Source organism: Mastigoproctus giganteus, chromosome 8 (assembly GCF_048544385.1).
Source record: "Mastigoproctus giganteus isolate SK-2022 chromosome 8, ASM4854438v1, whole genome shotgun sequence".
NCBI classification, from domain to species: Eukaryota; Metazoa; Arthropoda; class Arachnida; order Uropygi; family Thelyphonidae; genus Mastigoproctus; species Mastigoproctus giganteus.
In genome coordinates, this window is record NC_143582.1 from 144,625,738 (window position 1) to 144,749,665 (window position 123,928).

At 37.7% G+C, this 123,928-nt stretch overlaps 5 protein-coding genes across 6 annotated transcripts; all 5 read right to left on the bottom strand.

Annotated features, from left to right (window-relative positions):
• Positions 1-8,784: 8,784 nt before the first annotated feature.
• LOC150081885 (adipocyte plasma membrane-associated protein-like) lies at positions 8,785-29,035 on the bottom strand. Its single transcript, XM_090379797.1, has 9 exons — positions 28,802-29,035; positions 23,596-23,813; positions 21,169-21,284; positions 20,902-20,994; positions 20,548-20,661; positions 14,461-14,629; positions 14,096-14,227; positions 13,462-13,735; positions 8,785-9,012 (listed from the first exon to the last, which is right to left on the bottom strand). Exons 2-9 carry the CDS (start codon positions 23,700-23,702, stop codon positions 8,800-8,802), a joined length of 1,218 nt encoding a protein of 405 aa, XP_090235923.1. The 5' UTR covers positions 23,703-23,813; positions 28,802-29,035; the 3' UTR covers positions 8,785-8,799.
• Positions 29,036-38,182: 9,147 nt separating this feature from the next.
• LOC150081886 (adipocyte plasma membrane-associated protein-like) lies at positions 38,183-46,764 on the bottom strand. Its single transcript, XM_090380356.1, has 3 exons — positions 46,754-46,764; positions 38,997-39,180; positions 38,183-38,371 (listed from the first exon to the last, which is right to left on the bottom strand). Exons 1-3 carry the CDS (start codon positions 46,762-46,764, stop codon positions 38,183-38,185), a joined length of 384 nt encoding a protein of 127 aa, XP_090236482.1.
• A 172-nt stretch (positions 46,765-46,936) lies between these two features.
• On the bottom strand, positions 46,937-64,009 carry LOC150081887 (adipocyte plasma membrane-associated protein-like). The gene is made up of 10 exons (XM_090380357.1): positions 63,941-64,009; positions 53,615-53,752; positions 52,846-52,961; positions 52,126-52,218; positions 50,608-50,727; positions 49,588-49,753; positions 48,968-49,102; positions 48,453-48,723; positions 47,967-48,080; positions 46,937-47,128 (listed from the first exon to the last, which is right to left on the bottom strand). The coding sequence occupies exons 2-10, from the start codon at positions 53,719-53,721 to the stop codon at positions 46,937-46,939; spliced, it is 1,314 nt and encodes a 437-aa protein (XP_090236483.1). The 5' UTR covers positions 53,722-53,752; positions 63,941-64,009.
• On the bottom strand, positions 63,945-76,520 carry LOC150081888 (adipocyte plasma membrane-associated protein-like). 2 transcript variants are annotated; one of them, XM_090378958.1, is made up of 9 exons: positions 76,347-76,520; positions 73,942-74,073; positions 72,915-73,030; positions 72,019-72,111; positions 70,784-70,903; positions 70,193-70,361; positions 65,457-65,591; positions 64,955-65,225; positions 63,945-64,194 (listed from the first exon to the last, which is right to left on the bottom strand). In XM_090378958.1, the coding sequence occupies exons 2-9, from the start codon at positions 74,046-74,048 to the stop codon at positions 64,003-64,005; spliced, it is 1,203 nt and encodes a 400-aa protein (XP_090235084.1). In that variant the 5' UTR covers positions 74,049-74,073; positions 76,347-76,520; the 3' UTR covers positions 63,945-64,002. The 2 variants fall into 2 exon arrangements, with proteins under 2 accessions (XP_090235084.1, XP_090235083.1); XM_090378957.1 differs by lacking the exon at positions 76,347-76,520 and adding an exon at positions 75,439-75,974.
• Positions 76,521-92,718: 16,198 nt separating this feature from the next.
• LOC150081889 (aldose reductase-related protein 2-like) lies at positions 92,719-114,718 on the bottom strand. Its single transcript, XM_090380358.1, has 10 exons — positions 114,627-114,718; positions 107,950-108,117; positions 105,805-105,921; positions 104,938-105,024; positions 103,942-104,058; positions 103,392-103,507; positions 98,874-98,946; positions 98,555-98,638; positions 94,310-94,401; positions 92,719-92,939 (listed from the first exon to the last, which is right to left on the bottom strand). Exons 1-10 carry the CDS (start codon positions 114,690-114,692, stop codon positions 92,897-92,899), a joined length of 963 nt encoding a protein of 320 aa, XP_090236484.1. The 5' UTR covers positions 114,693-114,718; the 3' UTR covers positions 92,719-92,896.
• Between the last annotated feature and the right edge of the window lie 9,210 nt (positions 114,719-123,928).

Consider the following 123,928-nt stretch of genomic DNA (forward strand, 5'->3'; position numbering starts at 1 on the left):
TCAAGACATGAGGCAATATTCAAACTCCTCAAGTTTCAAGGTTCCACGCAGAAGAAACAAATATAGTAGCATAATAGGAACAAAAAATACGCAGTCTTGTATTAAAATTAGAAATAGAAATCGTCCGATGTTTAAAAGTAATAATATTTTTGTCAGCAGACTAGATCCCAATACTACCTCCCAGCAGATGGATCAGCTACTATTGGAGCTGGAAATTCCGGGTAGTGCTTTCAAGCTAAAAACCAAACATCCAACTTACGCATCTTTCAGAATTGAACTAAAGGATTGTGACCTTCAAAAGTATCTAAATCCTGATATCTGGCCGAATGGTCTACTAGTCATGCCATTTTATGGAACTGTTCTAGGTTCTGTCAACAACTTCAATGAGGAGTTAACGTCTAACTCTCAATCTGTTGAGCTGTCTGCATAACTAGAGAATACCAGTCCGGGTTCGCATCATAGTCCATCATTTATCCTTCCTCCTAATGCTTGCGAACATCCTTCTAACACCTATGTTAATCTCAACATTTTTCTACAGAATGTAAGAAGCGTAAAAAATAAACTGTCTACGCTTATAGCACTTTTGGTTGGAGAAACTCATGACATAATTTGTTTAGTTGAAACATGGATGCAGGAACCTCTTCAGGATGTTTTTCTACTGCCGAAAAATCTAAACTACACTCCATACATGACATCTAGGATTAATCGAAGAGGTGGAGGATCAGCAATTATTTTAAAATCCAACATTAAAGTTATTAACACCTACAACACCTGTTCTTACAACTTTGAAGGAATTTCTCTTCTGATCCAAGTTAAAAATTCACTACTTCAAATATATAATATTTATATTCCGCCTGGACCTACTGATGATATTATTAACGAAGTAATAACCTGGATAATCACTGTTCATAAGTCTCAAGCTAACATAATTATAATGGGCGACTTTAATCTCCCCTTGCCCAAATATAATTTACAAATGAAGTTGCTGTCCGACTCCTTATTAGTTCTAGGAGCTAAAAATATCAACGTCCCTGCTACAAGAGGTAATCAAGCGCTCGATCTAGTTTACTCCAATCTTCAACTTCAAGAAAAGTGTAGTAGCAACATTACATTTAGATCTGACCACAAAAGTATAGAATTTCAAGCAACAATTTGCTGTGGGAATCCTCGCCCCCCTCTAGAAAGCACTAAAAGAATATCATCGATTAAATTCCTTCAGAAAGAAAAGTTTTTGCAGCTCTTAAAATACTATCCATGGGATTCTCTTAAAAATATACCTATTCAGGACGCCACGTTTCTATTAATAAAATGGTTAAATCAATTAAAAACAGAGTCAGCATCCAAACTTGTAAGAGTTTCTTCTCAATCCAAACCGTGGTTCAGATCTCATCTAAAACCATACTTTAAAAGGAAACAAAAATGCCACAGGCAGTGGAAGAAGTACGGAACTTCATCAACATACATAAAGTATAAAAAGAGCAGAGCACTGTTTCAGCTCAAAAAAATTCAGGCGTACAAAAATTACTTAATGTCCAGGCTCAAGCATAATAAAAGAGCACTCTCTTCAAAAACAAGAGCTACCTTGCAGCATGACCAGACTTTGGAATGGATAAAATTCAATATGGAAACATGCAATTTTGACATCTGCAATGAAGATAATCAAAACAAATTTAAAGAATTCGATTCTTATAAACACGCAAATAGCGTTCAACATGAAATGCTTCCTAATCAAGCTCTGCTAATCAACCAACTTGTAAACAAGGATACAGTTCAGAAAATTATTAACAAACTACGAATTGATAGTAGTGAAGGCCCTGACGGCATCCCTAGTTTTATTATTAAATTGTCCAGTGCATTCATCATTGATTCTCTAGTTCATATTATTTCCAGTTGCATCTCCCAGCCATTCCTTCCAAGATTATGGAAGACTTTTAGAATTACCCTGATTCCAAAACAGGCTAGCAATAATAACCATATAAACTATCGTCCAATTGCTGTATCGTCAGTAATCGCTAAGATTATAGATAAGATCATGCTGCCATATCTTCGGGATGCGATCTTTGCTAATGCACCCGACAACATGCATTTTGGTCCTACAGGGCGCTCTACAATAACAAGCCTAGCTGACACCATTGTGCGCATCCAAACTGCGTTTCAGGATAAAGCACAATGCGATGTCTTTTACTTAGACATCAAAGGTGCTTTCGACAACATTGATCACAAGAAAGCCATTGAAATACTAAAAAATCATTTCCCCATTGATACAATGGTTATATCCTATCTTCAGTACAGCCTCAATCACAGAAATCTCATCTTCCCCACTAATACTGATAATATTCTCGTCACAACCGCAACAGGCATCCCTCAAGGAGGTGTTCTCTCCAGTGTCATATTTTCAGCATCTCTACAACCACTCCTACAAGAAAATCCAAATCTGCTGTCTTATGCCGATGATTTAAAGTTGTTTATTATTTCCAAATCTTGTGATGACATTTCCAAGGTTAGCCATGATGCGAATTTACAGATGTGCGGAATTATCAAATATCTGAAGAATCTCAATCTCACTATAAATACAAACAAATCTGCTCAAGTAACTTATTCCTTACAGAAACAACCAAACCACATAGAAATTAAAATTTCAAATGTTTCAATTCCCAACGTATTTGCTCACAAAGACCTAGGAGTTGTTTTTGACAAAAATCTTTCATTTAATTCTCATTATGTATATGTTGCTAAAAAAATTCAAAAATCAAGATGGCTGATCAAGCAAGAAACAGCGGCGATTCAAGATAGAAAAACAGTCATTAACCATGTTCAGAGATGCATTTTTCCCATTCTGTCTTATGCCTCCGAAATCTGGTCTGGCGCTCCTCAAGTTACCGTAAAAAAATTCCTTTCCCTAGAGTATTGGGTTCTTAGATGGCTGAACAATAAACTTCGTTTTCCCCGTACAATATCCAGGCAACAGCTTTACAAAAACTTAAAAACAAAGCCTCTGCAACAGATGATCAACGAGTCTGGAGTCATGCTTCTTGCTAAGTTAATTACTTCTGCATCCAGTTCACCAAACCTGGCCAACATAATAGCTCCCACCAACAGAGAAAACTCAAGAAACCAACAACAATTCAAATCCAAACTCTCCAGACTAAAACAAATGGACAGGATGTTCCCCAATGCATCCCTTCACCTCATAAATTATCACAACATTGATTGTAAGAGGTTGCTCAACTCTGAAGCCTACAGGAGTCTCATTTCCAAACAAATTATGAGAAATACAAACAGCTGCCTACCTACAACCCAGTAACTACATCCAGAGCCAAATGTGATGTTCTGCAATATATATTTTTGATCATTATAATTCATATCGTTGTTAATGTATATATAGAATATGCTATGTAATTTTATATATATATATTTGTCTCCTTTGTACTGAATTAATGCCCCTAGCCTAGTGCTGTGATGGGCTTGCTGTAGTTGCAATAAATGAAATTTATTTATTTAAATAAAGGACTGCGTAATGGGAGATGCCTGCAGCGTAAGATAGCGCTTTATTTATTTGTTCATTATTCCCTAAATGGTATAACAGAAGTTGATCTCTCTCAAATCCTCAAGAAACACACGCCATTTTCGAATGGGAGGAGGGATAATCAACAGAAAAAAACTGAACAAGGAATAGTTTGACTTAAATGACTAGTTGGGGAGAGAGAGAGAGGGCAATTCTCCCCTACTTCCTCCTGGATCTACATATCTTCACGCCAATATTTTCTTGTGAGAATCAATTTCGAGAGCATAGATGAGGTTATCTTATAACTTCGTAAAGGAATTTCTTTCTTAAGTCTTCGGAACTTCCATCAACGCAGGTGGCGCTGATCAAAGCAGTCCTCGGGCTGTCCATAACAAGGTCCAATCTTGATTCTTTCTGTGGGCTTTTCGCATAAACGACGGAGAACAAAACATTGGGTATACACCTTCTAACAGCACGTGCTCGCCCACTTGGGGGAGGGGGGAGAGAGAGAGAGAGACGGGAAATGGCGTGTTTACTACGACCTCGCGACTCGGTTTCCGTGCCACCGACTGTCGATTCGGTTATTTAATTTTTGCAGCTGAGCAGGTCGCGTAGGAAGTGTTATAACCAATCGCCGTGCCAGATCTGATTACCTTGCCCCGTTTCATTCAGTGGCGCGCCATTCCCTGTGGATATCTGATCTATTTGTGTGCCATACGTGGCTGTCACTGATTGCATTGTGGCATTATATCCTTCGCTATTATTAAAGCAGGAATAATCAAAACCAATTGGTGGCAAGGACAGCAGACAATCAACGCGTAGCGCTAAATGATACGCAGGTGTGATGCCTATAACTACATTAGAATAATCCTTTAATACATTTCGTTCGACAACCAGCAACAATTTCAAGGACTCTTAAATTTGATGACAAATGAAATTCACGACAGATGATGACCGACACTTCTTGAACCAACGAGATTGATAATTATGCTTATCATAGAATCAATTCAAACAAACTCATGTTTGAAAAAACCTCAAACCTTTAAAATGAACAAATCCTAATCCCACATTGAAATACTGCCAATTTACAAAAATGCACAAGATTTTAAGTTAAAATAAAACCACGAATATTGGATTTTTGACAGCAACATCTTCGACCTTAGTGGGATTACAATAGTATCGTGACTAAACTATCAAAATATTCCATCATGGAGCATTAAGTTTTCCGCAAATACCTTCAGTGTTACGTTTTCCCCGTAATGCCCTCTACGGTAAACAAAGTTGACAATACACCCTAATGCTGGTCCACTATTTGACTGGTCAGTAGGTCGCATTCGATCAATGCGCGGGATTAGTAACATTCTGAGCAGTTCAACCCCTAGATAGCCATTAGTCATATTTTCTGCATTCCACGTCTTGCTGTTCCAATCAATATGGATCAAGCGACATCCAATAAGACATATTGGTGACATAGTGTTATTAGTACTGACTTTATGGATGCAGAATTCCTCGTCTGAAAGATCTCCATGTCTCGCTCTAATTTTAAGAGCACTACAGATGGCGGAAGTCTTGGGAAGGAAATATAAAGTGGTACGTATTCGAATTAAAGCGTTTATTCTGGAGAGAAGGAAAACAACAGAGAAATTTAAGTGGACAACTCTGGTATTTACGTTGGATTTGACAAGCGTGATCTCAAGAATCGTATATTGTTAGCGAAGTTTAATCGTAAATATTCTGAGCATTTCGAATTCAGTTTTGTTATTTTTGACTTTTTTAGATGTAATGTAATAGTAATAAAGTAAAAATAAATTATAATCGAATTGGTGCGGTTAATAACACAGTGCATTATGTTTCTAACAGCATGGCACATGTTAAGTGGGGGAGAACGGAGATTTGAAAGGAACTTAGATGTATATTAAGATCTACTTACCTTATTGGTTTCATCTTTGTCATTCATTGGTCTAAAATGTATGAATCATTCTTTGGTCGACGACCTCCATCATAATTTTAAAATCTCTATTATCAGAGTCGTTGTCCAGTCTTGATGAAAGAAAATAAGTGGTCATTTACAACAAGAAGTCACTTGAGATTAATCATCATAAAAGTTCGCTGGTAGAAGACACACTGGGGTTATTTTAAAACACAAATAACACTTTTTAGAACACTGCACCTTCACAGAGGGGGTTTAGGCTTTTCACAGAACGCTTACAAAGAGGCAGAAAATATTACCGACGTATTGAATAACACTAGAACTCGATAAACTGGCTGCACAACCTGGTGCTTAGTTTATGAACTAGGATTTTTGTCTGAATCTTATTGCTACTTCTTGAGATTAGAATGATTGGCTTCGTTGACCAAAGTCCGGACAAAATTCTTGAGATAGAATAATACTCTAAGCTCAGAGGTTCCCAAACTTTTATATCTCGCGCCCCTTCATAAAATATTTCACAAATTTCACTCCCCATTAAAATATTTAATAAATCTCACCTCCCATCTTTCAGAACAAGTGCAAATAATCAGATTTTATAAAATTTAGGTACGTCTATGTATACTTTTATAAATTAATATATGCATTACGATGCTTTTATCTGAAAGATTGAAAAAAATACACTTCTTCTCTAGATTAGAGGGATGGTTTGTCTACATTTAGTTAAAAAAGTGCTTCATAAAAACAACACGGGCCCCCATAAAAAAGCCAAGTGCACCCACAACTTGGGAAACTCTGATCTAACATAAGACACGGCATTCCAATTCAAGTATTTATTTGTAAGATTAATTTGGATGACGGCCTCCCTTGGAAAAGTTTCTGACATCCATATGAACTTCAAGAGACCGCAGCCCCCACACCACTGGTGACACAAAATACAGTAAAATCCTTGTAAATCGCTATACTCCTCAGACTTTATGTGGTCTTGGTGTATAACTGCAGACTTTATTTATTTACATCCCGTGAAGCTCCCCATAGCAGCTTAAATTAATGGCTGAAAAACAATCCGCGTGATACATGCGTATATCTTTTTTTTTTTTTAAATAGCAGGGAAGTTTGCTCCAAAATCAATTATTGCCAAATGTTACCAAAGGTTTTTCTTTAAAAGTAATGTGGATTGCCATTTAGAACTGCGTAGAAGGCTACAAAATTTTTATAGCTTCCTACTAAATGTACACATCGGTAGAAATTTTAAGCTTAATCTGTATCACCTTTATTTGGTCCTCTGTTCGGTATTTTTAACAATTTTTTCCATTAATATTTCCATTTTTCTTAGATAAAACTTCCAAGATGTCCCCATTCAAAACTCGGCTTCATATTCCTTTATTTTTAAACCCAATAACTCATTAATGTATTCTTTTATCCTATCAATGAACCTTCCAGTTGACTGCGAAAATTCAACTTCCAGTGTCTCAGGTGTTTGCACTTTCATTATCATCATCCCCATGACTGTAGTTTTCGAGAGAACAAAAAGCTTAGAGACAGAAATGAAGGGTAAACGTTTTTTTCCCCCTAACTTATAATTAGGTAATTTAGAGGCGGTAGTTTAATTTTAAAATGATCTTTTACGTAATATAGTCATTCACTGGCTTATTAACGCAAATTCAGGTAAGCTGGGTTATATTTAAAAATTTTCTACAACATTTAAAAGAAGGATATTTAAAAAAAAAAAAAAAAAAAAGAAAGAATCTGGATTCCACAGAAAGCCCAAGGCGATTATTTTACCACGGTTTCTTTTAAAGAGGAGCACTAACTCGAGACATTAATGCGTTTTAAAGTTTGTATATCTCTTCGTTTAATTTATTTTTGTATCCCTAAGCGCGTTGAACACAATGAATTTAAAACAATCGAAGATAAAGACTGGAGAGAAGTGTAAAAGAACTTTTTCGGATAAAGATATTCGTAAAAAAATCGAGCTTAAATTAGTTGAAATGGATAATAGACAAAAGAAATTTTGGAACGATGTGTTGCGAGGATTACATTTGGGAACAGTTTGGGTGAGATAAAAATGTGGACATTTGAAAAATTCATTTATTCAACTGTTGTTGAAAAAAAAAGGGGGAAAAACATTAAAATTAAATCGTAAATGAAAAGAAGCAACAAACTTTTTTTTTGGCTTTTGGAAATTAAAAGAATAACAATGCTGAACGTTTACCGAGTAAAGCAAATGAAAGAAGTGTGTAAACTTCATGGAATTAGATTATAATGTTGGATATAATGCAGCTCGAGGCGCAAGATGTTTAAAAGGGTTTTGGGGACATCAAATGTGAGAGAGAGAGAGAAAAAAAAAAAAGAGTGTTTCTAAACACGGAAGAAGAGAAAGAAGAACTTAACAAGAAAAAATACCATAATTTTTTTTTTTTTTTATAAACAGTTGTTGGCAAAAGTAGCAAAAAAAAAAAAGTTATGGAATATTTACGTTTTAATTGATAATAATCTGTTATCGGACGAATCCCTCTTCGCATGCGCATCTTATTCATTTACGACTTACTTTAAAATATTTAATCATAAAGAATGTTTTGAATCGGGCAGAAATCTTGAGAATTGTCTAGTTTCGGAGAAAAGAAAATCACTTGACTATTCCTTCAAAAATGATATACGCTTAATGTACAGTATCGCATGCAGGGTCCTGGGGCCCTGGCGAACATTTTTTTTGCTAGGATCTTCACTCTGTGAGCAAAAAAAATTATAAAAAATAAATTAAAAAATGGAAAAAATATAAAAAATATATTTGCTTGAACAGTTTTTATTTTGCTAGGGTCCTCGGTACTTCAGGGCCCTGTCACAACTTCTCCCCGTTAAATCCAACATTTCCACGTTATCAGATTCTCAATAAAATCATTTTATACAGTTTCCTATAACTTTTATAATAAAGCGTACATTTAGATTAACGTATTGTTTTAATTATAAGGTTTTTTTATAATTAGCGCCTGTTATAATAAACACATTTATATCATTGAGTTTTCCTTCAAGATATAAAGGAGATACTTTATTATATAAACAGTTCCAAACTGGATCCCAACAACACCTTACGATATGTTAACTAATGAAACAAGACGAGAACACTGTATATATACAAAGACGTGCTTTTAAAATATAGGAGAGAATTTTCTTTTTATTAACCAGCAAGTTGCCTTTGGCACGCTCTTTTCCATCAGATAATGTACAAATTATTTAATGGGCAACTCTGCATCTCTGGTCGAGAAACTCAACCCGAACTAACTTCGCCCGTTCGGTTTTAATCATTTATTTCTCTAAGAATAAATTTTACATCAACGTAGTTGTAAATATTCATGCCATCTACTAATTAGTACAGGTTAGACGCATACTGTTTAATCTTTCCAACGTAAGAGCTGACGTAGAATCCAAGGTACAGATCTCCATCCTCTTCTAACACCTGCGATATCAAAGTTACCTTTCTGTCTATGGACTGAAGGGTTTGTAGAAGCGTACCATCGTAATCCAGCTCAATAATAATGCTGTTTTCGGAAGAAAGACTTCTAAAAGCAGCCCGTTTGACCTGCAACAAAAAGAAATGACAATAAGACTTCGAAGCATCAAGAAAGCTTTCTACTGATGATGCACTTTATTCGAGATTACTGCATTTTAGTAGTAACTTCAATAACATTGATTCCCTTTCTGTAATTTATTTCTCTCTCTCTCTCGCTCTGCAATTTCGTAAATATACCATCAACTTTTTCCTGTATAGTAAGATTTTCCAGAGAACAGGCAAAAGAAATTTCTTCAAGAAAAACCTACTCAGGTTGATGAAGATGGCAGTTTCTAAAGGAGATTACTGTTTGCACTGCAACCTTTCTCTCTTGGGAAAAGCTGATGTTCTTTTTCTCTTATTCTCAAAGTAATATTTTATCTCTTCACCTGTTTCCAGTACAATATTAAAGGGGTGCAGTTGTATACTTCAAACAGACAAAATAAATTAATATTTATAAATAACGTCAAATATTTGCCTAAGGCCTCGCGGTGTTCTAGAAATAATTCTTTATTTTGAAAATATATAAATTTAATATTATATATAAATATATTATATTTAATACAGCATATTATATATAAAATAAACGTGTAAATATTCATTACAAATAAAGCGTAGATAAGTTATGAAGCGTCCAGCAGGACTCTAATAACAACAGAAGCTGTCTCGTTCTGCACTGGTCAAAACAATTATGTCACAGCACGCGCAAACGATGTTTGTGTAAATATGATGACGTATGTACCTCATGACGTAGTTGAAGCTAAGTGATGATCAGTGCATGGTGAAAACTTTCAAAGACATTACATATCAGTAGTGAGCGAATGCGCGCGGATAATAACTTTAGTATGGTGCACGTTCCCCATCAACCGCCAGACAATTTCGCACCTGCGATGCATCGATAAAATTAAGCTACAGAATCAGTCGCCACTCTTGTGTAAGTGCTGTTTCCAGCTGATTTGGTGTCACTGGACCTGGACGATCAATATGTCTAGGGGGTCTCAGTCATGTTCGATGGATTTAAGTCGGAAAGCTGGCAGGCCAATCCATACAGACGAAGCCCTCATCTTCTATCATATCGTTGACTTGCTGGGCCTTAATGAAGTTAAAAGTTTTCGTCCCACAGTACAAACTTCACATACAGCACCAGCAGAGGTTAGAACCGTGTGTCCCGGAGTCTCTCTAGCATTCCAGCTTGCAGTCAGGATCGCGTTCCTGATGATGTGGAGGTACGTACGACTACAACGACTAATTACACCTCATACGAGCAATCCACAGAAGTGACTATGTTCCTGTACGTGCACAGAACTGTTTTAGGGTCCACTTTCAGGCCACACCAGAACCCGATTCTGAGAATTCTAGACTCATCTCTGAAGAGCAGACAGCACCATTCTTGCTCACTCCAATTACGATGTACGAGTGCCCCACATTTTTCTTGCCGTACAGTGTCGGGCACTCAACGAAACACACACAAACTATAGGTCTTTTCGCATGAGGTCCATGTCTGTAAAGTAAAGTGTAAAAGTATGTTGATGTCAAACGGCACCAGGGGTTTCCCCCATCTCCGCGTTGCTTTCATTGTAGTATATGTGTAATGTCATATACCCTTGTTCCTCTGGCCATTTAGCCGCTGGACCCCCTACTGAGGCCCAACGTTGCCCACACTTCCCCCCCGTGGAGGCCGACCAGGCACATCACTATTTTAAGTAGTTACTCTGGCAGGTCCTGCCGCTTACTTTCCTGAGATTTCAGCGGATAGGATCTACAATATATATAATAATAAATAAATAAATATATAAAAATAAATATAAAAATAAATAATAATAATAAATATCGATTGCATTGGGATGTCGCTTGAAATGGGAGGCGGAAGACTGGGGGGTAAAGGCAGAAGAATGGAGACGATAGAGAAGATGTCCCCAGATGATCAGTGGGGTATGCCCATGCCCCACCAGGAGAAGATAGGATCGGCGGGGGAAGGGGGAGCCAGGAGGCTGTCTTCCCCCTCGCCGCCGGGGGTATGATTTAAAGTGAAACGGGCTAGAGTGCTCGATTCAGATCGCCAATAAGGCTATTGGCAGCAAGCTGCGTAGTCCGGGCTTAATGTGTAGCAGTCCGGTCCTAGGATTATGGTCATTCATGTGGCATGGTTCCACGTCCATGTTGTCTTCAGTTAAGTATGGAGTTGTGCGTCGTTTTATTGTGTCCAATTAGTCAGTCTCTTGTTGTGGCTGGGATTTTGTTCTCCGGAAGAGTGAGTCTTAGTCCACCTGCCATATTTTGTAGTTAGATCAGTTGAGCCTTTTGTTTGTGGTTGTTCCTTGCCTCAGATTTGTTGTTGTCCAGATCCCCGTGTCGGGTTTCTCCTATTTCTCTTGGTTAGGTTGTTTGGTTCGCTTGTTGGGGTTGCAGGGTTCGGCGTCTCACGAATAGTTCCTGTGAATATTCAGAAAAGGCGATGTACGTCTCCTTGCCTTCTAAGAGACGTTGTTCTTGGTCTTTGGGACAGTATTGTATTCTTGTGACCATTTGGCAGCGGAGGTCATGATATTGGTATCAGTCATACATAAGGTGCTGCCAGGTTTCTTGCTCGCCGCAGGTACAGTTGGGATCGTCTGTAATTCCGAGTGAGGTCAACTTGGCCTTGATCTATATCTGTACGGGCAATTTCAGTTCTGGTTGACGCCTGTGTCCCTGTCACTGATGTAAAGCATATGGGTAGCTTGGCCGTCGCCGATTTGGAGATAAAAGAGGCCTATAAGCGATCTTGCTTCGGAGTTGTTGGTGGTCTATTTCTTGATGTGGTCATCTGCGAACAGTTTCAGTTACTTGCAACCGATTGCGCAACCTGCCAATTACATTTTGCAGCACAGCAAGCCATGAAACTTGCCGTTGTGACTGCCCCACCATTAGTCTCGACGACTCTCTAAGTGGTGTACTCCGGCAAATCCGTCTGGGATGACATTTTCAAATGCCTCGCTACAATAATCAACAGGTGTGCTGTCTCTTTAGAACCGAATAATGGACTGAATTTGCGCTTTCTCAGCCTGCATTTGTTGGAGAACTTAACGTTACATGTGCACGTCGGTCTGTGAGTGTATGCTGCCATTGACTCCACAAATGATATCGCTAAATTGTCCAATGATTTCCACATTGTTTTGACCAACATACACTCAATGATCAGTGAATAGCGACCACCACTTCCGTAATGGACTATGGACATTGCTCGCAGTATAAAAAGCTTTGTACGCTAAAGCAGTGGTAATTTGCATTCTGATCGTGCAAGTCAAAATGATAAAATAGCAGTTATGGGACGTAGGTAAAGACATCACGGAATTTCAAAAGGGTATGATTGTGAGAGCTCCTGCGTTGGGCACTTTCATATCGGAAACGATATGAAAAGCCTTGTCCGTTGCTCACGCCCACTATGATTAAGGTGTAAAAAGAATGGTGGCGAACGGGTCAAACCACCTCCCGCAGACAGAACTGTAAAGTATTACGCAATGCGCAAATGTTCGTGATGAGCGAATGGTGCAGCGCGTTGTACTGGCTCAACCACAGGTCACTGTGCGACTGTTGACATCGCAATACAGTATGGAGATTGCAAGAACAATATCCTAAATGACGCGCCGCACACTCAGACTTATGGGGTTTCCATAGCAGACAACCCAAGAGACACTCTCTCCTCGCCACTGACCATCGTCCACGACGAATGCTGTACTGCCAACAACACATGCTAGTTGGATACTGGAGGACTGGAAACCAGTGGGGCGACGGACATCTTCATGTGTGGCCCAAGCAACGCAAGCCCATGGCCCCATCGAGCATGGTGTCTACTATCCAGGCAGATGGCTGTGGTTGCTTAATATGGGTCACATTTGCTGGAAAGAACTAGGATACATACGTATGGATCAATGTGTCACTGGTGAGGTCTACGGGCAGCTCTTAGGAGACCATGTGCACCCTGCCATGCTGCATTTTTTCTCGGACAGAAACGGGATCTTCCAATATGATAATGCTCATCTGGTCCACACTGTCCACAAATGGTTCGAGGAACACAGTGAAGATATCATCCATCTTGATTGGCCTCCAAATCGACCTGAACTCAATCCAATCGAGCACCTGTGGGGTGTTTTCGAACGGGATTTGAGGCGTACAGACACGCAACCGTCACCTATTCCTCTTTGTGGAAAGACTTACAGGCAGCATGGCTGCAGATTCCTACGGACGTCATCAATCATCTAGTGGAGTCAATGGCTAGGCGAATAGCAGCTGTTATCCGTACAAACGATGCCCAACGCTGTATTAGGTAGGTGGTCACGATTCAATGATCACTGAGTGTAGTTGCAAACAGGTCTAATGAAGTTCACCTACATCTTGTACGGTAGCAGTAAGTAGTGAATCAAAATCGGTTGCCGACAAAAAAACAAACTGAAAATATAAACTTTGGCTATCGCTAGTAATAATGAAAATGAAACACACCTTCTTTGGCAACTCAATGAGCACGGGATGGTGCCATAATCGAGATAAATAGCGAGTAGCTGACTCGACCATGTGAATGGACCTCGCGAGGATCTTTCTCATCAAGGGATAATGAGACATGTGGTCCAGCAATGTTGGAAATGACCTGTCGCGCACCCCTATTAATGCCACCCAGTAGCCACCTCTTTTACTAGGTCGGATATGAGCAGGGTGTCCGGGTAGGCTGCCGATGAACACTTCTTGCTTGCCTTTCTTAGAGCCGTGTAGATAATATCTAAAGAAGTAAAATGGACACGGAATTTAGAAAGATGAATCAGCACCATTTTGCGTTACAGAGAACCTTTAATACAATATGCCTTTTTGAATGTTGAATGAGTTCATTAGCCCTTTTAAATTTAGTAAGAAATATCGTTAACAAAATAAATTGCGCGCGCATGTGCCGTTTAAGTCACACTACGAGTTCACTAATTTCAAAATTTATAAAATGTTGATTAAACGTTATTAAAAATAAAAATGAATTAAAATTAAATTTAAAAAATATTTAAAAACAAAGCACTTAAAGGCGTTCCAATAATTTAAATTTCTGATTTTTAGTCTTCAGTTAATCGTGAGACGTTAGCAGAGAATTAAATACCTTAAAATTCTGTTTTCTCCAAAGTCAGCTATCAATAACGAATCTCCGTCGTGTGTCAGTTGAATCCCATATGGGAATATTTGCTCCACGAGGACGCGGCCCTCATCCATATCTGAATTCATCTGAATTACCCTGCGATGAAAAAATATGGATGAAAAGCTCTTCTGAAACGTATGAGTACATCCAAAATACTACATGTACACTTCTGGTATTTCAAATAATACATCTGAACATATTCTAGAATCATACGTTTAACAGCTATTTCGAATTTGGATTGAATAAGACACTGTTATATGAAAATTTAACTTTTCGGGATGAATTTATTGATTATGGAGGATGTAGATCTGATCACTTTAAACGCTTACCTTCCACTTCGATCATGCTCTAAGAAACTATAAAGAGTGTCCTCTTCACGCCATCTACTGGTGAATTCTGTGAAATAGATATTTCCTCTGATATCAATGTCCAGATCACAAATGGGACCAATTCGTCGTCCTGCTACGTGGGACTTTGGAATAAACTGCACTATTTCACCTACAAGAAATGTATATTAGTCACAATATCCTTAGTCTTCAGAATGGAGAGATCTCATCCATTGTACAAGTCAACAGTTAAAAAAAAAAAAAAAAAAAAAGAAATATATATGATCTACGCAAAATGCTTCAGCAGTTACTGACGAACTGATCCAATGCAATCAATGCTATAAGCATTTCTTTCTCGCAACTGAAAAAACCAATGATTCAATCGCTCATGTTCTTGATCTCACCAGGAGAGATCGACGTTTAATTATCTGCGAAACTGCTACTGAAATTGATTTTTCTTAAGGAACACTGTTGATGAATCTTGTGACGAATTACTGGTGACGAATCTTGAGTTTATGGCACGATCCAGTGCTCCCAGTGGAAGACACCGCCTTCTCCAAGACCCAAAACAGCAAGACAATCTCGACGAAATGTGAAGATCATCTTTTTTGACTCGCAGGGTTCCATTCATTATGAATCTGTGCAGTATGATCAAACAGTAAACCAGGAATACAACAAAACATTTCTACAGCGATTGCGCGCTCTGCTTTATGAAGAAAACGGTCGGATAAATTGGCTTTAGACATCCGAGAACACCCCTGCACACTAGGAGCTTTTTTCCAGTCAAGAATTTCTTTGCGAAGCATCCACCACTCCCGATCTACCTTATCGCCTTGTGATCTCGTTTTTTCTCCCAAACTCAAAGCCCCTTGAAAAATCATCACAGACAGATTCGCAGAAACAAACTGAGGAAATTAATTAGAACGCAACGCAGGAACTATTAACAAATCCAAAAATAAAACACTATAAGGAATGCTTCTAGAAGTTGCAGAAGCTTTAAATGTCAAGAAGGCTAATTCGAAGGAGACCTATCCGTTAAGCTTCGTTTCTCAATTTTTAGTCCCAGAAACAGACGAAAAGAAATTAATAAAATGCAATTTGGCAGATTCGATTGAAAAACATGAAAAAAAGTAGTATGGCATTTTGCGAAAAATCTCTGGGTGATAGAGAAAAATGGACATATATTCTGAACGTGGAGTACAACGGGAGCGTGCATAAGTACGCGTACTATGGGTGACAGGGGATTCAATCCCGTGACTGCTATATACGGTTCTGTTATTTGTATTTATATTGTGAACTCCCTTGCCTGTCTGGCCATCTCGGAATATAAACAGAAAATGTATTTTGTTTTAAAGGGTCATGTAATTAATCAGGCATGAAGGTCGTTCTAGGCCTATGTTTCTGGTGTGTTCTGTTCTCTCATTGATTCACATTTAGTTTAGATTTAATAAAAAACGAATACAAGGTAAATTATGCTTTCTACACTGCTCGACAAAATTAACAGAACACCTAGAAAATGTGGTGTAACTCGTGCGGCTTGCGATGAAGTGAGAGAAAAATTGGTATGGTTGTGTACCATAGAATAACGATGAAAGGATGAGACAGCGAAAAACTTCGGACAGGTTACATTTGTTGAGGTTGTATAAGAATTACCAAAAAGATCACATTACAGAATACAAGATGCTAAAAATATGGTCACATGGCTCAGTACGGAGTATGATCCTCTCCAACGGCTAAACAGGCATCACAGCAGTGAACCATGTTCAATATAAGGGTGTCTATGAGATTCTGTGGCAACAAATCCCATTCTTCCACCAGCGCAGACCTTAACTCACCAAGTGACCGAGAATTTGGCTGTAGGCTTGCAGTGCGAAACCCAAGAGTGTTCCACACGTGTTAGATCGGATTTAAATCTTCTGATTGTGCTGGCCATGGCATTCGTTGGACATCTTCGGTTTCAAGATATTCCTCTACCACCCGAGCACTATGTGCAGTTGTGGTGCACGAAAAGAAAATCTGGGCCAACTGTATCTCTAAAAAGTCGCACACAGGATTCGAGAATCCATTCTTGGTACCTCTGCGCAGCTACGGTACCCCTATAAAAAACATGAAGTGGGGTGCGGCCGTTGATCATTATTCCATCCCATCACCGCCTCCGCCTTAAGTGTCCTTATCTCTGACATTGGAGGGATGGTACCTCATTCCTCGTTGTCTCCAGATGAAATAACGTCTAGAATCAGTTTGTAGGCTAAAACGGGACTCATCAGAGAACAGAGGTGTACCCTATTTGTCAGGGGTCAAAGTCACATGTTCATGGCAACAGTTTCGACGAGTTCTGCGGTGGTTTGGAATTAATGGATTACAAACCAGTGGCTTCCTTGCGAAGAGAGTCCACTTGAATTGATCCTTCTTAATGCAGTCCGGTTGGAAATGTTTTTACCTGTGGCCGCAGCAATCTCAAGAGACATTGGTGAGAGTAATCGTAGGATTGTCTTACTGTTACAGCCAGAAAGCTGTTTGTTCTGTTGACGTAGCCCTCGGCCAGCTCTTCTTGTCCTGGTTCCTGTCTCCTGAAACTGCTTTCATGTAGACATGTATAGTATCTTATGTAGGACGGCACCTGAACGAAAGTTCAACTCCGCCTTTGTACACTGTGATGATTACCTGGAAAGCCTGCCCAGTGTCCGTCTACACCACGCGGAGGTGGGCCACAGCTACGCAAGAACCATGGCCAACCTGAACAGTCATGCACGGAATGTCCAAAGCGAGTTTGGAGCCATTCAAAAGTACCCCGTGCCAGCGCGCGCACACACACACACACACACACACACACACATTCTCAGGAGACAGGACAGCAGAAGACGAAGAAATAAGGAAGAGAATAAAGAAAAAAAGGAAGAGCATAAAGTAAAAAAAAAATAAAAAATAAAAGAATAAATAAAATAAAACAAAAACAAAAAAATCAAATAAAACAAAAAATAAAAAAAATTTAAAAATAAGATCTTTATCCATGTCTTTGCCCACGTCTTTATGCAGTGCTGCCCAAAGGAGCCCACAAAGAAAAAAGGTGTGCTATCAAACAAAAGTAGTAATGTCATCCAAAAACAAGATCAGCAGGAACAAGTTCTAGATATAATTCTGTTAATCTGGAGTGGAATCAGAAGTCACTGGTTGATGACGGTATCAATGAGCAGACGAAGGATTTAGTTGTGGAGCAAAATTTTGGACATTACGTCATCAGGACAACAAACGAGGCAACAGGCTGTATTATGATTTATCATGTGTTTTCAGTTTGATTGCTTGCATTAACATTGAAAGACATCCTGCGATTAAAAGCAGCATTGCAGGTTTGAAGAGCCTGTAAATTATTGACAGAAATGAGTATCTTCTCAAATCCGGGACACAATTTGGTGCTGTTGCCTTAAGAGCCAATCTTAGGTCCTCGTAAATGCAGCATTCAAAAAGTATGTGAGGAAAGTCTTCCGGTAGCCCACATCGACAGGAGACTGTATTGGAAAGTCTGAATTGGTAAATTTTTGCGTTAAGCGAACTATTACCAGTTAGTATGTAGGAGGTAAACAGTGAGGGTGGAAACCATTTTCTGGTGGATGATGAAAGTAGTGCAGTTATGTCGGGAACGAATTTTTTGGTAACAGCTCCTTTTGTCGGTAGAATTCCATCTATTCTGCCAGGTGTTCACTAACAAATTCCAGCATCAGGTTCGTTCAGTTCTGGGATCAGCCTGAGGGTTAACAACGATTCCCTGAAATTCCGTAGAAATGCCTCTGCGGATGTAAAAGCAAAGCCCTCTAAACACAACGTGCAGGTCAAGGGGTAAAGTGCCTGCAAGAGTTTGCAGAGCTGGAGTTGATACTGTTCGGCAAACGTGGAGTAGGCTAAGGAGAAAACAACGTTGAATAGTGGATAACTTAGTTTGTACAGTTTTGAATGCAGTACGTCTAAACCAAAGGCTGGCAGCATAGGTTGTAATTGGATTATGGCAGCATTATAAAATAGATGTAGGGTTTTAGTGTTCAATCCCCAGTCTTGTCTGGTAATTTGGAGCAGCATTGCGGTAAAACTTAACTTTGACGGACAGATGTTGAATATGTGCAGTAAAGGAAAAGCGGTCGTCGATGATGACTCCTAAAAATTTGATACTTCGGACAAGTGGAAGTGATTTCTTGTCAAGTTTTACAACTGGTGGTCTGCCATAGTCTAATTTGTGTTTAAAAATCATGATCTTCGATTTGGTTGGGGATAATGTTAATTTGTTCTTAGAGGACCAAGACGATAGTTCAAAGAATACTTTATTGGCATAGAGTTCTAAATCAGAATTCACCAAAATAAGGTCATCTGCATACTCAAGTTGTTGCACATTTTGAAATTCAGTCGTCCTAAGCAGCCAATCATCAAGAACTAGGTTCCAAATCAAGGGACCCAAAATTGATCCTTGGGGGCAACCACGGGAGACAGATCTGTGATTTTTCTTGCTTTTAGTGATGACGGTGACGGTGCGATCAGTAAAGTAGTTTCTAACAAGTTTATAAAGCTGAAGAGAGCAATGATTGGAACCGAGTCTACTGAGGGCGCTCTCCCACCATAAAGTATCAAAAGCGCCCTCAAAATCGATAAAGATCGCCATAACGTACTTGGAAGTGGAGCTGTCAATAAGGTGGCGAAGTTCTAATAAGGCGTCTTCGCATCCAAGCCCTTGCCTAAAACCGTATTGACGAGAGAATATGGAGCTTGTAGCTCCCTGCAGTGTGGTAATTTTATTAGCGATTAGTCTCTCTAACACTTTTCCCAGGTGAGAGAGAGCAAGGCTATGGGGCGGTAGGATCTGGCGTTGTCTAGTGGCTTACCAAGTTCATGTAAAATCTTAAGAATGGCGTGTTTCCATGGTTTGGGAAACGTTCTAGTATTTAAGCAGTTGAATAATTTAAGTAGAACTTTGGGCCTTAGGTCATAAAAATGTTTGATAAATATATTATCAATCAGGTCATTGCCAGGACATTTGTTTGGCTGAATTTTTTCAGGATTGAAGTAAGTTCCTCTGCAATGATTGGATTTGTTTCTTCTAAAGGAAGGTATTTTTGGTTTAAATCTCGAATAGATAGATAGTATGAAGTGTCAATAGTGAGATCAGCATTAGGCAGCAGTTGGTCCAAGATGGCATTTATGGAGTCTGTTAGTGTAATAGTTTCCATACTGTTGGAGGTAATTGAGTTAAAAATGTCACCCAAGATCATTTTATTTTTAGCAATTTTATAAATGACGCCCCAAGGATTATTAATCCCAGACCTACGGACAAAATTGTGCCAGGATTGCGATTTGCTTTCATAGTACCGAGACGACACTGCGTGACACATTAAGCCACGTGCCACCTTCGCCTGCGAGGCTTCAAGTTGTCCAACGGCCCCGCCATCTCAAAGAAACACCTAAACGACGACTTGAAAACGTGAGTATTGGAGATGTGGCTATCCCACTGAGAAGTCAAAAAAATGGGAATGAAGTGGTGTGTTAGCAACCCTCGTTTTTATGGCACGAATAACATTTGCATAATATGCGGCTCTGTAAGGTGGTAGATCGATTTCTATTGGATACTCAAGAATTTGCATGCCAGGATGCCTATTATATCAAATATTCACCTTCAGCGACACTGTTCACAATAAAATATTCACGAAAAACATTTTGTTCTGTTAATTTTGTCGAGCAGTGTATTTAACTCGAACATTTCTATTGAATCGCTTGATATTACGACAAGCCACCATTAAAACAAAAAAGAAAGAAAGAAAGAAAGAAAGAAAAAAAATACAAAGGCAGCAAACAAAAAACAAAAAAACCCTACATTAGTGGCTTCATCTATCTGTTTATTTACAGCTGCATACTGAGTCGAGAGCGAAGTCAGACTTTCCGACAAATATTTCAACGCGTGAAACTGTAAAATATAAAAAACAAGTATGCAAATAGAAGCTTTCTGTCTTGAGTGGAAAAATTCAACAGTGCCCTCAACATAATACAAAACCAACGTATATTTTCTGTTAAGTACCTAATTTCAATAACCAAAATCCTCTTTCGATCCCTCACCTGTCTCCAAATCGACGCTGTATATTCCGTAGTAGATGTCGGCAACGTATAATTTCCCGCCGTCTCCATATCTAAGACCCGAGGGTCTTCCACAAAGAACTTCCCCGGGTTTACCTGCAGTGGAAGAAAAAAAAAATGCAAAATCGATTAGTATTAAACTGAAAAAATTAACTACACAAGGTACAGAAAATGTGAAATGAGGGGTCTGGTTTTGTACTTTAATTAGTTTGAATTTTAAACCATCCCTAGAATAACCCACGTACTCAATAATTTGCCTCAATAAAATATCAAACTTCAGCCGGAAGTCTAAATAATATAATTCTTTTAAAATTAATAAAAATTAAAATCACTCACCACAATCTTTTGATCCAATCCGAGCAATAGTCCTCGTTTTATCTCCAATTATCTGCACAATAGAACCATCTTCAACACCAGCGTAAATATTCCCTGAAAAGAATGCTGCAAATTATCGTCTTGTTAGCAACAGTTTGCTCGATATCAGAAAAGTTTGTTTGTAGCATTCATTTTACGATTTTCGCTTGGATGACTTCTGGATTTAATTTAATTCCAGAAGTCATTCCTCTCATTTAATCATTAACTATTAACACGTAAACTATTTACCTTCATAGAATGCTAAAGATCTTGGTCCTACGATATGTCCTTCCGCCAATCGTTCTATTGAATTCAGTCGATTATTTGCAGAATACAGCCCTTCTAGGACAGGTGGTAAACTTATGCTGGTAAAAAAAAAAGGACAGAGAGAGAGATTTAGAATGCAGTTCAGTGAAAGTATATTGATTTATAACATCTATTTGGCATCTATTATCTCTTAGTGATATACAAAGTGGTGTTTGTAAAGTAAGGAAACGCGGACGCAGCAGAGAAGTGAAGCGTACAATAAACAGCGTCATTTCCTCACATGGTAGGGAAGTAACCGTATCTGCAGAGTCCACTAAATGTATTCATGTGATCGTGACACCATTTCTCATATGGTGTGACAATCACATGAGCCCATACGATCAAAGGTGTGTTCAATTTACAGAACTCAGCATCCGAGAACTGAGCTAGTTGGCGCGGTATTTGAGCCTCGGCCACTGTGCTACCCGCGAGGGTTTATCTTTTCAGCAAGCAGAATCCAAATTCTCTCAGAGGAGTACGTAGCATTGTTTTAATTTACTACGAAGACAGGAGTCCCACAAGGCGCATCATTTGGCCCTCTCTCATGTTCCTGTATATAAAAACAACCTTGCGTTTAACAATTGCATGATTAATGTTAACGAGAGTAATTCTCATTTTATCTTTCACTTTAAAACTGATTTTAACACCCCTTTGAGTTCCTCAGCTTCATCAATATAAAATTAGATCTTCATGGAACGCCTTAATTAATACCGGAACTTGGTTTTTTTCGCTTTCATCCGGGCATCCGTTGTTGCCAAACTGATTCATTACAACGTTCCAACTTGATTAGCTTATTTTACTGTTAATTAATATCAAATTTCTTTTTAATTAAAGTTAATTGGTAAAATGCCTCACAATTAATTTGGTCTCTTGCATCACCCTTTTTTGTAATAATTTACTGCTCGTAATTTTTTCTTTTCTTTTTTTTTTAATCGATGTCTCTGGTACTTTGGTTCTTAATTAAGCTTTGCGTATCACCATTCATTCAATTATCGGGTTCCATTCTTGTCTGGTGGAGAAAAATATTCTCCATCCATCATGGAGTCCATTCCACGATTGACTTGAGGCTGTTCTAAGAGGCTAAACGGAGTTTACTTGTTATAAAGTCGGTGAACCTATTAAACTGGCCACTTGGTGTACTAAGGTTGGACTAAGACAAAATAAATCATATAATTATACTGTCACTTGTTGATGCTTGTAACGCGCCCAACGTGGAATGTAGGAGAAACCTCCCCCAAATGAAATTTCCGGGTGAATTACTGGAACAGTCTATCTTAGATTAACACTGTACGTAAATATTGGATAATGGACGTCGTGCACTGAATCTTAACGTCGCGTGCGAACGTAGATTTGATTCTTGAACGGTGAGGATGAGATGCAAAAATGCTAATTTCTAAGATATTTGAAGAAAATCAATCCTTGATGTCAAGCAAACGAGAAGGAACTCGTTAGCGTCTGTTGACATATCCGCCTTTTTCTGTATCCATGACAATTCCGTCGAACATCGCCTGTTCTGAATGCAAGCGTACATCGTGTAAATACTGGAAAAGATAACGAGAAGGCCGATGAAAGTATCGTTTATATTCAAGAGAACAGAAAAGTGTACAATAGACATTTCCTCCTATATGTGTTTTTCAGCATAAAAATTTAGTACCAAAGAACATTTGATGTTTAACTAAAAGAAAAATGCTGAACATCGTATACAGCGCGTTATATAAAGAAACAAAACTGCCAAAATACCCTTCTTGACTTTTATCAGTTGCTGTTCAGTTCGAGTGCGTTAAAATAGGAGAGCCATCTGCGAAATGTATGGTTAAAATGGCAGAGAGAGAGATAAGTGGTTTGAACTAGAACTGAGCGAAGAGGAAGTTGCAATTAATCAAGATTCTGCGTAATGGACTCAAAATGTTTCGGAATGTTCGGCCATCGAAGGACGCACTGCCTGTACGCATCTTCGTGTCTGCGCATTGGTCGATATGCACGGTTATACGTAATCTGTGATTGATTCTTACATACGCGCTCAGTCAGTTTGTGGAGCGGGAGAAATTTCGATTGATGCACTCTTCGGATTGAGTTATTTTGTACTACAGGATTCAATTTGGAGAAAGAGCAAATGGTAAGTTTGCTTATATATGATGGGTGAAGCCCACAGAGGGCTTCTACAGCTAGTCTACGAATGGTTTTGGTGCTTCCAGAAGGGCTCACAATCATTGGCGATGTCTGAGTGCGGGAAAATTCTGAGACAACTTGTAATAAAGATTCTACTGATGTTTGACTGTTGTTTAAAATTCAAACTTGACGTCTACAATACTAAAACAACTCACTACGAGGAACTGCTCATCTATAATATATATATATGTGATAACTTACTTGTATGCAACTGGTCGGATGTCAAGCAAAGTTGGTGAGAAGGCGAGGAAGATCAATATCGAAATAACAACAAAGATCAATGTGAAAAACTGTTTGCATAATCCCATGATTCCAAGCGGGAAGACTGAAATTCAAGGCACTGAAAGGAGCTTTTAATCCCTATAGTTCATCTTGCAGAAAAATTGCTTTTTGTGCACGGATGTGGTGTTGATATACCCCTACGAAATAAACAACCAAGTTATTTCATTCAAGTTTTAATACCATATAGTTCATTTGTAAATTAAATTTTTATGTAGAAAACAGAGTATTTCGTCTAAAATTTCCATCCTCCACAAATGATATACAGCGTCGCGGTATAATTGAGGAAAAATATGTGTATAAATACCTTCTAATTATTTATTTGTTTTTTGTGCACTCCTACCTGACTCTACTCCAGTTCAGTGCATGAAAATTTCGCATATTTCCTTTCTTCTCGTTTCTGTGCATTCCTTTGTTCTCAAAAACCTCAACAGATTAGCACAGGTTTCAACAACTTTCACAACGACGGTCAATTACTTTCCTTTATTCTAATTTCTAAGCGAATAAGTTTCTTTTTAGTCTCCAACCCAAAACCACTCCATGCTACTAGAACAGAATAAGATTAGACAGTCTTCCAGAATAAAAAAAATAATAATAAAAATGATAGTCTTTATTTTCCCCCCTTTCTTCTAGTTTGTGTCAATAAGTTTCCTCTGACTTCTCAACCCTCAACCAGTCCGTGCTGCTTTCTAGGCTTCAACTGCGTTAGAAAATAAAAAAAATAAAGAAAATACATTCTCACCTCCCCACCCTCAACCAATCCATGTTACCAGAACAGTACTGACTCGATTTTAAAAACCAAAGTTTCCTTTCAAATGTGATAAAAGTTTGAAACTATCTGTGTAGAATGTAAATAAATCCCCCCCCCCCCACTCCCGGTAATATCGACAAGACTCAAGCGAATGCATTCCTGAATCCAAAATCACAAATACTGTAATTTATACGATTTTTTAGAGTTCGTAAAATAAAAATAAAAATAATAAAAAATCGAATGATGTGTTTTCTTTTTCTTTCACGTGATGTGCAGCTAAAGCTAAAAAACCATCAGAAAAAAAAAAGTGGTATTTTAATAAGACCACGTTACTTGGCAACCCAGACACCTATAAAATTAAGAAGTCTGATTCTTAATTAAAGTGAAGATGTAGTCATCTCCCAAGGGTAAAATAAACTTCATCTCTGTAATTAGTTGTGAGAATAGCCTGTGATCATCGGACTGACTCTTCGAATAAATTATTAAAACATTTTCATTTCAAACGGAATGTTTTTGCATCGCTCTGTGCTACTTAATTTTATTTCTGCTTGTACACAAATTTTATTAATTAAAAAAAATAGGTGAAACGTCTATGATCTTGATTATTACTTGTTTCGTACGCAGGCTAAAATATTATCGGTATTATCCGGGTGTTTACAACCAACGCAGAACACCACTAATAAGTATTTATGAAAAAGTATTTTTCTTTGGTAACTAACTTTGATTAATGCTGACATCTACCGGCGAAATTTGAAACAGCAGCAAGCTTTGTGAATATATTCACTAGAGGGATTAAGAGGATTATAAACTTCTTACTGAGACTATACGTATGAATATTCTAGGTAAATAATTTGAAAGACAAAAAGAAATTCGTTAAAGAAAATTCCCATAAATAAATATTATTTTTTATATATATTAAAGTACAGAAAATAAAACTACAGATATCTAATATAATATGGCAGATTGATGTATCAAAGGGAGATTCGAAACTAAAACCTACGCAATTCGAAACAAGTTTTAATTAATAGTAGGTTGGCTTATTTATTGAAGTATTTTTTTTTATTATTAATGTGATTATAAAATTCCAATTTCAATTCATATTAATATGAATTTTATTGTAATATTGGATTAAATGACTTGTCTCGTAATGCAGCCAAAGCCATAAAATAAACAATACAAATTAGCGCTGCTGAAGGAACTTTATATCAGATTATATTTATTAATTAATAATAAAACGTAAGTCTAAGTATTAATTAATAATAAGTATTAATTAATAATAAAACACATACCAGGCCACAATCACCGAAAAATGTTTGTACAGTATTTTCATGAGGTGGCAGAGTACCTACATAAAAAATGCTCAATATGTGCACAGTACATTACATGGTCTAACCTTTGATTTAATAAAACAAGAATAGTGATTTGAAAAGCATAATAGGGATATTTTGCAGTTCGATTCTGAACTGAAACTTGAATGCCTATAAATGTTTCAAAAGCAATCGATACCAGATTTTATGGTTTTTTATTATTTATTTATTTAAATCTGTATAATTGTCTTAAGACAAATTTCGGTGGAAGTAGTAATAAAACATTCAAAACAGAAAATAAAATCGAAATAAAATGTACAGGGCACATTTTGAAAGCCTATTTTTTATATATTGCGTTGGCATTGATGAACTTGGTGTCATTAAACATGTCAGATACGTTAGTTTATTATTCAAGCAAAAACGCATTTAATGCGTGATCCCTATGCATCCAAAGCGATTCACAAAAGTCGATGGAAGTTGACCACAAGTTGTAGTAAACTTCCGGCAGTATTACTTCAGTGATGCCCTCCATAACAGCTGTAATTTCATCTTCCAGTATCTAAACGGTACGTCGATTACTCCTGTAGACATTGACCTTCAGGAATCTCCACAGGAAATAATCTAGGGATTCGGATCCAACGAGTATGGTGACCAAGACCATCTAATTACATATATCGTCCAAGACATCTGTTAGAGGTGATCATAACCATTAAAATGTTTCTTCGGAAAACGAAGAACAGCGTTCGCCGTATGCGATCTTGTCCAGTCTAATAAATGTTCCTTCCATGTTCGGTCCAATGCCTTGAAGAATGTGAACAAACAAGTAACTTCAATGTCTTATAAAAGTAATTATACCAATTCACCAAAGCCAACTTAATCGCTTAAAATATAGGCATTCAAAACTGCTGCGTCTTTTTCGATTAGCGCATTTAAATGTAATAAAACTTTTAAGTGATTAAATAAAAATTCACAACTTTAAAAGAACTGCGTTACATCTAAACTATAAAATAAAGATTTTAAAAAAATAAAAGAAAAACGAATTATTTTAATAAGAATATATAAATGCATTAATAGTGATAAAATGCTTCAGATCCGTTTGGTTAATAAGATAAAACAGTTTGATCTTAGTTAATATCGTTTAAGAAATGACGTTTCGATCGTTTCTTCTTTTCTAAGACGATTGAAAATTTAAGGTCTTGTTTAGGGAGCGCAGTTAATGCAAATTCATCAAACATGTTGGTTACATCAAGTGATTCTGAGAAGAGAATAAGAATAATTTTAGAAGGAAAAGGTAAAATCCAGGCAATACACAATCATGAAATTGTCAGAGAATTTAAGGGATAAACACAGTGATACAGAGTTGATAACCACTCACCGAGAATCCTCTGTTCTCATCTATCCTGCAATATAGAGTTAATAAGCAACAACATCACAGTATGCGTATTTATTTTCTCTCTTGAATTCAGAATATTAAGGCACCAAATTGTATAAGATACGTATACTGTAGGAGAGAACCCACTAAAGCCCTCATGATTTCACATTTATGCGCATTCTCATGTGCTGGATACCTGAGTGTAGGTGTGTCAAGGTTATATGAGCACAATCATCAGTTTCCATAGCATCGAGCAGTGGATCCAGAATTGGGCGTGCGTATCTATCATCAGTCATCAGAGAATGGTAGGATAAGAACGAACACCACAGAGATGATCGATTGAAAATTGATTGACTCTCTCTCTCTCTCGTCCCCCCCTCCAATGAATTCATGCACTAACAGATCTGATTCTCGATTTTACCGTTTCCGTTATGTGGTGAATATCTAAAGGCATATAAGATATCTTCAGATGTTCAGTTGCGGTGGATTCGGTTGTTTTAGAATAGATGAATTAGCTAAGTCTACGAGGCAACAATATAGCCTATTTTGTTTGGCAATTGCTTGTATTCAACTGATGGTAGCCTGTTTGCAAAATGAAAAGCACGATTTCCATGAGAAAAAAATCAGGCAATCCTGGTTTGAGACCGAATAACATGGACATTGTGCAAAAAGAAACCATAAAAGTCTCTTCCGTTCTCATCTTGCATTTCTAAGCCTGGTTCTTCTATTTTCCTAATGAAAAACTCGGAATAAATATTAGGAAGAATGCTTCATCTCTGATTGATACTATCTGATTTTAGCTCTCTATGAAAGGGCTTCAATAAGTTCCTACAGGGTTAGCATAGTTGTTAGATTCAATTTAGGTTTTTTTCTAGATGCAGACACCGAAGGCAAAAAAAGCCTTTAGTTCGGATTCTCTCTCAACACGGAAGGAATTTTAAGGGCTTTTTTTGTTGCGCACGTCGCCAAAGAACAGCAGTCATTGCTACTGTGCTAGCTTCGTGGGTTCCTTTAAATGTAAGTTACCTTCTAGAAAAGTTCCATGAAAGTCTGAACTCGAAACAAAAATCTTTATTGAAGCAAACGATTTACCATTAAGTACAAAGCTTTTGCATATCATAGTAAGGCATTTGCGGAAATCGTAGAAACTTATTGAAGCCATCTCAAATGGAGCTAAAATCAGCTAGTTTCAATCGGAGATGAAGCCTTCTTCCAAGTATTTCTTCCAAGTTTTTCAAGAAAACAGAAGAACTGAACTTAGAACATACACCATCTGCAGACGATCGTACACAATTATCTGCAGATAATTTAACACAATTATATGTACAAAGTGCCAAATTGGCTTACAAATAAAACGATTATCTTGGGCCCGTGATTCCTTTTTTGAAGTTGGGCACGTGTAAATGTTGCTTTAGACCACTAAACGATACAGTCATTATACTGTACAATTAAAATAAAGCCTCAGCTCAGTGTTTCGAGCATAATTTGTAAATTCGCACCTGCAAAGGTCGGATATCCTATCAAAATGCTCTTCTGTAGAAGGCCTAGTATCTCTGAGATCTATAGCAAACAAACAGCATCGATATTTTTTCCATAATTCAGTAGAATGTTTATCAGAAATTTAAAATAAACAGAAACAGAGTCAGCTGCATAGAATACAGTGGAAGTAGTACTTTAAATTACAAAAATATGGCATACCTTTAAGTCCAAATAAAGATGAATGCGTCTTTACATTTCCTGAAATAAAGGGGGAACAAATGCTACTCATTACCCCTTTTCTTCTATTTTTTCAGTCAGGGATCTCACCTATTCCTTCGAAGTGGTAAGTACCACATTAAAGACGTTTCTCGCTAGATGGCATCGCAGAACAAAGGTTAATCAGTTTAAGCATGGATTTAGAAGAGGTACAGAGCATTTCAGCTACAGAAAATCCCACAAAAGCAACGGATGTGTTGTGTGATAACTATGTTTTCTTCGGTGCCGAGAACATTTGAATAAATCGACTGCAATTACATGAGTTGTAGTGTTTCGTGATCCGCTCGCAAGGCCAATAGAAACACGATTAATGACGTCACTGTTCGTGAAGTGACTTAAGGGCAGGTGTTTTATGAATATAAGTTGAAGAAGAGTTTCCTTTTCCTACCTTAGCAGACGTTTACTTCGTTAATGCCTTAACCTGGTATTGGTTTAAATTTTAATTTGCTAGAGATGCATCTGGTAAAGAAAACTATTATGGAAATATTGATCTACTAAAAGGTACATGAATAAACAACTTGGAACTATTTCCCTTCGAATAAGAGAAGAATTTTTTAGAAATGTATGCTCAACTGATTCTATTCCATCAAGCGGAAATTGAGTCTTCACAATCGATTTTTCTTTCTATTGAACTTTGCAAGACTGAATAAGATACGGTAAGCACGCTGTGGTTTAAAGTGAAGCTCAAACTATCTGAACACGAAACTGGAAAGTTTAAAAAAAAAGTTTATCTAAGGCTAATTAATAAGGTAATATCCAGTGGGTTCATTTCGTATAACTGTTGAGGCTATAGAAAATAAATTTATCATTTATAATTCAAAATCATATTGAACATAATCGAAGTATTCGCTGTTGTGTTATAGGGTCGGTGGGAAAAACAAACAAATACCAATTTAGATTTCAATAAACGGATTTAAGTAAATGTTTGTTAAACAATAATAACTCTGAGCATTTTAAGTACTTTTATTTTTGGTAAACTTATGTATTCTTTGAAAGTGATAACGTCGACCAAAATTGGTAGATTTTGGTGGAAGATAAACATGCCATTCTGAAGGACACTCAACATGGCTTTTTTAAGAGTAAACCATGCTTAACTAACTTAGTAGGCTATTTTGACAGTTTACCCACAAACTGGATTTAGGGAATAATTTCGACCTAGTTTATTTGGATTTCAGCAAAACATTCGACTCTGTCCCTTATGAGAGAGTTACAGCATAAGTTTGAACAGATTGGGATTACTGGCAAGATTCTAAGGTGAATTTCTTGGTGGCTGGAGGGCAGAAGGCACAGAGTTGTGATTAATGGACAATCTTCAGATTTGGTGTAACGTCAGGAGTTAGACCTTGAACCACTGTTGTTTCTCATTTTCATGAATGAGATCGACGAAGGGATTGAAGGCGTGATGTCAAAATTTGCAGATGACGTAAAGATTGGCAGAGTCGTTAATGATCAGTGCCAAGCAGCGCTCCTTCAGGATGACTTGAACGGACTTCAGAGATGGTCAGAAAAGTGGCAGCTATGTTTTAATGTTGCTAAATACAAGGTTGCAAACACTTGGGGAAGAGCAACCCACAAATAAATTATACACTTGGTGGGACTGAATTAAATACAGTGGAGGAGGAAAGGGATCTGAGAATTACAATATGGGAAGATAAGAAGTTTGCTGAACGATGCGAACAGGCAGCCAGGAAAGCCCATGGTATCCTCTCGATGATTTATTGAACGTCCTGGAGAGATAGGGAGGTCATAATCCCACTGTATAAGGCAATTGTAATATCACATTTGGAATACTATGTTCAAGTATGGAGACTTCATTTGAAGAAAAGACGTTGAGCTTCTTGAAGGGTCCAAGGACGGGCAGCTCTTATGGTGAGATTGGCAGAAAGACAACCGTATGAGGAAAGACTCCGATTATGTGGGCAACAGAGCTTGGCAACTAGGATTGCGACATTCTGTGATTGCACAGAATGTCACAAGCTTTTTGACGCCTATTCCTTTAACTTATTTACGTAATTTCCAAATTGGTAATGAATTTCCTTTGTTTTTAATGTTCGGGAGTTCAACGAAAGGTGACTTGAATCAGACAACTCTGGTGATGTGTTCAATTAGGAGCTTCTTGAACCAGTTTAGTGAAGTGGCATTTTTGATGTTTTCAGGAAGATTGTTCCAACATTCATTCATCTTACTAAACTTCCAGATTAGTAAGATGAATGAAAGTGAAATTCTCACTGTTCTAAACAATTCCAGAGCTAGGGGGTCATAAATTCAAATTACAGGGTTGAGGTTTAGATTGTAGGAAGTTTTCTATAAGCGAGAGGGAAGAACGAATTTTTGTTTTTCTCCCAGAAACCTGGGCTTTTCATCCCGCAACAGAAACAAAGCGACTATGGAATTTATGCCTCGGTAAATTATAAACAATCCAACTCGTGGATATATTTAAATTTTCTATCCCTTTCTTTCCTTTCTTTGAGGGTGGGAAAGTGGGAAAGTGGTAATCACTTGACGTGTGTTATTCCCCCCTTCCCCATCTTTGGTGATTCTTTTCCTGCCATGTACAAACTTGCTACGTGACATGTTTAATTAACTCCCGTTTAACTTTTTCTCTCCTCCTGTCGCGAATGCTTAATAAGAAGAAAATTAATGAGAGCTGTAACATCCGGTTCCAACATTGTAAAATTAATATTAAAACAGCCAAGTCATAAATCAAATATGAATTCTTTGGTTGCTGAATTTCCAAGCTACACGTCAGATACGACAGCAAAAAAAAAATTAAAAGAGCAAATTTAAAAAGAAGAAAAAATTAAATAAGTACTGTAAGCTTAATCTGATGAAAGTATTGTAATAAAAATACTGAAGACAGTTGTTACTTTTACATATTTAACAAACAGGTTTTTAATCAATAATTCACAATAAGTATTTAATGCATATTTTGCCTCGTTGCAATTTTTTCACCGTGACGATGGTTATTTAATGACAAGAATTAATTTTTATTCCATTCTAGAAAAGAAACTTAAGAGTGATACACAGAACTATCTTTTTAAATTTCTACAGTCTTTCTTTCCGCTGGATACGTGTTGAAGCTAAAGAGACTGCACTCCAAAACGAAGAGCATTTAATATCTTAAGAACGGTTTAACTGTGAGGATTATTATTGTTTAAACAACTGCTTAGGACGTACATCATAAAGGACCTTCCCACTTTTAAAAATTTATAACTCGAAAACTATAGGTCTTATCAAATGTTTTTGTTTTACCAAAACATTGCCCATTCATTCCACCAATCAGCTCACTGCAATAAGCAATATCCAGCGTTTAAACTACAATATACGATATATGGATAGCCTATGTGATATGTATGAAAATAATAATAATAATTGCCAGATTTCTAGTGGTCTGATTTTAAGATGCTTAAGAACGGACAAAGGTTTTTATTGGTTAGACTTTAATAAAACTTCTGATGACTGGACAAATCCGTCTAAAACCCCAAATAAAAATTAATGAAAATCCATTCATTAGGAGTCGAGTTATCACGAGGACGAAAAAAAGAAATAATACTTTTAGGATTTCTATTAATCGATTTTAATTAAAATTTGGAATGGGCCAACAAACCTTTTTAAAAGAGAACCAAAATATAAAATTTATGAAAATCCGTCCTTTGGAAGCCGTGTTTCTGCATCGCGAAAGGACGGACGAATGTAGTGAATACATCTGCTATCGAGCCTGAAAATTGTTCAGAATTTGACCACTAGAGAACTCGCAGAGTGATTAATTTAGAAAACTAACACTAAAGGTAAAATCTTCACCAATGTTTATTGACCAAAAATCTCCATGTGTCCACCATTATTTTTTAATAACCAAACAAGCAAGACGAGGAATTGTGGTCTACAGCTGCCTTCAAAATTTCCGATGGAATGTTCAGTACCTCCAGAAGAATTGCGTCAATTAAACCTGAAGTTCTCATTGCACCTCATCTTTCAATAACTTCTTGTGATGCTGATCCACCCCAACTTATAGACTTAGCATTTATGTAGCCTTCTTCAGACGCCTTACAATACATAAAAATACTTTACGAACAAGGAGGCCTTGAAATAATTTTCTTTATTTGAACGCGCTAAGTGCAGCAATAACACTATCACCATTCTTATGATAAACTGTGATTAAAAGTGCTTTATCTTTAGGCAACATTTTAAAAAAGAACTTCACTGGGCAACCACTCGATTTCCTATCCCAGAATCATTATTTTTTATAACAAACGCAAAAGTTGCTCAGTTTATAGCAGTGAATAAATCGCTTAGCCCCTAGTGGTCAAATTTCCAATTAATTTTTATTTAAAAAATAAAAAAAAAAAACCTCCCACAACTAATTACAATGCAAAAATCCGCTCTTTGATACGAACGTAGTTTAAGTTATTAATTTTTAAAACTTACAAAGGACATTATAAGCATCGTGTATGATTTGAGCCATTAGTAAGCAATTTCTTGTATCTTATCATCAGTTTACCAGTGTTTTATCGTATTTATTGACCTCGAAGGAGTAATGTTAGCTTTGTTCAGAACTGTAGATAATACAACACTCCAGATTTTTCGAAAATACTGAATGAAGCTTGACGGTAAAATCTTTTACGTAAGGCTACATTTTAGTACAAGACCGCTCATGATTAAACAAGGACGAGTAAAAAATAAATAGGCTAATATGATGCAACACTGAATGTGTTAATGCCTAAAGAAGAAAAACGTTATTTGTTTTAGTAGCTTCGAGTGTTTTGCTAACGAAACATTGAACAAATATTTACTTTATTTTGCTGAAGTCGTATTATAAAAAATTCAGAAGGTTGCTTTCATTCTGATTTCCTTTCACTGAATGTGCTGATGCAAATGAAATGCGTTTGTTTACATAGAATTAAAATACTGATTAACCCATTAAAAATTTACCACTTTTGCAAAACTCTGCATGAGCTGTTGAATTAATTTTTGCACGTACACAGTGTGGCGGATTAAAGAAAAGGTTGAAGTGCTGGGCTCTTACTTGACATAGCCGCTGGGCTTTCTGATTATAGAAACCTGTTTGTTTATAAAATGAAGAAAATCGTTGATATTTTCTTATTTGTATCACGTATTAATAAGGAAGTCATGAAACCGTTAAGGAAATTAGCTTCAGCCTTAGGAATGCATGTAGTGCCATCTGTTAAGAGAATAATGAACTACATTTTACATCGGGTTGATTCAGGATAGCGTAAAGCACTTTGCTAGTTGTTCGGTGAATGCCGATATTTTGTGATTATTAAATATTGATTATTATACAATTTAAAAGAATATTCCCCACATTCGCGTAATATGTCTGTTCAGATTTATTTATTTATATGATAATTAATTACAGTAATAGAAGAATTTCGCTTGACGCTAAAACGTTCAATTATTATTATTATTATGAAGAACATAGTATCTTACAACACATCAACTGCAATTTTTATTTTCTTCAGTCTTTTTTCTTGTTGCGAATGTGGTTAGCGGTCAAATTTCAAACATAACAAAAAGGACATCTTAAAATTGTAAATCATATTATCTGAAGGTGAATAAAGTTTTTCATAATGAAAGGACATTTAAATAGGACGATCTACCTGATATCGAGTGGGGTCTCCATGGGCTGTTACAACAGCTTGCACACATTGTGGTATGGAAGGAATATTGTGCTTGAGTGCAGATGGGGGATCCCCATGCTGTCTGTGTAGTGTCCCACATTGGAGGGTAGCGAGTCTACACGTCTAACTGTTTGTTCGGTCTCATCTCACAGATGTTATGGAGATTCAAGTCAGAGGGACTGGTGGGGAAGGATACTGGAGGAGGGTGAAAAATCTTAGGAGTATCAGTAAATCATTCCTGTACCGTGTGGCCTGGTGGCACTTTTCCCCCAGGGAACAGCAGACAGTGGGTGGGCAATGATAATGCGATAGGCAACCGCCATAAAATGCGAGTAGGGTAGGTGGTCTTATTTGAATGTCATTGCATGCATACTCTACCATCTTACACCACAAATAATAAAATAATTAATAGAGTAACCAACATAAAAGACCCAGAAATTATATTTACATTTAATTTCTCATTTCAAAATCAGATAATTTAAACCATATAATATCATACATACATAGAAAGCTAGATTTATCAGAAGACTAGTATAGGATTAAATAATTCTGATACCTATTCCTCCCTACACTAGAATTTTCTTGCCCGGTGTGGAACTTCACTGTTCTATGCATCATTATGTATTATGAGATCTCGCGGGATAACCCTGGGACTTAGATTGATATATACCAATATCACACTTGTTAATATTTGTTTGTTATATATTATAATATTTAATATCACCAAATATCAAACACGTACGCATAATTTGTTTAAAATAAACTTCAGAACTGAATATGGAAGACAATCCCCGTTGAACCACCTTCTGACAATAATTATCTACTATAATCTTGATCCCCTCCCCCTTTTTTTTTCTTTTTGTTAACTCGAAAGAATGCGTAACTTTTATTTAAACATATTCATTTTCTGTTTTAATACATATGTTGATGCTCCACCTTATCTTCAACTACCAGAGAGACCAAATTTGAATATACACGACTACTACGCTTTATGTATCATTAAATGTTTTAGTATACTGTATTTTTTTAACTTTTTCTGTATAAGGATTTCTAAACGATCCAAGATAAAGATGTCCGTCATAATCCTCAACTTGAGATAAAAAAAAAAAAAATTATTTTCTTGGTAAAAAGACTGCAATGTTTGAAAAACTTTTCCGTCCTTATTCAGCTCGATCTGTTTGGAAAACAAATTCGCAAAAGTTAAATTCACTTGGAAAAGTATTAAATGAAATTACATTTAAGGATTGATTGATCGAATGAACTTACAAATGACAAGCCACTTAAGTCTCGTGCAACTGCATGATTGACATTCTCTTCATTATTATATTCCACCGTGCCCATTTCATTTCTTCCCTCCTCTTCAGGTTTCTACAAGGTCTTATCGCAACGAGGGTGAATATGTGTACCAAATCTGCGTTACGAATCACAACTAGTTTCCAAATCGGTCTTTGAAACGCATTTCGCTTCGCCGATGTAACTCACATTACATTCCAAGCAATTAATCTCGTAAACAGCTCCATTTCATCAGTGAGAATTTTAATTGGGGCAAATACAGCCTGAAATCTGCTACCGGATAACTGGGATGAGAGTTTCAAATGGAGGAAAGACGGCCTGTAATTTTCTATCTGTCTGCTTTGAATATTGTATTGCTTAAAAGTATTTCGGCTATTTCTAGAGATATCCCTGGTTAGAATGGAATGCAAGCCAACAAAGGTTGGTAACGGGTTCCCTTTGTGGGTTGCCCACTTCAATATCCAGTATTCACTGGCGAGGATGGGCTTCATGAGAGAAGGTACTGCGAATGCCCATATTTCAGAGGCATACAGAAAGGTAGGATACACAACGGTTTCCAGATATCTGATTGTGGTTCTTGCGTCTGTGTTATGAAGAAGATGTTGACGGGCAATCCAGCGCATTCGGCTGATCTTGCGTAGAACACATTCGATGTGACAGTTGAACCTAAGGTTACACCGAGATCTTTGTGTTTAGTTACACTTGGAATAACTGCACCCTCCAGTGAGGGTTGTATGGATGTGGGACACTTCTTCAGAGAAAAAACCATAATAACGGATTTTTGGGGGTTCAGTTTAAGACCGAAATGGTTGAGATGGCTACAGAAAGCTGTGATCTTATTACAGATTTCCGATGTGATCACTCCCCTGTCGGCTGATGGTGGTATTTCCGTTAGGAACTTTATATCGTCGGCGTAGGTAATGACATCATCTCTGTTACACACAAACGGAATAAGGAGGGCGGTAAAAAGTAACCCCGATAAAACGCCACCTTGCGGCACACCAGCATTGATGGATCGGGTATAGCACAGGTTGCGATGAGTGAGGTACACTGTTCTATTCCAGAGGAGCGAGTGCAGAAAAGCGAAAACGTCACCTTTGATCCGAAAGAAATTGGTTAGGAGATTCAGAAGAGCTGAGATGTTGAGGCTATCAAAAGCAGCTTCGATATCGGCATAAACAACCGCCATTTCTGATCTGGCCTCAAATGCATTTAGAATTTCCGTTTGGACTGCCAGAAGGTTGGAAACAGTTGATCTATTAGGGAGAACATAATGGAGTTGTTTTGATGGTTGTGGAAGAAGATGGCGTGTTATATGCGGAAGAAGGACTTTTTCCAGTAGCTTTAGGAGCGTGGATGCAGTGGATATCGGTCTATAGTGCTTCGGCTGGCTTGGTAGTTGAACTTTAGGTAGTGGGGCGAGAGCGTATTTGCTCCAGGATGCAGGAAACACTCTATGAGAGAGGATGGAGTTGAATAAGTAGAGCAGAGGATCAAGGATATATGGACTGAGGCACTTTACGATGAAATGCGGGACTTTATCGACGCCAGCGGTGCATGACGGACGCAGCGAGTTGATGGCTTGACGGAGCTGCTGTCGATCGATTTGAATGGAAAACAGCTCATCATCTGGACTAGAAATGGGGTCTGGTTGGTAATCATATGGTTGTGTGATGTTGTTTTGGAATCTGGCTACATAGTTGATCCATTCAACTGGATTGAAGTTGGAACCTTGTTCAGAGTTACGGGTATATGGCACTTTGCCTTTGGATAAGGTCTTGTCAGTATATTTTTTAATGGCTTGAGACTTCAGTCTGTTAAACAGTGCTCTAGCTTTGGAGTACTGAGTTCGGTCATATGCTGTACCAGACTGTTTCCATTGTTTATGGAGGGACTGTTTGCACTTGAAACTGTAATTTAGCTCCGAAGACCACCAAGCATTAATTCTAGCGGAGACACTGACCTGTTTAGCTGCTGAGAACATGGTAACAGTGTGCAACCATCTAGTTAATATGTCTAGAGCCAGTTCCGGATCTCCTGATTCGAGAACTTCCCAGGGAATTAATCTTGTTGCATAAAGGCATCTGTTCGGTTGTAGGAAGGTGGGAGAGATGATGACCTTCCTTTTGACGTAGTGGGAGACATTAAAGTTGGGCGTTGGGAGCTGCAATAGGACTACGATGGGTTCATGATCGGATTCAAAGTGAGTTTCGGGTTTAATGTCGACGCTACAGGAACCAGACGATAATATGAGATCCAGGCGATGAAGACCTCTAGTTGGGCCTTCATTTATGATCCTGAGGCCACTACGTGCAATCTTAGCCATAAGTGACTCATGAAGATGTTGGAAACTTTGTGGTAAGTTAAAATCTCCACGCTTAGTCTTTTCAGTCCGTTATTTCTTCAGCTTTCCTAGATAAGAGTTTTGAAACGATCCAAGATAAAGATGTTCATGATCCAGAACTTCGGTTAAATGGCTTATTTTGCTGTCAGTAGACTGGAGCGTTTGAAGAACTTTACCATCTTTATCCACTTCGATCATCATACTGCGGCGAACAAAGAAATCTATAGGGATGGTTTTAACCTAAAAAATATTAATGGAAAACGTGAGTTATAAAATCACTTCCGATAAATCCTTAAGAATACATTTATAAACTTAAATTAACAGTAAAATACAAATAAAATTAACGGATTGGTTATAATTAGAGTATTTGTAGCACATCCATTAGTGTGGTTCGTGACATTAATTTACCAGAGAAGTGCATGTTTATTTGGGAACATTATGGTGCACCTAAATCATTTTTTACGATGACAAGAACATTCGGTAGTTAATATACATTAAAGGCTTATAACAAATAAGGCAACCAATCCTTGCATTGTACAATGTTTTCATCAAACAGGTACTGTTTAGAAAAAAATTAATGCATGTTCAACTGTGGAGACGATGGAACTTCATGGTCATAAAAGCTTCCCAAATAAACTCTAAACTAGTTTCAGGAGTCTTCGTTTATAAATAAAACAAACGTAATATAATAGTAAAGGGGGGAAAATGAGAAATCGGATGTTGAAATTCAATCAATGTTTATAGTAAAGTGCATAAATGATCACTGACCTTCATCAACAACTGACCTAGTCACCCACTAGTGGATGCGGCCATAGCTGGTATAAGTAATCCACAGCCGACTGCAAAACGTGGAAAAACCTCACACCAACGTCTTCCTTGATAACGGGCAGTGCGCCAGCCTATCGAGAAATTTTAAAGATGTCATGTCACGTGTTTCCATAACCACCACCCAATAACCTCCACTTGAACTTTTTCGAATGTTGTACGGTTCTCCAAGTAAGTTTGCAAACACTTCTTTCCGATCCTTCTTTGATCCTTTTAGGTAATATCTGTGGGAATTAAGTTCGACATAAGATAGAAATATTCAAATATTCAAATTTATAAATGCGTTAAACTGTTCTCCCCCATTCCTTAATATTTCATGCCGCCGCCCCCTTCGGAACAATGTAAATAAAAATAAATTTGACAAAATTTAGCAATGAGTATGCATACTTTTATAAATGAATATATATTTCAATACAATTATACCAAAACTACTGTTTAGTTTCAAGGGGACAACCTACTATGTGATGAGGGACCAGTTAGTTCTGAAACAGGCTATCACAGACGTGTCTCATCTTTTTTAAACAAATAGCGAATTATAATAACCTTTTGGAAAGGTCAACTGTTTGAAAGTAGCGCAATACTGGAGCAACTCGTTGCAAAGGAGGCGGATTTATTCTGCTGCGAGAATTAAAACGTGCAATCAATTGAATAAATAAATTTAAAAATTATACTGAAATTATTTCATTTTTTGAGTCCGGATAGCAATAAAATATTCAATTGAGAAATTATCATACTCAAGTATTCCACCAAATAGGAACTTTCCATTTGTATTTGAATTCAACATGATTCTATGGGAAATGTAATTAACATAAAAATGAAATTGAAAACCGTTCCTTCCTGAGAAATCCGAGGGAGGGTGGAACAACACCTCAAAGACTGGCTAACTTAGCTTACTTGAAATTATCTAAATCTTTGATTTATCCTACCGAAAAGAAATAAAATGTGCTTCTTCACACCAAAACTAATCAAAAGTTTCATTACTTTTATTAAAAGAAAAATAAATAATAAAACAAGTGTATTATGAAAGTTAACTATTTTACATAATCTGATATTTATTAAATGCAAATAATGGCATTATTTATGGCATATTTATGGTTAAAATGGTATATTTGTAGTGTATCTGCAAATATGTTCCTTCAACAACCTTAAAGCTATAATCTCATCAGGGCTCCAGTACTCAGTTTGTGGTTGATTCAGATTTGTGGTTCAGAATAGTTATTTAAGTCGCTATTTAATCAAAATGAATAATATACAAAGGTTGTTTTCGGATAATAACCGAAAAAGTGCGAATTAGGAGAAAGGCTATGAGGAAAAATCATTTCCGGAAGCGTGCACACTAGATGTCGACATCTTATTAATAAAATGCAACTATTTTAGTGTGCTGCGGATGACTCCGATTTGTGATGACAAGTAAAATATAGTTGTTTGCTTCATATTCTCCTTCAGCTATAAAAATTCAAAGCATCAGCTGGGATGTGAAGCATGGAGATACGAAACAGGATACGATATTATAAAGCACAAAAATACAATGCTGCAAAAAACAGTGCATTTAAAGTGAGTTCTATGCACACTTTCTTTCTAAAAGTGGTGAGGAGTGTCAAACAAATTACAGCTGATGATTCACTTACCAGTCAGCTGTTTTGAAATCTTTCAAAACGGAGGATTCTACTTTTAAATTTGATTTTATTTGTTAATTAATATATATAAAAATGATGCTTGAAATCAGAAGAATTATTCTTTATCCATCATTTAAAAACAAAATAATTTTAAAAAATTCCACCCACCGTTCCTTTAACACACGGATCGTTACATTTAAGGCGCGTTAACAAATAGTAATAATTTTTATGATTTATTAAAAAAGAGCTAAGAGTAATGACTTTTATGCAGGCGCCAAGAATGTTTCATTTCTGCGCATCCGATGCATTGCCCATTTATTCCTCAACACTTCTGCCAAATAAACGGTATTACGGATATCCTATCCTATTTGTCCGATTTTAATTAAATTTCGGAAGGCTCGCCAAACCTTTCTGAAAGACCCAGATATAAAATTTCACGAAAATCCATCCACTGGAAGTCGAGTTATTACATGCGGACGGACGGGCGAACAGCCGAGTGGCATGCCAACATTAAATATCATGCTAATCTGACACAGAGGGCAACCACACTGTACGACCGCATTATGTAATTCTTGTAAAATTTAATTAGTAATTTTTTTTCGATAACGCTACTAAATTCACTATTTTGCTCATAAGCATTAGAAAACTCTTTAAAGTAAGAAACTGAATCATCACTATCGATATATCAAATTGTAAAATACTGTATATCTTATAACACAACGCGCATTATACACAGATTCGTTTTTATTCTTTTCAGATGCAGCTAGTGTAGCTTCCATAAATATAAAGGAAGCAGGATGAAGAATGCATGCGTATACTCATCCTACCAATTAACTGATAGTGCTAGCTTACCTGATTCTGTCGAAAACTGGTGAATAAACAAACTGTCACATCTGAGCGTTTCCTAATCATGTGATGTAGCGTTTCAACTACTCAACCCTCCTCTGGCTACCACATGGCGTCTCTTTCTTGCTAACACAACAGCCGTTTAGTTCTAGAACGCGGTCCAAAGACCTGTTTAATGATCTCTCTTGCTCTCCCAGTACATCAGGTAATCAAACTTCCTGTTTGAAGCTGAGGGAAAATTGGCTGGCTGGAACATCTTCCACACTAACGTGTTTTGCGAAAACAACGTTTTGTTACTGAGACTTGCTAACCTTCCTTCACGAGCAGAAATATGCTTAAGGAATTCCTAAACGAAGGCAAGTGCATCTGATTATTAGCTGAACTGATTTACTTATTTCTTTTAAATGTTTAACGTGAACAAAGTGTGGTAGAAATATAGCTAAGCCAGATATTTCCAAAATGGAGGCCACATTCCCCTGGGCGGTGTACTTTGTTTTTGAGGGGAAGGCGCTGTTTTTATTAACTACTTTTTTAACGAAATGTGTACAAACCATCCCAGTAATCCAGATGCGAAGCGTATTTTATTTCAATAAAAGAATTAAAACTCATAGCTAAATTATGTCAGATCTGTTTATTTGCACTTATTCTTGAAGATGGAGGGTCGCCTGAAATTTAGGAAATATTTAAGGGGGAACGGAATGTATAAAACTTTAGTAGATTCTATATATAGGAGTAAAGAAAACATGCTATTTGAAGATTAAGTAAAGATTAAGACTTGTAAATATTAAGAATCTTCACAAACCACAACTTGTTTGATTAACAAAGCTAAATAGAGGGTTATTCAAAATGATTCATCCGATTTCAAATGAGCATAATTAAGTATCTATCGACCGTGTATTAACTTGGCATACACCTTTTTCATTCGGTGTATGAAAAACGGTGTATGCAAGACGGTGGGAACACAGTGAGTGGTTACTCCTATCTGGATATGCTGCAGAACTGGCTAATTTCCCCAATAGAACGAAGAATCCGGCGACTACATTTTCCAGCAAGATGGGGCGCAGCCTCATTGGCATTTGGATGTTCGCTGTTGCCTCAACGAATTGCTCCCTCGCCGTTGGATTGGTCGCAGTGGACCCTATAACTTGGTGCTCTACAGACGGTCCGCGAGGTCGCCGGATCTTACGGCGTGCGACTTCTTCTTTTGAGGGTACGTTAAGGATGCTGAGTACATGCTAGCGTTGCCCACAACCCTCAGAAATCGCATTGTTACTGCTGTGGAGTCAGTGACAAAGAACATGCAGGAACGAGTATGGGAGGAATTCGAATATCGTCTCGACATTGTTCGTGTAACTATGAGAAGTCACATCACTTGTAAGGTGAGAGAAAAACAAACTAGGACAGTTTCTCTTTTGGTTGATGTATCACTAATCACTCTGTATTTGTAAACTTCAAAAATATAGCCATTTGAAATCGGACGAATCATTTTGAATCACCCTGTATTATGTTTGCATGCTATTTAGAAGTGCTACACTTACCTCTAATTACAATTAATGGATTTATTATGAAACATTAAATCGATACACAAATTACATCGTTTGTTCTTCAGGAATTTCCCAAAGTGAAGACCATAAGCGTCCACAAGAAACTGGAATGGCCCATAGGGGCTTAAGCATTCTGATTAGAGTTGGAAAGGCACAGATGTGCGTTTATTTATTTATTTTTCTTTTAAATAGGCTGCCCATAGAAATATAAGTTGTAGGAAAATTGGATACTGTATTCACTAGAAATATGTATGGAAACAAACATGTTTCTAAAATGTAAGGTAAAAAGTCGCCAAGAACCAACGCAGTTTATTAATACTGCGGTGATTTTCTGTGACGAAATTTTCGATAGCGAAAAGGTGACCATCAATTTTTAAATAACCGGCGCGGCTAAGAATTACATAAAAAGAAAGGTGACCCCTCAATTCAGGCAAAGAGGATTCTTTCTTCCTTTTCTATTTCCCAATTTTAATTCTTGCACCCGAATCTTTGACCTCTAGGACCAGCCATGTATGTTTGTGTCCGTAAAAAGTACAGTCAACTAATAAGTATTTTCAGAGATTTGATATCAAATGAGTATTTCCATTCTGACTCATTTTTGAAGGAATTAGAACCACCTTGTTTTAAAATGAAAGTTTGTGTCGCCATTTTGGATAATTCTGGATACTCTTCTTGAAGAGAAAGCCAAACATTTTCACAAGTTGGAGGTTCTGAAACGCGCAAGTAATGATTCGTCAGAGTTCAGGTCCATAAGATCTTCCTTTTGGTCAATGGTAATTTCGGGGCACGAAGAAATTTCAAAAACAAGGAGATTACGAATCCAATACAACTTTTTTTTTCTGGAGATACATTAAATCGTTTGGAAAAATTCTTAATTAGCATTGTCAGGTGGGTGGCAATGATATCCCTCAATTGTAGACTGCCAATATTATTGCTATTAACAAATTCAAAAAAACAAGGGAATGTCTCAGTATTATTACGCTCCAATTCAATTTTCCAAAGATTAAGTTTCCTTTTGAAAGCTTCTATTTTATCACAGAGTATTAATATCAGTTCCCTGTTCTTTTTTTTTTTTTTTTTTTTTTTTTGTTACTAGTAAACCAAAGCTTACAAAAGAAAATATTTATAACATCAAAAATCTTCTCACTCGTCGTTCTTCCTTCCAAATCTTTGCAAAATAGAAAATTCTCCAAAATATCTAAACAGTATCTAACGTATACAATAAGTTGAGCAAGGTTGGAAATATCTGTGGATTCATCTAACTGTATTGCAAAAATTGGACTTTCTCTCAATCGATTTAATAAATTGAATTTTATGTTGTTCGTGATAACTGTAATACGCCACGAGACTGGTCTCTGGACAGAGGAATGGTTTTTAAATCGTTGCTGTATTTTTCTCCATGGATAATTGGAATCATTTTTGCTGCAGCAGGGAAAACAAGTTCTCCCTTGCTAATTCTGTGATAGATTTGGGTCAATTGATTCCGGTCCTCAGACGCTGGAGTCTGCTAGTATTAACAATATGATTTTATATTGTCCACAACATGAGTCCATAACAATATGGGTCCATAGCCAGTGGGCAAATTAAGGTATATTCCCGACGCAATGGGCAGTATGGTTCATTCGTATCTCAGACTTAGTTCGAGTTGTAAATTCTCTACACCTACAGTACTGAAAAAGTAATTTTAACATTTTACATGATGTGTGAAGGTCCTAAAGTCTCGAAACTTTATTAGACAGTTTTACAGACCACTTGAGTAGTCGAGACCCGCTAATTTTCGTAAAATCGGATAAATGTTAATAATTTATTGTAATTTTTCCTTGTAGAGAATCTGCGATCTCATTATGGATTTAAAATACACTATGTGGATTTTTTTGAAAATGGTAATATAGGGATAGGCTATATTTGGAAATTTTAAAGGAATATTATATATTTTATTTTAAGGCAGAAGAATACTCCTACCTGGGGTTTTCTTCAGGAACGGCTGCATCCGGGTGAGGTGTAATTCAGAAGGCGTTGAAATTGCAATTATATGGAAGGAGGACGAAGGAAAAAGCCAGCTTTTATCCTAAATCCTTGCATGGGCAGTAATTGTAGGCATAAAGCGAGATGATGTCCTGAAGCCTGATGGGGGCTTTTCGTTAATACTGTCTTCAAAGAGGGTGAATACGTGTCGAGGCCGTATTTTATACCCCGGGCACGTTCCACTGCCGTATTTCAAAAGCGTGGTGGGGGGGGGGGGTGAGTAGTCGAAAATGGGTGAAGTAGGGTGGAAGGGAAAATTTTCCCGCCTCACCGTATTACACTTATAGTTTGGGAATTTGGAAATTGTAGATGTGTTTTTTGTGTAGATGGGAATTTGGAAATTGTAGATGAATACCTGAAAACATTGTTGAACCGGGCTATTAGGATTGATTTTTTGTGAAAACGGGGGTCTATAAGTAGGCAATCACCTACGTACCTTCCATAAAATTTAAGGGATGGGGAAGAGTCTTGGAAATGATGTAGTTTTCTATTTCAAGGAAGTAAAATTCGGAGAGATGTCCACATATGGAACCGCCGATTGGTACCCCATATACTTATTAGTAAACAAGTATATGGGATACCAAAGTGAACACAAGGGTGCTTGGTGCTGATTTCAGCTAGTATGCAAAGCAGTGATGGCTAATCAGTGAGTGACTCGATACATCGTGACTCGACTCATCAAACTGATCGACTCATCAAACATCAGTGACTGGAGTCACTGATCAAGGCCCTGGCCACCTACCATTTCAACGATATCGACAAATAGTTATGTGCTCCACAGCACATATCAGCAAAATGACCATATCCAACTAATACACAATTTCAAGCTTCAAAATATATGAATAAATCCAACTACTTCACCAATCGGCCGGCCAGTCCAGGTTTCAACCTAAATATTCGATGTCCAGTTTATACCTTCGACGGATTAACTTTATCTAGGAAGTGGTAGACTGTTGCCAGTTTGTCAGGAGAAAAATTACATCAAAAACCGGACAAAGGGATCTTCATGTTTTGTTTTGTTTTTCTGCTAGAGTAACAGAAATTTGCTTTTTTATGGTCCTTCTTAATAAATACGAAAGTGAAACACAATATTTAGTTTTAATGATTTTTAAAGTTGAAAATCTATTATACAAAGTTGAAGGGATAATTGCAAACTGAACTAATAATGCCGACAAGGTGCTAATTGCCATCTGCATATAAAACCTGTCATATTAGGGCAACCCGAGAATGATCTCATCTACCCATGTATATTATGTCCATAAATTATCTGTCGTCTAGTCGATTTGCATGTTTTGCTGGACGAAAAACCCGCCTGAGTTTCCAGAGGGAATACTGATATTCCACGCCAGAGACTAACTAACTAACTAGTCTGGCTGTGCCATGGTTCAATAACCAGCTTCAGAATCAGCCACCAGAGGTGAATCTCCACGTGTTATTCACCTCCACGTGTTATTGGCGAAGTTTCCCTCCAGAGCCAAATACTGTATTACTGTTTGGTTGAAATAAGAGCCAACTTCATAATTAGATACTATACTTCGAGAAGTTCAAGCTTGTGGTCCCGAAATGTGTATCGTTACGGTTAGCATTACTCTGATCTTCTCAGAGATCGAATAGTTTCTCTCCTTCAAGTTCATCTTATTGAACTACCATCTGTTTCAACTTTCATTCCTGGGCGATTCCTCGTTTGCCAAATCAAATGGCACACTTTAACTCTGGCCTCTTGTGAAAAACTGTCACGATCTTAAGTTATTACTATTTGTAATTACATTTTTACCATCGTTACGTTAAAACAAATCTGTAATTATATTGAAAATAAACATGACCTTTATTTTAACTTGTTTATTGTATGATTTATGACGCTGCTCCACCTTATTTTTCTCCGACACAGCAAATCAAGTGAAAATATACACGCGTTCTTAGCTTCATATAAGCTTTGTCTTTTCAGTCTATTATTTTTTAAGTTTTCCTAGATAAGACCTGTAAAACGATCCGAGGTAAAGATGCCCTCCATGATCTAGAACTTCAGATAAATGACTTATTTTGGTGTCAGTAGACTGGAGTGCTTGAAGAACTTTTCCATCTTTATCCAGTTCGATTATCATACTGCGGCCAACAAAAAAATCCATAGGGATAGTTTTAACCTAAAAAAGTATTAATGAAAAACGTGAGTTATAAAATCAGTTACTATAAATCTTAAGAATATATTTATAAACTTAAACTAATAGTAATATAGAGAAGAAAGTTAACGAGTTGGTTATAATAACTGCTCAAGTTGGACCAAGACCAAGACAAAAAATGAAATACCATTATTCACGGTTCCGTCTAAGTTGTTAAAATCTTTTAAACTTATTTTGAAGGAGTTATCGTATATCGTATGTATTAATACGCCTCAAATCTGTCATATTTTTGTTTTCCACGTCAAAGTAATCCCAGAAATCGTATATCATTAAATAGTCCTTAATTATTTCCGATTTTTTTCATTTCTTTAGTTTCAATAGTTTGATCATATATTTTATCTTTCCTTGTGTATGCATACCCTGCTGAGTAGGCACAAGCCGTTATTATTTAGGAAAATCCAGTTTATACCTTGACGAGCATTGAGTTCTTCCAGATATAATTGAATTGTTGAAATTGGCATTCGCAATACTAAAACATCAAATATGAAAACAGTTTTCAATTCAGTAATTTAATTTCTAGACTATAGATTTATTTACTATTTTCTCTTTATTGGATTTAACGGTATATACAATGTTATCCATTTATTTAGCAACCCAATGAGACATTTTGGGTTGAAGTTTCATTTCAAGCGCACTTATTAGTGCGCTTGAAATGAAACATTTCAAGAATATTTCATTCTTGAATAACGTGTTTATTTGGGAACCTTATTTTGCGACTAAATCATTTTTTTACCATGACAGGAGCATTTCAGTGGTAAATAAAGGCTTATAACAGATAACGCAACCAATTCTTGCATTTTACAATGTTTTCATCGAACACGTAGCGTGAATAATCATAAATAGCGCTAGTATTAACGATATCACAGTTCACCAAACCAGTTTCCATGTCTAATGCAGACAACACCAGTGCTGCCACCTATACAACATAGAAGAATCTAATATTGGTCTTATTATACATACAGCAGTGTTGCCTCAACTTTTCTATAGCGCATGCAAAGTTAACCAAAAATAATAGCCTGTCTGTAGTTTAACTAAAAGTAATTCTACAACAATGAAGGAGTTCTCATAAATGCGTTAATTTTTGTAAAAATATATATAAATAAATTAAAGCATTTTCAACTCTTGCAATGCTAATTAGAACTTCTTGATCATAAAACTTTCTAAATAAACTTGAATTAGTTTCGGAAATCTTCGTTTATAAATAAAATAAACGTAATATAATAGTTAAGTTAGTTAGGATGTTGAAATTCAACAGTGTCTTTAGTAAAGTGCATAAATGATCACTGACCTTTATCAACAAGTCACCCACTAGTGGATGCGGCCATAGCTGGTATAAGTAACCCACAGAAGAATGCAAAACGTGGTAAAGCCTCGCCAACGTCTTCCTTGATAACGGGCAGTGCGCCAGTTTATCCAGCAATGTTAAAGATGTCATGTCACGTGCTCCCACAACTACCACCCAATAACCTCCGCCTGAACTTTTTCGAATGTTGTCCGGCTCTCCAGGTAAGTTTGCAAACACTTCTTTCTGACCCTTCTTTGGTCCTTTTAGGTAATACCTGCGGGAGTTAAGTTCCACATAAGATAGAAATATTCAGATTTATAAATGCGTTAAATCGTTCTCCCCCCACCTTCTGGAATTTGTTTGATTAATTAATTTTTTGTAATCATAAAAAATATGATTAGAGTAAGTGAGGGGTGATAATGGAATTCAATCAATAAACAATGGGGGATAGGGGGTTTGGGAGAGTATAAAATGAAAAATGTAATTTAACTTTAGGTGCACACAAATGATAACTTTACCTGATGATACGATTATTCAAGGTTTCTGCTACCAATAGTGACGCTCCATCGTAAGCTACTTGAACTCCATTAGCAAGTGCAAGGTTATCAATGAGGACTGTTGTTTTCTGCGTCTCTGGGTTGAATTTGATTACCCTGCATTAAAAAAAAATGCTAATAAGCATTAACAAAAGCTGCACCCGGCATAGATTAATAATAATAACTATTAGTCAATTACTTGAAAGTGCAATAACATTAAAAAGCAACATCTAACTTGAAACTACCGGTGGGCCTGTCAGCTATGAGGATACCGTGCGAGCAAACAAGCATGCCAACCCAAGTTGGAGATCAGCTCGAGGTAAAAATAAAATTGAAAAATAAATTCTAAAAATACCACTAATGCCATCAAGGGAGAAAAAATAAAACAAGAACATAAAATGGCACCAAGCAAACAAAAAATAAACACAACCAGAAGCATGCAGCAACACCTGGCAGGCTAGAAATTAAATCCCCCCCCACTTCCGTCTGCCATTACACCAGTTCATATCCCATGTTGATACTACTTATATTGTGTATAAATAAAAGTCAGACTTTTATGTTATAAAAGCAAAATCAGGAAATTTAATACTCTAAATACTTACCTTCCACTCTCGTCATGTACAAATATCGACATCCAAATATCATTCGCCCAGCGTGTAGTTGAATCAGAGAAATAAATAATACCGGATTCGTCGATGTCCAGATCATTGAGGAATCCCATCATCTTACCTTCAACTACTTTCTTTGGTAGAAGCTGTACAACTTTCCCTATATTATTAATATTATTATTAACTTCACTTAATTTTTCATTGAAAATATTTTTAATGCGTAAATAAATGTTTAAAAGTATTGTTTGAATGCTAAAATATCTCTATACCAGAGGTACCAATCTTTTATACATTGCATTCCCCTAAATATTTCATAAATTTCATGCCACCTGTCCCCTTCAGAACGAATGTAAATAAAATCAAATTTTACAAAATTTATAAATATATAAATGAATATATATTTCAATACAATTGAACCAAACTACTGCTTAGGTTGCAAGCAGACCACCTACTATGTGATGAGGGGCAGTTAGTTCTGAAACGGGCTATCACAGAAGTATCTCATCATTTTAAACAAATAGCCAATTATAATAACCTTTTGGAAAGGTCAACTGTTTTAAAGTAGTGCAATACTGGGGTAACTCGTTGCAAAGGCAGATTTGTTCTGTTGTGATAATTAAAACCATTGAATTATACATGCATTTTAAATCTTGCTGGCTACGGAAACAGATTAAATAATAAGATAGTCCTCCAAGCATCTTAAAAGAAATAAATGCCACTTTTTTTTTTTGCACAGATTCTCAAAGACAAATGCCATCATTGAAACAAGTGCTGGATTGCTTTCCGTATCGTAAAATGTTGATTTTTCTTTTGTAAAATGTGCGATTTTTACATAGTTTACTGTATTTTGATTACATGCTCTGTTCTATGCAAATAGCCTCAATTTCATGGTTACAGTACCAAGTAGAACCAACCATTTCTTCGTTGACCATCTATTAGCTTTGTTCAGTTTAATATTTAGTTTTCTATAAGATAAAAATAAATGTTTTCGAATCTCTAAATCTCTCCCCTTACCTGTACTCACATCGACAGTGTTTATTCCGTAATATGCGTCGACTACATACAACCGTCCATCTTTACCCGAACGAATCCCTAATGGTCTTCCACAAATATGCTCTTCACCTTTCAGCAAATCTGGAAAGAAAGAAAGTTAGCACTAATCAGAAGAACATAAAAGCATGATTAAGAATAATATCTGAAAAACAGTGACGCCTTCGTCTTTCTTTTTTATCTTCTAAAGGAAAATCTCTTTATAAAGTGACTTAAATATAAAAGAAATATCGTTTTATTATTCTTCTGTTAGAGTCGTGACATTTAAGGCGCAATATCGCGTCACATTACCCAATGTTATGAAACTGTAGATACTCACTTATCCACAGTAGAATCAAACAGGAAATCTAATAAATGATTGTATTCTGCAGCTCTGCATGTTATCATTGGCCACTAAATTGCACAAAGAGTTTAAAAAACTCAAAACGCGATTATAGAAAATATAGTGTAGTTTATTATAGAAAAAACGAGATTAATTCCATAAAATATATTGATTTATACACAACTATATGATGCCGTTATCTGCCAGTTCCTTTATGAGTTTAATAAGTCACGTCCAATTGTATTAATGCGCTGATTAGGGGTGTAGTTTAAAAAAAAAAGATATTTGCTCATTAATGTTTATCCAAACTGTGATGCATTGTACTAAGAAACTTCATTAATGAATACACAACTTCGTCATTTGATATTTTCATTTCATCTTTTTAAATTTACTTTCGATTATTATTGTTTTCTAGAATTTCATAACAGTTGTTATTCCTTAGGAATTGAAAACGAGATCTCAACCGTAATTTATAATTCTTGATTCGCAGCAATAGAGGCAGTATGGTGCTCACAGTGACGAATGCGTTCAAGCTAGCACATCTCAGTATTATTCAGTTTCATAACGCAGAGGGCGCTTTCCAGCAGAAATATACCATTCGATAGAACCAAAGAACTAAATATCAGTCATGGATCTGTCAACACCATCATCCAGAATTTGTTTATTGGAAGGCTGAAAAAAAATTTATCGACAGGGGTCGAGTCCACATGGTCGATTAATCCGGCAAACAATAGCCAACACCAACCAAAAGACTATGGTCAGGGTTAAGTAAATATCTTCTGCATAGATTGGGACAAGTACTGTGATTGAGGCTTATTTTTGGAAAATAAAGCCAATTTTCGGTTAAAAAAATCTCGATTCACTTGAATTAGTTTCAACATTTCCAATGATTCATTTTATGTTCAACCTTCGACCAATTAAAGTTGAAAAAAAAAAGTGTCTCAAAAATATCTTAGTTTCTTATAGAAATGATATTTAGAAGAATTTATTTTGATTTCAGAAAAGTAATGTACTGTGCTGCAATCCCATATTCAAATATTCCAAATTTATTAGAAATAGAAAAAAAATGTGTTTTGAACTCATTTTGAATTCTGTTATAAAAAAAATTTTGTCATTTTTCTTAACACAAGAAAAAGTACAGAGAGAGACACAAAACTTACCACAATTCCCTTTTCCTATCCGAGCTACATTGCTAACCCCTTCTCCAGTCGCTTGCACGATGTATCCTCCAACTATTCCGCTGTATATCTTCCCTGAAAAAATTTAAAAAAAAATGAAACAATACCACCATAAAAATTATACTAATATTATTTCATTTTGTGGGTTCGGATAGCAATAAAATATTATTTAATTGAGAAATTATCACACTCAAGTATTCTATCAAAAAGGAACTTTGCATTTGTATTTTTTTTAAATGTAGCATGATTCTACGGGAATTGTAATTTTCATAAAAATAAAATTGAAAATCACTCCTTCATTTTTCAATTATGAATTCTTTATTATTCTTATTAAGCTTCTTAACAATTTTAAATTATTAAATTAAAAATTTGAGAAATCCGGGGGAGGGAAGAATTACACCTCAGACTGGCTAACTTAGCTCATTTTAAAAGTTTAAAATCCGTCATTGATAAGTGCAAATCACTGACAGCAAAAGAATAATTCGGCTACTGCAAATCACACGTGGTTTGCAGTAGCCGAAAAATTCTTTTGCTATCAGTGATTTATAGCATTTAAAAGCAACACGCATGTGCAATCAGAATAATAATGGTAAATAAAACAATCGTGATTTAAAGAAGGATTTACACTTTAAATATTTAAATCGGGCTTAGTCGAAAAGATCGACAGTGGTGAAATACACAAAATAAAAAATATCAAGTTACCTTCATGAAACGCCAATGATTCGGGACCACTAATTTGACCCTCGTAAAGTTTCTCTGCTGCACCCAGTCGGTTATTAACGGCGTACACACCTTCTAAAGTCGGAGGAAGGTTGACACTGGAAAAATAAAAAATAAACAAAATGTGCATTTCCGAAAATAGTTTAATCACAGTTGCCAAACACGCAACTGCCACCACCATCAAGCTACAGTGTTATGTTCATTTATAAAATTTCAATGCAACAACCAACGTGAAACTTTCATGTAAAAGAAATATGTTGAAATCTTACACGAAAAAAAATATATTCGTAATCAAACATTCGAATACTTTTATTTAAAAAAAAATTGAATAATACAATAGGTTTATTATGAAAGTTATTAAACTATTTTACATAATCTGATACTTATTAAATGTAAATAATGATATATTTATATACCATCATCAATATCATTTATAAATACAGAAAACAACAATGGACCCAATACTGAACCCTGAGGGACTCCACTAATAACATTAGTCCACGATGAGCAGTGTACATTGATTACCACTCTCTGTCTTCTCCCACCCCACTGTCCCATTATCCATAGCAGCAATTTGCCTCCAATGCCACACTGCTCCAATTGACTCCAATTTGACTGTTTCTCAAATGACACAGTTTATTCAAGTAACCGATCCTACCCTTTTTTTCTCAATCACTTATCAATTGAAAATACAACAGTTTATGTTCTGTTAGTAATAAGATGAATACACTTGATTTGTTAAATGACTTACGTGTATACATTTGGACGGACGTCGATTAGTGTTGGAGAAAATGCCAGGAAGGCTATTATGGCGACGATTACGATGATAAAGCTTAGAAGGATCTTGATGAGCCCCATCTGTCTTCTTTGTACCGGCAACGGTCAGCAGCTGCAAAACAGAGAACAGGATACGATATTACAATCCGCAAAAATACACATGCTGCATAAAACAGTACATTTAAAGTGAGTTCTATGCACACTTTCTAGAATTCTGAAAGTGGTGAGGAGTGTCAAACAAATGACAGCTGATGTTCCATTTACCCGTCAGCTGATTCGAAATTCTTCAAAAGGGATGATTCTAATTTTAAATCTGATTTATTTGTCAATTAACATATATAAAAATGAGATTTAAAATCAGAATAATTATTGTTTATCCATCGTTTCAAACAAAATAAATTTTTAAAAATTCCACCCTCCGTTCCTTTAGCACACGGAGGGTTACATTTAAGGCGCGTTAACATATAGTAATAATTCATGATTTATTAAAATAGAAAAAAAAGGGCTAAGAGTAATGACTTTTATGCAGGAGCCAAGAATGTTTCATTGCTGCACATCCGACATCATCATCATCAGCCATTTTCAATCCACTGCAGGATGAAGGCCTCTCCAGTAACTTTCCAGTTCCTTCTGTTTAGAGCACTGGCCATCCATTTACTACCCACAAACTCATGAATTTCATCTGTCCATCTCCGCCTTTGTCTTCCAGGTTTTCTTCTAGCTCCTCTTGGGTACCATTCTGTTATTTTCTTAGTCCATCTGTCATCATATCTTCGAGCTATGTGTCCTGCCCAAGACCATTTTAGTTCTTTAGTTTTGATAAGAATGTCCTTTACTTGAGTTTGCTGCCTAATCCATGTGTTTCTCTTCTTATCTAACAGTCTGATTCCCAATATAATTCGTTCCATTCTTTGCTGTGTAGTTCTTAGCTTCTCTTCCATTCTTTTGGTGAGTGCCCAAGTTTCACTTCCATAAGTCATGGTGGGGAGTATACATTGATTCATTATTTTACGTTTCAGACAAACTGGGATATTGCTCTTCAGTATGTGACTATATTTCCTGAATGCTATCCATCCAAAATTTATTCTTCTCTTGACTTCCAGCCATTTATCATTATTACAGCTAATAACCTGTCCCACATAAGTATATGACTCCACCTTTTCACCTTTTCATATGGCTTTTGTTTTAGCCATATTCGTCTTTAGTCCGAAATCCTTACTAACTCTGTACAACTGATTAAGATTTTCTTCTAATTCTTTGGGATCGTGGCTTATGACCACAATGTCATCTGCAAATCGTAAATGGTTTAGGTGCTCTCCGTTCACATTGACTCCTTTCTGCGACCAGTCTAATCTTCTGAAAGCTTCCTCAAGGGCAGCAGTAAACAGCTTCGGAGATATTGTCTCTCCTTGTCGCGAACTCCTTTCTCAATTTTAAATTTCCTACTGTCTTTGTCTAGTGTAATAAAGGATGCAGCACTCTCATATATTTTCTTCAAAATCATAATATATGGGGTATCTATGCCTTGTCTTTCCAGTGCCCGAAACATTGCCTTATGCTATATGGAGTCAAATGCCTTTTCATAATCCACAAATGCCAGGCATAATGGTGTTTTATATTCATTTGCTTTCTCCATTAGCTGTGATATTACGTGAAAGTGATCCATAGTTGAGAATCCTGTCCTAAAGCCAGCTTGCTCTTTCGGTTGATTCTCATCCAGTATTCTTTCTAATCTGTTAGTAATGACCCTTGTGAACAACTTGTAGATATGGGATAACAAGCTAATTGGTCTATAATTTCCAATTTATCTCCTTTCTTATGCAGCAAAACTATGATTGCATTATTCCACTCCTTAGGCATCACACCTTTTCTAATGCATTTTGTGAAGAGCCTTGCCAGTTTTTGTGTTATGTCTCTTCCGACATATTTCCCATTTATTCCTCAAAACAGCTCAAGGCAACAAATATAATATCCAGTACTGCTGCCACAATATATGGAATTATGGATATCATATCCTATCGATCCCATTTTAATTAAATTTCGGAAGGCTCGACAAACCTTTCTGAAAGACCCAGATATAAAATTTCACGAAAATCCATCCACTGAAAGTCGAGTTATTACATGCGGACGGACGGGCGAACAAGCGAGTGGCATACCGACATTAAATATCATGCTAAGCTCATACAGAGGGCAACCAAACTGTATGATCACATTCTGCTATTCTTGTAAAATTAAATTAGTAATTTCTTTCGAAATATACTTCTTGAATAAGGCCATTACGTAGGTGAACTTATATAAATAAATTTTCTATTTATACTCCGCCACGACCACAGGTCAGAGGAGTTCACAAAACAACAGCACCGTATTTAGCAGACAAAGACTTGAACCCAGGTCACTCAAAGCATGAGTACTCGGCTGTGCCAGCCTTGACTTAATATTGAAATACTTAATATTGGCTGTTATTGGAATACTAACGGCTTGGTACCTCCTATGCTGTAAAAATTCCGAACTTTGTTTGTATAGCGAAGTTTCATGTGGTGGAAACTGAAGCGTGACGATTCAGGAATGAGTAGTGGAGAACCGAAGATTTAAGAGGCGTCTTTTGTGGAAAGAACGTTGAACTGTATCGGAGCAAGGTTGAAGAAGTTATAAAGGCATCTCAGAAGAAAAGGAGGGCTATTTAAGATTTAAAACGAGGGGTCCGTATGATGTCTCTAAATTGCGTGTATTTATTCTCAGCTGGCGTATTTTAAGGGATGAAAAACCTAAATTTCCAGAGAGTGCAGAAAACGCGCATTCATTGCACACGATGCGAATAATGTGAACAAAAGTTCCTATCGAGAAACGAACTGAACCTGGGTCTTTTCCATTGCAAACAGGGTAAAACTGTTGAGGATTTTTTCATAGAGAAAGCTTTATAATAAAGTTACAAAGATGCCCGATTCTTTTTAGGAAACAAGAACCTTTTCATGCAGAGTAAGTGCTTTAATATCATTTATTCACAATAATATTTTTCTTAATTATTTAGGTTTTAATTAGAAAATGCAGTCTTTTCTAATTATGTCTGAATTTCTTGGAAAACATCGTGTTTTTTTTTGTTTTTTAAATATTACAAGAAAATGCAATAAATTCATTAAATATTTTATTCCTTTAAAGATGGACTTGGGTAAGCTGTCAATGAAAATTATGCGTTCTTATTAAAAAACAAACTTTCCCAACTTATCAAAAGACGTGTCCTAAATGTTAACCCTCGTATTTTTCAAAAAATTTTCATTTTAGTGTTATTAATCGAATGAGCTGTTCGTTTAGCTACTATATTTTCGTATTCTGACATACAGGACTATGTCTTAGGAAACTTTCCATAAATTTAGTTTATTGAAATAACGCTCAATTCACTGTTTAGTTCATAAGCATTAGAAAACTCTTTAAAGTTCGAAACTAAATTATCACAATCGATATCAAATTGTAAAATATTGTATATCTTATAACGCAACGTGCATTATACACAGATTAGTTAGTTTTTATTCTTTTCACATGCAACTAGTGCAGCTTCCAGTTATAAAAAGAAACAGGATGAAGAATGCACGCGTATACTCATCCTACCAATTAACTGAGAGTGCAAACTTACCTGATTCTGTCGAAAACAGGTGAATAGACGACACTGCTTTTCGTACACGCACCTCTGAGTGTGCCCTAATCATGTGATGTGGAGTTTCAACTACTCAACCCGCCTCTGGCTATCACATGACGTCTCTCCCCTGCTAGAGATTATAATGGTAGTTAATCTAAAGCTGGTGTTACAGAGCTCAAAGTCTTTTCCTTCTCTTCATAAAGACAACCGAATAAAAGCCATCTGAATATTCTCTGACTGGCTCTTGTACTTCGTAATTGTTGCTTGCCCACCGAGAAAGAGTAAACACGACCACCTACTGCATTCAACGTAGTGACTCGACGGATAAATCTCACCACAGAAGACAATTTAAAATTTAGCTCGTTCCTTTTGATTAGCAACCGTTCATTCAAGGTCGACAAATCGTACTCGTATAACACCAGCAGAACTTAACCGATTAGAGGCACTTCAAAGATTATCATTATTAATATCAGACTCTGCATTTCCAATACAGAATTCAATCAGTGGGTGTAAAATATAGCAGGTCCAATTCCAAGGTTTAGCGAACGTTGTCACACGTCATATCAGTTTTATCAACGAATAAGGAAAGATATAAACACGCTAGAGTTCGCGAGCCTTATTGCCTGCTGTTGATGGAAGTGGATAACTTCCTTTTGAATCACCCTTCCGTCTGTCTTTGCTCGCTTAATCATCAATTTGCTTTTCGGAGTTTTCTTATTTAACTCTTAACGCATAATTAAAAATGAAGACTATAGGTAAGGAGATATCCGAAAACTAACACCAAGGGAAGGAAATCCGTAAAGTCGGATGTCGCTTTCATGTTTTCTTTTTCTTCTTCTTCTATTGGAAGGGGGGGGGAGTATACTGTAATTGAGCTTTGGTTTTGGAGAGGTACAAACCTCTCACCAAATCGTTCAATTCTTCCTGATTGATTAGATGCGGCTTTGCACTATCAAGAGTTGAAAAGTTTGGATTTGTACTCGTTCTGGATTCTGCGTCTTCTGGAGACTCCTTTTTTGATCCTGAATCAGAATCTTGGCACTGGTGGCTTTGGCACTGGCATTGTATCATCGTGAGGAACCGACCTTAGAGCAGAAGGTATGGTGTGATACTCCATGCTTGGATTTTCCAGAATATAACGGAAATATTGGTCACGCAAAAGCAACAATCGTTTATGTGGTCTCGAGGTTCCCTCTATATCACAGGAACAGCAAAAGGCATCGATTTACTAGCCATCCTGGTAGTGTCCTTAAACATGAGCAACTATAGGAAATCTTTGGAACCCACACTTCATCTTGATCTCCGACCTTACAACCAAAATAGAGTTCATAGGCTTTTCTCAGAAGTTGTGACAGTGACTACCACTGCGATTTTAATACCACTTCTCTCCAAATGCAGCAAATCTATCAGGCTTATTTCAGCAAGGACGTGACACGTACGGTTGAGGTACGCGCACATAACACAATTAAGAAATTGTAGATTTTTATTTCTAATTTTAACACAGTTCACGATGTACACAACACTTGTCTACACACATTAATTCACTAAAACACTTGTCACTACTTGCTTTTTAAAACACATACACTTTTTGAAATACAAAATGCCTGCTTGGTGCGGAACCAACTCGTATATATACCAGTAGAGAAGTTTATAGAAGGCTCACAATGTTTCTAGAGAACTCAGTCGAAAGTTGCAGAACTTTCCAGAAACATCCCGACCATCCTTCTGCATTCAACAATACCCGAGAACGTTCCGGGACATTCTTGAATGTGGTAAAAAGCTCTCAAATGCTCTAGAATTTTATTGAACGTTCTAAAATAATTTAAAAATAAATACATGTCGATAAAATAGATGATTAAACCAAATACAGGTTTTGGTTTTCGGTCATTATAAGACGATATTTGAAAACTAAGGGTGACGAGAACTTTTTAAGCACATTCCTGAGTTTTTGAACATATTTAACTATGATAATCTGTCGAAATTATTTTATGGAGCAAATTGATTCCGACCAGGGTAATTTTATCAATACTTGGTTATGAGTGTTTCTCTGTGATTTCAGCTCAACTAAGAATCCAGAGATATGGTAGCCATACAACTTCTTGATACTGGAACATCTTCTTTCCAGCCATTTGAAACAGATATCCGCCTTAAACTTAACTGAAGAACGAAATCAATAGGTTTCGCCCCTCCCAAAGAGCATAAAATAAATTCAGACTTCACTTTTTAAGGGGGATGGAATGTATAAAACTTTTGGAGTTAAGGCAATCTCTACTCACGACAGTATATTACTACATAAATGCAGGAACATGATATTTGAAGATTAAGAATCTTTGCAAGCCACAACTTATTTGATTAACAAAGCTAAATCTTATGTTTGCATGCTATTTAGAATTTCTAAACTACTACACTTACCTCTAATTAGAATTAATGGATTTCTTAAGAAACATTAAATCGATAAACGAAGTACATCGTTTGTTCTTCAGGAATTTCCCAAAGTGAAGACCATAAGCGTCATCAAGAAACTGGAATGGCCCATAGGGGCTTAAAATATTACGTGCTTTAACATTCTGGTTAGAGATGGAAAGGCACAGATATGCGTTTATTTATTTTGCTTTTAAATAGTCTGCCCATACAAATATAAGTTCTAGGAAACTTTGATATTCACTAGCAATACGTATTCCACCTCTGTATGGAAACAAACATGTTTTGCTTGTTTCTGAAATGTATGGAAAAAAAGTCGCCAAGAACTAACTCAGTTTATTTAATACTGTGATGATTTTCTGTGATGTAATTTTCAATAGCGAGAAGGTGACCATCAATTTTTAAATAACTGGCTCGACTAAGAATGCCATAATAGTCACATACATCTGAAGTGTACCAAAACGGGTCAGTCCAGTTTATACAATCTACTCTGATTTATCTGTAGCTTTTAATACTGCTGGTCATCTACTTTCACTCAACAAACTGAAATGCTGTAGAATTGATCTATTTATCACAGTTAGCTGGAATACAGTGTGGTGTCTCTGCCTTACGATGTAGATATAAAGTCTAGAAACATGACAAATTAGACATTTCATTTTATAATCGAGTTACGAAAAATGATTTTGGAAAGTGTCATTTGTCAACATGCTGTACCTCTCAGTGATCATCTATTAGCGCTTTCAAAAGGTTCTCTCACCTGGAGCTGAAGTTGAAAGTTATACAAAATCTGTTGTGGTCCAATTTGAAAGCCAAAGATAATTCTTTTCTTTCTTTCTACCAATTCAATGCATTTTTATATCTTGATAAAAGGGATGGACTTTAAATACAATTTTACTTATATTAGTATGTCTCTTTAGGTGTCGTGATTCGATATTTATTTGTAAATAAATAAATGCCTCCCCGCTCCCTTGACAGCCATTGAAACCAATCATGCCACAGATAAGATCCGAACACACCGACCAAAAAGTCTAAAATTGTACACGTTCATAAAGCCCTCTAAAGTAGGCTGGCAGGGACGGTAGGCCCTTAAGTGCATCGAGTAAAATACAAGACCCCAGAATAAAAGAGGCCCTAAATCCTAACAAATGGACCCCTCAATTCATGCAAAGAGGATTCTTTCTTCCATTTCTATTTCCCAGTTTCATTCTTGCACCCGAGCCTTTGAACTCCAGAACCAACCGTGTATATTTGTGTTCGTAAACAGTACAGTCAATTAATAAGTATTTTCAGGGATTTAATATCAAATGACCATTCTGACTCATTTTTGAAGGAATTAGAACCACCTCTTTTTAACTAAGTATGTAAATTTTCTGTTTTTACTCCGGGACGACCACAGAGTCAGAAGAGTTCAAAAGACAAGAGAGAGCACAAGAAACCTCACTTATTTAACCTCAACTATTGTCAATCAAAGCGCGTGTACTTATGCATGCTCGTGCTGAAAACGAAACATAGATAAATATGCTCTGTAAACTCGTTGAATTGTGTACGTTCATAATGGCAAAAATTGCCAGAAAACTGGCACTCTAAGCCTCACCAACATAAATTAATAGAAATTGTTGCATTTAAATTTATATTCCTTTGCATTATATTAGATTCCTGTGATTGAATAATGGAATGGGATCTCTTGAAATTTCAATCTGATTGGTTTTGGTGCCTATGAAGGAAATAATTTTATAATTAAAATAATTATAATTATACTGGCAATAATTTTACCTCTACAGGCATTATTATCACTGTGATTCAGTGTCACTCAGTATGGTCGTTAAATGAGCCATTCGAACGGTTCTTGGGATACTCGCAGTCCGTACTAGTGTGCACACCGACTAGCATTACTGAGAAAAATATATTTTATATTTTTACGTGTTTCTTGCGCAAAATACGCGATTTCAGAGCCACAGCATTTATGATGGCTCGTGTAAGTTACGAAATTTATTTAAATCTTATAACGGTGTCTCCTTTAAGTGTCACCATTTCTATTTTCATATAGTGCAATCCTATTGAACTTCAGAAAGTTAACAGGATTGTACTTGGGGAAGGGATCCAAAAATAAACATCAGACAGCTTGCTACGCACAGTGTCAGTTTAAAGTGCCTGCTCTGAATCTTTCACGATGTACACACCCCTTCTATAAACTCTTATTCATAATTGAATATTTATACTTTTTAATTAAAAAAATTTCTTAATTTTGGAATATTTAAAAATGGAAGTTTCCGTATTTCCTGCAGTGTTGTTGTTTTGGTTTTTAGGAGCATTAGCAACTAAGGCCATATTGCTCCGGAATATGCGGTGGTCATTCCTTGACCTTTCCGCATCCTCCATATTTGGTGGTGACGGGCTCGAACCCCGGTCTAATCAAGAAGCGTGTGCTACGCACTGCTGCTCCTTCCCACCTGGCTACGGAGGAGCCTTCCTGCAGTGATTGCACTGCAGGAAGGCGCCTCCGTAGCCAGGTGGGAAGGAGCAGCAGTGATTGCACTGGCTGCTACATTGGTGAAACCGGCGGAACACTTGGTAATAGAGTCTCTGAGCAGGAAAAAGCCATCCGTTCGGCGAACGTGGATCACTGAGCAATTCTGGTCAAACTAGCACAACGTCGAGATCATTGACCGATCCCGCAACTACCGTCGTCGTGTCTTATTGGGATCGCTCCTCATCTCGAGTTGTAGCGGTTCCTTCAACAGAAACAGAGGTTGTCATATCAACCCCAAAACTGAGGCAACCATTCTCTTAGCTGACAAACGTTGGTTCTCAGAGCATTCCCGAGTATTAACAACTACAACCACAAGACCCCACTTCAATCAGCTAATTGTTGCAAGCACCTGTAACACGCAATTCTCACCACTCATGACCACATGGCACTCATATGATGTTCTGTATTTTACAATAACGTTAACTATCACAACTGAAGAAGGATGATATCCGTCTGAAAGCTTTTGGGTGTATCTTACACTTTTATTTTTGTTCTTATTAGGCACTGAACGATTTTAACCCAACCATTTATGTTTTATTTTTCTTCCTGGTTTCCCAGTGACGCAGAATAACCTTCTAGCATGAATCTTGGGTATGTAGGCTTTTTTCAGATAATGGAAGCTTAACTTCCGTGTGCTGCTTGGTTGTTCGCTTAGACGAAATACAAATACGTTATTCATAATTCAGAATACGGTTGCTAATAGTAGTCAGGGTGGAAAATTATGCAGAGAAGCTAGCTTGTAAATCAGCCAAACAATAATAATAAAATAAAATAACCAACCTCATATGTACAGCGTCTCTAACAATTTGTCTAATCCTCCTTTAAATTTATTCAGGCTGCCCACTTCCATAACACCAGATGAAAGTTTGTTTCAATGCTCCCTCTTCTATAATTAAAACAAACAAATCTACCCTGCCGGCTTTTGTGTAATCTGCAAATATAGGCATTAAGTCTGATATACCTTCATCAATATCAGAATCATAAATACAGAACACAACAATGGGCCCAGCACTAAACGTTGAGGAACACCACTAATAAGATTAGTCTAAGAAGAGCGGTGTTCATCAATAATAAACTGTTCTCCAACTCAACCATCCCTTTCTTCATAAAAATAACTTGTACCTAATGCCACACTGCTCCAATTATTGCATTGAAATATGCCCATTCAATCCAATACAATTTATAGATAATTTTGGCTTGGTTTTGAATTAAGACGTTACAATCACGAATCAGTTTATCTTCTTAAGGGATAGCTGATTCACAAAATATGATCAATAACTCTGCATACGATACTCAAACGATTCGCTCTAGGAGAGTATGAGAGGTACACTTGCTTTGTGCTCTTCTGCAAGGATTTTCAGGAGAAATATTTGAGCTAATTACCCCTCTTCCAGTTTTTTCATGCTAAATAATGGTTTATGCACTCAAAAGTTATTGACGAAGTTTGTCTCCAGGGAAACACTGTTTCGTTGAGTTAACAGCCAACTTCATAATTGAATAATCTACTTCGAGAAGTTCAAACTAGTGGTCCAAAATGCGTAGTTCAAACTAGTGGTCCAAAATGCGTCTAATTCGAGAAGTAGACCAAAATGTGGTCTACTTCGAGAAGTTCAAACTAGTGGTCCATCATTAGGTTAAAACACATTTATAATTATTATGAAAATAATCATGACCTTTATTTACTCTTATTTAATGTACAATTTATGATACTGCACCACCTCAATCAAGTGAAAATATACACGCCTTCTTCGCTTCGTATAAGCTTTGTCTTTTCAGTCCATTATTTTTTAAGTTTTCCTATATAAGAGTTGTGATACGATCCAAGATAAAGATGCCCTTCATGATCTAGAACTTCAGTTAAATGGCTTATTTTGCTGTCAGTAGACTGGAGTGTTTGAAGAACTTTCCCATCTTTATCCAGTTCAATTATCGTACTGTGGCCAACAAGGAAATTCATTGGGGTTGTTTTAATCTAAAAAAATATTAACAAAAAACATGAGTTATAAAATCAGTTACCATAGATCCCTTAAGAATACATTTATAAACATAAATTAATAGTAATATACAAAGAAAGTTAAACGGATTTGTTATAATAACTGCTCTTAAAAAGATAATCAGTTCAAACCATATCACATTACTGCATTAGTAGTAATGGGTCAGAAAAAAAAAAAAAAGTGTTGATGGCTGCCATTTTGTTTTGTTTGTTATTGCTAGATGGCGTTAATGGTATTTTCTTAATTTAAATTTTTTTTTTTTTACCTTGAGCTGGGATCCGGTTGGTTGGGTGCTGTCGACTTATAATTTTTTGTCATCAAAATAATCCCAGAAATTCTATATCATAAACAGTCCTTAATTTGTGTATATATATATTTTTTTCTTTAGTTTCAATATTTTGATAATGTGTTTTATCTTGGAATTTGAATTTTGTTTTTCTATGCAAAGTTTTAACCAGGAACAATAGCCTATCTGTAGTTTAAAAGTAATTCTACAAAAATTAAAGACTTCTCGTGTGTGTTATTTTTATAATAAATATATAGAAATAAATTATCGCATGTTCAACTCTTGCGATGTTAGAACTTCGTGGTCATAAAACTCTCCAAATAAACTTGAACTAGTTTCAGAAGTCTTCGTTCATAAATGAAACAAACATAATATAATTTTATGATCCTGATTGGTGAGTTTTATAGAAATTCAATCAATGTTTATAGTAAAGTGCATAAATAATCACTGACCTTCATCAACAAGTCACCCACTAGTGGATGCGGCCATAGCTGGTATAAGTAACCCACAGTCGACTGCAAAACGTGGAAAAACCTCACTAAAGTCTTCCTTGACAACGGGCAGTGCGCCAGTCTATCCAGAAATTTTAAAGATGTCATGTCACGTGATCCAAGGAGAACCACCCAATAACCTCCACTTGAACTTTTTCGAATGTTGTCGGGTTCTCCAGGTAAGTCTGCAAACACTTCTTTCTGATCCTTCTTCTGTCCTTTTAGGTAATACCTGCGGGAGTTAAGTCTGACATAAGATAGAAATATTGAGATTTATAAATGCGTTAAACTGTTTTCCCCCCCTTTGGAATTGCTGTTTTGATTAATTTTTGTAATCATGAAAAATTTAGGGTTAGAGGCAGACAGATAGCAATGGAATTCAATCAATAAATAATGGAGGTTTTGGAGAGTATAAAATTAAAAATGTAATTTAACTTTAGGTGCACACAAATCATACTTTTACCTGATGATACGATTATTCAAGGTTTCTGCTACCAATAGTGACGCTCCATCATAAGCTACTTGAACTCCATTAGCAAGTGCAAGGTTATCAATAAGGACTGTTGTTTCCTGCGTCTTTGGGTTGAATTTGATTACCCTGCATTAATAAAATGAAAACAAACCTCAATAAAAGCTGCAGCCGGTAGATTAATAGTAATATTTATCAGTTGATTACTTGAAAGTGCCATAACACTTTTCTAATTTCAGTACACAAGTGTACATAAAAATAAAAAAAGGTATTTGTTAACATTTATAGAAACAAACTTATTATAATTTAAAATTAACTTATAACACTGAATAAGAGTAATCTTGCATTTATTATTTGCATTAACTGAAGTTTTGGAAAAGCATTTGCGAATGATGCAAATAGAACGGAGGAGTGTACAGAGACATCGATCTCATCGTTCAAAGGATGATGGTATGGGTAAAGTCCACTAGAAGCGAAATACTAGTGGTCGTTATTTATCCAAACTAATTATAATTGACATTTGAATAATCAAACTTGGTGTATGTTGACCAAATTTAGGAAAATCCCAAATATTTTAATTTCAGATATTTTGACTTCTAGAGTCATTAGTATTAGCATTTATATATCATAATATTTTATAATTATAATAGTATTTGTATAATTTAATTATATAATATCACTCTATACATTAAAAAAAAGTTTTCCTCCTAGTGATATTTATTTGAGCCAATGGGAGAAGGGGGCGGGACAATTACGTGGGTAAATAATTACATAGCACATTTCCTGATTAGATTTCGATCAGTGTATTATAATTTAAGCATATTATTATGTTATTATTATACATAAACTATACAAATATTTACAGAAAACTAAAATGTTTATGATCATACGTCTACTATTATGGGTTCCTTCTTCATCTGACATTAAATATAAAAAAAAACGCTACAATGGAACATCAAACGATGCTGTGCGTGGTCATGTATTAGACAGCTAAGCATGTGTATGAGGTTGGTGAATGTTAAATGGAAGAAACACAAATGGGTTACTGGAAGGATAAGACATTTGCTGTTGGCAATGTAGAGCATGTACATGGGATACATTCAAATGTTCGCACATTGCAAGACAACTGCCTCCACAATGTTCACCAACCTCGTGCACGTGCTTCACTGTTTAATGCATAACACCTGGCATCATTTGTTGATCCATTGTAACGTTGTTCGTATATTAATGTCAGCTGAAGAAAGTCTCATCGTTCCGATATAGTTTATATATTTGTAAATAGTTTAGTACGTATATCACTGACAAAACTCCATGACCAGCTCTAGGAGCACGTCTGCGCTGCTCAGAGAACTTCATATCTGACTGCACAATTACCTCCAGGTCTTTTTCATTATCACCTCCCTTGACCACACAGTTGGTACGTTTATCTTGGGTTACTGCTGCCCATATGCAGTACTTTGCATTTGTCAATGTTAAACTTCAGTTGCCACTTCTCAGCCCATCTGCCTAACTTTTCTAGATCCTGTTGCAGTAGCATACTGTCATTAAGAACTCTGCCAACTAACATCGATATCATTGATAAATACACAAAACAACAATGGGCCCAGCACCGAACCCTGAGGAATTCCACTAATAACATTAGTCCACGTAGAGCAGTGTCCATTTATTACCACTCTCTGCCATCTCCCACTCAACCATCCCTTTATCCATTGCAGCAACTTGCCCTTAATGCCATACCGCAAATTGCTGCAATGGAGGATTACGAGTCCAAAGACTTATTCAACGTTGATGAAACTACAACAAAAAAACCTTAAATGATAAGCGAAATTTTTGAGCAGTGGATTTTGAATTTCGATAGAAAGATGACGAAAGAAAACAGAAAAATCGCGCTGATTGTCGACAACTGCCCTGTCCACTTTCACTCGGTAATTTCGAAACTTACAAGTGTGAATCTTGTTTTCTTCCTTCTGAATAATTCGTCTTAACTGCAGCCAATGAACCAAGGCATTATCAAGAATTTGAAAATGCACTATATATAAATTCTTTATTGCTGATAAGTACAGAACATGTACTAGAGACAATAATACTCATCACGGCGACATGGCCAGGAGTTTTACATTATAATATTGTGATTAATTGGCAAAACATTTTTTACCATTACTTGGAAATTATTAGTTACACAAATTAAACATGTAAAAATGAAATTATAATAATGAAAATATGAGGACTGAACGTCATATGGAGGAAGTTATCTCAGTTCCACCGATGTAATCCACTCGAGGAGCATGTGACGGTATTTGTAGTCGATAGCCATTTTTTGTAGGTCGACTCCAAGACGGAGCAGTGCCTGAATTTTGGGGAGTGCCTGGGCAGGTAGGAACCGATTACACAGTTTCAGCCGGTTGTATTTGAGGGTTAGTGTGGGCTCTGACCTCAATGATGGCGAAGGATTGTGCCACTGACAGAAATCCCAGATGTTTGGGGCGTTTATCACTCCTGTGTACATTTTTACTGAGGTCATTAAACGCCTGCTGTCAATTAACCTCGGAAGCCTGGGTACATTTAGCTGCTCAGCCATGTCAGTTGTTCTCAATTGAGGGGGTCGGCGATGCTTATTTGTGGCCCATTTCAGGGTCCAGTATTCACACGAGAACACCGGTTTTTGAAGAGAGGGCGACGCAGATGCCCAGATCTCAGCTGCATATAAAATAGCCGGATAAACAGTGGCTTGAAGATATCTGGTAGTGGTTGCGGCATCATTAGAATGAAGTAGGTGTTGTTTCGCTCTCCATCGTAGGGTGTTAAATCGCTTCCGGAGGTATTCCGTGTGAACATTAAATTTCAGCTTCGGATCAAAATAGACACCGAGATCCTTATGGCAGGTAACTACTGGGATGAGAGTACCTAAAACTGAAGGTTGAATTATTGTTGGTTGGTGTTTCAATGAGTAAGTCATTATTGCAGATTTTGAAGGGTTAAGGTTTAATCCAAACATCTTCAAGTAAGTTGAAAGGTCGGTCAAATTCTCTGTGATGGAAGACGTAATTGCCATTGGGTTTGCAGACGGTGGGATTAAAGTCAGAAACTTTATATCGTCGGCATATATTATAGCATCATCACGAAGACGCATGAAAGGAATCAGAATGGCTGAGAAGAGAAGGCCAGACAGGACACCACCTTGTGGGACTCCTGTATTGATTTTTCTTGTAAAGTGGGTTTTCTTCAAAGTGAGGTGGACACTTCTATTCTTCAATAAGGCGGTGAGGAAAGCTAGTAGGTCTCCATTAATCCTGAAGAAGAATTGCAGAAGACTGAGAAGGGCTGTGACGTCTAGACTATCAAAAGCAGCTTCAATATCGGCGTACACTATAGCTAATTCAGATTTATTTTCGAAGGCTTGAAGAATTGATATCTGTGCGGCCATGAGGTTTGTTATGGTGGATCTATTTTCGACTGCGAAATGGAACTGTTTCAGCTTCTGTGGCATCAGCTGTTTGTTTAATGCTGGAAGGAGTGCCTTTTCTAGAAGTTTCAGGAGGGTGGAAGAAGTTGAGATTGGTCTGAAATCTTTTAGGCTTGTTGGTGCTTTAACCTTAGGTAGTGGCCTCACAGAGTATTCATTCCATTGAGCAGGGAAAACTCGTGTGGAAAGAACTGAGTTGCAGATTGAGAGTAATGCATCTAGGACATAGGGGCTAAGGCATTTAATTATGAAATGAGGTATCTTATCACAGCCTGCGGTACTAGATGGACGCAGGGAGTTAATTGCATATATCAGTTGCTGTCTTGTGATGGAAATTATGGAGAGGTCATCAGTAGCAGCAAATTGACAGTTTTGGAGAGGGATTTCAGCAGAAGCACTACTGGAGGCGTATACCGAAAAACAATTATACTGACAATAGAAACCAACCAACCTATAGATTCTGTTATAGATTTGTGGATATGCATATCAGAGTTGGCGAAAGTGTGGAGTCAAGATGTGATGGAAACAACGATTAAGAATTGTTTCACAACAGCGGGTTTTGCTAAATTGCTAATTAACAGAGATGAGTGGGATGAACTATTAGAAGACATTGAGCAATCTTGGGAAGAGTTCCAAGCGAGGTTTGATCAGTGGAGAAATTGTTCTTTGACGAATTTTTAGGAGTTGATAATGATATCATAGTAGCTGAATATCCGAGCGACGTCAGCATTTTGGAGCGTATTTAAAGAACTAGTGACAATATCGACGATGAGTTGGATGAAAATGAGGGCAATATGAAACCTTCCAAACAAATGTTGGCACTATTTGAAACTTTGCATCGAGGCCTTCAGTGGGAAGAAAATGTAATACAAAATACATCTGAGTGTTTAAAGTTTAAGCAAATGCGAACATTTTTATGAACGGTGTACAGTAGTATCCAGTATACAACAAAAAAAAACAAACATTTTACGACATAATTCTTAAAAGTGTATTAATTAAATTGTTTTTAAAATGTTAGAAAATTTATTCATTCCCACCTTTTACTATATTTCTGAATTTACAGTATTTTTAATCGTTAAAAAGGTCATATTTCTTTATAACGAATTTTTTCGAGGGAACGATCGAATTCATCCATCTGCATATATGTTTTTATATAAAACAATTAAAACTGCTATAGAACAACTTAAAATTTGTGCATCTTCATTAAAATAGTCAGACTTTATATTATAAAAGCAGAATCATGAAATTTAACGCTCGAAATACATACCTTCCACTCTCGTCATGTTCAATTATCGATATCCAAACATCATTAACCGTCCAGCGTGTAGTTGCTTCAGAGAAATAAATATTACCGGATTCGTCGATGTCGAGATCATCCAGCAATCCCATCATCTTACCGTCAACCACTTTCTTTGGTAGAAGCTGTACGACATCCCCTGTATTATTAATATTATTATTAACTTTATATATCATAAATTATATCGCTGCCCCCATCAGAATGAATGAAAATAATAAAAACGGATTTGACAAAATTTAACTATGAGTATACATACTTTCTAAATGAATATATATTTCATACAACTGAACCAACTACTGTTTAGTTTCAAGACCACCTACTATGTGTTGAGGGACCAGTTAGTTCTAAAACAGGCTATCACAGAAGAGCCAATTATAATAACCTTTTGGAAAGGTCAACTGTTTAAAAGTAGTACAATACTGGGGCAACTCGCTAGAAATACAGATTTGTTCTGCTGTGAGAATTAAAACCATTGAATTATACACGCAGTTTAAATCCTTCTGGACTCTAAAAGACATTAAAAAAGGTGATTTTTTCGATTCATTAAGTCTCTCCCCTTACCTGTACGCACATCGACAGTGTTTATTCCGTAATATGGGTCGACTACATACAACAGTCCATCTTTACCCGAACGAATCCCTAATGGTCTTCCACAAATATGCTCTTCCCCGTTCAGCAGATCTGAAAAGAAAGTCAGCACTAATCAGAAGAACATAAAAACATGATTATGAATAAACTCTGAAAAACAGTGGCGTCTTAGTCTATTTTTTTTTCTTCTAAAGGCAAATCTCTGTAAAGTGACTTAAAATATTACTAAATGCTCTAAAATATATTGATTTATGCACAACTTTGTGATGCCGTTATCTGCCATTTCCTTAATGATTTTCATAAGTCACGCCCAATTGTATTAATGCGCTGATTAGAGGTTGAAATTTAACCGTGTACTAGTTAAAAAACGATTTTTTTTTTTTGCCTCAATAATTGTTATCCAAACTGTGGTGCTTTATACTTAAAACCTCCATTAATGGCTAAACATCTTCGTAATTTAATATTTTCAGTTCATCTTTTTAAATTTGCTTTCGGTTATTTTCTAGAATTTCATAACGGTTATGTTATTCCTTAAGAATTGGGATAAAATGAAAAGATCTCAAAATTATCCGTCGCCTTGGGTGTAAATTTAGGAATTGATACAAATGCTTTTATTGAACAATAAGGCACATTTTCAATCTTTATGCGCTGCAACAGAGACAGTATGGTGCTCACAGTGACGGATGCGTTCACGCTAGCACATCAGTATTATTCAGTTTCATAGAACAGAGGGCGCTCTCCAGCAGACATTTACCATTCCTGATAGAACCAGAGAACTAAATATCAGTCATGGATCCCTACATTATCCAAAATTTGCTTTTTGGAAAACTGAAAAGAAAAATGATCGACAGGGGTAGATTCAACATGGTCGATGAAGCCGGCAAATAATGGCCAACATTAACCAAAACGCTTATGGGCACGGTTAAGAAAAAATCTGTTGTATAAATGGGACAAGTACTTTGATTGAGATTTATTTTTCAAAATAAAGCCAATTTTTCTGTTTGAAAAAATCTCATTTGATTTCAATTAGTTGCAACATTCTGTGTTCGACCAATTAAAGTTGAAAAAAGGGTCTCATATATCTTACGATTATTTATACAAATGATATTTAGAAGACTACAATTTCAGAAAGGTCCTTACTGTGCTGCAATCGCATATTCAATATTCCAAATCAATATTTCTTAGCACAAGAAAGATACAAAACTTACCACAATTCCCTTTTCCTATCCGAGCTACTTTGCTAACGCGTTCTCCAATCGCTTGCACGATGTGTCCTCCAACTATTCCGCTGTATATCTTTCCTGAAAAAAAAAAAAAAATGAAACAATACCACAATAAAAATTATACTGAAATTATTTCATATTTTGGGTTCGGATAGCAATAAAATATTATTCAATTGAGAAATTATCACACTCAAGTATTACATCAAATAAGAACTTTCCATTTGTTTTTGAATTCAGCAAGATTCTACGGGAAATGTAATTCGATAAAAATAAATATCACTCCTTCGAATTATGAATTCTCTATAAATTATTAAGCTTCTTAAAAACCTTAAAGTATTTCCTATCCATGCATCGCTATTTGCAACAATTTTTACAAACTCTTTCTTTGGTTTTAGTGAAAATTAAAATAGCCTGAGACCATTGTAATCGGTGTGGGCAAACATGCGCGTGTACTTATTTAAGGATTGGTTAATTCCTCACTAACATTTCTTTTTTTTTTCCCTGGTCGAATACCAAGAGGCGTTCTATATGTCAGTAAATTTCAAGATTTTTTTTTTTTTTTTTTTAAATAGAAACCAAACTGAGAAATCCGGGGAAGGGTGGAACTACACCTCTGACTGGCTAACTTAGCTCGATTATAATTATCTAAATCCTTGATTGATAACTCCAAACAAAATATGGTTTCCGGTAGGCCGGAAAAATATTTTTCTGATAGTAATTTATAATATTTCAAAGCAACACTAACGTGCAATAAAAAAATAATAATAATAGTAAATAAAACAAGCATTCATGATTTAAATATTTAAGTCTGTTTTGGTCGAAAATGTTCATATCACATACCTTTGCCTAAAATAAACACATAAAAAAATATATCAAGTTACCTTCGTGAAATGTCAACGATTCAGGACCACTAACTTGACCTTCGTAAAGTTTCTCTGCTGCACTCAGTCGGTTATTAACGGCATACACACCATCCAAAGTCTGAGGAAGGTTGACACTAGCAAAATTTAAAAAAAAAATGCATTTCCAAAAATAGTTTAATCATAATTGGCAAACATACCGCTTAATTCCAAACACAGCTATTTTATCCACTGATATTCTACTTGGCCTAGTTAATTTTTTAAAAAGATAGCGTTATGTTCACTTATAAAATTAATGAAAGAGAGAATATGAAACTTTCACGTAAAAGAAATAAATGTACAGAAAATCTAACACAAAAACAAAATACTCGTAACCGAACGTTTGATTAGTTTTATTTAAAAAAAAAAAAGAAAGAAAAGATTAGAATAATAAAATAAGTTTGTTATGAAATTTATTGGCTATTTTATATAATCTGATACTTATTAAATACAAATAATTGCATAATTTATGGCTTATTTATGGAACTTTTATCTGAAATGAAGCCATTGCTGAATAGTTTGTGGTTGATTTCGAGTAGAAAACCAGTTCAGAATAGTTATTTAATTCATTAATTAATCAAAATGAATAATACAAAAGATGATTTCCGAAAAGGAAACATGGTGGAAATAACATAGCAGCAAGAATTAGGAAAAAGGTTATGATGAAACATTACATTTCCGTCTTGGGGAAGCCTGCACACTAGATGTAGACATTGCATTCATAAAATGTAACTATTTTAAGTGTGCTGCGGATGACTTCAATTTGTTATGACAAGTAACATGTACTCTTTCTCATATTCCCCATCAGTTATAAGAAATTGAAAGCATCAGCCGAGATGTGTAGCATGAAGCATGTAAACAAGAAAACAGAAAAATATGACTACAATGCTCCTGACAGCTTTCAAATACAAAATTCATGAAGTATAATGTCAGATATCAATAGAAAATACAACAGTTCATGTTCTGTTAGTAAATAAGACGGATAAACTTGATTTGTTAAATGGCTTACGTGTATACATTTGGACGGACGTCGATTAGTGTTGGAGAAAATGCCAGGAAGCCTATTATGGCGATGGTTACGATGACAAAGCTTAGAAGGATCTTGATGAGCCCCATCTGTCTCCTTTGTACAGGTCAGCAGCTGCAAAACAGAACAGGATATGATATTATAACACCCAAAAATACACACGCTGCTTAAAACAGTGCATTTAAAGTGGGTACACTTTCTTTCTGAAAGTGTAGAGAAGTGTTAGACAAATGACAGCTGATGATCCACTTATCAGTCAGCTGTTTTGAAATTCTTCACAAACACGGGTGATTCTTCTTTCAAATCTGATTTTATTTGTTAATTAACATTTATAAAAATGAGATTTAAAATCAGATGAATTATTCTTGATCCATTGTTTCAGACAAATTTTATAAAATTGCATCCTTCGTTCTTTTAATTACGCGGAGAGTTACATTTAAGGCGCGCTAGCAAATGGTAATAATTCATGATTTATTAAAAAAATAAAAATAAAAAAAAGGCCTTAAGAGTAATGACTTAAGCGCAAGCCAATAATTTTTAATTTCAGCACATCCGACATATTGCCCATTTATTCCTCGAAATAGCTCAAGGCAACAAATATATATCCAGAACTTCTGTCACAATATATGGTATCACGGATATACTATTCTAATGGTCCGATTTTAATTAAATTTCGGAAGGCTCGACAAATCTTTCTGAAAGACCCAGATATAAAATTTTACGAAAATCCATCCACTGGAAGTCGAGTTATTACATGCGAACGGACGGACGGACAGACATGAAGACAATGTGCTCTTCATAATGCGCCTAAAAGAGGGAATTCAAATTATTATTTTAACACGGAGTAGCGTAGGAAAAAATGCATGAAACCCTTCATCTTAGGTCGGCTAACTACAACCTCGACTGAAGAAGGCTTTAAAAATTCCTCCAGTCGTCAGTGAGGATCGAACCTACAGACTTCCAACAAAGTTTTTTAAATATTACAACAATACGCAATGACTTTATGAAATTTGTGATTCCTTCGAAGGTGGACTGCGTGAGAGACTAAGAGTCACTGAAAAGTATGCCATTCTAAGCAAACAAACTTTCATTACTTATCAAAATACAAGTGTCCTAAATATTAAGACTCATATTTTTCATAAAATGTTCATGAGTTCTTCGAGTAGCTAGCATATTTCCATATTCTGGTATACAAGGAGTCTTCGAAAATTTCTCTAATTTATTTCATTGAAATAACGCTCAAATCACAATTTTGTTCAAAAGCATTTGAAAGCTTTTTAAAGTACGAAATTAAATTATTAATCGATATCTAATTGTAAAATATTGTATATCTTATAACACAACATGCATTATACACAGATTAGTTAGTTTTTATTCTTTTCATGTGCAACTAGTACAGCTTCCACAAATATAAAAGAAACAGGATGAAGAATGCATGCATGTACTCATCCTACCAATTAACTGAGGGTGCAAGCTTACCTGATTCTGTCGAAAACAGGTGAATAGTCACACGTTTTACGAGACTGCTTTTCGTACACGCACCTCTGAGTGTTCCCTAATCACGTGATGTGGCGTTTCAACTACGCAACCCACCTCTGGCTCTCACATGGCGTCTCTCCCCTGCTAGAGATAATGATGGGTAGTTAATCTAGGTCTCTTCCTTCAAGGACTTTCTTCTCTCTTCAAGAACTCAAGGTCTCTTCCTTCTCTTGTTAAAAACGACGGAATAAAAGCCATCTGAATATTCTCCGACTGGCTCATGTGCTTCGTAATTGTTTCTTGCACACCGAGAAGGAGTAAACACGAACACCTACTGCATTCAACGTAGTAACTCAACGGTTTAATCTCACCACAGCAGAGAATTTAAAAATTTAGCCCATTCCTTTTGATTAGCAACCGTTCGTTCAAGTTCGACAAAGCGCACGCATTTAACACCACCGGAAGTTAATCCATTAGAGGCACTCGAACAAATATTATTAATATCAGACTCTGCATTTCCTGTGCAGAATTCAACTGTTGGATGAAAAACATGGCCAGCTCCAGTCTCAAGGTTTAGCGAATGTCGTCACACGTCATATCAGTTTTCTCAACGAATAAGGAAAGATATAACTACGCTACAGTTTCGCTAGCATCATTACATGCTGCTGCTGTTGGCAAGTAGATAACTTCCTTTTAAATCACCCCCTTCCGTCTGTTTTTGCTCGCTTAATCAGCAATTTGCTATTCGGAGTTTTGTTATTTAACTCCTAACACATAAGCATGCAATAACATACTTTAGTTACAGTGCGTACGTAGTTTATCGTCTATTATATCTATGCAAGAGTAACTCATGAACCAATTTGCATATTGTGAGGACTGAAAATTTCAGAAAATTCAAGAGTAAGTACCTTACTTCCACCGACTGAGATCAGCAAACAGCATCCCCGGTTGAAGAGGCTTTCAAGAATTCCTCCAGTCTCCAACGGGATTTGAACCCAAACTCAAATATGGAAAGAATAGAATTTGGGAGATGTTAACAACTTCAGATTACCTTAGGCTTGCTTGAAAGACAGCTCATACGAACCGCAAGCCGTCGCGTACTTGAGACTACTCTTTATCCATGTCAACATTCTTCGCATCACATGATCATCTTCCTCGAAATGCTCAACGATGACACGTTCGCTTATCACTATAATGGCTGCATCAGCGTGAATGTGAGTCACGTAATAACGTGCAGGATATAGGAATTGCGACCACGAACCGCAGAATACGCTTCGCTTTCATAACCAGTTGCTCTAGTATCGCACTGCTTTCAAGAAAATATTGTTCTTAAACTATCGGGAAGCTTAACCTTTTAGAGATGACATTTACCTAGCCAAAAGAGTTAATTTGCTATTTAGCCATGGTCTCATCGTTTAAATAAATGGCTTATTAACCTTCTGGTGACGTAATCTGTTTTAAATAAGTGCATTACTAGTGCAACTCGCTGTGAAGACAAAGTTTGTTCTTTTGTGATAGCGTTAAGACCAATACTGGCTGGAAAAAAAATAAAAGGCAGAATTATCCTCAATCTATATAATGTAATAATTATTTTATTTTTATTATCTTATAATTACTATAATATAATATAAATATATTATTAATAAATATAAATAAAATTTTAATATAAATAAAAATATACATATTATATTATTGTTATATTTAATTGTAATACAATATTAATTATAATTAATACCAACATTAATCAAAAGTATTAATTAACATAATACATTATAATTTCATTTGTTTAAAATTAAATAAATTTAATATAATTTACTTGATAATTATTATTATTTAATTCTGTCCCTAATAAAACAGAATGGTATATGTTTATTCTCCACTACTCTTTAAGTTGAGGCTGTTTTTCATTTTGATATTCTCATTTTAGTTTAATAACTAACTAATCAAAATGATACATCAACCAAAACTAGACGCTTTAAATTTAATCCGTCTTCGAGATAACTAATATTTATTGTAACTAACTATACACCCTGTACAAAATTAACTCTTTATCAGTCGATTGGAAAGTTCATGGTCGCAGTGATACTGATGAAGACCGCTTAACTGGATAAGCTTACATTGATAAGACAAAAGCAACGGATCATAACGATTTCACTTTCGTGGCTATCATTAGTCGTGCTTCTAGTAAAGGTCAAGCACTGCGTTGTCCAGTTATGTAATAGAGATCCCTCTATTCGTCACTTCGTTTATCTATACAGTATACGTACTTAGTTTAGTGTTACAGGTCAAACAGAATCGAGGGTCTTCCCCAACTCCGCACAGTAAACGTATCTGGAACCATTGCAGGAACACTATAGCAGTGGTAAAACAGAATGTATCCATTCAATTCAACCTGACACTATAATCTGATTCGCCAAAATTCGAAGTGACTGTGTATTAGCAACTGCCAATGATAAGAACTTATTAATTTTTATTCTTATTTCTGTACACTGAAGTCGCTTTCCTCCTTTACAGCTCTACCCGACCAAATGTATGAGTTTTTTTTTGGATTGTTATATCTCCAAATACAGAATAAATTCGAATATTTTCGCAAGGTTGAATTTGCAAAAGGCAAATTCAACCTTGCGCAATATTTGGCAAGGTTGAAAAGTACTAACTGCCATTTTTGTGACGATCTTCGAAGAGCGTTCCTATGATTCCGAAGAAGCTCTGTATGACTGGTGTCAACCACTTTTCTGCCTACCTTCGTGTCACTACAGATTCCATCTTGTTTTTTTTATTCAGTCGTCGATAACATTCAACAAGATCAAAAACAAGAGGCGCTAGCACTGAAAGTTGATTACCACACTCATAACAATGGCCACTCGCAGATAGCCCCGAATGATGTAAAAGTAGTTTATTAAAATGACATGGATGACGAAACAGCATTTTACCTCTGCAGTCTTTATTATTATTCTTACGTGTATTTTTGTACTGAAGACTTGTTACGATTTTCAATAGTTCTGACTGAAAATCGACGTTCTTAATTCTAGTTTTTTTTTCTTTTTTTTCAGCAAAGTTGATTTCCTTTCAATTTATGATATTCTAAACTATCTTCGTTAACTTTCATCAAATTTTCCTTGTTTCTTACTTTGTATGTCAAACTGCTAATTTAATTTTGTGTGTTTATCTTCGATTATTAAGATTAAAATAAATTTCAAAGAAGTGTGTTGTCCGTGTTAGTAATCTTCATTGCAACTGTATTTTTTTCTTAGTATTTAAATTTCATATTTGCTAGTGCTAATTTATTTCCATTAATTTAAATCTCATCAAAGCTACTGTTAATAAAATTTTTAATATACTTTTAATATAATGAAATTTTAATTTAAACATCTAATAAATATTAAAAAATACATTTCAAATTCACTCGCTGACTGAGAATTCATAAGTAACACTTTTCACTTATTTGCATAATATTCACTTATTTACATTCACAGAACGAAACTCATGGCTATAAGGATTACTATTCTCTAAGAGATACAGGGTAATTCCATAGATAAAGTTCTTCACTGTACTTATTTATTAAGTTAATATTAATATTACTTATTTTTATTAAAAATAATATTAATTATTTTATTAAAATAATGTAATATTACTTATTTTTTATTTAAAATAATTATTACGTAACGTTCCTACGCCCACCCTGATAACTACCTAAATCCTCTTAACATTTCATCTGAACCTCCTCTACTCCTGGCATTACTTTTATGAATGGTCCCCTTAAGATTTAAATTGTAATTCCATGAATACGCTTTTTAAAGCTAAACCTTTTTAACATTTGAAATTAAATTCTTGAAATGAAATATGTGCATATTGTTTATATTTATATGACAATACGCAGGGTTATTACCTATACTGTATTACATGTTTCTATTGATTATTAAAGTTTGCTTTGATTTCTAGCTTTTTTTTTTTTTCTTTCCTAACCCTCTATCTGTTCTTCTTCTTCTTTAATGCTGCCGAATGGCGTTTGCGACTTCGTTTTGATATTGTTCTCTGTCTAGCGCTGCGTGTAGAATTTGTGCTGTTGTCATGTGAAGCCAGGTGTTGATGTTATCTAGCCATGCCATTTTCGGTCTGCCTGGGCGTTTCTTGCCTTCGATCTTTCCCTCCAGGATGAATGGTAGTAGGTGATATTTTTGTTGGTTCCTAGCGATGTGACCTAGGTATTTGCATTTCCTGCTGATGATGGTTTTGAGCAGGTCCCGTTCCGTGTGCATGTCCTGCAGGACCTGTGCGTTGGTTATCTTGGCTGTCCACGGAATTTTCAGTAGAGCCACATTTCGAAGGCCTGGAGCTTTTTTGTAGTGGCTGATGTTAGAGTCCAGGTTTCTACACCGTAGAGCAGTATTGGCCAGATGTAGCATTTCAATGTGCGTAATTTGAGCATGATGTTCAAGCTCCTGTCGGTGAGGAGGGTTCTCCATTTGGTGAATGCCTGCCTGGCTTGTTCAATTCTGCTTTTGATTTCGGCCTCATGGTTCAGCTGGTCATCAATGAGTACTCCGAGATACTTGAAGCGGTGTATTTGCTCTAATTTTTCGTTGTTTAGTTTGATCGTGATTTTGCTTGCAGTCCTGCTGACCTTCATCACCTTTGTTTTCTTTTTGTTGATTCGTAGCCCCCATGCTTGGCTTTCTATGTCCACTTCGTTCAAGATGGTCTGTAAATCTTGTTCTGAATCCGCTATTAGTGCTGTGTCATCGGCATATCTTAAGTTATTGATGTAGTGTCCGTTAACTTTTATGCCGATGTTCTTGTCAGCCAGTGTTTGGTCGAAGATCATTTCCGAATAGATGTTAAAAAGAATGGGAGATAATGGACAGCCTTGCCGGACGCCTTTTTTTATTGGAATTGGGTCTGTCAGATCGTTGTCATAGCGAAGCCGGGCTGTTTGATTCCAGTAGAGAGTTGTAATAAAGTTGATATCATTGTTTTCAAGCCCAAGTTTTCTCAGTCGGTCAATTAGGCGGTCGTGATCTACTGAATCGAAGGCTTTCTCGTAGTCAATAAAACATATATACACGTCTTTTTGATGTTCATAGCACCTTTGTAGCAATATTTGTAAACAGAAAATTGCTTCTCTGGTGCCTAGTCCCCTGTCTCTATCTGTTAGTTAAATAATTATAAAACTAATGTCTATAACAGTTCACTTAAAAAGGCCCAAACAATGGCAATTAAGGTTTAACATTAATAAACACACGTACTGTATTTGGGTACATTAATTCTGGAATAACATACCACTTGCATACTATCAATTCCAGGTGGTGGAGCATGAAAGACGTAGGGATAAGGAAGGTATTATTATGTAATAATCCCCGTATGTAACTATTACTATATACTTGGATCAACGCGGTTTAGGTTGTCGTTTCGGCTCACTGCGTTGTTCACAAGATGTTTCATCAGAGAAACAAACAAACAAACAAAAAAAAAGATCGAACTTGGATCGATCCAAGTGAATGTGACCATATGGTGCGTTTTCTATTGCCAGTAGAACTATGTTCTTCTTCGATCCGACCTGCTACCCAGAATGTGCCATCACGTTGGAACGAGTTTGTGCCATCATGTTGGAAGGTCGCAACAAAGTAGATAATAAGGGGCATTTATTAATTCATGAAGTCGATCGTTACGATTCAAAACAAAGGAGTTTGTGTGCAGGACAGAGTCGGGTAAGATAGGATACTAGAGATGAAAAAGGAATTAGAAAATGGGAATTGGAATATCATCGGCTTGACCGAAACAAGAAGAAGAAATGAATCACTTACAAGTTTATCAAGTGGGAATCTGCTGTACACCAATGGAAACAGTGAAAAGAGTGAAGGTGGAGTTGGCTTTCTAGTCCATAAAGATATTAAAAACTTCAAATTCAAAAGTGCATCACCAAAGGTGATGTACTTCTGACTACTGATTCCGAAGATGAATACGTTAAAACAAAACTAATGATGAACAAGAATGCCACAGGAAGGGATATAATCAGTGAAGGAGCAGAAATTGAAAAGGTGGATTCCCATACACTGAGAGACAGAATTCATGAGATACCTAGTTTCTGGGCAACGCAACGCTCTCACCCCTCTTGCTAATGGACGAACCCACCGCTTGGCAGGTATATTCACGTAGACGGTAATTCGATGTCAGTATGGATAAACGTCGTGAGTTAACTGACTTTGAAAGAGGGATGATAGTGGGTACCTGGCGCATGGGTCACTCCACCACGGAGGTGGTACAGAAATTGCACTATCCCCGTTTGACAGTATCGGGAATACGCCATTTCCGGAATAACATCTCATTGTGGGCAGAGAAAGGTGGTGGATGAACGTGGCTGTCGACGTCTGTCTCGCATTATTTCAGGCAACCGGTGAGCGAAAGTGGCACAAATCACCGCGACTTCAACGAGGGAGGTGCCAGAAAAGTCTCCCCCAAGACCATCAGATGATCAATTTACCATGTTAACCTACCATACCGAAAACCTACCATGTTAAGCCCATTCCAAAGATCAAGACACCCAAATCTCCTAAAGACCTGCGACCAATAGCCATCAGTTGTTCTTTACTCAAAATTTTCGAAAAAGTAATTCAGCCAACAATTGCCCAGCATTGCTTTGCACACAGGCCTGAGTACCTGCATACCGTTCTACAAAGGAGATCGACAACGACCATTTCTTGATACCCTCTTCAGAATTCAGCGCACCCTTAACAACAAATCACAGATTGATATCATATTCCTCTACATAAAATCAGCTTATGACAGAATACACCTCCCAGCTCTTTTTACCATTCTGAAACACTACTTCGGCCTGGCGGATACCTTACTTCAAATTTTGAAGTCTATTTAACTCCCTAGACATCTGTCTGTGACCCACAATGACTTTCAAGTAACTATTGACGTCTCAAGAGGCATCCCACAAGGAAGTGTACTGTCAGCTATACTGTTTGCAGCAGTTTTGGAGCCTTTCCTTGCTCAGAATCCGAACTTTGTCTCTGATGCCGACGATCTGAAGTTCTACGAGAGCTCAGATCATAATCATCAGATTCATGATATCAACCAACAAGCTTCTAGGCAGATATTGAACTTGGAAAGTTATCTTGCCACAATAGGGCTGCATCTGAACCCTTCCAAATCAGCACCTGACGATAACCAAGGAGAAAGTCAAAAATGATATCCAAATCTTTGTTAGCGGGGAACCGGTGCAAAAGGTGACCTCTCATACTGATCTTGGCCTCACTTGGGACGTTGGGCTCACATTTCAGCCTCACTTTGCCAGGATGAGACAGAAGACGTACGCTGCTCTTTGGGCAGTGCGTCAAGAGCTCGTTGGTGTGCATCAGCCAGGGCTGCTTGTTCGGCACATCTTGAGGTGTATTTCGCCGATTCCTCTCTATGCTTCAGAAATTTGGTCATCTGCCCCTGTCTCATACCTTCAGAAGTATCTCAGTTTAGAGTACTGGTTGCTTAGATGGATGAACAGGGTGGTAGGCCACCCGCTAACTATCTCCAGATCTATCCTACAAGCAAATGTGGGCACCACTCCCTGGAGATATATCATCATGACAAAAAAATGTCCTCACGCTTGCACGGCTTATAACGAGGCGAATTGATGCTCCATCGGTATCCACATTAATCTCTGGCCCTAGGAGGGCAAGAGGGGAGCACCCCGACTCCTGTCTCCCTCTACGTCTTACGCTGTCAAGCATTGATTCCCTGAGGAACTTGTTTCCAGCCAATTGTCTTCGGATCTTTAATAAATTTAGGATACACCCTGATTGGTTCTGCGAAGACAAGCCCTACAGGAAGGAAATCCTCAAGAACTGCTACCAGATTATGAACTTATAATACTCACCTGCTCCTGGACAGACTGTTTTTTTTTAAACTTGCCTATTTGTATATGACAAAGACTTTTTGTCTTCATGCAATCATATGTTTTGTATATTACTGTATATTTTGTACATTATTGTATATTTAATCCTGTAAAAGTCTCGGGTCGAGCACGCATGTACTCTTGTTTATTGTACATTGTGTTCCTCGCACCTTAGTCTGTAAATATTCACACCCTTCTGGCACAGAGCCGTCCCGGGGTGACCCAAGGTTTCTTGGGAAATAAACTGATTTTAATAATTGCCGCAATAGGTTATCGGAGCCGCCCAATCCACCAGAGTCCCGTTGCTAACACCACGACACAGAACTCTACGACTCAACTGGGCGAATGAACATCGGCACTGGACCTTGGATGACTGGAGACGGGTCTGTTGGTCCGATAAGTCCCGTTTCCATTTATTTCGAGCGGACGGGAAGGTGGGTATCAGTACAGAACAAAAGGAAGGAGAAAGTTTCTGGAGAGACCTTCATCCTGCAGTGGATTGAAAATGGCTGATGATGATGACGATTACAGAGTCATAACTAAAGAAGAAGAAAAAACGTGACACTATAATTATGATGTCAGTCGAGTTTTAATTTGATTCGTGTTCATTATTCTGGTAATTTTCCTTGTTTTTCCGTTATCTGAGTTCGATTTACTTCTGGTTTCCTCCTTTCCCTTCGTCAGTACTTATGACATGTTCACGGTTTACCTGGAAATAAAAAAGTTGTGAACAGCTAATATAAAAAAAGAAGAATGTATCAGTTCGGTCATTTGGATTTTCTGTTCTGCCAGTTCCTCATTTGAGACGAAACAATTTCCAAACAGCTGTATGAGAAGTGGCAGAATATTTCTGTATTTTCTCAACAGTTATCTTTCTGTGGCCTGGATTATTTTACATTCCTATTTAGGTCAGCGAGTCTCGAACATTAGGCTATGTCGAATATATATTCGGAAACATTCTGTACCTGATGACCGAACACAATGATGTCGGAGGTCTAACAGTATAGGAACCATTATCAAGGAATGATCATTGTAAGTTGAATAATGAGCAGATAGATCACAGCTAATAAAGGCAAAGGCACCAGCAGCTTAAGGCACTACGTCTACATGGCCATTACAAATGGGCAGTTGGCAGAGGGAGGGGGAAACATTAGAATTCACAAAAGCATCAAATTCATATATACAATTAAGAAAATATAGCAAGAAGAGGATGCCAAGCTGGCCCGTTTAATAGATCAGCGAATGATGTCATGGGAAGATGAAGCCTATAACAGCTACAATTTCATCTGTAATAATACGAGAGAAAAGGTTAGGCAAAGAATGAGTACATAAATTGCTATGTCAGAGAGAAAAGAAAGGAAAGGTAAGAAGTTTTTCATGCATGCGAAGAAGGAACGAATCAGATCAACTTACATCCCCTTTAGAAACAGGTCTGGAAAGTCTTAGATAACTCTGCTAATGAATATAAAAAGTATTTCGCATCGAGCTGTAGAAGGAAGACCCTTCACAGTGAGCAGAGGATGAGAATAAGATATATGAAACTAGCGACTTACGAATACTTTCCTTTTCGTCTCAGCCAATAATCTTGATAAAACCTACACACACCGTAATTAGGATGGTTGGGTGGAAGGGTCATGGGAAGCAGTTACTCCAAACCCACCAAAACTTATAAATCCTAAAAATTAGGATTTAGAAATAATATAATTATATACGTAAACTCAGTGGTCGCTGAATTGTGATCATCTACCTAATAAGGTGTTGGGCCACCGTTCGCACGGATAACAGCCACCCTTCGCACAGGCATTGACTCCACTAGATCACTGACGACGTCCGTATGGATCTGCAGCTATGCTGCCTGCAGGGCTTTACAAAGTGTCGGAATAGATGACAGTTGCGAGTCCATGAACCTCACTTCCCGTTCCAAAACATCCCACAGTTGGAATTCGGAGGCCAATTAAGATGGGTGATACTTTCACTGTGTTCCTCGAACCACTCGTACACAGTGAGGGTCCAATGACACGGCGCATTATCGTCTTGGCATTATCCCGTTTCTGTACAGAAAAAAAAAAAAAAATTGTGTGTGCCGAGCACGCATAGCGGAAGTTAAGCGAAACATCTTTATACGAACATTTATAACTTGACCGTGGATCCTACTGACCGTATGAATGCCGCAGGCGACGAATCTGCATGAATGAAAGCTTCAGAGATATGAGACGTTCCGTTATCAAATCTAGTTTCGGCAAGTGCTGTGGCACATCGGATGGCATTTCAAATCATTTGACCTCGACAGAGCAGAATCACTTTGTTCTTGAGAGAGCAACGGCAGCTGCTACAGGCCGACATTTGACTTACATCCTCACTTGGAAATGCTGTTTGAAGAAGAGCGTGATCACGAGCTGTTACAATCTTCACATCTCTCTTGAACCAAACACACGAAACAGACTGAACCGAAATCATTATCCAGGAATGTACGTTTAAACTGTGCGTGGATGCTTCGGTGTTTCTTAAAATCCTGTTGCTGCTCCGGCTGTGTATTACGTGTTGAATGATTTGATGGAGTACTTCTGGCAGTCGGTTTTGGCTTCTTCGCTTTTCGTTTATGGCTGGGCTTCGAGGACTCTTCATCGTTTTCATTTGCAGTATCAACTTCCATGACTCCTTCCAAATTCACTTCTAACATTTCTTGGGAGATGTAAGGCTCTGAAGAAGAGATAGCTTAGCTCTCTCCATTATACTCAATGGAGGTGGTTTCGGTGATGGCACTGCACGTATACGTGCTCTTTACGCCTTAAAACCCTCACCATTAGTCTTCAGCATGTTCAATTATAAATTTTTTTCGTATTTTATTAAATACTGTGGAGAATGGCATGTCGCATTCAGTACGAGGTACTGATTGGGTAATGCGTCGCTCGTGCCTAGTACGAAGTGGTACAATGGTGGCGGAGGAAGCATTTCATATCGCATTTTCTTGACGATTTTTTTCAATCCACAGACGCATTGCACATGTACGTGCTCTATACTCCTTACAACTCTCACTACAGTGGATCCCTGTTTTACGATTGGTTCACTGTACGATCAAATCGTGATCTCGTTTACGAATTGAATTTTAATTCTATTAATTAAAGGCGATTCTAATAAGCGAAAATAGGAAAAATATTATCCACAGGCTATAAAAGTAAAGATAAAAAGCACAGATTTACACTTCATTACCTTACCAATTAACAAAAAAAAAAAAAAAAGGAAGGAAGGCAAAAAAAAAAAGTCAACTACACCCGGTATTTACGAACCAGGCTTAACGCTGTTTAACTTCGGTAATCGCACGAGAACCGAGGCATTTAGCCTAGTATGATACCTGAGTGTTCAGAACGTTAATAATGCGTTTACTTATGGCAGCGGTCGCATTTTCGTTGCGTTTTTTGTCAATCCACGAACGCAAGTTACTCTCATCTGAAAACTGCCTGCAGCTCGCCTAAAGAAGTTTCACATCAAAAAATAACATGACAGGGTGCATATAGTTAAAACACGCTCCACATTAAAAAAACATCCCCACTCCCTGCGAGATAAGTGGCATAGTCCATTACGGATGTTTTCACAGTATGCAGAAAGCTCCACGGTATGGATTTTCAGGGCTTGCTGCTCAGAAGTTCCATATCACTCACGGCAACGAATTCCAGAGGTTTACAGTGATGCCTAGCCAAGCATTCAGTGATGAATGCTTGGAAAAGGTTGCATACTTGAGTGTTCGAAGCCCGCAATGAAATTTGCGAGAGGTGAGTCATGGTAGTGAATTTCTCTTTGTGTTCGGACTCAAATCATTGGCTGTACTGCCGAAATCATCAAAGCCCAGTTGTAGACAAAGATCTGGATTGCTAAAGTAATCAAATTAAACTCGATTAGTTTATTCGGCAATCCAGATAATTCGCGGATGAAAATGAACCAAGAGAAACGTTACACTCGTTTCAGATGTGTACAAGAGGATCCGTCAATGAATTTAAGATCACAGTTCGTGATCTTAAATTCGTACTGTGGAAAATAACTAAAATTATGTGTTCGTTATAAATTTTTAAAAGAACTTCAGTACTATCGAAAATAAATTTTTTAGTTGTCTTCAATAAAGCATTATGAATTTGATTCACTACATGAAGAACTAGAAGTAATGTACCATTAAATGCGCTAAAAATAAGTATTAATGCACAAATTATTTAATTTAAAATAATATAATTAAGAACAGATTTCACTGGGAAGGGGGGAAGAGTTATACCAAAATCTCTTTTTTTTTCGCTTACCGAACAGATAGAGCTTTCCAGTAGCTTTAACTTTGAACAAAGTGTCTGGTACTGATTAAAATAATCAAGGTAGCTCAGTAGTACGCTTCCTTCCAGTAGGTACATAAGCCTACCCATTCTAAAACGAATGTACTTTTCACAAAATAATAATATGCAACGAGAAGCAATACAAGAATTCTTAATGCAGTCTGTCACATACAATCGCTTCCAGCGCCATCACACAGAAAACAAAAATCTCTCTTTAATTTACATAAATCTTTGTTAAATCAAAATCACAATTAAAATTGTTTGAAGATAAATTTGTAATGTTCCATAAATACAAATAAGTTTATTTTGATTCCGTAAGTTGTAAATAGTACCACTACCAAGATCCTCGAAGCATTTGAGCACGGTTCGGAAATCACCGTTACCTATATCGACGTCCAGGCAGCATTTGATTCCGTAACCGTTCACGCGTTGATAAGGCTATTACGTGAGTATTACTTCATTGGCGGAGACGTGCTCTGGTTCATTCAGTCAATGCTTGAGAATAGGACGATTATTGTTCGCGATGCCAATCGACGCTACACCAGAAATATTACAACTGGAGTCCCACAAGATGGGGTCCTCTCTGGTATTTTGTTCTCAGCCGTTCTTCTGCCTTTCGTGACGGGCCGAACTGATATTATCACCTTCGCCGATGATATAAAGCTGTTCACTGTTATCAACCCCGGAGACACTGCTGACTACACAAATGTCGTAATCGAACATAAAATCCAGAACCTCGAGGCCTTCCTCTCCGGTTTCGGCCTTCACATCAATCCTGAGAAGTCGAAACAGCTCACTTTCTCGCTCAAACGGAACCCAACGATAGTGCAACCCAATATAAGAGGATCCGCGATTTCTGTTGTGCAGCAACACACCGACCTGGGCGTTATTTTTGACCAGAAGCTCTCCTTTATACCACACATAGACCACCTGCAAAAAAAATTCTGTCGACTCCGGTGGATGCTTAAGCAACAACTTATGCATGTCCATGACCAGGCCGTTGGGTGCAGGTATATTAAGACGTGTGTCTATCCGGTCATTCTTTATGGAGCAGAAGTCTGGACCTCAACTGCCGCAACGCATCTAAGACGGATTTTTGCGGGCGAATTTTGGCTATTGAAGTGGGCCATATGGAAATTCCGACTTCCCCCTGCACGAAGGACCACCCAGATGGCAGCATCTCTAAACATCAGACGTCTTCCTGCCATTATCCATGAGAGAAGACTCGTCTTTTCTGTAAAAATGATGGTTGGCATTATTTCGCACCCAGACTTCTGGGCCAACTGCGGTTGGAGGATCCTGGTCCCAAGCCTTCGGGCCAATCCAGTCCTCCAGGCCACCCCAAACCGGTTAAAGTTATCTGATCGCTTCATACCCGTGCAAATGCTGCAGTACGTATACTCCTTGGATGGCGACCTCTACAAATTCGCATTGGATAAAAAATACAGGCAAAACTTACTCCATCGACTTCCTTCTCAGGACCATGTCACAGGGCATTAGAACCTGCTCCCAAGGACCTGTCCATCACTCCCATGGATCCCTCACTACATTGCTCCAACTCTCTGCGCCTGCTCAGATGACTCCAACACTGTAAGAGGACTGCTCCCTGGAGGATAAATTAGCATGATAACATGCTGTTGTGTATTTACGTTCATATGTAAATTTTCCATTTGCTTTCATTTCATTACACTTGTATAATTAGTAATAAGATTATTTTTTCCCCTATCTCATCCTTGTTTATTGCAGGGTATTAGCCTTTGTAACCTTTATATTATACTTTTACCTTGTATTAACCTTTACTGTAAACCCCTGGCTTGTAGCCGTGTAGGGTATTGTGTACGGCATATGCATTTTGTATGCAATAAAGATAAAGATTTCTTCTTCTTCTTCTTCTTCTTCTATTATTCAGTTTCAATTTACGGAAATTGATGGTCGCTTTGTCAGCTTCTTAATTAAAAAATCTGCTTCAAGAGAATAAGAAACATGCAAGTTTTCCAAAGACCGATAACTCAGTCACCGTGTGAAGAAAAAAAAAAAAAAAAAAGACAAAGGTTCGTTACGAACAGAAAGTTTCCTTCAACCTCTGCTATCCAATCCAAGACTTATTTTTTTTTTAATCATTGCTTTAGTACCAATAGTGGCAAATTATGCAAGAGAAAGGCAAATTATGCAAGAAAAAAAGCCAAAAAACCTAACGTTTCCCATTTCACCCGTTCTTCCTTTCTAACACTTTGTCTAATCCTTGAATTGAAAGCTATCCACCCTTAGAACACAAGATGGGAGTTTGTTCCAACAATCGACCATCCGCACATCTAACCTGCACAATCCTTCCTCAGTTTCAATTTATGCCCATCATGTGTGTAGTTAGAAACACAGAATGGTTCCTTAGCACTGAGCTTACTCTATCTATTCAAAGCCTTAAAAGTCCCAATCAAAAAACTACACCGGAGTCTAGTCTCTAGTCACTGCTTGCAGAACTGACGACTTTCCTGTTAAGCGTACCCTTTTGTGCTTCTCACTAATCTCGTTCCTATCTTTGCACCCGTTAGAACAGATCTAAGGTCTTCCCAAAATGAAGCCTCCAGACCTATATACAGCACTCAGTACAGGTAGTGACAAAATGACTCAAGGAAGCTTCCTTTCGTAAAGGGCATCCTTGTAGGCCTTCAGTCCTTGTTTTGTAGTAATAATAACATTCTATGGTTAGTTTGCTTGCTTCTGTGATGAAAAATCAGAGTTTCCGATGGTAAAAGCTCTGCAGTCTCCTCCGAGACCGGCCAACTCAAACACAGTGTGATAACCCCATAAAAATTCATTCCGTCCCAGCAAACCCTGTCTTTGACATCAGTGTAGAAGCATCGTGATCGTATCCTCTACGGCTGTAGTCGCTGGCTACTGGGGACCAACGACTACAAACGTAGTGCTAACTGCGGGGATACAGATACAATTACAATGAGTGGCCACTTCATTAACTAAATTTTACCCTTTCCATGAAATGGAGTGCTTCTTCGGTATCGGTACCACATGTTCATACTATAGGACATCAGGCAGGTGAGCAGACTTGTAGAGATGCTATTTGTGTGCAGTGCGAGAATAGGCAGGAAGAAAGATTTAACTTACTTTGAATATCGCACGGTAGTTGGCTGCAGACACATCGAAAACTGCAACTCAGATTTCTGCTGGGCAATCAAAGGCTACAGTCTGTCGAATAACAATCCAGTGCAACAGTGGCATTTCACACTTCGCCATACCTTGTTACGATGGGGCATCGCAGCCAGAAGAAAACAGTGGCGTTATATTGGGCCCAGAAAACAATTACCCGTTTCGACAAATCCCAGTTCCTGCTGTTTCACACTGATAGGTGGACTAGAATATGGGAAAACATCACGAGTCCATGAACCCACTGTCAGCTGTTAATAATGCAGACTGGTAGTAGCGGTGTAATAGTATAAAAATGCTTTCGTGGTACGCATTGGATCCCTTGATAGAACAGCACACAATTTAGATGTCACAAGTTATCTGAAAACTGTTTCCGATAGAGCGCACCCATTCATTGCTGCAGTAAATTCATCTGCGAATAAGTTCTTCCAGAGAATAATAAGATCTTGTCAAATCGAATTAAAATTTAATTTCCTTTAGTCTTTCATTGAAGACGAGTAATAATTTCCAGAAAAATTCATGACCGCAAACTGATGAGATTTCTTAATTCGGTGTACTAAGATGTTTCCGGTAATTTCAGCTGGGTTCAACTGATTTTTCGATTGCATCACTTCGTTCATTACTAATGTTCTCATTTAATTTTATTTTTCAATGTCTGGACGTGTGTAAGGGAATTTTTCGTATTGAACAATTTCATGTTTGCATAAACGAGTAAAATTTTTGAAACGTTCTTGACATCATAGCATGAAATGTAACAAGTGTACAGCTAATCCCTGTTAAGCGTACGGTTGGCTTAGAGTTAATGGACGATTACTCAGTTTAATCTTTGGATCAGTTGTTAAATCTAAATTCTGACTGCCTTGGAATGGGGATATTAGTGGAAGTTAAAGAGTTAAAGGGGATGAGCTCTGTAACTCAAAGCCAGTGTAATTATGTCATTTTTCATCCACTTCTCTAATCATATGGAGATGGTGTCACAAAACTAACTTGATTTTTACCGCAACCTTTCAAAAGAGAGAGAAAAGAAAAAAATAGGAATCACACGCGCGATCTACTTCATAAATCAATATTCATCAGTATATGAACGCCTCAGTCACATTTTCATCATTCTGCAAGTTTACCCTGCTATCTTTCCAAACATTGCCATCTCCATGGAAACAAAATGACATTGTACGTTATAATAGTTACATTCACTTTGAATTGGAACGTTAATAAAAAACGAAAATAAGCATCAATAGAGAGAGTTTTACAGTATTTTATGGCGCATAAAAATTTAATGGGTTTTCAGAGCTATTAGAGGAAACTTATCAAGCGGTATACTCGGTTTATTCACATCTAGCGCTTTTAATGGCTTCTCATATAACATATATGAAAACGAATATAATAAATAACTGATTATTTTTCACATTTATTTTCAATTGTTGATTTATAAAGCCAGCAAAACAAAAACGGAAAATATCCTGATTAAAATACTCGAAAATATTTTAATAACAAAGTTATTTATACGTTACAGAGCGTTGTCGCATTAGAATGTGACCCGACTGTATTGCAACAAAATTTTTCTAAAAATGAATATAGAATTTAATTAAAACTGTTAGAAACTTGGTGTGAGTGTCCACCTTGCACATGCATCTACACTTTTTAGTGCGTTTTATGTAACTCCGAGTATCTTCATCAATGGCGCGTATGTAGGAACTCAGTGTTTTCTTTCGGTTCATCCAAAGTATATGAGCTGTTTAAGCAAGTCGTATTCTTGAGTACACTGTAAATCTCATCTAAATTTAGAGCTCTCCACAGATAACATTTCAAAGAAACACGTTCATGTCGATAAAAACGCATATTAAGCGGTTGTAATAAATGTTGTATTGCTCTTCAAATTCCACAGCCATCACAATGAATCCATCTTGTGCTACCTGTCTAAAAGTATCACTTTTTATTGCAAAAGATTTCTTAAAATGACAGATAATTAATTACGAGACCCGTTTATTGAACTCCGAGGAGTGCAGGTAATTTAACTGCGAAATTATGCATGTTGCATCTGTGAAGTGGATGCTGTCATCTTTGGTTTCCTGTAAATACAGGAAATGGCCACTTAATAAGGTATGTTGAAAGGGTATTCGTGATGATCATCCATTCTGGAAAATAAAAAAATAAAATAACTCTGGTTAATAAGGTTTTATCTATTCTTTTTAATTTAATGCTGAATTTTAATTTTTTTTTAAATAAACGTGGAAATTTAACACGTTGGATTCGGCCTTCTACCTTTTACAAATAGAATATGCAATAATTTACTTCACACTTCAATCACATACGCTAATTAAACAAAACACAACACGCAGCGTATTTATAAATAATTTTTTTAAATTGTGTATTTTGATTTTTTCACAAGCGTGTAATCTGTTGGCCATTAGAGAGAGAACAGATGTATACGTGTGACAAGACAAAATTTAAACATATAAAGAGTGGATAACAGTTGGGTTCTTAGAGTTTAGTCCCCCTCCCCACATTCTTAGGCATAATACTAATATGTAACGTTTTTGGCATTGAAAAGTCGGCGTGTGATGTATTTCCAAGTTCATTAATTCGTCATAAAAATGCAGTTTTCTTATATTTTATGCAAGAAGGCGTGGTTCACGTATTTTTATACCAAATGGTCTCCAAAAAGCATTTCCTTTTAGGACCTAAAAGTGCTAAATCTACTGTCTGTCTAATTAGTTGGCCGTAATTCAGAAAACAGGCTATTTTCTAATTTCTAATTGGCCCCACATAGATAAAATGGCTTCCAGTGCATGACTCACTTGAGGAACGCTCTTTACTGGGACTGAAGGATTCGTGCTCGCCATCCAAGACCAGGTAATTAACACCAGAAACTATAGAAAATACATCGCCAAGAAGCCTGGGGTGACAGATGACACACGTCGACGATGCCACCTGGCCTCAGAAACGATCCAACAAATCACCTCAAGATTATCACCAGATGGACTACACTCGCAGACACCACCCAGAACACCTATATGGAACTTCAGAAAGTCGCAATCCTGAACACTGGCAGGATAGTCAGAGTTCTTTCTCAAACAGTAATAACAGCCGGGCATAACAACCATCCTATGCACTTTGTACCATTTCCCTTCAGAAGCTGGAAATCCTCATGACATCAAAGGAGAAAAAATATAATAATAATAACTAGGGGCTACGCTCGCTTCTTTTGATAAAGTAAAATAAAGTACTTACAGAAGCTTTCGACACTGTGTGTGTCTCTTCCTCTGCTATGAGTACATAAATACGTTACATATGGAAATCAAGCATTGTACCGCATGGTCATGTTAGATGAACATTGCGCTTGACCACGCTTAAACAGAAGCTTGTTTTACCACAGTAAAACAAGCTTCTGTTACGTATTACCACGTAACCCGCATCCCTTTTCTCTCATTGGCTGAATAAATATCACTAGGAGGAAAATTATTTTAATGTATAGAAAGATAACAATAATAAAAAGCCATCTTACCCATTAAAGTGCTTCATATCGAAGTAACGTAAATTTTTGTCCAAACTGTTGATCACTTTCATTTCGTCTTCAGATAACGAGAAATCGAAAACCTGCAAATTAAACAGAAAATATACAGATGCTGTTTCTTGTAGGACTGTACTGACATACGCGTGGATCGTGTTGTTTACAGATAAGGAAGAATATAAAGGTGATTTCAATACTATATCTCAGAAGAAATCAATTCTCGGACTCAGAGTGGAAATATATGCTCTTTTGCGGTTCAGAAAATCCTAACTTCAAAACAAGTATCTAGGAACTTTAAGTATAGATTTACAGAACGACATCCAAAACAAGCAGAGAACAGATTATAATCATTCGCAAATAGAATTCTAAGAAGAATCTTTGGACCAAAACAAGATGAAATCACTGGAGAATGGAGAAAGCTACATAACAATGAACTAAAGGAGAAATATAGAAGTGAAAGTATAATTCAAATTATAAAGGTCAGAAATTGAGATGGGCTGGACATCCTATCCGTAGTGATGAGGGAAGACACATCCATTAAATCCCCACAGGAATCCCAACTAAGAAAAGAAAAAGGAAAGCTAGCAAACCATCTATGAGATGGGAGGATGGTATAAAGAAAGATATTAGCGAAATTTTCGGAAGAGAGGTGAACTGGAGAGAGCTTGCACATAATAGCGAGTTGTGGGATTTAGCTGTCAAGGTGCTCAAGAATCATCGCGGCTCAAGCACCATGGAGTAGGTATCTCCTTTGACTTTTCAGTTTAGCAAAGGTCAAAAAAACCTAGAGCGCAACCAAATTCCCAGACAAATGGAGACACGCTTTGCGGTTCAAAAGGCGAACTATGAATGTTTCAAAGAAGTCCTTATTCCCGCGGCTGCTTGGCAAATGGAACAAATCCAACGCCTGACAGATTTCAATGAGATTCAAAGAAGCGTCACAAAGGCCATTACGGATGCAAGCCAAAAGACCATCCAGAGGAGAAAACAAACCCCAGGACTGGTCCCATGGTGGACCCAAGAGATCCAACACCTTAGACGAGACGTCATTAGAAAAAGAAAATCATTCCAGAGAGCGAGACGAACTTAGCCGCCAGCTGAAGTGGAGGCATTAAGGAATATATACAGAACGGCGAGAAATAAGTATACTAGCGAAATAGTCAAAAGCAAACGCAAGACCTGAGAAAATCTAGTTACTGAAACTGGAAACAGGGAACCCTGGGGCGTGGTGTATAAAATCACCACCAACAAGCTCCCCAGGGGAGAAGTTATTACCACAATACAGACTCCACAAGGAACTCTGACAACAAACTGGCATCAATCGGTGAGTAACATACTGGAAGCTATTTATCCTGAACCAGCAACACCAACTCTGCCTGAACAAATTGCCATCTGTGCCGAGAATGAAGCATATTCCAGCGGACAGCAGGAACCACCTTTCACACTGAAGGAATTGAACCTGGCTGCAGCACAAATTAGAAATAAAAATGCCCCGTTCCCGATCTCCTGGAGCCAGAAATAATTTTAAAAAAATGGTAGAACACGCTCCGCAGTTATTACTCCAATTATACAATAGATGTCTGAATGCCAGTACCTTTCCCACCTCTTGGAAGGTTGCTGGAATTAAACTAATATTGAAAAATCCCAAAAAGCCACCTATACTACCAAGTTCTTACAGACCCATCGCTCTCCTACCAGTTACTAGTAACTTCTTTGAGAGGTTGCTGCACTCAAGAATAAGCCACCACTATCAAACAGCAAACTTGACCGCCCAAATACAATATGGATTTAAGCCAGGATCGTCCACTACCGAAGCCCTGCGTCATCTCATCAGTTCTGCCACTGCATGCCAAGAAAAATATTTCTTAGCAACCTCCGTGGACTTTGCCTGGGCGTTTGACACCATATGGTAGCCAAGCGTCCTGGCTAGGCTCAGAAGGGCTCAGCTGCCTGGGAACCTCTTCGGTACCATTAAATCATACCTTGACAACAGAAGAATTCAGGTTACTGCACCATATGATAAAATTCACCGATCGGTCCGCAGGGGATGTCCCCAGGAACTCATATAGGATTATTTTTTCCCTCTCCTGGGAAAAAATAATCCTGTATGAGTTCCTCACCCTTGACTTGGAAGATGTGCTTTCCCAGGCCTTTGCGGATGACTTGATCCTGATGGTTGCTGCGAATAACAGGGTCCAGCTTGAGGTAAAAGCAAACCAGGCCATGATTAAACTCCAAAACTGGGCTAGGATTCATGACTTAAAAGTATCGTCAGAAAAGACTACATCCATTGTACTTAAGGGCAGACTTGACATCCGCAGGCCACCCCAAATTAAGATTGACACCAAGACCATTGGCTTAACCGACAAAATGAAATACCTTGGCGTTGTTCTTGATAAAAATCTTTCCCTCAAGCATCACCTATCCTACATTCGCACAAAAATAAAAAGATACGCTGGCCTACTAGCAAGAATCGCACGACGGGACTGGGAGTTATCAAAATATACCCTCAACCTATATTATAAAACAGTCTTCCTCCCAGCCATCTTGTACGCAGCTCCGGCTTAGTACACCAAAACAGCAATGGTTGTAAATCGGAGGATCCTGGACGCAATCCAAAGAACATTGCTGCTCACTATCACGCGAGCCTGTAGCACCACAAGCACTAACGCCCTGCAGGTCCTAGCGGGGATCCTACCCCTAGACTTGGAAATCGCAAACAGTAGAATCAAATACCATGTAGTGAAGGGACTTCCCTGCACCTTCCTAGATTACACGATTAACAATAGCACGCCATGCAAAGAGGAAAAGAATAGGCTTCAGAACCACCTCACCCGGATCTGGCAACGCCGTTGGACTGAAACCACCAGAGGCTGTATCACAAAAAGATTCATCCCGGACCTGGGGAAAATATTCCCGCAAACGCCCACTTGGTTCAAACCAGGACTTCACACATCATATGTACTGACAGGCCATGGCGCTTTCAAAGAAAAGCTGGCCGAAATGGGATTGGAAGAAGACCCCTTACACAGAGTGACATAAAAATGGTGATATAGAACAACACAACAAAATGACTACGTATTCACCAATCCTCCCAAGGTGAAGCTAGAAAAGACAACAACCAGAAAACCGGAGTAGAAAAAACGAGAAAACCGCAATTGCTAAATGGAAACAACAAACGGTCTCTTTCCCCGTGCATCACTGCTCCGTGGTGTGGTGACTTCTGAAAGGACTACCTAAACACAAGGTCTGGAACGGACATACTCTGAACTTGGACGGTTTCCCCTGAAAGCCGAGGAAGGCCATCTGGCAAACGGGGCTGGACATCTGTTCCAGACTAGTTTTCCCCCTTTCCCAAGCGAGAGGGGGGCGACGCTTTCGCTGTTTACTCCCCCTCCCGCCATCCCACTTTTTCTTCTGGTGTGGCATGGGCATGCCCACTGAAAAATGAGGGACTACCTTCCCTATCAGTCCCTTCCTTCTATTTCTACCCCCCAGTCTTCTGCCTCCCCTCCCAAAACTTTTCCTACACAGCGTATTACTCCACAGGTCCAAATCTGATACACCAAAATTACTGCCCGAACTATTAGACCTCTAGAGAAACTCATTCAGCGAAAACCCCACTCAATGTTTAAACAAATCGTATTATTAAGCAAACCGCGAATACTTTTTTTTTTAAGGTCCTAGCCACTGAAATCTCAGGAAAGTAGGTGGCAGGACCTGCCAGAGCACAATTAGTTTTATTGGTACACCCGGCCGGCGTCCCCGTCGCTGGGCATGGTAACGTCGGGTCCATTAGGGGCCCAACGGCTGACAGGCCGAATGAACAATGGGCACAACATACTACATGACCCACCTCTGGCATTGTCAGGGCACTGTCACTCGATACTGAGAACGTACGCGGAGATGGGAGAAATCTCAGGAGCCGTTAGACCCTCAACATACCCAATACAGCAAAGGTCAATGATATTTAATCGATTCGCAATTAAATATCATTAATATTTCATTTATTATTAATAATATTAATAATTCACAAACAAAGAAATATAAAATTCGCAATTAAATATCATATCCGTTTAGGCCTCTAATTTTTTGAAAACCAGCATATTGTTGAAAATTTTTAAAATCACGCTAACAGTAGAACACAATTATCGAGAAAATCTATTCAATGAACAGCATATCATCTTCAAAATAAGTATTTATTAATTACATAAAAATGAGGATAGCATAATATATTACCTGAAAGTTTGCTTTTATCCTCCCGGGATTGGTACTTTTAGGAATGGCAATTATGCCCCTCTGAATGAGCCATCTCAGAGTAATCTGAAATTTAAAAAAAGGGCATATAAAAATGTAACTATAAAATATTTTATTTGGTGTGTGAATGTCTCGGAAAAAAGTTTAAACAAAGCTACATTTTTAAAATCTAAACCCTTTCTTTAGTTTTTAATGGCAGTGACCATAATTGCTGCGCCTATATGCGAGGGTTAACCCAAGTTTAATTGCTGTTTATACAGACATTATTCTATGATTGAGCTTTTACTAAAATAAATCTTACTTGAGCTGGAGTTTTGTTATGTTTATCGCACAGGGGCTTCAGAGCTGGGTCTTCTAAAGGCGAGGAGTCTACTCTGTAACAACAATAAATCATCCATACTCTTCAAACAAAAGTTATTGAATGTTTCACAAGAAACATTTAAGAATTATTGCAATAAGAGCGAAATTATTCTAGTATTAAATTATTTTTAACATAAGTTATAATATAAAGTATTCTAAAAGTTTAAAGTTTCAAAAATAAAGTTGCGTGATCTAATTACACAATTTTTTTTTTTTTTTTTTTTTGTTATACCTCCGCAATGCAAATATGTGATTCAGGAGGGAGGTGGAAACATCTATGTCCAATCCTAGTGGTGTCGGTCATGGGACAGCTAGGTCCCATGACCGACACCACTAGGATTCAAGAGGTGTAGTTGTACCAGTCGTGTGTCAGACATGGTTGGTTTGAGAGACAGACAATCCTGAGACCTCCCTCTTTGAAGTCGGTGGTGATTTGTGCCACTGTCTCTCTCCGGTTGGCTGAAAAAATGCGAGACAGACGTCGGTGGCCACGTTCATCCACCACCTTTGTTCGCCCACATCACTGTCCACGATGAGATGTCATTCCGGAAATGGCGTATTCCCGTACACTCTTGATACTGTCGAATGGGGGATCGTGCAATTCCTGTACCGAATCCGCGATAGAGTGACCCATGCATCGGGGACCCACTACCATCTCTCTCTCAAAGTCGATTAACTCAGGACTTTTATGCATACTGACATCGAATTACCTTCTCACTTTCGTGTCACCACAAGAACAAAACAGATGAACATCTTCCCTTTTATTATATCCTGAACATGTTTATTCCAGAATGATTTTCCTTTATCGGTCTATAAATAGTGGGGCGAAGAACCAGCACGAAACACCTTTGATAAAGCCTGCGCAACCTCTAATCCGTGGTTAGCTTTTAGTCGAATTATCCAGACAAAACGACTTAAGCAATCGATCACAGATAACAGATATTTGAATTCATCATTGAACTTTGCTATTGAAGTCAGATCGACTACATAACATTGTTACTGGTGTCCAATACCGCTCATAATCGTTTCAAAAGTTGTTTCACGAGTCTGTGTAGTGTATAAGCAGCTTGTAAGCGAAGCCACGGTTTTATAATACCAGGTTTGATCGTAGTGGAATTCTGGACGGCAGCTCGAAGCGCAAAGCTCTCTGGCTTTGCGAGGAAGTAATAAGCGGTGTCTAGTTGTGCACTGATAACAAACTAATGGTCTCCGTAGCCGAGTGGGCAGGAGCGGGAGTGCAGTAGCACATGCTCTTTGAGTAGACCGGGGTTCAAGCCCCTGACTCTAAATGCGGTCCCTCTGCCAACCCGCACTGGACCAGCGTGGCAGATTATGGTCCATTTCCCTCAGCATGAATTGTTGAGGAGGCTTCCATCCTGCAGTGGGTTGATAATGGCTGCACTTTATTTTTTTTTAACAAACTGATGCTGAAAGAGTTTAAAACACAGTATATATAAATAATTCATTCAGTAGAAATCATACAAAAATTGTTGAGTGTGAGCAATTGCATCCTGAAATGTCGCACTCACCGCAGAGCGAACGTGCTTTGCGGGGAAGCGCTATGCAGTTTTTTCATTACAAAAATATAGTTTTTAAATAATTCAGGCAGGAAAAAATCATGCGAAAATTGTTATTAAAAATAATAATTTACATTTGGCTTAATCAGTAAATGGTGACGCATTAACATTAATAATTACATTTGACTTATCTTTGCCTTAACAATGAACGCTGTATCCCTGCAACTGGTTTGACGTCTCTTGGATCGTAAGTTACAGTTCCTCGATCAATCAAAAAGGGCTGTATTTTTTCATAAAATCACTGAAAATGAAAAGGAAATTCGTCTCGCTTAAGTTACGCCAATCGTACCCATTTTAACAGCTTCAGAGATTATGCTAAAATCTCTGCCATAATTCGAAAAACACATCTGTGGCCACCCAAAACTTTGGTTGTTAATACTGCTAGCGTGAGAAATTAGCGTACAAATACCGTCGACGTCAACTTCATCTTGAAACAAACAACATCGTTTGTTGCTACCACCTGGCAAGATCCACCAAGGATGAAGTCTGATTTTCGACCATCATGTGAGCATCTTCTCAGGGCACGCAGATGCGACTTCATAAAATCCCACACATCCTCAGGTAAAGAAATAACAGTATTGCCTGATTCGATGGAGATTTCAGGATGGAATTCACTAAGAAAAACGTGGGATTGAACTCCTCTTGACAACACAAATTGCAAACTTACACTAGACATAGCCAAAAACAAACTGAAGTCAGTATATAAAAAACCACTCACAATGCGATATGCATTGTGAGTGCTTTATATATCGAGTAATATCGATCAGAAAAATTACATATACCCCCTTCCCGGAAAACCACCAATCAAACACACTTTAATATCCCTCCAATGAAGTGGGAAAAATGTAGTTGGATACGCACAGCTAATTAAAAAACCAGTGCGGAGTCTACGTAATAGATGAGAAGTTTATTCATAGCTTTATCATAAACACTCACCAAACTAACTTTTTTTTTTACATTGGATATTGGGTGCTGAAACGTTACTTTATCCCATCACTTCACTTAATTGACATATTTGACTGATAAAAAACCACTTTGCACCATTAAGGTAACAACATTCTTTAATTTACCAAGCCTTCCTGCAAGGTCATAACCACATCCTTCGCTTTTGATTGGATGATATTTTGAGATACTGGTAACACGGGGTATCACCTGTCGAACACGTGACAGGGGTGAGACAGGGAAGGAGAGTCTGTGCTTGTCGCTGGTCGTATAATTTATCGACTCTTAAGCCTTTTTTGGTAACAGCAACCCATTTTTCCACTCACTAATCTGGCCCTTCTCTGTACTCTGTCCAGCAGCTCTACATCTTTCCTAAAATGAGGCCTCCAGAGAAATATGCAGTAGTCAAGATGTAACTTAACTATCGCTTATCATAAAGGGATAATCACTTAGTTATCACAGCTAGCAATATTCCTATATATATATATCATTCACAAGAGCCCATGAGCTACTCTTGCAGCATGTATACACTGCTCAGAAAACTTCATATCTGACTGCGCAATTACTCCCATTCCTTTTTCATTCTCCACTATTCTGAATGTAGTACCGCACAGGTTCGTATATCACTCTGGAGTTACTGCTACCCATACGCAGCACTTTGCATTCCTCAATGTTAAACTTCAGTTTCTACCTCTCAGTCCATCTGCTCAATTTTTCCAGATCCTGTTGCAGTAGCATACCGTCCTTACTGTCATTAACAACCCTACCAACGTTCGTATCATCTGCAAACTTCGACATTAAACCTGATATACTTTAATCAATATCATTGATAAATTCTGAAAACAACAATGGACTCAACGCATGGAGGACACCACTAATAACATTAGACCATGAAGAGCAGTGTCCACTGATTAACACTCTGTCTTCTCCCACTCAATCGTCCCTTTATCCATGGCAGAAACTTGCCCTTAAGGCTATACTGCTCCAACGTGTACAGTAGTCTTCCATGCGCATCAGTATCTGTAAATCTGTCTGTAAATCTAGTTAGCATCAGCAATTATCCGTGCACCCTTTCTATTTAAGTGTATCCCATCCCTGTAGAAACAATCTCCCTTGTTAACAAGCACAAACCACTCTGAGAAAAATTCTACCCCACGAGCCTTGCACAAATTCTTCCGAGCCGAATGGATTTTTTTTCATAAAGGCTCTTTTCATATAGTCCCTCCTATAGTGTCAGGATATCTGCTCTACAACATCAAACTTTTGCCCCTGGAAGACATACCCTGGTCCTGTTCCATCTATCTTTTTGCATACTATATTCCCCGTCTCCCTAACAATAACTAGTTCCTGTGGGACCAGCACATTCTGCCCTAAAGATTGCCGCTGTGTTGCCTGATGCAGAAGAGTGAGCTCTGGCATTGAGTTCGGCAGCTGCAATCTTGATGTGCTCCCCATTTTAATTCCTTCGAGGGCACCTACCCTACTCTACAAACTCTCATAGCTACCCACCAGAATGCCGAGTTGCGCCTAATTTCTTCACACTCTCTGCACCTAGCACACACACAAAAGACATCCTCCTTGGCTCGATCATATCCTGTCCTCTAAACTCCGCAAACATTTCACAAGTTGCACATTTTTTTAAGCTGTGATGCATTGGAGAATCGCATCTTCAGTTCTCCCCCAAGCCCTCAGAACTCCCACTATTTTATGTACATTGCTTTGCTGCTCTAGTCTGGGGCATGATTTCCATTTAAATATGATTTAATTAATTAACAATGAAAATTAAAGTTTATACATTTAATTGATTGATTGATTATACAATACTATACTAATGCGGTGATATGTTTTACGTTATCTAGTTTTATTTAATTTTTATTTAAATTTAAGTAGAAATGAAAAACAGCTTCAAAACAAGACATATTTATGAAAAGTGAACATACTTTTTTATATGGGCAGCTCCCGGGGAGCCAAATGGAGAATATGCGGTAAAAGTTATCCCAAGTTTCTTGCAAAATTCGAACAGCTTGTCTTGTTGAAAATACATGTGGCACTCCACCTAAGAAAGAAAACGCAAATGAATACATTTCAAGTATACACTGAACGGCCACTTTATTAAGCATCTAACAAAAGCGAGCACCTAACGATAATAGCTAGCAGACCCTCCCCATTAGTCATTGGAACAGTCTATTCTTCGTGGAATGGATTCAACGAGGTGCTGAAAGCGTGCCACAGGATGCTAGTCCATGTTTACTCAATTGCTCACGGTTGTTGCAAATCATGTGGTCAAACTGCACTCCAAAGAGCTCATACATTTCGTCCCAAAGCTATATCTCACCACAGATGCTTAATCAGTTATTTATCCCCAGGTACAGTTTGTTATTATAACAGCAATAAAATTTATAGTAAATATTACTCTTGGTAAATATACGTGACATTTTTATATTTTCGCTTTTTTTTTCTTATAATTAGAAGTTAATTTATGCTTCCTACCTGTATATTGGCTGGTTTAATTCTAGCATTGTCATAAACTCTCTGAATCTGTTCGTGGTTAAAGTTGGAGATACCAATGGCTTTCGTCAGTCCTGCATCAACGGCATCTTCCATGCCCTGTGTAAAATGAAAAGTATGGTGATTTAGAGAATGTGATGTGTAAGAAATCAACGAGATGGTGATCTGTTCTTATGCAGAGTAAGAGAACCCCAATATTAATGAGCTATTTAACGTGTATAGTACAGAATCATAGAAATAAAAATTAAACTGTTCAAAACTGAAATAAATTAAAATATCAATTTAAGATTTCATGACTATTAAAGTTTTAATTTCGGTAATGGAATACTACTCCTTTTCCACCCCCTGCGGCAACATTCCCTATCTCTTGAGACTACTCGCTGTTCATATGAGACAGCTAACTTCTCTGACCCCATCTGACCTATCAGCGGAGATCACTACATCTTTGCTAAAAGTAGGCTCCTAGTAACAAGCTTATTTAGAATTTTCTGCTTAGTTACGAGTGTAGTTTTTCATACTTTCAAATAACTTAAAATATCTGGGTTTACTTTTAACTGTAGGAATATTAGTTAATATATAGATTATTAATAAGTGATGCGGGTATTAAAAGAAAAACAAAAAAGGAGAATAATTAAGCAAATAAGAATAGAAAATTAAATGGGGGGACAAAAACTCCACTGCAACAGTTAATGTAATGTATATAATGCATAGCATAATATGATGTCGAGGTTATCTCACTAAACTGACTAAATATTGAAATAAAGAATAACTAAGGGGAAAAAATACTGCATAACAAAGCTTTTAGAGTGCCATTCTAGTTACACCTATCAGGCTAATGACTATGCCACTCTTTTTCTTAATATTTGTAACATGCCTAATAAAAATATAATTTAAGTAATATATTACAGAATCTTTATCACCATTAAAAGCAAAATAATACATTTTTCATAATATAAAATGCGTAGTAAGTTAACTCACCTTCCACACGTCCAAGAGGTCAGATTCCAAATCGCACATAACTTTACCATTCTCATACTTGGGTACGAATTCTTTATCGCTCTTATACTAATCAGAGGTGAAAAATATATTAGAATAAATATTCTCTCTTATAAACACAGGGTAAAAATAACGATTAAAAATTGCATACATACAACTTAAATATATATTTCGCTCAAAATAAGTGCTTGTGATGTGATATCTAATTTTTATAATTTAATTATAGTCATTAACTCCGATTCCCTTTACTGCTGCTGGTCATTCCATTTTTGTTTAATTAATACTTATCTAAAATAGAATAACCAATAGCAGCAAGGAAAATTCAAAATTATTTATTGGCAGACGAATTTATAGAACGAAATCCGCGTTTATACTAAACGCATCTAACAACAGGAAACGGAAATATACGCATTTCTATGACGTACTACTTATATTATGTTAGCAAAAGGCTGAATTATTTTAGTTGATTGCTGGAACAAACTTCCATCTGTCGTAGTGGAAGTTGATAGCTTAAATAAATTCAAGGAGGAACTGGACAAACGTAGAGAGGAAATGGATGTGTTAAATGTTTTTTTTTGTTTGTTTGGACTGATGCTACATAAGCTTGCATCGTATGCCTCGAATACTACTAATACTACCGTATCTTACTTTTTATTTAAATGATACTTAACAGATAACCTTGTTCTCTAGTTTATTGGGATATTTATAATAGTTAATTGTCAGCTTTATTTTCTTTATATGATAGTGAAGCGCGCAGAACATCATAACTGTCATTTTGTAAAATTCCTTGCTGTACAGCTGTGATGGGATATTGTATAGTATGGTAACTGTATAATAAAGATTCCTTACCTGAAGTGAAAAGGGAGTGTGAACCAGATAAAGGTCAAGATAGTCCAACTGTAAGTTCTCCAGAGATTTCTGTATGAAATGTTTAACCAAATGACGACGATGTCCATTAACTGGAAGCTGTTGCATAGAAAAAAGTTGTTTCATATCAATAATTTCCATTTCAGCGCTCAAAATTATTAATTCTTGTTCACAAAAAAAGCAACTGAAAAGTGCGGTGAAGGTTAGTAGCTAGTGAAGTTAGTCAATGACTAAACAAATTATAAATGAGAAAATACTGCACTTAAAAACTGCAAATCGTTCCAATCCTCTTTTGCAAACACCAATTTATGCAAATTACACTTAGCGTCAGAAATATTGTCCCATCCTAGTAGGGATTTATCCGAGTCTCAGTATTTGGTAAAGGATATAAATGATGAAAATATCAGAAGAGAACTTTTCGCTGCAAAGCTCTGTTGGAATATTCCTCCATTCTGGTGTATGAAGGGACATTCCAACCCCACCATTGTTCTGGCTGAGAAGTGGCTTAGCCAGGGCAATCGTTGCTATTCCATCATGTGCCAGACATAGCCAAAAAAAATCGAATCAGGTTAGTGGAAAGGTCGACTGTCTGATATTAGCCATATGGAATCGAGCACGCTTCTTTTGAAACAAAGAGCTGTGCCCATAATGGAGAAATGGCAAAAGGTCAGGCTTAAGTACAGTTGCTGTGAATACAGTGAACAGAAACCAGTGATGTACAGCAAGCTTAAGAGATGGCGTCCGATATCATAATTCTTACATTTTTGATTTATATGCCTTTCTTAAATACAGGCATAAACAGTTTTTTCACCCGAGGGGTCGACAAACATCCCTCTCCAGAAAGAACTACCACTAAAGCCAATCCGTCAGCATTCCTCGTTCCAGCTTATTCTGTCTTTGCACTACAAAAGTACATATATATGATGAAATGCAATGAGGGAGAGTCGACGGAATGCAAAAAGTAAAAGTAATCCTACAATTGACAGTTACTATTAATAGTATTTCTTGATATTGGATGTCCTAAAGATGAGTTCTGATCCTTCCTCGTAGCAGCCTGCAACAAATTATCTCCATACTCTGGTGCTTCAGAACCCGGATAGTGGCTGTGGGTATGTTCCCTACTATCCACTGATTCAAATATCGACCAGCTGCCTAGGATCTTGGCTAACAGGAACAGCAATTTGCCAGGAGGTCCAGCCAGCCTCAAGAAGCTCGACTATGCAATGAACCCATTTAAACGTACTCAATTGTTTAAAATTCAAATTTAGGTAGACTCAAGCGGGCATATTTTTAGAAGTCCTGGGTCACTGCTCGTCGGCAAATCTGCCCTGGCTGGATGTTTACTTTCTATAAATATGGTCTGGGCATCTTTGAGCCTTTCTGAAAACTGGCTCACCAACGTTCTGTCTTTCTTCTTCTTTTGGAGCTAGTCTTACTGACCGCTACAATGACTTTCTGTAGTGCTTATTTTTACTTCCAACATATAGCTTGTTTGATAATTTGCATATGTTATCACGACATGCAGATATTTTAGAAAGTTCCATTAACTCCTTCAGGGTGGCGAAATTTTTCTGACACTTAGCCTATTTAAAAACAATGTGTTAAGAGAATTCTACAGAACGACAAAATTATGTAAAGTAGCACATTATAAAGAAAGTAGAGGCAAGTAATTTCGATATAAAAACAATTAAAGTCATTATGTTTTAATCTTTTTATTTATATTAAAATTAAATATATTTTTTTAAAAAATGCATATTAAAATAAACTCATAATTTGAATTAAACGTGCAGGAATTTTCGATCGTTTATTTATTTTTATACCTTGAAAACGATTTTCTTAATGTGAAAATCTGACCAATTATTATATTATATGAATGAAATTCACAAAAAAATATACTTAGTCATAATTCATATTAAAAACTAATTATTAAAATATGAAACATATAATTTAAAATTATAAGAGAAACATAAAAATTTAATTAAAAAGCGTGAACAAACTGTAATCTCAAAAACAAAAAGAAAAACCAGACACAGAAATGAGAAGAGTACGTCATATACCATATTGCATTTAAAATATAACAATGGTTGGATCCCTTATAATAAACTATGATAAACGTGAACAATTTACCTTGGTCACGATGAAAAGATCTTCACGTTTCACTTTACCCTGGTCGAAAGCTTTCTTCAGAGCTTTACCAATATCGACTTCATTCAGATACATACAGGCCGTATCGATGTGCTTGTAACCTGCGTCCAAAGCTGCCTCAATAGTTTTGTCTATTTCTTCAGGTGAGGACTAAAAAAGAAAAATGAAGTTAGGACTATCACAAAATGGACAACATAATGTATAACCAACAAATAACTGTTTTTCCCTTTGATTTAATAAGTATGTGCACACGATATATATTGAGACACAAACGAATAAATATTTTCTGCAAATAATTGAAAATACAATTATTGCTGTTGGATGAGGAATCGTCTACAATTACACATTTCATGTGGAAAAGAGTTTTGCGAATTCGAACGAGGACGGTGGTAGGAGATCATCAACAGATCGTAGTAAAAGGCAAATTTCGGAACTGATCTTCGACATTTCAAAAACTTCCATCTCGAAAGTTCACATTTCGTTTCTATTTTAATATTTAGTATTAGTGGTCGGTTCAACTTTAGTCATATCAATTGAACATCGAAAGGAGGAAATAGTATGTTTTAATATAAGAGATTTAAGTACGCGACAGTTAAGATATATTAAAGATTTTCAAAAAAAGTCAGAGAAATAACATACCACGACATCATACAACAGAACAATACCCTCTACACTTTTGTAAAATCTGTGGTCTTCACAGAGTTCTGTGTTACTGAAACACAACGCGGAGATGGGGGAAACCCCTGGTGCCGTTAGACCCCAAAAACGTTTTTTTCCAAACCTTTTAGCCGCGTTCTCAAAATACGTAAAGTTCCCATCGTCTTCACCATTTCCGTTCGTCTGCACATAACAAATGGAGTCCCTGTGGGCACATTTTCATGAAATATTGGATTTGAGTCTTTTAGAAAGACCTGGGCAAACATTCAATGAGTATATACACATTTGTTCTGGTGATCCGCCTAAATCAGAGAATACCCTGTGGTGCTCAGAGATCTTCTAAAGCAAGGTTGGCAAACTTTTTAAATGGAGGGCCAAATAAAATGTTTGTGAGGTACACGAGAGCCAAATATTTTTTTTTAGCTTTCTACGATTTTTAGGATTATTAAAATGTTGTTTAATGAAAAAATTGTCATAAACGGTTTTATATTATGAAGCCAAATATGAAGTTCGGTGAGCAGTGCAGACGGGCTGCCAGGGCAGGTCATGGAGTCTTGTCAGTGCTATATAGGAATTTTGATAGCAGGGACAGGGAGGTGATTATCCCGTTATACAAGATAATGGTTAGGCCACACCTAGAGTACTGTGTACAGGTCTGGAGGCCTCATTTTAGGAAGCATGTAGAGTTGCTAAAACGAGTACAAAGAAGGGCAACAAGATTGGTGAGGGGAACAAAGGGGTGCTCTTACCAAGAAAGGCTTAAGTTCTGCAAATTGCAGCGCCTGGAGAGTAGGCACCTGCGAGGTGATCTGATTGAGGCGTATAAGGTCTTGAATGGGTTGAGCAAACTGAATGCTGATGGGATTCTTCCTCTTGCTCAGACTAAGAACCTGAGTGGGCACAGTTTCAAATTGAGGAAAGACAGTTGTAGAATAGATGTGTGGAAATTTGCCTTTAGCCAGCGGGTGGTTAATTGGTGGAACAAGCTTCCATCTTTTGTTGTGGAAGCTAATAGCCTAAATAAATTTAAGGCTGAGCTGGACAGGCATTTGGAACGAATGGAGGGATGAAATGGGAGGGAGTTTTTTTTGGCTGATGCTGAATAAGCTTGCTTTCTTGCATCGTATGCCTCTACTTAATGCTAACTATATTATTTATTGTAATATTTAATACATACTCGTACATATAATTAAATTATTAATAAGAAAAACGAAATACAAATTCTACATAAAATTACAGAAATATAATATAGTATACAATAATTAAAAAAAAATTAAATCGAAAATTATAATTTCAAAGGTTTATAAAACCTTAATAACACTAGCGAACACGATTTTTACCTCCAAGAACTTAAATGATATTTTCAACCAATTTTTATGCGTAGATTTCGAAAATCACCATGATAGTTTCACACCACGTCACAGTTATTAAATATAGAGGGAGTTACGTTTTATCAAAATATGCCAGTAATGTATGACATACTGATTTATTTTAACAGATATAAGTTAATTCTCTTAATTTTAGCAATCGATTCTAGCCTCGATGTTCTTATGATAAACATAATTAGACTTCTACCTATGGTTCTCAGGTTTAAGAACCATAGGTAGAAGTCTAATTCTACCTATGGTTCTAATTCTACCTAAATGCAACAATTTACAAATTGAAGAGTAGCACACAGCGTTTTTGGTGAGGATTTCTGTAAGCTGTGCCAAGGTTTTCCAAGTATTAACTGATCGTGACATGTTCTCAGGGTTGTACATCTATCCTCCAAACAGTAGTAGGAAAGATAATCTTGATTACGTTCAGGATTCTGCAGAAGCCTCCACTCCACGCAAGGATTTCTTTACTTATATAAACTCTAAAAGGAAGGGGATGAATCTGATTGGTCCACTTGACATCGATGTTTCGACTGTTGATGATCCTGCTCAGATAGCAAACAAACTGAATGAGTATTTTGCATCTACATTCACACGTGAGGAATTATTACAGTTTGAAAATGGAAGGAGGTTATCAAATTGTAGCAGTGTGCTTAATGATTTTGTAATAACTGAGAGCAAAGTGGAGGAGAAATTGTTGAAGTTAAACATAAGAAAGGCACCTGGGATGGATGGGATCTATCCAGTTATATTAAAGGAGGCGGCAAAGCAACTAAGCAAACCCTTAGCCATAATTATGAGAGCATCCTTGGACTCAGGGGAGGTCCCCACGGACTGGAGATGTGCAAATGTGTCCCCAATTCACAAAGGTGGATCGAAGAGTGACACAAGTAATTACAGACCAGTTAGTTTAACTTCTGTTCCGGGTAAAATAATGGAGTCACTGGTTAAAGATGCATTGCAGGATCATCTAGACAAGACTGCAGCAATAATTCAAACACAGCATGGGTTTGTTAAGGGAAAGTCTTGTCTGACAAATTTAATTGGTTATTATGATGTGGTCACAAAGGAACTGGATGCAAAAAATTATTTTGATATCATATACTTGGATTTCAGGAAAGCTTTTGACACTGTTGCGCATGGAAGACTACTGTACAAATTGGAGCAGAATGGTATTAAGGGTAAGTTGCTACAATGGATAAAAGGATGGTTAAGTGGGAGAAGACAGAGGGTGGTAATCAATGGGTGCTGCTCTTCGTGGACTAATGTTATTAGTGGAGTCCCACAGGGTTCGGTGTTGGGTCCACTGTTGTTTTGTGTATTTATCAATGATATTGATGAAGGTATATCAGGCTTAATGTCGAAGTTTGCAGATGACACAAAAGTTGGCAGGGTTGTTAATGACAGTCATGGCAGTGTGCTACTGCAACAGGATCTAGATAATTTGGGCAGATGGGCTAAGAAGTGGCAACTGAAGTTTAACCTTGACAAATGCAAAGTACTGCATATGGGTAGAAGTAACCCCAGAGAAACGTACCAACTGTGTGGTACTACACTTAAGGTGGTGGAAAATGAAAAAGACCTGGGAGTAATTGTGCAGTCAGATATGAAGTTTTCTGAGCAATGCAGATAGGCTGCTAGGGCAGGTCATGGGATTTTGTCAATGATATATAGGAATTTTGCTAGCAGGGAAAAGGAGGTGATTGTCCCTCTGTATAAGGCAATGGTCAGGCCACGCCTTGAGTACTGCGTACAGGTCTGGAGGCCTCATTTTAGGAAGGATGTAGATTTGCTTCAGCGTGTACAGAGAAGAGCAACACGATTGGTGAGGGGAATGAAGGGATCCTCATACCAAGAGAGGCTTAAGTTCTGCAAATTGCAGTGGCTGGAGACTAGGCACCTGCGCGGTGATCTGATTGAGGTCTATAAGGCCTTGAATGGGTTGAGCACGCTGAATTCTGATGGGATCCTTCCACTTGTTCAGATTACGAACCTACGGGGACATAAGCTCAAATTAAGAAAGGATAGATGTAGAATAGATGTGCGGAAATTTGCCTTTAGCCAGCGGGTGGTTAATTGCTGGAACAAACTTCCATCTGTCGTTGTGGAAGTTGATAGGTTAAATAAATTTAAGGAGGAAATATTTTGAAATATTTTGCTACGGAGGACAGTATGCATTTTTGCAAACTCCTTATTGGACTCCCGAAAGAACTGGGTGTCGTGTATAAGTCAGATGAATGGCGTTTATTCATAGATGCCCCAAAATTAAGTTTAAAAGCAGTTTGCTTCATGATAGCAACGAATTTCCATCAGTTCCTGCGTTTCATTCAGTTGGACGTAAAGTCATGAAAGCATGCCGAAGGTTCTACATTCTACAAAATACCAGGACTGTGTTGGAACATATGCAGTGATCTTAAGGTTATTGGTTTCCTTGTTGGTTTGCAAGAGGGTTTTATAAAATATTGTTGTTTTTTGTTTTTGTGGGATAGCCGTGCGATAGAATAACATTAGGTTGTGCAACACTGGGACGAATTTATAACATGACAATATAATGTAAAATATATTACTTTCGTGCAATCAAACAAGGTTCTTCTTCCACCCCTGCAGATCAAGCTTGGATCCATGAAAATTTTCATGAAGGGACTATATAAAGAAGGTAACGGATTTGCATACTTGAGAGGTGTATTTCCTAATTTAACATATGCCCAATTTAAGAAAGGAATTTTTGTAGGACCCCAAAATTAGGAAACCAGTTAAAGGAGGTTGAATTGGCCGCTTTTCGATCATTTAAAGCAGCAGTGCACGGGTTTTTTTGGGTATTAAGAGAGAAGAAAACTATGAATATTGCAGTCTAATTTACTCGAGTGATACAAAAACATGGGCTATCGAATGTCGTTGAAAATTCATTTTCTTCATTCCCACCTCGAATTTTCTCCCGACATTTTGGGAGATGTGAGTGATGAACAAGAGGAGCGGTTTCATCAAGATGTTTCCACGATGGTAAAGCTGTACTAAGGTTGCTGGGATCCTATAATGATGGGGGATCACTGCTCGTTCCCTGTGAGGGAGGGTGAGCATGAATACAAGAGAAAATCCCTTAGCAGCAAACATTTTTAAAGACAATTACAGATATGCTGATTATATATTACTGAAATATAACTATTTCGCTATGATTTATGATATTTTTTCCGAAGTTAAATGAGTTATAGAGAACGTATAATTTTTTTTTACACTTGTATTACAAACTTGAATTATACGTATATATCCCTTTATTTTAACATTAAACGTTGGTATATATTTTGATGTAGACGTGATAAAGACTTTTTATGGTAATTTTCGGAATCATCGCGTTTATTTCCTCCTGAATCACATATTTCCGAACCCGAAATCTTCCGGATCTGTTTCTTGCTGGATCTTGGAATTTTAACTAAAAAATTAGTTCGAAATTTGACCACACTGGTATCAAATCCATTGTGAAATCATTCCATGATTTCATAATGGAATGACTCATCACAAGTGCTTTCGCCTTGTCTAAGTATACTTGACCTTCATTCTTTTATCACCCAATAACTCTTTCTTTCTCTTCGTAAATTTATAAAGCGGTCTCTATAGTTGATTTTTAGCAAATTCAAATTTTTTTTTGACTTCATCGTAATCAGTAAATGAAGTAAACGCAAACATCCTTGTCTTCATCTCGAGAGCATTTTGTTCGTATGATTTCAAGGTGTCACACATTCTTAGTATGAGGATAAGATAATAAGAAAGGCCGGTAAGACATTTTAGTATTTATGATAATAAAAGTGAATATGCGACATGAAAACAAAGTTGTTTTCAACTTACCCACTTACTGCCTAACAGCACGAATTTTTCAGAACATTATTGTTGTTTCTAGCTTTATTCTCATTTTCCAAGTAAATGAATATTCATTTACTTTAGTCGTGAGGCTAGTCTGAGTAGTTCAAGGATACTTCTGCCATTTACTCGAAACATTCATTCACACAATAAAAGCCATGAAATTTTGCATTTTTTTCAGAGTTCCACGCACACCCTACGAAGGAACAATCTCTAGATTGCATGAAACAGTTCACTAATTACAGGAAGGGTTCCGGATTTTTTAAAACATTGCAATTTCTCTGCTCCCTCGAATGGGGGCCCTCTAGATCGAGGAGCCGTGGTGTGGCGCATCCAGTGCATCCCCCATTTACACGGCCCTCGTTAATTTTAGTATTTAAGACACGTCTTCCCCACGAATGCATCACGCCTTCTCCATGGACATATGATTAATAGTAATTGTAGTGTTCAACACGCATTACTGGGATGTCAGTTCCCTTTGAAAGAAACTGCCTCTGTAAAACCTAAGAATAACAACATACGTCACTCTTAAGTGGTGAACGGTTTCACTCTGCGGTATACACCCCACGACCAATTACAGATTAGAAGGAAGAGGACACAACTTCCGCTCTCCCATTATAATGAGGCTTCTGCTTCCGGGTTTTAACCTTCCAGTTCTTCGCCCCATATTCTTTGCATATTTCCATAATGTAAAGTTAGTAAAGTTAACAAAAAGAAGTATAGTCAATTATATTTAGGTTTATATTTCGTATTTAAAGTAAACATTTTACTTACTTGCCACGTTCCTATCCCAATAACCGGCATTTGAGCACCAGTGTTAAGTTTAATAGACGCAGCCATGGTGTTGGGAAACCGTTGGTAGCCGTTGTCTGTTGTACAAAGAAGATGCTTTAGTAGGCAGCGCAAAATGAACAGTTAGCTTCATGTGATGGCCTTGAGAAACGAGCTGATAGTTGTATTATCTAAAATACCGCCCTTCTGTCCAGATAGTGCTACTTACCTATCATTATGATATTGTATTTTTTAAACATTTTCTCGTACCGAGAAGATAATTATAAACGGTTACCGCAAATCAAAGATAGCAGGAAGTATAATAACATACACGTAAGTTATAAATCCAGTTTAATTTAAGAATACATCAACTGACATTTAAATACAAAAATACAACGGATAAGTGCAATGAGCTGAGTGAGGCGCGTTAATCATGCGTCATTGTTGTTGCGCGGACGTGCTCTGTTTTCTACTCCACTGATCATCTAGCACTAAAACGGCTGTCTCTAGGATGGGGTGCAGACGTATGCCTTTTTTGGCGATTTAATGCCTTTGGATTGTTTACTATGTTGAGTGACTCTAGCCATAGGCGGTGGCTAAAGTGTCGTGAGTGGTCTACTATTTCAAAGTCGCGTTTGGGGTCAAGATTGTGGGTGGTGGCCCAAAAATGTTCCGCGACCGCGGACTGGTCAGTTTCGGCAAGCCGGATTGCTCTGTCGTGTTCCGCAAGGCGATCTTGGAGACGCCTTGATGTTTCTCCTATGTAGCAACTGTTACAGTCTCTACAGGTGATGCGATATACTACATTGCTGCGCAAGACAGGTGTGACAGGGGTCTTCACGTTGGAGACAAGCGAACGTAGGTTCCTGCAGGGTAATTGCACACATTTGATGATGTAATTTCTAAGGACCTTCGAGATCCGTCCTGACACGCCTGGATAATAGGGAATGTAGGCGGACGATATACCGACTTGGTTCGGTGGTCTTGGGTTGGATGTGAGTTCTTCTGCCTGTAATAGGCATCTGCTTAGCACATGGGATGGATAACCACATTTGGTTAGGTCCGCCTTCACACGGGAGATCTCGTTACGCCTAATTGTATCAGAGCTGGAATGGCTCCAAGCCCTGGAGAATAGGGTGCGGGCAGTGCTATTGAGATGGCTTGGTGCGTGGCCGGATCTGTAGTTAGTGAATTGACCGCACCACATAGGTTTGCGGTATACTGAAGTCTCTAGATGTGGGCCTACGCGATGCACTAGGACGTCCAGGAACGGGAGCGTACCGTTCACCTCTGACTCTATGGTAAACGTGATGAAATTAGATAGAGAGTGAGGTATTCCAGCAGTGCAGTTTCAGAGCCACGTGGTATTACGGTAAAAATATCGTCAATGTATCTACACCACGTTGTAATAGGTGTTGGTGGGTTCCGGTGTATCTGCTCCTCCAGATCTTCCATGGCGATGTTGGCTACTACGGAACTGACAGGGGCACCCATAGCAGTGCCATGTACCTGCTGGTAGACTGAATCCTCAAAAGTGAAGATGCTGCTTGATAAGCATAGGTTGAGGGCGGTACAGATGTCATCAGTGGATAGTGATGTCCTGGATTGGAGGCTTAAGTCGTTCTCGAGGAGCCTTCTGGCGCAGTGCACGGCCTGTTGGACGGGAATTGAAGTGAATAAAGAAATCACATCAAACGATGCCATGACAGTGTTGTCAGGGATTGAAAGGCCTTAATGAGGTGGATGAAATCAAGTGCGCTGACTACAACAAGTCCAGACTGTTACAACATCTACAAGGTAAGGTCTCGCCTATCGTATTTACGAACCTTATACATACCATCTGTCATCGGGCTAATCAGATCTCTGATACCTACCGTTTACGCTAACAGCGCAAATTCATAAACTTAAGCATAGAAGCTAACTCCTTAAAGGCAAGCACATGTTCAAGTGATACAACTTCCTTCGTCTTGAACCTAAGCAGCAAACAACTATCCATCGAACAGCTGAATGTCTTATCCAACGGCATGAAATTCGCCGTCATACCATCCAAACTTCCATTCACACAGCTCGCTATGGGTATAGAAGCCAGTATTACCAACCTTCCCGAAGAAACTGCCAACGAGATCCGTTTCAGGACTGCCGCAATCCTCCGCAGCACTCGAAAAACTTACTCAAACCTTAACCATCGTCAACATGCCGCCCTATCATCTATAAGAAAAGACAACTCCATCGTCGTACTTCCTGCGGAAAAAGGGCGCCGGACCGTTGTGTTAGACCGATCAACCTACCGAGAGAAAGCCCTGACCCTACTACTAGACCCAAACGTATATGAACCTCTATCTGATCCACCCATTAAGATCTTGAAACGTCTAGAGACACATGTCAATAAACTCGTCCACACATGGTTTAAAGATAAGATCTCGACTACAACTCAGCGTCTTCTACGTGCTACTGGCTGCCAACTACCGCAATTCTATGGATTACTAAAGATCCACAAACCGGGTATTCCCCTCAGACCAATAGTGTCGTGCTGCAGTACCCCAACGTATGAACTGCCCAAGCATATCGCGCGCCTCCTCTCACCTCTTATAGGTAATACCTCGCACAACGTTAAAAATAGCAGTGAATTCATCCACCTCATTAAGGACCTTTCAATCCCTGACAACACTGTCATGGCATCGTTTGACGTGATTTCTTTATTCACTTCAATTCCCGTCCAACAGGCCGTGCACTGCGCCAGAAGGCTCCTCGAGAACGACTTAAGCCTCCAATCCAGGACATCACTATCCACTGATGACATCTGTACCGCCCTCAACCTATGCTTATCAAGCAGCATCTTCACTTTTGAGGATTCAGTCTACCAGCAGGTACATGGCACTGCTATGGGTGCCCCTGTCAGTTCCGTAGTAGCCAACATCGCCATGGAAGATCTGGAGGAGCAGATACACCGGAACCCACCTACACCTATTACAACATGGTGTAGATACGTTGACGATATTTTTACCGTAATACCACGTGGCTCTGAAACTGCACTGCTGGAATACCTCACTCTCTATCTAATTTCATCACGTTTACCATAGAGTCAGAGGTGAACGGTACGCTCCCGTTCCTGGACGTCCTAGTGCATCGCGTAGGCCCACATCTAGAGACTTCAGTATACCGCAAACCTATGTGGTGCGGTCAATTCACTAACTACAGATCCGGCCACGCACCAAGCCATCTCAATAGCACTGCCCGCACCCTATTCTCCAGGGCTTGGAGCCATTCCAGCACCGACACAATTAGGCGTAACGAGATCTCCCGTGTGAAGGCGGACCTAACCAAATGTGGTTATCCATCCCATGTGCTAAGCAGATGCCTATTACAGGCAGAAGAACTCACATCCAACCCAAGACCACCGAACCAAATCGGTATATCGTCCGCCTACATTCCCTATTATGTAGGCCTATGGCTAGAGTCACTCAACATAGTAAACAATCCAAAGGCATTAAATCGCCAAAAAGGCATACGTCTACACCCCATCCTGGAGACGACAGTTTTAATGCTAGATGATCAGTGGAGTAGAAAGCAGCGCACGTCCGTGCAACAACAATGACGCATGATTAACGTGTCTCACTCAGCTCACTGCACGTATCCGTTGTATATTTTGTATTTGAATGTCAGTTGATGAAGAGACACGCGTCTCGAAAGCTACCGTTAGTATATATTTGTATTCTTAAATTAAACTGGATTTATAACTTACGTGTATGTTATTATAAACCATGGACCCCAGTACACCAGGCCCATTCGTTACTATACCAGGAAGTGCTACTCGAACATGCACTGGTGTGCAAAACTTAAGGACCAGTCAGGTTTTCACCTGTAGCTTCTCATAGGAGTGGCCTGGATATGGGAAAAGCATACCAAAGGAACCTCGTGAGGTACAGAAATGATGAACGACACAACAACAGAAACAAAACGGTACAGAGGGACTTTATTCAAAAATGGCAACATAGCACTGGCTGCCATTATACAAATGCGTCACTGTCAAAGATGGAACAAAGGGAACAGTTGGTCCTCAGTTTAGGAGATATGGCCACCCCTGATGTCGATGCAGGCTTTGCACCGCCTGTCCATACTTAGAACAGTGTTATTGATAAGTTCTTGCGGTAACATCGTCCATTTCTCTGTCAGCGCCATCTTCAGCTGGTGAACATTTTCTGGTGGGTGTGAACGTGCCACTAGCGCTCAACAGAGCGTCCCATATGTGTTCGATGGGATTTAGATCGACGGAAACGGGCAGGCCAATCCATACGAACAATGTCCTCACTTTCCAAAAGCATATCAACAGCTGCAGTGCGATGGGGTGTGGCGTTATCATCCATAAACACGAACTCGGGGCCAATGGCACCTCGGAACAGAGGCACATGGGGAGGGATTACCTCAGTACAGTAGCGTGCACCGGTTATAGTACCGCCTTCCAGTATCTGGAGTTGTGGACATCCATTCAAGATGACGCCTCCCCAGAAGAGAACACCTCGACCGGCATATCGATCCTTTTTAATGATGTTTGCGGGGATGATACCGTGTGCCAACCTCTCTCCAGATTAGCTGACGTCCAGAATCTACTCTCATCAGTAAAGAGTACCTTACACCATTGCGCTGCTGTCCAGTCCTTGTGTTTGGTGTAACACTGTAAACGATGTCTTCGATGGGCAGGTGTTAAAGGGACACAGCGTACTGGCCGTCGGGCGAAAGTCCACCTTTGTTGAGTCGCCTGGCCACAGTAAACCGCGATATCCTGCGCCCTGTGCATCTCGGTTGCAATGAATCCCGCTGTCTGGTGTCGGTCCCTCTTGGTCTGTAGGAGTACATGGCGATCATCATTGGGCTTTATTTTTCGTGGACGACCACCACTGGTCCTTCGAACAGCTGCACCTGACGTTCTGAAGGCCGACTATGCACGTGAGACGATGCTATGGGCGAAACCGAACTCTGCAGCGACACTCCTCGCAGCTGGACCTTCCTCGAGCTTACGAATTATTGGACCCCGGGTATTTTTTTATTTTATTTTATTTATTAACACACTTAGAATGTTATATACAATACCTCGGAAAATAATATGTAAATCCAAGGGGATGGTACCTGCAATAACCTGTAAGGCATTTGTCGACCCTGTCCTTGGAGCGCGTATAACTGTAAGCAACATTGTACGTTGCAGGGACAGAAGCTTGGCTTTAGTTATAACCTTGGTAGCAGCCGCAAACCAAATACCAGCACTATAAACTACAATGGGAAGAAATATCGTCTTGTAGTACAATACCAGAGTTTTTTTGGATAAACCCCATTCCTTGCGGGAAATTCTAACAACTGCAGCTACGAACGTTTTGATTTTTTCATTAATTTTAGTGACATGTACATGAAACCTGAGACGATCATCTAAAGTTAAACCCAAATACTTGGTGTTCTGTACATATGGAATTTGAGTACCATACAGGGTTACCTTTGGCGGCCTTCCATAATCGAAGTGGTGTTTAAACACCATGAAATTGGTCTTGGTGACAGAAATCTTTAGTTTATTCAAACCCGCCCATGCCACTAAATTATTCAAAACTGACTGAATTTTTTGTTCGAGAATTTGTCTTGATCCTCCCTGCACTGCCACCACCAAGTCATCTGCATATGCAACTTTGATGAACTCATCGCTATCCTTCGTGAGCCACTGATCTAGCACTGCATTCCAAAAGAGAGGTCCCAAGACTGAAACCTGAGGGCATCCTCTTGAAACGGTAGTCGTGTATGATAAATGCTTTGCACATACTCTAATTTGTCGATCCTTAAAGTAAGATCTGAGGACTTTGAACAGGTAGTCATCACACTTTGCCAGTTGCAGTGACCTGAGAGCACTCTCCCACCAAAGGGAATCGAAAGCGCCCTCAAAGTCGATAAAAACAGCAAGAACATATTTGCTGTTTGCCTCCTGAATGTAAGTCAGCAAGGTTGAGATTGCGTCCTCAGTGGAACGTCCTTTTTTGAATCCAAACTGGCAATCAGAGGAGAGTTTATGTTCTGTAAATAATTTAAAAATCCTTGGGGCAATCATCCTTTCAAATAATTTGCCAAGATTGGCCAATAAAGAGATTGGCCTGTATGCTCTGGGGTTTGTTTTTGGCTTTCCCGGTTTATGCAAGATTTTTAAGATCGCAAGCTCTTAAAAATCTTGCATAAACCGGGAAAGCCAAAAACAAAGGGCTTTTCCCTCTTGAATTCCATTCCATCTTGAAGGGCTTTTCCCTCTTGAATTCCATTCAAGAGGGAAAAGCCCTTCTAGCAAGCATTTATTAAATAAGTTCAATAAAATCTCAGGGAAGAATTCATAAAATTTTTCAATTACTTTCAAATCTTTCAATTGGACCCCGGGTAAAGTCATCCAGATGTTGTCTACTGGCCATTTCGTTGTCTGTAGCACTGTATGAAACCAATCAAACGTCTGCAAGACTCTTGCTCGCCATTCGGTAATTTGCACATAGCTACTGCTTTTATCTGTTTATGTAAGCCTCTCATCACGATTAAAATTTTTGCATGTGCACCAGCTTTCTACTGAACGGCCACAGTTAAGCAAATCGCCACAGGCTGTTTCGTTTTATTTTGTAGTTATAACCTTTAGAAATAGTGTTGGTCTTTTAAGTTTTGCACACCAGTATATATTACCGATATGTAAAATGTAAAAATGCGCATTGATTGTCCATGATCATTCATGATTTAAAAGTTAAGCGAATAAAAGGAAACCGATTTTGCATTACGACTGCATTCGGGAGAATTGTGCCAATCCCATAAAGGGAGTACCGATAAGTCTTATTCTTCTGCTTCTTTCCTACTCCCATACTTCTCCCTCTAAATTCCTTTTCCTTTCCTCCAGTACCTTGGGTCTCCCAGGCTTGCCTGATAGCCCCAGTAAGGGTCTCAGCTAGAAGTGGTCCCTGGCGCACCTCCACATGACCAAGGTTGGGAGTCAAGGGGCAGGGGACCAGGTGTCCTCTTCCCCCTGGCAGCGAAGTCGCCAGGTGCCAGTACCCAGCACTCAACATAACAAAGCATACTTACACACCTACATTCACTTGCTGGCCTTGGCCTTTTGCCTTCTCAGATGCTAGCAGCATATAGGAAAAACCCTGGAGACCGCAATTAAAACAAACACACTTGACCTTCACCAGGCTGGGGCCTACTACCCAGGCCACTGCTATTAAAAGCTTCCTTGACATAGAAGTTCGCATAAAGGTAGATGTTAGAGCCTCAAAACCAAATACCCATCATATTCCTCTTTGTTATGTCTTGTCCTCGGACACATCTTCAAAAGGTTCTTAACCCACAGTCTGGTCGACAGATGCCTTATTTAAGCCAATCATAGAAACAAAAAAAAGATACCAACCACAGGGCCCCTAGTTTACACCAATAGCAATCAATTTAGAAGAGTAAAATGGATGTAATCCAAACGTCAGTAACATTCTTTCTACAAAATGTTGAGCCTTGCTAATAAGTTGCATACCTTGCCCTGCTTCTCCAGGAAGATATTGATTTCATCTGCATCTCGGAAACATGGGTTGATGAGGGGAAACACCTTTGTTTTCTCCTCTCGTTCACTCATTATCACTATATTGTAAACTCCAGAAAGGATAAGAGAGGAAGTGGTGTTGCCATCTTCTACAAGACTGTTTTCAGGCAGTTACATGTCTACAGCAGTAAAACATCAAACTACGAAGCAGACATTGCAATTTTCAGAAAAAATGTAAAAGGATCCAAATCTGCCTCGTGTATCTCCCACTAGGACATACCCTATCAATTAGAGAGGACCTTATTTATTTCATGGATATCTGCTCGTCTTTGCCCCGATATCCAAACAACCATTTTAGAGGATTTCAACCTGCCTATGCCAAGGTACAAGGATGCAAGGCAAGACATGGAAGATGAGATGACATATGGACCTTGGGGCTTACCCCCACTGGATACAAACACCGACTGCAGGAAATAAAGTCCTTTACAGCGTATACCACAATTTTGAAAGAATTCAAACCATTCCGTATAACTCCATAGATGTTAGAAATTGCACAGGCACCTAAAACGTCAGTCACTGTGAGCAAATCCGCGAACCTCGTGCATATAGTAACTATCAAGCCTTGATAAAACCAAATGTTATCCTTACTTAAAGCATTTAATTGGAATAACCTATGTTTCAAACCAGTATAAGAGGCAATTAATGCCATTTCTAATGAATTCGGACACAGTGCTCTCATTGCTGCGTCGAAGACAATTAAAATCTCCTCAAAAACCAAGCTGGGGGTTCAACTCCGAAACGAAACAGGCTTACAACCTAAAAAAAAAGCGTACAGAACCTAAAAAAAAAGTCCTGCTTCCTGCTAGACACATCACTTACAACAAACAACGAGCTAATTTCCTGGGTGTTCGGTTTTGTTTTTTGTTTGTTTGTTATTTGGTTTTTAGGAGCATTAGCAACTAAGGCCATATTGCTCCGGGAAATGCGGTGGTCATTCCCTGACCTTTCCGCATCCTCCGTATTTGGTGGTGACAGGCTCGAACCCCGGTCTAATCAAGAAGCGTGTGCTACGCACTGCTGCTCCTTCCCATCTGGCTACTGAGGCGCTTGGGTGTTCGGAAGAAGGCCCATCGTCAGTACATCCAGAGAAGGCTCAGGCATTTCAAGCGCATCGTTTCCACACGTGCTCGTCAGGTGTAAATGGATGAAGAAACAATAAAACTGTGGGCACGGTCAACCTTCTGCCCTGACCATGAAAAACATCCGCTCCTCCCTGTAGCGGCCATTAGAGACAAGGCAAGGGCGTCGCTTGCGCATGTTTAGATCTCAGGGGACATGATTATGAAAGTAATAAACAGCCTGTCCAATAAACCTACAGTTCGTCCCGATGGATTTCCATTCTTTATTCTGAAAATCTGCGATGTCTGTGATTTACCTGTTGCATTACACCTTCAACCGTATTCTCGAGACTGGTATCACACCGACAATTTGGAATATCTATCATGCATTACCAGTTCCAAAAAATAACAAACCGCAAGATCCCAAAGGCCACAGAGCAATCTCTATTTCCTGTGGGCTGCTAAAAGTATTTGAAAAAACGATACAGCCCATTTTAGTCCATCACTGCTTCAATGGACGACCACAGCATCTCCATACTATTATTCCTGGGACGTCTATGCTGTCTAACCTACTAATAACCAGCTGCTCAATCGAAAAAGCTCTGAACTCTAAGAAACAACTTGAAATCTTATTTCTGGACATACAGCAGCTTTCG

Excerpts from the sequence above, each read along its gene's own strand:
- LOC150081885 (XM_090379797.1), bottom strand. The coding sequence starts at position 23,702 with ATGGGATTATGCAAACAGTTTTTCACATTGATCTTTGTTGTTATTTCG. Across the intron at positions 21,285-23,595 it reads ATCCGACCAGTTGCATACAA|CATAAGTTTACCACCTGTCC; the intron begins GTAAGTTATCAC and ends TTTTTTTACCAG. Across the intron at positions 13,736-14,095 it reads GGAGAAAACAGAATTTTAAG|ATATTATCTACACGGCTCTA; the intron begins GTATTTAATTCT and ends TTACTTCTTTAG.
- LOC150081886 (XM_090380356.1), bottom strand. Across the intron at positions 38,372-38,996 it reads CGTTATCAAGGAAGACGTTG|GTTAAAACCATCCCTATAGA; the intron begins GTGTGAGGTTTT and ends AATATTTTTTAG.
- LOC150081887 (XM_090380357.1), bottom strand. The coding sequence starts at position 53,721 with ATGGGGCTCATCAAGATCCTTCTAAGCTTTATCATCGTAATCGTCGCC. Across the intron at positions 52,219-52,845 it reads ATCATTGGCGTTTCATGAAG|GGAAGATATACAGCGGAATA; the intron begins GTAACTTGATAT and ends AAATTTTTTCAG. Across the intron at positions 47,129-47,966 it reads ACGTGTTCGATGAAAACATT|GTTAAAACTATCCCTATGGA; the intron begins GTAAAATGCAAG and ends ATACTTTTTTAG.
- LOC150081888 (XM_090378958.1), bottom strand. The coding sequence starts at position 74,048 with ATGGGGCTCATCAAGATCCTTCTAAGCTTTGTCATCGTAACCATCGCC. Across the intron at positions 72,112-72,914 it reads ATCGTTGACATTTCACGAAG|GAAAGATATACAGCGGAATA; the intron begins GTAACTTGATAT and ends TTTTTTTTTCAG. Across the intron at positions 70,362-70,783 it reads CACTGTCGATGTGCGTACAG|GGGATGTCGTACAGCTTCTA; the intron begins GTAAGGGGAGAG and ends TTAATAATACAG.
- LOC150081889 (XM_090380358.1), bottom strand. The coding sequence starts at position 114,692 with ATGGCTGCGTCTATTAAACTTAACACTGGTGCTCAAATGCCGGTTATT. Across the intron at positions 105,922-107,949 it reads ATCTTTTCATCGTGACCAAG|CTTCCAGTTAATGGACATCG; the intron begins GTAAATTGTTCA and ends TCTATGCAACAG. Across the intron at positions 92,940-94,309 it reads GATATGAAGCACTTTAATGG|AATGGATGATCATCACGAAT; the intron begins GTAAGATGGCTT and ends TTTATTTTCCAG.